The sequence below is a fragment of the Sebastes fasciatus genome, chromosome 13 (assembly GCF_043250625.1).
Source record: "Sebastes fasciatus isolate fSebFas1 chromosome 13, fSebFas1.pri, whole genome shotgun sequence".
Lineage (NCBI taxonomy): Eukaryota > Metazoa > Chordata > Actinopteri > Perciformes > Sebastidae > Sebastes > Sebastes fasciatus.
The window spans coordinates 5854493-5979165 of NC_133807.1; the positions used below are offsets into that span (position 1 = coordinate 5854493).

General features: G+C 42.0%; 2 protein-coding genes across 6 annotated transcripts; one reads left to right on the plus strand and one right to left on the minus strand.

Moving 5' to 3' along the window:
* The first annotated feature begins 14257 nt into the window (after positions 1-14257).
* On the plus strand, positions 14258-97324 carry LOC141780044 (voltage-gated potassium channel KCNC1-like). 5 transcript variants are annotated; one of them, XM_074655105.1, is made up of 5 exons: positions 14258-14987; positions 53025-53156; positions 55169-56030; positions 59534-59746; positions 83947-85738. In XM_074655105.1, the coding sequence occupies exons 1-5, from the start codon at positions 14445-14447 to the stop codon at positions 84096-84098; spliced, it is 1902 nt and encodes a 633-aa protein (XP_074511206.1). In that variant the 5' UTR covers positions 14258-14444; the 3' UTR covers positions 84099-85738. The 5 variants fall into 5 exon arrangements, with proteins under 5 accessions (XP_074511206.1, XP_074511208.1, XP_074511209.1 ...); XM_074655107.1 differs by lacking the exon at positions 83947-85738 and adding an exon at positions 87747-90767 and having other exon boundaries at positions 14260-14987; XM_074655108.1 differs by lacking the exon at positions 83947-85738 and adding an exon at positions 87750-90767 and having other exon boundaries at positions 14260-14987.
* A 13950-nt stretch (positions 97325-111274) lies between these two features.
* On the minus strand, positions 111275-121180 carry LOC141780049 (pyruvate dehydrogenase (acetyl-transferring) kinase isozyme 2, mitochondrial-like). The gene is made up of 11 exons (XM_074655115.1): positions 120928-121180; positions 118823-118964; positions 116590-116661; positions 116266-116453; positions 116033-116122; positions 115488-115565; positions 115302-115378; positions 114873-114971; positions 112865-112975; positions 112603-112716; positions 111275-111699 (listed from the first exon to the last, which is right to left on the minus strand). The coding sequence occupies exons 1-11, from the start codon at positions 121055-121057 to the stop codon at positions 111556-111558; spliced, it is 1245 nt and encodes a 414-aa protein (XP_074511216.1). The 5' UTR covers positions 121058-121180; the 3' UTR covers positions 111275-111555.
* Between the last annotated feature and the right edge of the window lie 3493 nt (positions 121181-124673).

Here is a 124673-nt window from a genome sequence, read left to right on the forward strand (position 1 = left end):
GCTGAGCTGTCTGAGTGAAGGCGAGCAGGCAGAGGAGGAGGGTACAGCGGCTACACGCGAACGCGCATATGCGAGCGCGCATGTGTGACGACCCGCTACATTTATGCGCGTACAAAGTTACAAATAGTCCCTTTAACTATGACAAACATATTGATAAATAATGAAAACTGGATAGTTGTCCGATGCAACCCACGGGAGGCTAGGACCGTGAGGACCGAGCGAAAGCCTACAAAGGCTGCATTACACACAGACTTTCAGCCGGAGAGGCGGTGCGTAATGCGCGGAGACTTCAGCCTCAAAATGCCGCCGATTAGGAGGAGAGGGCCCGAAAACTTTGAAGTAGCCTACATCTACACCATGGATGTACTAAGAGAACTGGATACAGCGTTGGAGGCGGGGCCCCGTTCATTCCTATGAAAGTTGCTCAGTGGCGCATGAAGACAAAATGGCTCCACTTCCGTCTGGAAAAGTACCCAGATCTTGGGGCACATGGAACATGCTCAGTAGCGTCCGCTCGCTCACATGACCCGGTCACGGGGTACTAATGTCACGCCGTCGTCGCGGGTTTGCGCTCCAGCCTCGGTCTAGGTCTCATTCACATGAACGGAGGAAGGGAAATAACTCTGGATTCGGTTATTAGTGTGTTTTACTACTGCTATTAGAGTCGTCAAACTGGGGAGTTGATTCACCTCAAAAAAAATTGTCCGCTGAGTTACAGACGTCTCTTTCCCACACGGAAGTTGCATTACTGCCGTTTGGCCATTATGAAAGTTGGGATCGCTGACCAGCGCTCTACCTGGGGGCTTGGTCTACCCTCGCACACACAGAGGGATGTCGCTGACAGTAATCTCTCTGGTCATGGCGGTCAAGAGCACTGAGAGTGCGTTGCAGGTTGAGCCTTACTCCATTATATTCTGAATTGTCACCTGCTGCCTGAATTTAGTGTTTTCCTGAACATAAATAACGTTATTCTAGCGCCGACACTGTGTTTAACTGTGTAACAAGCCTGGGTAGACTCATCTTACTATCTGAATAATGAGCTCTTTAAATAACAGGAAAATACTGCGCCAGACTTTAGACCAGGTTTTTGTTGGTCAATGGCGCAATCGCTTTCTGCTGCCTCAAGATAGCAATGTGCAAACAAAGCACCTGACCACACCTCATTTTAAGACCAACACGCCCACGGGCGCACAGATGGGCGCAAGTACATCTGCTACTTACACAACATGGGCATGAAAATGACAACTGCATCGACCTGAAACTAGCAATGACAGTTGTGCGGCGCTGTGCGCCGGGTGTAAGATAGGGTCTTTTGACTTAAAATGATGAACTAAATGAATTTACGGCTGTGTGTTCACTCAAAAACATGTCCATTCCTTCCACACACCGGCACTCTCGATAGACTGATCCTAAGAGGGAGGGAGTCTTGCCTATAGCCTCTGTAGGACCTGACTTGGAAGAACCCGTCCTACGAACGAAGCATATGACATTGAGAAACACCCATAGTGTACATAGTGTACTACATGGAATTGAGACACAGCTATAGAAATAGAAACTGAGACACTGAAGTGCACCCAGCAGCTCTTCAGCAGTCCTGTCCTCACAGTGAAGCTGTGGGGTTTACGCACCCACCCTGAACCAAACTGATTGCTGAATGTAGTCTTATCGATGGCTATTTCAAATAGTCATTGTGATTACTTACTCTGATTTAATTACTCTGTAATCACTGCAAGGTCATTGGAAGCAGCCTCACGTTTTGTCTTTCTCCCAGCTTTTGGTACAAAGTGTCTCCAGCAGCAGCAGCCAGAGCTGTGAGGTCCAGGTTAAGTTCACTTAGCTTCCTTTTTAAGGCAGTAGGGGAGAGATTTTATGTTTAACCGCTTGAAATGTTTTACAGTGTGATAACATCTTTTTATTGTTATTACTAGCCTACATACTGAGAAATATGTATTTTTATTTCAACATAGAAACAAGAAATGTGCAGTCTTACAAGAAATGTGCAGTCTTACAAGAAATACAAAAATTGTCAATGACCTCTCCTTTTGTTGTTTCCTCTCCTCTCCTCTCCTCCCCTCCCCTCTCCTCTCCTGCTCTCCTCTCCTCTCCTCTCCTGCTCTCCTCCCCTCCCCTCTCCTCTCCTGCTCTCCTCTCCTCTCCTCTCCTGCTCTCCTCTCCTCTCCTGCTCTCCTCTCCTCTCCTCTCCTCTCCTGCTCTCCTCTCCTCTCCTCTCCTGCTCTCCTCTCCTCTCCTGCTCTCCTCCCCTCCCCTCTCCTCTCCTGCTCTCCTCTCCTCTCCTCTCCTCTCCTGCTCTCCTCTCCTCTCCTCTCCTCTCCTCTCCTCTCCTCTCCTCTCCTCTCCTCTCCTCTCCTCTCCTCTCCTCTCCTCTCCTCTCCTCTCCTCTCCTCTCCTCTCCTCTCCTCTCTTCCCCTCCCCTCTCCTCACCTCTCCTCTCCTCTCCTCCTCTCCTCTCCTCTCCTCTCCTCTCCTCTCCTCCCCTCCGCACATCCTAAACTGTCATCTTTCATTGCAATTTTTGGAAACAAGGATAGGAGCAGAGAATTCAAAGTGGTGGGGGGAGCAGGAAGGAAACGAGGAGGTCAGAGGGGGCACACGGACAGCTCGAGGTAGAGAGAGAGGAGGAGAAAGAGCGAGGAGGAGGGAGGGAGGGAGACTGCAGTGTTTTGGTCTCCTGCAGTTCTCTCTTTTGGCCCTTAGATGTCCCCGTGCACCACAACAGAACCAAGAACAGATGCAGAAACTGCACCGCACAGCATGTGTGTGTGAGAGCATGAGAGACATCCAGGTACCGACTCTCTCTCTCTCTTTCTGTAGCAACAATGCAGTTTTATGCCCTTGATCTCCCCTCCGTCACTGACGTAATAGGTCACACTGACCCCCTTCACACCTGGCATTGAAATGTATTTTGTGTGATCGGAGAGCAGTGGGAGAGCAGTGGGAGAGCAGTCGGAGAGCAGTCGGAGAGCAGTCGGATAGCGCTCGACCACATGAAAGTACAGCTGGAAATGCACCCAAAACGCATTGAGTACGGATTGTGATCCGATCAGCAAAAACTACCTCCGGAGGTGGTCAGGGACGCATTGTGACCACATTGAACACGAGTGTAAATGCGATTGCCTTTTCAATCCGCGCCATGCTCAACCTGCAGCACGCTCTCAGCGCTCCTCCTGTCACTGGACCACTGTTGTTAAAGGGACGGTTCAGCATTTTGGGAAATACACTTATTTGCTTTCTTTCTGAGAGAATGAGATGAGATGGATATCGATCTCATGTCTATGTGTAAAATATAGAGCTGGAGTCAGGACCATGGATGTATTAAGAGAATTGGATACAGCGTTGGAGGCTCCTGTTCATTCCTATGAGAGTTGCTCAGTGGTGAATGAAGCCAAAATGGCCTGACTGCCGAGTGATAAAGTACCCGGATCATCCGGCGGTCTTCCTCATTCATTGGGTCCGCGCGGTAGCGTTTTCCTTTAACTCCGCCTCCCAGCCCTCGCTCCAGCCTCAGTCTGGGTCTCATTCACATGAACAGAGGAAGAGAAATAATTCTGGATTCAGTTATTAGTGCATTTTACAACTTTCAGGACCTAATGATTTAAATAAGGGCTATTAGAGTTTTCGTACTAAGTTGATTCACCTCAAATTATCCGCTGAGTTACAGACGTCTCTTTCCCAATTTAAGTCTATGGGAAAAAAGTATTTTTGCCCAATGGCCGTTTTGGCCGTTTGGCCACTACAAAAAATGTACTTCAAAGCCTGGCGCTCTTCCTGGGGGCTTGGTCAGGACGTGGTTGGCCTATTTTAGCAGAAAGACCCCCTTAGTTACTGTTGATATGCCTGTTAAGCTTTAAAGGGGAACCAAAGAGTGTAGAAGCAAAGAGACAAAAATCCGGTGTGTTTTTTTGACAGCAGCTGCTGCCGCCATTTTAGACTGATAATGCTTATTATATTTATAATATTTTATTGTTCAACACAGGCCATTTTGGTATAATATGACAATAAAATAGAAATAATTTTGTTCTGTACTTTTTAGGCGAATGTGTTACTGGCATCCGGTAGTCGCTTTCAGTCCAAAATGGCAGAAGCATAGCTCTGCTGCTGGGCGCTGATGTTGCAGTGGAACAAACAATTGACTTTCACTTCTTGGCAATATATGTTCTCTGTGGGACCTAAACCCATTTTTTAAATTCATACGTTATTCCTGTGGTCTGAGGGTATTTTCATATTAGATATGATTGATTTGTAACGTGCCCAAGTACGATTGCCCCCCCCCTCTAAAACCCTTCATTCAGACTTGAGAGCAACAAAATAGAACTCACCAAAACCATCGTTGCCCGCTGAGCAGAGAGAGTACTTGAGCTTCCTGCTTTATCACCCACGGCCGTGCAATTCAGAGGATGAGATCGGCGCATGCTGCGTGCATGTGCAGATTTTGGAGGAGACCTGCGGCGTTGAAAAAAGCCTGTCCTTTCAAAACTACTCACTGACTGCTAATGTTACTCGCGTTTACACACTTTCAGTCCACTTCCGTGTTTTGGTACTTTTACATCTGATGCGAACCGTACCTTAGTACACATGATCCGTACTCCAGAGCACCTTTTCAAGTGGACTAGAGTACGGATCGACGAACCGTGCCCAAGTACGGTACGGAGCATTCACACTAATCAAACGAACTGGACTTTGGGGTCAAGTGTACTCGGATCCGGGCCCGGGTCCCTGATGTGAAAGCTTCCTAAGACAGTCCAAAAAAATATTTGTAAACATGAACAACTCTCTCCCAAACCCCAAAACTAGAGTACTGAAACCTCAAACTTGTGATGTCATAGGATATATATATATTTATATATATATAAACACACACACTCTCTCTCCCTGTATTGGTGCAATGTCAAAACAAACACACGTCTCTCCAGGTTGACTTTGCCTCATTCTGTCCATGTGTGTGATTTGTAAGCGTGTACTTTGTGTGCATGTGTCCCCTCCTCTATCACTCTCATACTGCAAAAAGCTCTGTGGCTCCTTAGTCAGCATGTTAACTTAATTAACTTAGTGTGTTTATGGGTGTGTGTGTGTGTGTGTGTGTGTGTGTTTACATGTGCTAATGCATTGTCCATCTCTGTGAAGGTTTTTGCATCGGTTTGTGTTTATGGAAGGGTGTGTGTGTGTGTGTGTGTGTGTGTGCTCATGAGTGGCGTGGGAAGTGTGTGTGTGCACATGTGTTCATGTATGTCAGCGTGTGACTGCTTACGAGAACAAACAGCCACGACTGACCCATCAGTCATTTCCAGGAGAAAGCACGAGAGGACACGTGTCACATTGAGGAATAGAGATGGATGGAACTGATTACATAATACATCAAATGACATTGGATTACAATTATAAACAGTGAAAGATGTGAATAGTTAAATTAATATAATTTTATAAAACGAGAAAAAAAACATCAGACTAATGTGTTATCATGGTTGCTTAGCGACAAGGTCACGGAGGGGGATCAGGTTACAGGTTACAAATTCAAAGTAACAAAGTTAGCTGCTAAAACCTGCTACAAAATGGAAACATATAAAGTTAACTTCTATTGAGGAGTTGATTGAGAAGTGCCCATCTCAAGAAAGAAATCCACCTGCCAAACAACGTGCAGCGCTACATAAAGACAATGTTGCCCAGAATATGCAAGCATGCAGGAACGCAGCAGAAACACATTGTGCCTCCGCAGCACCACGATTCAGAAACTCTCTGATGCAAGTCTTGACACGAGAGATATGGCCACAAAGTGTGAAACCTCTCTCAAGAGCTATTGGCAACCGAAACTCTGGGATTGGATCTGGGCAGTTTTTCATACTTGATGATCGTTTTATAAAAGCAATAGCTCACTTCATTCTCGCGAAGAGAAGACAGTCCTCTTAGCTGTGATATAGTCCAAGTACCATGGCCTGTCGCGAGCTATCGCTTAATTAATTGTTTCAAAAGAGAAGAGATACATTTGACAAAAACATTTTCTATGACTTCTAATGTTCTAATGTCATGCTGCAAGTTAAAAAGATATTGTTGCACATAGTGCATAGTGTGTGGCCAGCACACATGAACTTATAACATAATATAATAACTTATTCCATATCGTGACCTGGGAATTCTGAGGTTCTATCTGTGTTCTGATTGGTTTTCAGATATAAAGCTCCAAGGTTTTCAAAGATTGGGTCGTCAAATTAAAAGGCTTTTGAGAAACACTTCTTAAGCTACAGTTTGTAGGATGGGTTTAATGATCTTTTGGGAAACATGGCCCAGTGCTGTTCCAGGGAGATTGACATGAACTACAGAAGCCGGTAGCACCAGCTGTTCCTAAGTTCAAGGTACATCGTCTCCCTGCTCACAAGGAAAGCCAAGGACTGGGGATCCGGCGAGTGGAAGAGGCAGTCTCATATCTAGTCTTTGGTCTAGTTATTCACGGCAGAGCTCCGCAATGTCGTCAACCATGCAACTCCCGGAGCTCGAGGGTTGCTGAAACTAACCTAGGGTGGAAGGACCATAGCGGAGTACTCCATCGAGTTTCGCACCATTGCGGTGGAGAGCAACTAGAATGCCCCTTCTCTCTTCAACGCATTCTGACATGGCCTCACCAACCGCATCAAGGATGAGCTGGCAGCTCGGGATCTCCCTGCGGACCTCGATACTCTCATCGCCCTTGCTATCCGCGTCGATGGTCGTCTCCGAGAACGCAGGAGGGAAAGAGTTTGGTCTATGGTGTCCAAAGCGGCGCATCACTTTCCACCCCGAGCTCGACAACTGCCCTCTCAAGAGGACCGGAATGCCTCTAGCACCGCCTGCAGGAAAGCCACTGCCTGTACTGTGGCCAGGACGGCAACTTTGTCTCTTCATGCCCAGTAAAATAACTTTGATATGCCCTCTTGATCTGTGCTTCAGGCTCAACTCCGTTGTTCAGGACAGGACCTTCTCACAGGCACGTCACCTTGGGGGAGGGGGTTGATGACCCTCGTGATGGGGAATGGTCAGAAAAAAACGTGACAGCCAGACAGCGTGGCCCAGGGTTGGCGGTCTGTTGGTAGTGGTCTGAGGAACATAAGAAAGTGGAGCCTACAGATAAACCCCTGGACCTAGGGAACTCTAGCTTTGCATTCTTCTGTTGGTTGGTAACCCTGGGAGCACTGGAAGGGGGAGAAGTCTATGGTTGAACTGGGAGGGGCGGGGGGGTTGTGGGCGTAATCAATCCATAGCAATTGTTTTGACCAGGAGGATGGATTGCGGGAGGTGAGACAGCGTAGGGCCGTCACCATCTAGTTCATATGTTCAGCTTGGCCGTTGGTCTGAGGATGGAATCTGAATGACAGACTGACCAAGGCCCCCAGGAGACTGCAAAACTGTCACCAAAAACGAGAGGTGAATTGTGGGGCCCGGTCAGGATAATATAACTTACTTGCTTTTTTGTTGTTTCTTACAAAGATGAAGATAGGTGTAACACACAGAGCTATGGTTAAGACAAACAACTACATCAACATCCCTTCATCTTGACATAAAAATCAAAGTCAGCACCTTCAAGGGTAGACAATTCTTTTACAGGAGGGCAAGCAGCAATTCCTATTTGAAGTGCACTCATACATTACAAATAACAGACAATACTTCACTTTTAACAGTGGGTTTTCTTTGACTAACCACAAATACAACAAAGTGGTATGTAGCCTATTGATAAACAAAAAAAGTACAAGTTAAATGTATGTTGTTTATGGGGTTGTTGCCCATTCAAGGCTACATAACGGAGCAATAGTAACATGATGTGGTGATAAACGTTAACTTTGCCGTTAATGTCTTTTCAATGCAAATTATTTATCATATCCGTCTTCAGCAATCTAATCAATGGTTCTTCACAAGTCTTCGCAACTTCCTGTAACTCGTAAGTGTTTCATAGTAATCTTTAGTATCTCTGCTTGCCGGAATATAAACCGAGCGAGCTGTGTCATCATACATATCAAAGGGATGTAGTCCAGTAATACTCAACTTACGGCAGATAGGGAGCCGGGTGGCCTGCCGACCATTTTCTAATTCACATTGAAAATAAACTGATTCACAATGGGGATTTTTTAGTGTATAAAATGCTTCACCTAACATATTATATTGCTAAGAGGGTAGAGCAGGTCGTCCAGCAATCGGAAGGTCGGTGGTTCGATCCCCGGCTGCTCCGGGTCACATGTCGATGTGTCCATGAGCAAGACACTTAACCCTAAATTGCTCCCGAAGGCATAGCCATCAGTGTGTGAATGAGTATTTAGATTAGATCCTGATGTGCAAAGTAGGCACCTTAGCAGCCTCTGCCATCAGTGTATGAATGTGTGCGTGAATGGGTGAATGCTGACATGTAGTGTAAAGCGCTTTGAGTGGTCGGAAGACTAGAAAAGCGCTATATAAATGCAAGTCCATTTACCATTATAACCAATAATATTTTGTACAGTCACTCCAACGTGTGGCAGCAGGTGTGTCCTCTGTTTCTGTACTGCAGCCATACTCTGAACCAACTCTTATTTAGGAGAGTATTTTTAAGTCATGGGAAATTTGATAAATAGTCTTTATGTTTAGGATTGTGATATATATATATATATATATATACTGTATATATACTGTCAAAGTTGACGCGATAACGCATTAACGCAATATTCTTTTAGTTTTGACGCCACTAACTTCTTTAATGCATTAACGCAATCCATCTTTCGGAGGTTGTAGCGGGCTCAATTTTAAAGTTAGAGTATCTAGTGAAGATAATGGTATCATATGAAACTAGAAAACCTAATGAATCCATTGGTACCAACCATGTCATGCCAGCTTGTCGGGAAGAAATAGCGTTACAAAGTTACGCTCAATTTTGGCGAGGAAAAACTGTCACGACCATTTTCAAAGGGATCCCTTGACCTCTGACCTCCAGAAATGTGAATGTAAATGGGTTCTATGGGTACCCACGAGTCTCCCCTTTACAGACATGCTTACTTTATGATAATCACATGCAGTTTGGGGCAAGTCATAGTCAAGTCAGCACACTGACACACTGACAGCTGTTGTTGCCTGTTGGGCTGCAGTTTGCCATGTTATGATTTGAGCATTTTTTTTTATGCTAAATGCAGTACCTGTGAGGGTTTCTGGACAATATCTGTCATTGTTTTGTGTTGTTAACTGATTTCTAATAATAAATATATGCATACATTTTTTTATACAGCAATCCTATTTGCCCACTCCCATGTTGATAAGAGTATTACATACTTGACAAATCTCCCTTTAAGGTACATTTTGAGGAGAAAAAAATGTGTGATTAATTTATGTTTAATTGCTATTAAATATTTTAATCGATTGATAGCCCTAAAAAACATATATATATATATAAAACTTTTTAAATGGGATCCCTCTGTGGAGGTCCTATAAATGTTTGTATGTGAATCAAGTCAATGTTGAATTTCCTGTTAACATTAAGGCTACTATTCTATTAAGGACCATTTAAATTTGTCAGCAGAATTATTGGAATGATATACATATATTACACATTTTGAGTGTATACATATGTACATGTGGTTGTTGTAAACATGAGGAACTTATTTTTAGTTTTAGGAGTAACAGCAAAAATACTTTTTTCCTGGCGGAGAGCAGCGGTGTTGGCGCTGTCCGTGGTGCTGAAAGGCTCTCAGAGCAGGACTGATGAGTTGAGCTCCCTGCATTCTCTGCTGCGCATTTATTTTTGTCTAGTCCGCTTTCAGCACCACGGATAGCGCCAACACAGCATGCTGCACTGTGCTCCAAAATAAGAGAAATGTCCCCTGCAAAAAGGTATTGGTTCACAATTCATGGGATTGCAATAAGTGGGGGAAAAAAAAACAAGCAGACAAAAAAATGTAGCCTATCAATATAGAATATTAGATACAGAAATCTATATTAGCCTATAGCCGAAAAAAACAAGTATCCAGTGGCGTATTCAGCCCTGAGTAGTGTCTGCAGGTATTCCTGTTAGGTTTCTTCCAGCCCCGACAACCTTCACCGATATATGGCAGTTTTGTATAGCTACAGCCTGACAGACGAAACCCTGGGTGAAAAAAGTCCAGGTCGCTCACAGCAAAACCTCGCAGCTCCTCGTTAAGATGACTCTCTGAGTGCGGTAACAACTGAAGGTGACTCAGATGAAAATATCCACAATTTGATCAGCTCGGATCTTCTTACATCTGGATTTTTGACAGCTGGGCAGTCAGAGAGAACAACGTTAACGCTTCAGTGGGTAGATTGGAGCAAATATGATTTAAAAAAAGGTAACGGTCACTATATGCTGACAGTAGTGCATGAGACAGGTAATCTGAAAAAAAAAGTGGCATCTAATGGCATCTGCAAGATTTCACAGACCAGAGGAAAACAAGCAGTCAGAGCTGATCTGGAACCTTGCTGTCTATGAGAGCCGGCCGTCAATCACTCGCCAACTCCGATTAAACGGTCAAACTAGGCAGCGCTGATCAAATATGAATCAATATTCTGTTACTGTAATGCCTATTTCTCTCCTCAAATGTTCTCAGAAACATCTTGTAGTGTACTGTTTAGCTGTAAAATGAGAAAGTTTGTGACCCGGCAGCCATGTTGAGATCAAGTTGAGGAAATACCAAGCACCGCCCACCAGCCGGAGCAAACTTTATCATTTTACAGCTACACAGTGCACTACAAGATGTTTTCTGAAAACATTTGAGGAGAGAAATAAGCATTACAGTAACAGAATTCATATTTTCAAATTTTTTTCATATTTCAGATCAGATTCATATTTGATCAGCGCTGCCTAGTTTGACCGTTTGGTCGGAGTTTGCGAGTGATCGACAGCTGCCTCCCGTTGAATGAACAGCCAATAGGAATGCTCTCTCTCTCTCTGAAATGACCTCTGATTGGCCAAAGTCTCCCATCATGGGCTAGATTTTTTAAAGCCTGAAAACAGAGCCATGAGGAGGTGCAGAAGTCTAGTTTTCTCTGAGAACACTTGAATTACAATATGCTGAAAGGTTATTATGGATTTTTTTGCCCAATGATGCCAAAAATATTCTGCCTACTGCAGGTTTAAGAGAAACCACTAAGAAAATCATCATGAAATCAGGGAGGAAAAAAAGGATTTTGAGAAGTGTCCCTCGTGGAAATGATGCCGTTGCCACAAACAACATCCTCCATAATGATCACGCAGTTGAATCGACACCTCTCTAAAATAGTTTCAACAAAAACCTGAACATTATAACCTTCGTTGAGGGAGGATTTATCGCAGGCCAGTTCTCTTCTCTTCTGTGCTGCATTAGATTTAGCTAGGTGTACCTAATAAACTGGACCCTGTAGTGTACCCTATACAGCAGAGCACCGTGCTGCAGACTGTTCTCAACAGACCAACACAGCACATTAGCTCTGCACTTGTGAGAGAAAGAGAGAGAGAGAGAGAGAGGACAAGAGATGATAAGGGGAGGTGGAGAGAGAAATGGAGAGAATTCACTGTGTGAGAGAAAAAGAGTGAAAGAGAGAGAGAGAGAGAAAATGGGAGAGCACTAATGATCTGACGGTCTGCAGTCTTTTCCCCCCATTTTGTGGAGCTCAGCAAATACTCGTTCTGCTCCTGGTCTCTCTCTCTCTCTCTCTTGCTGGTGGTGGAGGGACTATCTTGGAAAGGAAGAGAGAGAGAGAGAGAGAGGGGGAATGGGCGGTGGGCGTGAAACACTCTATCATACTGCTCCTGCTCCGCTCTAATTGAGCCAAGTGTTTTAGTAGATTGAAAGACGGTGTGGAGGAAGGGAGTGATGCAGCATAGAGAGGGTAGAGGGGTGGGGGTGGGGGGGTAGATGAGAGCTTTGGTAAAGGAGACTCATTTTCATGCAGGACACTAAAACCAGACCTTGAATAGAGGGTTGAGGTACCAGCACTCAGTATTTTCTCTTTGAGATCTTTTACTTACCTTCATACTTGACTACATACATATGATGGATTTTTTTTTTTATCACTTACAACATAAAAATAAAAAATGCTGACACATAATCACATCAATGATTTAACACCCGGAAAGGAAGCGTTTTACAGAACGGGCAGCTTTCAGTACATTTTAATGTTCATATGTCTTGACTCAGGCAAAATGTATCCTTCCATTTTCTGTACCAACTTATAATGTGTTGGGTTGCACCAGCTAGTCATAAAATCATGAAATGTCTCAGGTAGTAAAAGCTTTAGTCAAAGACTAAAAGAGAAGAAACTCCGCTGTTTTTTGACAATAGCCACTGCCGCCATTTTGGACTGAAAACGCGAAATAGATTTAGAATATTTTATTGTTCGACACAGGCTATGTAGTAAGATTAGACAATAGAATAGAAATCATTTTTTATTTACTTTTGTACAGCACTTTTTAGGCGGACGTTTTTACTGGCGTCCGGTAGTCGCTTTCAGTCCAAAATGGCGGAAGCGTAGCTCTGCTGCCGGGCGCTGATTTTGCAATGGAACGAACAATCGACTTCTAGCGGCATCTAGCGGCCGTTGTCAAAAAAGCACCAGAGTTTCATTTCTTTGCTTCTATACTCTTTGCTAGCATAACTTCCAAAAATAAATGTAGATGTAGGTATTTGTGGAGAAACCTGTGTTTCACAGTTAGTTATTCGTACAGTTTAGAATGAGTGGGAAATATCTGATTATGCTAATCTAAATGACGCAATTCACTCATTCAGTGAAACGCAGACTGTATATATAGATGGACGACATGGCAGCTCCTCAAAAGTGAAGCTAAAATATCTTGATAGCCCCCTGGTGGCTGGCTGCAGTATACGTCATAAATCCCGCCTCCTGCATGTTAGTGGATGGGAGATGTGCCAAACCAAAAAGTCAAAGTATTCACGTCAAATACATTTTTATTCAACACAGTCTCACGGCAGTTTATGAAATAATCACAAAATGTAATCTATTTTGATTTGTGTACATAGACACACATTTTTTCCCGTTACGTTCAACACGACTTTCAACGACGTATATTTTGTGCTTTTTCCTTCAAATGTCCAGCAACACGTGACACACGTGTCAATTTCCGCTCCAGTGTTTTCAAAATAAAACTGTAACTTAACCGTAACTTAAGTACGGAAGTTACATGACAAATAAATCAACTTTGACTTCTGGTTTCACACGAGACACGAACAGCGGTCTCCTCGGCCTAAGTCCTGTGTTTTTGACCCACCCGTCCATGCCGACCTCCTCCCTATATGCGGCATTCACCGCTCTTTATACTTCCCGGTTCACAACTACGTGAATTACACAAAATTGATTAATTTCGTGCTGACCATACATGTGTATGTACACAAATCAATACACTGAATTGTGTGACTATTTCACAAACTACTGTGCGATTTTCTCCATATCGCCCAGAATACAACCCCCCTTCGAAACACCCAAACTATCCCTTTGAAGCTTTAGCATATGATATTTTATATATATTTTACAGCAATGTTCTTCCAACTTAGTGTCAACGGTTTGGCCCCTTCTTGTTCCAACATGACAACGTCCCCGTGCTCAAAGCTCTATAAAGAAATGGTTTGCCCAGTGTTGGTGTGGAAGAGCTTGACCGGTCTGCACCTCAACCTCATCCAACACCATCCAGACCTGATCAGCCAACATCAGTGTTGGACTTCACTGATCTCAGCTCTTGTAGGCTGAATGGGAGCAAATCCCCATAGAAGGTTCAACATTATACATCTGGTGGAAAGACTGAAGCCAGAAGAGTCATGGAGGCATAGAGGAGGTGTAGTTTTGTTCCATAATGGATGGAATGTGTGATGTTCAAGTTTGTCCACATACTTTCAGCCATTTTACTGGTATCTCTGTATTTGAGCATGAAAAAGAAGCATCTAGTTTCTCTTTCTCTGCTCTCTCTCAGTCCAATCATTTTTTTTTCTAGGATGCAGCAGATTCAACAGTAGGCTATACCAGTAGAGAGCCAAAAAGAGCAGAATGTGAATAGATTTGTTCAGCAGCAGCAATGGTAGTTTTTGACCTTAATAACATCAAATGATCCAGTAATATGAATTCAATCAGGCAGTCAGTCAGTCAGTCAGTCATTCAGTGGGCAAAATCTATTGATTCATAAAATCCGCATCCCCCTCTCTCTCTCTCTCTCTCTCTCTCTCTCTCTCTCTCTCTCTCTCTCTCTCTCTCTCTCTCTCTCTCTCTCTCTCTCTCTCTCTCACACACACACACACACAGACACACGCACACGCGCGCAGACTCCTCCTATCCTCTCCTCTCTCCTCCTCCTCTCAGTTGGCTGTGTGACTCCTTGCCGGGACGGTATAACAGTAGCCTACAGAGCAGCGGTACCGGAGGTGGATGGGGACGGACAGTAGCCGCAGCAGCAGCAGCAGCAGCAGTCGGGCGCACCGACCGAAGCATGCTCCAGCGCAGCCATGACTTGCTCGGCGTCAGATAGCGAAAAGATCGTGATCAACTGCGGCGGGATCCGACACGAAACCTACCGGAGCACCCTGAAGACGCTGCCAGGAACGCGCTTGTCCTGGCTGACCGAGCCCGACGCCTTCAGCAACTTCGATTACGACCCCAAGTCCGACGAGTTCTTCTTCGACCGCCACCCGGCCACCTTTGCCTTCATCCTCAACTACTACCGCACCGGCAAGCTCCACTGCCCCAATGATGTGTGCGGGCCGCTGTTCGAGGAGGAGCTCGCCTTCTGGGGCATCGACGAGACGGACGTGGAGGCGTGCTGTTGGATGAACTACCGGCAGCACCGCGACGCGGAGGAAGCTCTGGACAGCTTCGAGCAGCCGGAGCCGGACGCGCCTGAGGATGACCCGGCGCTCACCGGCGGAGCGGATGGAGACCTGAAGCGGCTGTGCATGCAGGAGGACTGCCGCAGGCAGTCGCGGTGGGACCAGTGGCGGCCCTTTATGTGGGCGCTGTTCGAGGACCCCTACTCCTCCAAATACGCACGGGTGAGTGGCTGGACGAGCGTCGGTTCTATTCTACTCAACAATCTTTCTCCTTTTCTTTTCCTTTTCTCTGCGCCTTTTACTATGAATGGGGTCTTTCTTTTTTTCTTTATGTCTTTCTTTTCCTCTTTGGCGCTGCGTTCACATTTCCATGTTTGGCACAGTTTTGGCCACTGCGCATTATTGCGCGTAAAGTTACCCCATCAAAACTGTTTTGGAGGAGTGGGAGGATGTCAAATTCACTGCAGTGTTCTCCTCTCTCCTCTCCTCTCATCTCCTTTCCTTTCCTTTCCTTTCCTTTTCTCTCCTTTCCTCTCCTCTCGTCTCATTTCCTCTCGTCTCCTCTCCTCTCCTCTCCTCTCCTCTCCTCTCCTCTCCTCTCCTCTCCTCTCCTCCTGCTTAGTTACCCCGCCGCTGTTCTTTCTTTTTAATCTCTCCCCTTGGTATCATTGTGTGAAGATTTGGCCACTGCTGATGCCCATTTGTCAGTGCGCATCAGTCCACCCTTCTGTCTTTCTGCCTCTCTCGGTCTCTATGTGTGTGCCAAATTGTTTCTCCAGCAAAATACTGAACAGTTTTTTAACATGATTTAATTTAATTAGACATGACCCTAATTTGAGAGCCAATTCTCTCCACTATCAGTCCACATGTGGTCCAATAATCAACTTAATCACCAAGTAACTGAAAGGGAAAATCCAAAGGTTGGTGGGTCGTCCTGCTCTCTCTCTCTCTCTCTCTCTCGCTCTCTCTCTCTCTCTCTCTCTTTCTCATATGCTGTTGATGAAACAAAATCCTGTAAGCAGCACCCACCTCACACTTCATCAAATAGGTGGCTGGGTCTGTGCATGTGTGTGTGTAGGATAGCACACGCACGTGAATGCATTATTGTTTGCTCGTGAGTGTGTGTGTACCTGCAGCTTACCTGTACCTGAGTGTCGGTGTGTGTGTGTGTGTGTGTTTGGGTAGATGATGGAGCAAACGCTGTTGCGCTATAAAACGCTGCTCTCCCTCTGGCATCAGTTTGTCTGTTTTACTCTGCTGGTTGAACACAGACTGCAGGATGACACACATTAATCAAATGTCATTGTCAGCCTCTAGAGCTGATATCATTGCTGGTTTGAATTTGGCAATGAACGGCACTGCTTTACAGCACGGAGGTGAATTCTTTATGGCTCACAAAAGTGATGTCCAGTACAAATGCAGGTGTACATGGTGTACCCTTCGTGTAGAGGGTCAGGGCATAGACATGGAGTTTGTGTCCCGTGGTGTTAATCCAACATTTCAAAGTGTATGTGCACACTTGGCTTCTCCCAGAACATTTAAAACATGCGAGTGGAGAGTGGGCATTGGTGCGGAGCTGTGGAGTCGCAGTATGTGACGATGCAGGGGGGGGGTCAAGGGTGGGACAGAGGGGGGGACAAGGGACAGGGACCACTAGCGATGACTCTCAGGAGCCTTACTGGTTTGAACTTCTGGCCAAATCCATACTTCCGTTGATTGTGTGTTCATGGTGTTAATTGCTGTTGCTCAAAGAATGAATACAATCAGTCCACAGCAATCCAAAGAGAGGGAAGGACGATTTCTAGTTAGTGATTCACTCTCTTGCTTTCCCACCTGTTAAATATCTCCATTTCTTTAATCTCTTTATCCAGATTTTCTCTCTTTTTCCCCTCCTCATTTTCATCCCTTTCCTCTACCTGTGTGCCGCAGTCAGCCCCTCCAACTCTCACCCGTGCCCCCCCTTTGCCGTCCTCTGCTTAATTGTCTCTAAAAAAAAATCTATGGCCCCACTTGCAGAGCCAGAGGCCAGTGCTGCTGACCAGGATCACTAGGAGTTGAGGTGTTTTCTGTGGACTCTGCCATATGCACAGAGACAGCATATTGACTCAGTCGCTCTCTGTGACTTAGAGTGGAGACACACGTACTATACTATACACACAGCAGCACACACAGGCTGACATGTGCACATGCTGAATACACACCAGCTAATGTATGCACATAAAAATGGAGACACACAAAACAACATACACAGGTACACACACAAGTGTAAGAACACGCATGTTCCAGCCCATCATCCCCAGAAATTACGTCCAAATTGGAAGATTCTGCACCTCGGCCATTTACTGTATGCCCAATGTCAGTGTCAGTCAGAAAGTAGTGTGCACTTCATGTAGCAAGGTGGAAAGTAAGCATGTGGATGGGTGTGTAACGCAGTTTGCATGCCGCAACAATTTACCTTGGCATTTTTTATAAACCATGATCTTTCCCAAACCTTAACCGTAGCACAGTTGTCATGCAGAAAGCAAGAATGTTAACCGAAATACATCTCTCTCTCTCTAGAGTGCCTTTACATTTATAAGCACTAATTGACTAAAAACAGCTGATCAGCGAACACAGTTTTGCACGGAATTGAGTGCATGTTCCTCCCGAGTGCTTCCCTCTTCTCGCACAGCAGAAGTTAAGAGCCACAACTGACTGATTTGGATGTTCTTAGCTTGGCTAAATTACTTGTCTCTGTACACTTTTTCATGTACAGGTAGAGTCCTAAATGTGCAGCTGGGGGGTGTCGGTAGTTGCCCGTATAGGTCTGTGAGGCATGTCAGCTCATCGCAAGGGATGCAGTACTCAATAAAGGGTTGAGAATCACTGCTTTATACCACATAATTGAACGATTTTGAAAAAGAAAAATCGAATTGTGCTCATTTTGACTGGTATTGCAATTGTAATATGATTTGCGATATTAGAGAGAATGATCATTTTTACATCATTATTCTCATTTTCATTGGAAAACATGTAAAAAAATGAGTATGGTGTGATTTTTGCAAGGACCTGTACCAGACAAAGATGTCTGTAGAATATGATGTGTAAGCCAGGACATCCCTGCAGCACGGCAATATTTAATTTAAAATGGTATTTTAGACACACATTTAACAAATATTGTGCCTCTCGTGATTTTAAATTTACAGTTAGGGTTAGGGTTAGGGTTAAGGGATGCACCGATCGGACTTTTTCAGTCCCGATACTGACCGGATACCAGTGTTTAATTAATCAGCTGTATGCCTCACTGTGTGGAAGTCACTGGGATTATTCTGTTATGTGCCTGGCAACATCAGGCTTAAACATTGCTCTCCTAACTTTGTAAAACAAAATGTAACAAACAAATACATAGATATACATTTAGTGAATTGTTATTCATTATTATAATAACAAATCGTACACCAGCAACCTTGGCAAAAAATCTTCAAACTCAGGTGTAAACCTTTTTAATGCAACAACAAATTGGTTAAAACTTAAACAGGAATTCAAATTACAGTATAAAATGTATAAAGTATATCAACATAGAATTGAATTGAATAGATCGGCCCCGTTGTCACCCATATACGATCCAGCGATTTGGGTCAGTATCGGCCCAAAATCCGATCCGGTATCGGTATCGGTGTGATTATTATTATTATTGCGATTTCATTAAATTTTGGATTAATTGTGCAGCTCTACCGCATAATACTAAAGGAATAAGAGAAAGGGAAGATCTAACAGTGCGTGTGAATCTACAGCATATAGGAGGAGGGCACTCAATCTCGCCTCGTGCAGCTTTTTCATGCATAAAACTCGACAAGTCAGAAAATTAAATGGCAGCCAAACGAGCGATCGAAGAACCAAAGCGGGGTGACGGTAAAAAAAAAAGAAAAAAAAGACAAATTGAACGCCGGGGTGGCGTCATGGTTGTGTGTGTGGAGGGGGGGTGGGGGGGTGAGCATCAGTATGACAGCTGAGGTGACTTTGAAAGTGTTGCAGTCAATAGTTTCGGTGCCAGCACGGTGACATAAAGATAGGTTGGAACGGGTGGACGGGGGGCAGCCAGCGCAGCAGCAGCAGCTCAGCTCAGCTCAGGTAGGCTGAGGTCAGGCGGCCGGCTCGGTTTTAGTCGACTAGAGCTCGTTGGAGAACGGCGAGGGGCGAAGCTGCTCGTCCTGCCAAATGTCTCTCGGCTGAAGAGGAATGTTGGATGTTAGAGGGGAAAGCGATGGCAAATGAATCACAGGTTCAATTCATGCAAAGGTTGCACGGTTTTCCATCTCTTTCATCCTCCCCCCCCTCGGTCCTCTTCTCTTCTAAAGTCTTCGCACAGCAGCCCCCCCTCTTCATCCCCTCATTCCTTGTCTCCCCGTCATCACCACTGACAGCCCCGCGCTGCTTTATTACCACGATTTCAGAGCTGAGTGCTGGATTGCTTATTATCGCTATTCAGTCCCCCCCCCCCCCCCCCCCTCAACCCCCTCCTCCACGTCCTCTCCCTCCCTCCCTCCTCTCCTCCTCTCTCACCCCCCCCCCCCCCCCCACCCATCTCATTCTCTCCAGCTCTCTGCTTGTGCTATAGCGTAACACTGCAGTCCCCGTAGTAGCTGACTGCGCTCTAGTCTGCTGCAGAGAAGGAGGGAGAGAGACAGAGAGAGAGAGGAGAGAGGAGAGGAGAGGGGAGGGGGTGACAGGATGAGAGGTGTTTTTGGTTGGTTGGGATGGAGGGAGGGAGGGAGGGGAGGGGTTGAAATGAATTCAGAGTAAGAAGCATAGAGGGAGAAGAAGAAGAAGGAAGAACAGGATGGGGGTCACTTTCTGCACCCCCTTCGTTTTCGTTCCCACTGCCCCCCCCCTTTTTTTGTTTTTTTTCCCTTTTCTGCTGAGCTCGGCAGGCTGGGACGCTCGTATCCGTTTATCGATCGAGCCATACGTCTCAGCTCTCCTCATTCAGGTGGATGTCTCAGCTGAATGGTGCTCCTTTGTAAGCAAAACCTTCCCACACACATTCCTCCTCTCTCTCTCTCCATCTCTCTCTCCCTCTCTTCCCCTCTCTGTCTCTCTCCATCCCTTCACGCGGAGGGGTGTGATGGCAATTCCCAGCCCCTCAAGCAGGGAAACAAATACCAAAACACAGTGGCAACACACACACACACACACACACACACACACACACACACACACACACGCCAACACTTACTGTACCGCCACACACACACACAGCCAGTTGTGGCATTGTTAATGTCATTTTGACCTCATTCTCAGAGGCTGTGTTGCACACGTGAGTTATTTTCGTTCAGCACCGTTGTGCTTGTCTGTGATGTCACGAGTGTAATAATTAAGGTCCTGCGGTTAGGCGGACAGAAAATAAGCAAAGCTCGGTCTTGTTAGCGTATAATACTGACCGCTGATGTGGCCACTTTCAGGTAACCTAATATGACACTGACACATGTAACTGTAAAAGATGTCAGCACCAAACCCACGGTTCACTCTCATCACATTCCTTTCACTGAACGTCAAAGAGATTTAGAGATGTCAGCGGTGGTGGATGCACTACGCTAGAAGGAACAATTGACTCTAGTTAATTAAAGCAGCAATAATCAATACGTCTATGTTAACAATGGGTTGAATTAATATGTGTAATGCTGAAGGTGTGGGGCTCATAGTGACGAACACACAGAGAATTCTTATCTGCAGTCAGCGTTACAGAGCGTTTCAGCCTATTTTAGCTTGTTGTTTTTGGATTCCCCGTCCACAAACTCTGTTCTCATTGACCTCATTTCCAGCAGGCACCAGTTTCCTGAGAAAAAGCACTAAAAAAACCCCCCACTGTACTCTACCCGCTCAGCAGCAAACAGCAGCCGGACACAATTAGAGACTAGCTGGTGAACACAGTGGAGCAATTAGAAGTAAAAAGATATATTTTTTGTCTCAGGAGTTGGTGGAGACCAAACCAGAGCTGGGGAGTACGTGGCAAAGATTTTGTACCTCAGCTAATTTGAAGAAAAACAAGACTCGGTCATATCCGACTTTGAATTTTTTGGCTAAATTGTTATACAAATATAGTCAGTGGTCATGTCTATAATGTTAAATCCAGCGGTACATGTCCACCAGGTCCGGCGAGGACACTAGAGGACGCGCTGCTCCACTCAACTGGCCGTTCAAGCGGCGATGTACCCGATAGTTGGAATGCACCTGATTGGTTCCTGGTTTTCTGATTGCCGTTTCAAACAGGAAACAACATGGTCGCCTGCTCGTAAAGATTCTGTTAATCCGTCTAAACAATCCACCTAAATTTACTCGTGAAAACATTTTAAGCGAGAAATAGGCTATGACGCCACTGCTGAATCTGGTTTCATTTTAGAACTAGATGATCTAGTTTGACAGCTTGGTCCAAATTTCGTGAGCCGGACGCGTCGCGCTGGACGGGCTCATTTGCATAAAGGACTGTTCCCGCCTTTTTATTTTGAAAGAGCAACGGCCAATGAGGAAACTCCAACACTCGGCCGACCAATCGTATAACTTCATCACTCAGTGACAGACTTGTTGGGCTGGCCCTCTGCGGTATAGCCCAAAAAATAAACAGTTGCAATAGTTAGGTATAGTATGAAAAACAGTTGACATAATTAGCTAAAATAAACTAATAAATGGTTGAACAGTTTGAATACTTAAATACTTCTCCATTACTCAAAAGTAATGGATAAAATAGCTAGTAATAGATAAGTGGTTGAAATGCAAACTTGACCAAAACGACTTAATCAATAAAATACTGATACAATATCCACTTACATAATTAATCAGCCCGTTCGCACAAAAAGGCATATAAATGCCACGATAATGTGCAGGGCGTTTAGCGTTGCAATAAGTACACCTTTCTTGATTTCCGCGTGTCTTTTGTACGCCACGTACCCTGTACTGACTGCAGTGTAAACACATCCTTGTGTAAACTCCAAATGTAAGAGTTAGTGACGTGGTATAAAAAGCAAGACGGACCACACATGATGGGCGGGTGGGGCGTTGGGTGGGGCGTTGGGTGGGGCCCAACGAACAAACACTGGACTTTTAACCAGGAGATCCGTGTTCGAGACCGCTGTTGACCGTTGGTTATGTTTTGTAAGTTACGTTAGTGACGTGTGTCATGTTTGTCACATTTGTCACGTGTTTCCATTGTGTTTTACTTACTTTACTTACTTATTTTAAGCCCAACCATTACATTTTCCCTTATCCTAACTAAGTGGTTTTCTTGCCTGAACCCAACTGTGTTGTTTGCATGTCGTACAAATGGCACGCTAAAATGCGTACTCATGACACGCGGAATGTAATGTTGAGTTAGACCGTGAGACCGGCTTGAATTAATAGTGTTAAATAACATCCTCTTAATATCTATTGAAATGAACATGTTGGAACATGAGGGATGATGATGGGTACATCAGCCAAACAAGGTTGGGAACACCCTGCAGTATAGGTGTATTCCTGCTTCCAGTCTTTATGCTAAGCTAGGCTAACCTTTCCGTCACTCCAGCTCTGTGCTTAACACACACACACACACACACATTAGATTTACACATTTGCATGTGAAAATAAAGCAAAGCAAAGTCTACCCAAAATGTCGAACTATTCCTTTAAGAGCTAAGGTGAGACAGGTGGTCAGTGGGCGGAAGCTGGCCCCATTTATTAACCGATTCACCCGAAAACAACGACTTAGCCAGCGTTATTTATGGAGCAGGTACATTGCTTCCGACCTTCAGCACGGAGCACAGCTAGATGGTAACGTCACTGCAAGATCTCAATGGCTCTGCAGCAAAACAGGGACAACAAGATGATGATATTTAATGACACACACTCAAGTGCTTTCCAAAAATCTTTACGTCTTTTTTCTTTCCTCATGTTTTTCGGGGTCTTTCCTCCTGTTTTTAAAACCTTAAGCTCTGCTCTCACCCCCCCCCCCCCTCTCTAGTGGTTTCGTTGCGTTACAGGCAATACATCCACCAGGGTCCCCCTTCCCCCTCTGTGCTTTTCAGGATAATGCTGCGACAGAGCTTTCTTTCTCTATGTGTCGCCCATCGCAGGAGAGAGAGACTGCATGAATGTAAGAGGAGAGGGTGCAGAGAGAGAGAGAGAGAGAGAGAGAGAAGAGAGAGAGAGAGAAGAGAGAGAGAGAGAGAGAGAGAGAAGAGAGAGAGAGAGAGAGAGAGAGAGAGAGAGAGAGAGAGAGAGAGAGAGAAGCACACCATACTATATTTGATGACATGTCAAGAAATAAAGCGTTTAACCTCTGAGTGATCTCCACTGTCCTCTCTCCTCACGGGGGGTCAATAACACACACACACACACACACACACACACACACACACACTGGATGAATGCAGAGAAACACTCTTGCGCAAAAGCAGCTAATTTAGCATAGAAAAAATAGCATGTGCAGTAAGCCCCTAGCCTCGACATATACTGTACACTCTCTCGCACATGCAGCAGATTACTGCAGAATGATCTGCTGTGACGTGCTGTGCGGTGTGTGTGTGTGTGCGTGTGTGTGTGTGTGAGTGTGTGAGGGAGGTGAGAAATGCAGTTTCCTTCTACCTTACTGGCTTGATTTAAACACCCTTACCTCCTCCTTGTTTTGGTGCCTGTGTTTACAGTAGGGGCGGTATATGTATCATATATATTTATTTATATATATATATATATATATATAAATATATATATATATATTTGCTTAATTTCAGTCTATGCAGAGGTAGAAGGAAGTTACCGCTTTTATTGTTGTAGTCTGAGTAACGTGACGTCTAATGCACTCCTTATCTGTATCTGTAACCGTACGTATCTGTATCCGTATCCGTCACCCAAAACAAACCGCAGTGAGCCAAAAACGCCAAAGAAGAAAACGTTGGAGAGTTTTTGTGGATACGACCTGCACCCTCACGTGTTAAATCCAACATGGTAAACATTACACATTCAGTAAAGTATGGAAACACTTTGGGTTTCACACATTGTAGGAAAAGCAGAGCTAGACATCACGGCTAAGGCTGCATGTTAACTCTGTCACAGACAGGAAACGTTATCGTATCGCTGTAACGTGCGGTCGAGCCGGCCGTCGCTCTCATCTCCGTGGTCAAACGGGCTGACGCTACAACTGTAGAGCACCCATACATTGACATTTATGTTAAATGCATTCAAACGGCCCCGACGGAGCTGACTTTGGATGTATAAAGAGAACGGAGCTGACGGGAGAGCTAGAGACCACCTTGGAGAAGTTAGAGGAAGTAGACACGTGGGACTTCGTAGCTTCTTCTTCTGCTTCTGCTGCCTCGACCCGGCACCTGGTCGCTTAGCTTTTCTAGAGGTTGACACAAAAAAGAAACACCCAGCCAAAATGCAGGCAGAGGACAGAGTCTCGGCAGATACAGACAACACCACATACCTCTAGTGTGTCATAAATGATGATTGGGAGGGATTATTTTTGTATCAGTCTATTAGTGATGGAACGGTGAGGAAATTTTCCCACTGGTTAATAAACTCGTGACAACAACACAGAAATTAGTCACATGCACGTTTCCATCAACTGATTTGGAGTGAATAAACTCTGCTCCAGCATAGTTTGGTCAGAAGTTGGCACTATAGGCTACGCATGGCTGTAATCCGCAAGTGAACAGAATTTAGAAGAAGCAGAGGTTGAAAATCAGAAAGTCGGCTTGACCATCTAACCATTTTTGAGAGAAAAATGGAGAGAAGTCTTCAGGAATTTGTTCGTTGTTGTTGAATTTATTTGCCGTTTCCATATCCTGCTTAGCACATCAACTCTTTTTCAACAAAGGCAGAAACCACCTCAAGCGAGCGTAAAAACTTTTTTCCGCAATTGAGGAAGTTTTATAGAATTTGTTCCGTTTCAACGCAGCTTTTCTAATGAGATACTTTAAAAACGTGCATAAAAATATGTGAATGTTGAATGTGAACATTATTGAAACTCTTCAAAATACCTATTAGGTATGGTTGGTTCCGTGCATGTCGTGTTTGATCCCCTTCGAGTGTCAGAGGGATCCTGGATGAGTGCTCGCAGTGCATGAATCCCGTCAGTGTGCTGAGCCACTGAGCTGTCCACTGCTGAGAGAGCTGATATAGGGTGTAGATTTCAGCTAACAGAGCTGTCCTATGAAAAATGAAAAAGCTTTATTTGTGTCGTTTGTTCCCCCTGTGGTGCTGTCCAGCGCTGAAGTGGCTAATGTGGGTCGCTGGCACCGAGTAGTGACATGAAAATAGAAGCATCGCTGGAGGTTAAGAAGTGCTGAATCAACTTCAGAACCTCAATTTTAATTTGGGAGTGCTTGTTTCGTAGGTAATTGTTTGTTGGCACTTTCAGACGGCGGAGCAGCTGCTGAAGCAGACGTTGTCCGGCGCTGAAGTGCTGAAATAGTATACGGACTGCAATTTAATTTGAAGTTCGAGATCCTTTTGGAAAATTAAATGCAGCTTGTTGAAAGGATTTTTTTTTCAGCACCGTCATCATCCTATACCTGACTGACTCAAGTCACATCACTGTGATGAGGTGCAGCTGGTCTTGATGGTTAAAGTGGCTCTACATTAATCTCGTAGCCTTGTGTCAACACAGCATAAAGGCCTTTACACACTGGGGGGGTGGGCGTTTTTTAGTGGATTAATATGCATTATGTTTTCGAGCTGTTGTTTTTGTACTTTCACACAGAAGGCAAATATTACGTGGTCAAAAAATCGGCATGATTTCTTTTTTTCGAAGCTTTCGCACGGCAGATAAAGACGTTGACCAATCGCGCTGTGCGAAACGGACATATTCAAAACATACAGCAACATGGAGCTTCCGTAGTCCGAACCAAGACGGCAAACTTCATTACTCCTTTCAACCTTGACAGCGCATTCCAGATCCACCCCTTCCGTTCTTACCTTTCACAATAAAAGCCCCAGACATATATACACTGCGTAACTGTTTACCAGAGGCAAAATCACTCAGACCATTTTGCTTGAAGTAAACTCAATAAAACATCTTACAGTAGCTTATAGGCTATACAACAATTTACCTCAGACACACTGCCAGATGCTGCCAGAATCTATTCAAACCTTTTATCGAAAAAATATGGCACCGTCGCAAATTTGCATCACTGGCAGTATGAATAGTTTGGATTGCAAAATATTCATAGACGAGTATTTCACTGGACTCTGCATCCACACACACCTCCATACAGATGTAGCAGCCATTGCTCCACAAAAAGCCATAACTAAAAATGTGGCTCTCTTTCTCCTCGTCCTCATCTGCTCACGAATTTGCACATCAACTTATAAGGCGGCTGAGGCTCAGAGGGGTAGAACAGGTCGTCCACCAATCGGAAGGTCGGTGGTTCGATCCCCAGCTCCTCCGGTCCTTGAGCAAGACACTTAACCCCAAATTGCTCCTGAAGGCTGAGCCATCGGTGTGTGAATGAGTATTTAGATCAGATCCCGATGGGCAAAGTTGGCTCCTTGCATGGCAGCCTCTGCCATCAGTGTATGAATGTGTGTGTGAATGCTGACATGTAGTGTAAAGCGCTTTGAGTGGCCAGAAGAATAGAAAGGAGCTATACAAATGCAAGTCCATTTACCATAAATTAAACCATAAACGCTGACTTCACCGTCCTCCAGGTCTACCTCCATATGACAGTGCGCTGCGTGTGACCTCTTTGTTGTTGTTCTTTCGCTCATGCAGGTCAGTTCATAACCGTGATTAGTTCACACTGGAATCTGATATTGGCCACATTCAAAAAGTTGTGTGAACAGCCTAACAAAATAATCGGATCTGAGCAATAACTCTGAATTGAGCACTAAGACTTGCAGTGTGAACGTAGCCTATGAGTTGAGGACTTTAACTTTAAGTGCATAACTTGGGATGAGCTGTGAGCAACTTGGAATAAGAAAACAGTGTGGTGGTAATCTCTGCTTTAAAGCCACTTGAACTAGCTGTGTCACTGTATCAGCCAAAAAGTTGTAATCCAAAATGTCACATAAATACGCATGTACACAGGCAAAGTTGTCCTTATGTGTCAATTCACACACACAAACACACACACACAGACAGACACTGCGGTCAGCGTGACGTTATTTATTCATGACAAACATGACATTTGAAGAGCTTTCTCAGGGGAGTTATTGACCCAAGGAAACCTTTCATAGTCATTTGACCAAACCAACACTATCGCTGTAACACTCACTACAAAGCCTCTTGCCGTACACACCACACCACACAAGTACAAGCCATAGAGAGGACAGTTACCACTCCAATCCACAGTCATCTTGGGTGCCATTAAAAGCAAGATAAATGCATCGATCTATAAAGTGAGGAATCTGTCTGACTGTCTGTCTGTCTGTCTGTATGTCCTTCGCATATCTCGAGAACCTTTCATCCGATCGACTTCACACCTGGCGGGTGTATTGCTGGGGACCCACAAGGAGTGCTGTGTCAAATGTGGTGCAGTTTGACCAGATGGTGGCGCTATAACAATGAACTTTACATTTTGGCCTGAAACTTAAGAACCTTAAGTCTTAGAAACAAAATTCTTGTATTTTCCTGGATTCTGTGGGTCCAGACAAATCTATCCATATAAGCCACGCTCATCTGCTAGACCATTTTTTTCCTACTCCTACAAATTATGAGCAATTCTCACCAAATTTGGTACAGAACATCTCTGGACCAAGCTGTAAAAAGTTACTTTTTTAGAATTTTTTTCTGTTCCATATAGTTTTGCCATAGCTGGCAAATGTGATATGGTTACTATCTTTGTTGTGGCCGGGCTCAGGTTAAACCCTGTGTTGTTTGCTATCGTCACGTGACAAACTACCTGCAATCAGTTCTTCTTTGCTGCTCTAAAACAGTAGTTGACAGTGGCCGCCATGATAGATCCAGGGCGACAGCACAGTGAAGACTACTGTTTTGGAGCGGCGAAGAAGAATTGATTTCCTATTCAAAAAAGTTGATTTTTTTCTGGGTTAATAAATTCTGGTATCGTATCGGTGCATAGACTGGTGTACTCGCCGATTGGGCAGTATCGGACGCATTTCTGATACTGGTATCGGTATCAGAGCAACTCTACTCTTGAACGCTTTGTGCTATTGCGACCACATTTGGTGGACATGTGTAGATATGAAGTCTGAGTGACCATCAAACATTTGGTGCCATTTGGCCAGTAGCTGGCGCTGTAGCAGGCAGCATCATCCAACTATAAAGAAAGGATTCTCCATATTTATAGAATAAAAAATAAATAAATCTGAATCCCACATAAACCCCCGCTATATGACATAAATATGAGGAACATGTATCAAGCAGCACTGAGCTCATACGTAAAATGGAGGTGCAAGTGCAAAATACGAGAAATAACTTAATAAAATGACATGACACCATGGGTTGGTTTTCCTCCTGTCCTCCCCAATGTTTTGAGTCACCAGCCGCCACTGATGTACAGTATGTGCAGTATGTATATATGACTGTCCTTTGCATATCTGGAGAAGCGTTCATCCAGTCAACTTCACACTTGGCAGGGGTGCAAACAGCCATTCCACGGTTCTCGACAACACTTCTGACCGAGTAATCGGCCCGTTCCGGGGTGGGAATGAACGGGCACTGCACTGGTTAATGTTAAATGATGGATTGAAACAGAGCCAGTTGGCATTGAATTCTGCAAAGACACTGGAAACTAATTTTTGTGACGACTGCATTAATTTTTTTTTTTTTTTTTTACATTCAGACAGACAGAGATCAGATATTTGTATTGTGTTCCATGAGCAGCTGTTTAAGCTGAATTTAATTGGTGTAATCTTAGGATTTTCCAAACAATTCCTCCTTAGGGGGACTGGGGACAGCAGTGGTGCCACAGTTTGGGAACCGACATAAAAATAAAGCTTTTACACACTGGCTGCACGAATGCACCAAACGAAGATGTATACCCACAGCGTCTCTCTGGATCTTCCTCCTCAAGTAGCCAAAAACCCATTAGAGGATCCCATTCTCCCTCCCATCCCGCCTCCTCTACTTCTTTCTTTCCCTCTAAATATAGCCTTCTTTCACTCCATCATTTCGATACACACACACACACACACACACACACACACACACACGCACACGCGCACACACACACACACACACACACACACACACACACACACACCTCATCCCCTTGGTGCGGGTAGAGGTGTTACAGCGCCTCTGGTGCACGTTCATTGAGACAAGCCCCTGGTGCAGTCTCACACACACACACACAAACACACACACACACACACACACAGCTCGCCTCTTTCCATGAGGAGGAACACCCTGCGGCAGTGTTCACGGTGGCGCTCTGCGGAGGGGGGGCGCTGTAGCAAACAGCAGGCATACAGGAGCTTGCAGGGCCTCAGGGTTTTCAGAGCCACTACAAAGAAAACTATATTGCTTTTTAGGGAATATAGGCTATATAATGAATTTAATTTAAAAAACAAAGTATTCATCATTTCAAAAATAATCCTTTTTAGTGCAGTCTAAGACACTATCGGACTTAAAACTCCGATGATCAATATTTTTAGATTAACATAGGACTTGTTGGTTAATGAACTTTAGGAAAAGAAATGTTGTTATATTTGTTGAAATTCTCTTTACATCCCAAAAAGCAATCAGGCACAGAAAATTGTGTCAGACCCAACTCACATCTTACATCAGGAGTACCAACTTTTACCTTCCAGCAGGAGATAGTAAAGAGTCCCACGGAGCAGATTGAACCGTGGGCATTCATTCTTGCCGATGTCCATTAAACTTCTCAAAAACTCGTAATATAAAGCGATCATAAGGACAGTGCAAAATACACAGGGAGAGTGCAATATGCTAGGACAGCAAATAGGTGACATAAGTGCAATATAAAAGTGCAATAGGTGACAAAAGTCATAGTGCAATGTGTTATACAGGGACAATGCAATAAGTTAGGACAGTGCAATATGTTAAATGGGGATAGTGCAATATGTTGCATCGGTGTAATATTGGGCTATTGTCTGTGCCGTATGGGCAAGACGGTAGACGGTGCAGTGCACTACCTGGGTGCAATACCTGCCATGGTGTGTGTGATGGTATGTGCCATTATGTACATGGACTGTGTATGTGTTGAAACATCTATGTCTGTGAAACTATTTCCCTGTCTTATGTGGAATCGTTTATCATTCTTGTTGTTGTTGTTGTTGTTTTAATTTAGTGTTTGTAACTGCAGTTGGACGGAATTTCCCCATGGGGGACAATAAAAATATATCTTATCTTATCTTATCTTAAATCAGATGCTCGGACAAAAAATATAAAAAAATCTGGTATCTGTGGCTGTCGCAGGACTGTAATAAGATGTTCCAATGAAATGATTGAACAGCCTGCCTTCCTGTTTCCTGCCTGTCTACCTGCGTGCACTCTGCCCGTGCACTCATTGCGTGTCTTCCACAAGCTGCTAGCTTGACAGCTGTGAGCACTAACAACAGCCATGTTGGTTGTTTACGTTCGTAATGATAATTTTGGGGGAGTGTCTTTGGAGGGAGGCCTGAAGCGATGGACTTTCAGTGTTACCGACTTGGTGACTTTCTCTCTAGATTTAGGGACTTCTGGAGCTGGTGCTGCTAGCTACATTCATTGGAAAAGAGATGGCAACACCGGGCTGGGTTTTTCAGTTGGATTATTTTTTTAAATCTTGCTTAATCTTGCTGGTTTCTCCGATATTACCTATTCCAGCTTGTGTCTGTCGTGGACACAGGAAGCCACTTTAGTCTCTGTCGTATCATTCAGTTTAGCGGTGAGGTTGTCAGCTGTGTGTCTGTCAGCCCGGCGTAACGTTAGTGAGTGTCTGACAGAATGCGTGTGTGATGCCGAGTATGAACTTATCAGTAACATTATAGCTGTGAACGTAGCAGTGCAGTGTGTGAGTGGCGAATAAATGCTACAACTCCTCAAGAACCGAGCCGTGTTCACGTGTCTTGCCAGTTACGTGTTGATTAAAGTGAAGGGGATTAGCCCAGCAGCTAGGAACACATCCGGCTCAGACTCAGAGCCATCTATTCTTCTTTAATTGACAAGCCGCTCCTCTGAGTTTTACTCAGCTTTTTATTTAATTTTTAATATTTCTTTTAACCATTTAACTGATAGCGTTAATCGGTCAAAATATCTTATTGTCGGTTAACGGTTAAACGGTTAATTATTAACATCCCTAGTTCCCATACAACTAAACTACATTCTCAATTACGTCGCCCACGTGATTAACTTTGTAAATTGAAACAAAACAAAAGAAAAAGGCAATACAAAATACTTGGTTAGGTTTACCAAAACATTATTTAGTTTGGCTTAAAATAAGTGCAATTGTCATGAAATTGACGTAAATTAAAATAAGTGGATGTTGGACTTTTGGTTTCACACTTTTGGACTCCTGGGTGAAAGTCCTGTGTTGATCCACTCGTCCAACCTCTTCGTCGTACGCGGACTTCCACAGACTATGATTAGGAACGTATTTGTGATACGTCAAAAACAATCATAATCTGGGAAAAAAATATGTTTCCCTTGAAACATAATTGACGATGCAGTTTTGTTGTATATGGGAAAGTCATTTTTAGGAGACGAGGCTGGGAAAGGAGGGCAATAAAGAAAGAAGGTCCATTTTACCTCCTGTCTTTTAACATGAATGCAGTCTGCTGTATATCCTTTTTACTCCTGCACAACCACACACACACACACACACACACACACACACACACAGTCATGCCATAAACCTCTCCGTCGGTCCTCATGCTCTGGATCGATAATATGATGATTTCTGTAAAGCCTCCCTGTATGTTTGCCATGTTCGGGTCTCTTGTGCCACACACTTGATTGATTTGTTGTGTGTGTTTGTGGGTACATATTCTGAGACACGATGTGAGTGAGGAAAAAAAAATGTCAGAATGACAGCAGTGCAATGCCGCAGCACACCGTGGCACAAAGACACCGAGCAGAGGAAGGTGGACGATAAGTATGAATATGAATAGGAGTAGGCGATGAGAGAGGGAGGTGAAGGAGGGATTATTTCATGAGAAATGAAGAAGCTGGGAATTCTGTTAAAGGAAAGGACACAAATTCACAGTTTACATTCCCCCGATTCATTCCTCTCTTCCCCCTTTTCTTTCTCTCCTGATATCCTGTGATGTTCCATTTGCCCCCTCTCTAAATTCATCTGCTTTAATGTTTCCATTTCAGTATTGTGCTGAGAAATCTCTGCAGGTGTGTGTGTGTGCATGTGTGTTATTTGATGATGGAGATGAAATAGGTTGCTGACCGCTGCTTTATAAACACGCATAATCAGATTGCGCATCGGCTGCTCTGTGAATGTGCAGTGTGTGTGTGTGTGTTTTACATTTCAGTGTGGACAGGAGCAGGTCTTTTACTCAAAGAACAGTTTGAAATAGATGCATTTAAAATGTATTAAAACAAGACAAAGGGCCCTATCTTACACAAGCGGCAGCGCAACTATCATTGCTATTTTCAGGTCGACGCAGTTGTCTTTTTCACGCCCAGCGCCCACGTTAGTTGTAAGTAGCAAATGTACTTGCGCCCATCTGTGTGCCCATGGGTGTCCTGGTCTTAACATGAGGTGTGGTCAGGTGCTTTGTTGGTGCATTGCCATCTTGAGGCAGCAGAAAGCCATTGTGCCATTGGCCAATAAAAACCTGGTCTAAAGTGTGGCGCAGTATTTTCCTGTTATTTAAAGAGCTCATTATTCAGATAGTAAGATGCGTCTACAAAGGCAGGTTCACAACACACTCTGCTTGTTACACACACACACAGGGATGAAGCAGCAGCTCCTCCTCCTCAGTTAAACACAGTGTCGGTGCTAGAACAATATCTTTATTCATGTTCAGGAAAACACTAAATGACAATTCAGAATACAATGAATATAATGAAATGAGGCTCTCCTGGTACGTGTCCACAGGGGTGTTTTTTATCGCGAAGGGACGCACCGCTTCCCAGCATTGGACGCTTGGTGGGCTGCCACTAGACACAAGGCTCTCCCCACCTGATTGGACGAACGCTTTCCCTCCGTGGGCTGCTGCTCCCGGCTTTCAAACCGGAAACAGAATGGAGGCCTGTTTGGAAACGTTCTTCTCTTATTTTACGAAAATAGTTCACCGAAATGTGTTTCTGAGAACATTTGAGGCGATAAAATAAGCCATGCGTTTGCTAAATCTGTCTTTATTTTGGATCAACAACGTTCATTTTAAAAGATTCTCTGGAGTTTCGAGAGGCGGCGAGTCGCGTCGGAGGCCCGTGATTTGCATAAAGTAGACTAGACCTCAACTTTATGCAAATAAGGAGCGGGCGTCGTGACGTTCCGTTTCTCGAATCGCTCCACCACGCTACCAGAATGCATTGCACGGCTGCTTACATAGACAATGAATGGGAAGCGGGGAAAGGACGGAGCATGTGGACACGTACCATCAGGCGTTCTGTATTGATCAACCTGCAGCGCTCTCAGCGCTCCTCCGGTCGCTGGTGTGACCACCGTGACCAGAGAGATCACGGTGGTCAGACGCCTCTGTGGCATCTCCTCTCATCATCCCTCTGTGTGTAGAAGTAGGCTACTTCAAAGTTTGCGGGCCCTCTCGTAAACGGTGGCGTTTTGAGACTGATGGATCAACGCGTTACGCAACACCTCTCTGGCAGCGCCCGGCTGTAAGCCTGTGCCTATAATGCAGCTCCGGAGGATTCTGCTCGGCTGGTCCGAACCTCCCGTGCTTTGCAGCCGAGAGTAATGCAGTTTTCATTATTTATCAATACATCTTCATGCCTCCTGCAAGAACATGTTCGTGCCTCCTGCACTGGTTAAATAGGTTATCGGTGCATTTGCTCATATGCAGTCAGATGGAGTTGTTGATGGGTTGTTGATATACACTGTATATATATTTATAAATTTAAATCTAAGAATAAGAACATAACTCCAATAAGGCAGTTTAGGAACATTAATTTCTACCTTTATCTTCCCCCTTAGTCTGAGTCTATAATTATACTAAGCCTGATCTATTTATACCAGAGACTTTCTTAAAATGGAGTTAATACATTTTAGAGAAAGATGTAACTTCTGGACCATCGGTTAGTCAAAGTCCCTTCACTATCCTGATTGGCATTTGTATAGCTCACAGCATATTCATTTACATGTGAAAGCCTATCCTGGACTAGGGGTTGGGGGGGTCAACTGCCAAGCTTCCCAGACCTGTAAAACTGCCAGAAATTGAAACTCCACATCAATTCCCAGCAGTTCCCGGGAGTTTTCGGTGCTGCCTGCAAATTCCCATGAACAGCCATTAGAGCGGGGATAGGCAGAATATTTTTTACATCATTGGACAACAATTCCACAATAACATTTCAGTATATTGTACTTCTCGTGTTCTGAGAGAAAACTAGACTTCTGCACCTCCGCATGGCTGTTTTCAGGCTTTAAAAAATCTAGCTCATGACGGGAGTCTTTGGCCAATCACAGGTCATTTCAAAGAGAGAGCGTTCCTATTGCCTGTTCTAGAAATGCAGATGCGCGTGTACGTCCTTTCAGATGATGGCTTAGGACAGAGAAGTGAGGGAGGAGAGCTGCAGGAGGAGGGCTGTATTTCCAAATTCAGGCGTTTTTTTGTGCCTTTTCCATAAAACTGCCTACCCCGGGGTACAGCTTAAAATTAATAACAGTTATTATGGATTTTTTGCCCAATAATGTCAAAAATAAACTGCCTTCCCACCAGCTTAAACCTGAACTTCCACGGCAATTTACAGTGCCGCTTACTGACGAAAATCACACTTTTCTTGCAGTGTTGTTCACAAGAGGGCTCACCGACCGATGATTCGACTCATCGACTTCAGGGGGGCCGCCCCAGATGTGTGTTCATTGCTTTGAAACATTTTACCATTGAACCTTAAACAATTATTTAAATGAAACCACATAAGAAGTTTAGAGTGGAAATCTTTGATGGAACTGCTGACAACTCATACTGTAGACATCTGAACAATGTGACAATGATACACCAACACAGAGTCGAGACATTTTTGGAGGATAAAGAGTAAGAGTGCCATCCACTGGCTGTTTACTGTAAAAGATAATACAAAACGCTGCACAGTGAATAAGATTCAAAAACCGAATTATATAGTATACAGTCAGACACAAAGGTAGGCTAATGTTATGGGTTTCATTTTGCAAGATACCGGTCGATTAAATATATGCAGTATTAGCCGATGTTTTCTTAATATTCAGTTAACACAACATTAGCTAGCTTATCTTTGTCCAGATGATTGTGTAGTTGGCATTTGGCTTGTACTGTACCTACCCGTTTGTAAATTGGACATCGGCCTCCAAAGATTAACATATTTTGAACTGCTGATGCCAAAACACATCAGTGACTGTAATGGGTGGCAAACTGTCAAGGTCCTCCTAATTCATAAGGATCAATATCATAAACTAACTTCAATTTTGTAATATATTGTCTCTGTAAGCTTATGGGTTTGTCTTTTGCACGTACTTTTATACATCTATAATGATGAACGATTGACAGGTGACAGTTGAATAGACCGGTTTTATGTAGCCTAAAGACAGTCTACCGTAGCTCCGTACGCTACCCCTCCAAAAATGTCGGCGGGCCCCAAAATGCTCCGCGGTTCCCATTCCCTATATAACATCATGAACATGGTAAATATTATCTTTGAACCATCAGCGTGTTAGCATTGTCATTGTGAACATGTTAGCGCCGCTGTGCTTATAAGTACACCCTCACGGAGCCGCTAACATGGCTGTAGGGTCAGTGTATCTTTTGGTCTTTCGATTTTCCTTTCACAAACGGATATTAAAAAACTAAAAATGATTGGTTGTTTGATTTTCGTTTTAAAATACAAAAATTAATATTGAAATACAAGACGTTTTTCTTTATCAGGGTCAAAAAGGGATGAACTATACTTAAAAAACGGGTTGATTTTCATGTTCTATTTCTAAAAACAAAAAATAAAATCACAAGAAGACAGAAACGAAAAAAAAGACAGTTTTTTCATATTCTGCGACCGGAAGTTGCCATTTACAAAGTAAGAGCGCGAATGAGGCCGGTGCTGTGTATGAGAGAAAAAGAAGCACGGTCCTGTCGTGTAAGTGAAGGTGATGGACATGGATCGGTACGTAGTGTTTTGAAACAATAAAAGAGTGTGTCTCAGCGGCGTTTTTTTCGTTTCTGTCTTCTAGTGATTTTATTTTTTGTTTTTAGAAATAGAAAATGAAAAACCAACCGTTTTTTTTAAATTTAGCTCATCCCTTTGTGACCCTGATAAAGAAAAAATGTCTTGTATTATTAATGTCCAAAAGATACACTGACTCTGTAGACTCTTGTCCCGGTGAGGACAGTCTCAAAATGAAACATTGACTCTGAGGTTAAAGCGCTGACTTTCAGCTTTAAGGGTGTTTGAGGGTGTTCATATCTATATTGGGTGAACAGTGCAGGACTCGTTGCTCTTTTTTAGAACATTGCAGCAGGACAACCATCCAAAACACACGGACAGGGATATTTTTAAGTCTGAACATCGGTTCACGTCAGTCACCTTACCTCTCAGTCCAGCTAAGCCTTTCACTGCGGTAAACCAGACTGATGGTGACTCTCTTCTTCGCTCTGATTCGGTAGAAGATCCTTAGGAAAATGTCTTTAGCTCGCTAGATGTTCAAATTATATTTCACAAACCATGAACTCTGTTTGGTCAGGAGCCTTTTTCTTTCGTTGTTGCTGGAAACGACTTCCTGCAGGGGTTGAGAGTTGAAAGAAAGGTATTTTTATTTCAGGAGAGGAGAGGAGAGGAGAGGGGAGGGGAGGGGAGGGGAGCAGAGGACGCAGCAATAGAGAGGAACATTTCTGCAAGGACAAATGTGAATGGCACTGTGGAGCACTGCAGCGATCAGGGAGAACAGGAGAACTAAGCATAAAAAAGTACACCGCCTTCTGTTTGCCTGCCTCACCTCAGTGAGCCGTGTGGGTGAAGGTGTGCCAGGGAGACGGTGTTGGAAAGCCAGCTTGAGTGACAGAAATGTAAAGGAGAGGGGTATGGAGTCATAAGAGTGCCATACATAACGCAACCGAAGATAACGTACTGATGTTTTGTGTGATTATATTGTAAAAAAAAAATTATATCTGGGTTCATAATCTCTCAGACTAAGTGTGTAAATGCTTTTCTTTTCTGTCTTTGGTTTGTCCCTCTGTGATTCCATTATCCTGCTCTCATTCTCGACGTCCCTCAGGTCTTGTGCTCTTCTTACATCACTCAAGGGACTCCTAGCTGCGCACACACACATACACACATACATACACACAGACGTGAGCGTATACGTCTCTTTATAACACTATTCCCTGTTTTTGATTCTATGTTTTTTCTATGTTTACAATTTCATCACGTAGCCTAAGTGTTGATTTGACAAAAAGAAAAAAAGAAAGAAAAGGAATGAAGAAAGAAAATTGAAAGAAAGAAAGTAGTCAGATGGAAAGCAAATGAAAGGAAGGAAGAAAGAAAGGGACCAAGTGGAAGGAAGCCAGCTAGTTAATGTACCCCCAGGCATTTCTTTACATCAGTGTACGATGCGGTTGCAATGTGCTGCGTTGGAAAGGCCAAGTGTTCCAGAAAAATTGTGGGAAAAAAAGCCATGCAATCCATTTCCTGTTCTCTCACTAATCCTTCCGGAAACCTTGGAGCACTTCGCTTTATAATGGAGGCACTACATGGCCTTGCACCAGACTACCTTGCAGAAATGCTTTCGGTTTATGAACCAGGAAGTTCCCTTCAGATCGTCCAGTTCTTCTCTTTTAGGTCTTCCACGAAGCAGAACAAAAACATCTGGTGATGCTGCTTTCAACCTTTATCCTCCGAGCCGCTAAAACAACCTTCCAGAGGACCTGAGAGGAGTTGAAAATATTGATATATTTAAGCGTAAACTAAAAGCCCATCTATTTAGTCCGGCTTTTATGCAGTGTTTTATAATCTTATGTTTTTTATTGTTTATACTTATTTTATTTATCGTCATCATTATAGTGTTTATTTTACTCTATTTTATTTAATCAGCATTTTATTGCTGATCATTATTATCTATTTTATTTTATTAAAATTGTATTATTTTAATACAATCTGTTTATTTTGTGTAGTGTCATATTTTTTATTTTATTATTTTTATTATTTTTATTTCCTTGTATTTTATTCATCTTTTATGATCTTAAATACCCATCTCTTATTGCTTTCTCATTCAATTAACTTTCATATTGGTTGTTTTGGTGTGTTAAGGCCGGAAAGTTCAGCTATTTCACGAACTGCTGTGCGACTGTGTTCGAATATCTGTATCAAATTTCATGGCAATCCATCAAATAGTCGTTGAGATATTTCCGTCCGGACCAAAAGTGGCTGACTGACCAACTCACATTGCCGTTGTGGCTAAAAAAAAAAAAGTGTAGATGTCAGACACAGTGAACCCCACCATGAGACCACACTGAGGACAAAGGATGGCTCACACTAACAAGAGCAAGAGCAAGAGAAAGACAGACAGACAGAGGTAAAAACGTGGGGAGATTTAGAAACTAGACAGGGTGATATAGAGATGTGAAACGTGAACACACAGACAAACACCTGAGCGTATTCCCTGATGTGTCTTGGGTCTTGGTTTAGCTGATGAAATACAGAAGTAATCGTCATATTGCAGGTGCTCTGCGCAGGGTCGGACTATAGGAAGAAATTTCGACCAATACGAGCATTTTTCTGATACGGCGTCCTTATCACCAGGACATCGTTGTTTGTTGGTGCTTTCCAAAATCATTACAAATGACCAAGACAAAAAAAAATTGCATTTCCCAGAGTGTAGTCCTTTGTTCCTCCAAGTTTAGGCAACTAAAAATAGTCATTACTGTGGTACTTTTATCTTAAATGAAAAGGTAAACAGGAGAAATACAATGTTCATGTTACCAGAAATGTCTGCTTGCCAAGACTGGCAATCGATTAAAATATTTAATCGTGATTAATCACATGATTGTTCATAGTTAATCGCGATTAATCGAAAATGAATCGCTCATTTTTATTTATCCGTTCAAAATGTACTTTAAAGGGAGATTTGTCTGATCTCCAACCCCAGCTTGTCTAGTCAGCCCTGGAACACAACCAACTGCTTGGTCTCTGGGGCTCTGCAGTATATTCTGTAGATGTGTGTATGTGTGGGTCACTGGGTTGATAGTTGAACTACATCCCCAGTCTGGTACCTGCGGCAGTTCTCTCTTTGCTGTTGGGGAGTACACACACACACACACACACACACACACACACACACGCACACACACAACACACACATACACAGGGTTGGGTACCGTTCACATTTCAACCAATTCCGATACCACCTGGATGTCGATACCAGTACCCAACGGTACCTTTTTTTCTGTACTATACTCTCTCTGTAATAACAAAAATGTAATTCCAGTTGTCAGAAATATGTCCCTGGCCAGCTTTGCATTTCACATTACAAATATTGCAGCAAGCGTTGTCTGCGGCGAGTTTGGAACAGTGTAACTGCGCTTTTCCACTCGCCATTGCCCTGACTCACTTGAACGCTGACACTGCGGCTCATACTCTCTCACCAAGATGTGCTCTCAGGTACCAAAACTTAGTACCGATTGATTTAACACGAATCTGTACTCAGTAGTACCATAGAACGTATATCGTTAAGAAGTGAAAGTCAGTTGTTCGTTCCATTGCAACGTCAGCGCCCAGCAGCAGAGCTACGCCTCCGCCATTTTGGACTGAAAGCTTCCCAGAGGAGCATAAAGTGAGCGATGGATATAAATGGAAGTTGGAAAAATCCAGCATACAGATTTTGAGAGCAATGTCAAACTTTTTCATGTCAAGGATCCAAAATGGAGTCCAATAGACCACAGACCATGGATGTAGAAGAGGGTCCAATAGACCACAGACCATGGATGTAGAAGAGGTTGTGTCCTGGTCTTTTGCCCTGCGTGTTAGTAAATAGCCTACGACTCCATTAAATTCTGTTGCTGTCATGCTACTAGCGCAACTGGCCGATAGCCGGTTGTTTGGGAACAGAGACGTTAATACATCCACCACGGTACAGGTTTACAGCAGCATGGGTGTATTATTAGATAATTAAAGTGATGAATTACAGACAATATATCCGTTATTACAGCCGCATACAGCTAGCAGGAAGCTGGCAGAACCCGATATGTCATATGAGCGTGCAGGGCGGTGCAGTCCCGTGGGTCTGATGCACGTTCAATATGCCAAGGAAAATAACTCTGAATTCAGCTGTTAGTTCATTTTACAACTTTTAGGACATCATGATTTAAATGAGGGCTGTTTAAGTGTTCCTACTGGGAAGTTGAAAAATGATCCTGTGATTTGCAGACGTCTCTTTATACATCCATGGCGTTGGACTCATTGGCATTTTCAGTCCAAAATGGCCATCTAGCGGTTGTTGTCAAAAAAGGAGTTTTGTCTCTTTGCTTCTATACTCTTTGGTAGTACCAATGTAATTTGGTCGGTACCCTTTGTTTGGTACCTGACCCTACATACACAGACACACAATTACTGTATATCCATGCTCAAATCTACAGGGGTCTCACCTTAGTCGCAGCCCTAGCACTAATTTGACTGCTTCTGTTTTTCACAATCTCAGAACGCCCACACTGATATACCAACACACTCATGGAACAATAGGAGATCAATATACGACCTTAGCAGAGTGCTCTCCTCAACTGATGACCTCACCTAACCGGCCAGTTAAAACATCGATACGGGGCAGGCAGGGCGGGGCTAAGCTGTCAATCATTATAGTGGACAGTGGGAGGCTTCATCCAGTCTTCCAGTCCCCTTTCTTGCATCTATCCTCAATCTGTTCAGTACGATTCTCTTTCAAAAGGTAATTCAACTGAATATGAAAATTGTAACATAAAGAGTTATCAAATAAATACTAATGTATGTATATATTTATTATTGGAAATCTGTATTTTTGAAGGCCAACCAGGAAGTTAGCATCGCCCTGGTTCCCTCCACTAACAGGAAGTGATCATCTCCCTGGTTCCCTCCACTAACAGCCAATGGGATTGTTCCATTGGGTTTTGGATTATTGCAGAAAATCAGCTCTATGGCAAACAAATGTTTATGATACTTACACGTTTTGTTCCGCAAGATAATCTTCACAAACGAACACCACTTGTATAATATTTTTGAAGTGTGAATGCAATCGCCAGAAGTAAAAAGCTAACGGTAGCTAACTACACCATGGTCGTACGAGCGTGAGTACACACAACGAGACTGTGAAGATGGATGAGTTGGCGTGATCTTCAGCTTGTGTTAACCACAGACCTTATTTCAGGCATCTAACTGAAAACCAATTAAAAAAAAAAACATTGACTTCCATGGACGAGGGAACCGGAAGTGCTAAAGTGCATTTCTGGGTGTTAGGACTAATTCCTGTTGCACTCTATGTATTAATGTCTTATTCTACTGCTTTAAACTTCTTAGAAAAGTGTGATGACGACTGAGGACAACAGGGAGTTGTTTTTTTCACTCATGAGAATGACACTATAGTACTTGTCAAGTTCCTGACATCATGACGGAAAGTCTTGTGAACTTTTGCCTGAACTGTCCTACAGTAAATTCTCATATGCTGGAGTTTGAATTCCGGATGATGCAGCATACAAAGTCTCCATTTCATTTTTGCCCTTGAGCTGAAATTCCAAATCTAATGCAGCTCATTATGAATGAGCAGGAAGTTGTTCCCTTCTCTGGGATGCTCTAATGATGAGATTTGAGCTTGTTATGAGCCGCTCTCGCTCTCTTCTACCAAAATCTAGTGAAAGATGAAAAGATGTGATCATCAGACTGGTTGTTGTTGGTGGTGAAGCGGTAATTAAGAACTGTAAACTGCGGCGGTGGTCTGTATATCAATGGCAGCCACGGTAGCAGACGGCGCCCCTAGTGGCCCGTACTATCCCCCAGGTACGTCGGGTATTCACTTTCTGGCAGCAGCTACTTTTGGCCCTCACTCTGAGCTTTGGCAGCCTGGGGCACTATTTGGCAGAGCTGCGTCCTTCCTACTTAGTGTATTGGAGCTACCTCTGCACCGAGCGAAGCACTGCAGCAATCTGCGGCCTGCAGCAGTGCTACAGCAAAGCAGGGGGAGGAAGGAGGGAGAAGACGATTCTCATTCTGCTCTCATTTCTTTCTTTTTTTTAAGGTTTCTCTCTGGGGTTTCCTGCTTTCTCATCATTCTTTTAGCTTTTGCTTTGTTTCTTGATCAGGAGTATTTCATCTTCTTTTGATTCCTGTTCTCAAAATGTCCTTTTTGTCCATCATACAACACACACTTAAAAATCTACTCTAACAAAGCCCTTTTTGGCTTATTAACCAACCAAGTGGACTCAATATAGATGCACTCACACACACACACTTAGACGCAGCAGGTTTGCAGTGTGTCTCGGGGCTGTTTTAGTACTGTAGCCAGTGTACGGATGGGTGGCTCTCTCAGTGCCAGAGCCCTGTCGCTTTGTGACAGCACCTCTCCTCCTCCTCCTGCCTTCCTTCCATTGTTCTACCTTAGGTATCCGTTGGTCCGTGTCATTATAGCGCAGTAGGGAGCTCCAGGCATTACATTAGCCTGTAACTTGTCTGCTCTCCCTCCACCCGTCCTGCATGCTCACTCTCCCACTGCCCAATCTTTTCAAGCACAAACTTGCTGTTTAGCAGATTAAATTAGCCACGAAAATATGTCTTTTTATTTTTTTTCTCCCTCTAAATGAGCTCCGGTGTTAGCTAGTTATTCTCCTAGCGTACACCACCTGGGCGTACTGCAGCGCAGGGGGACAGAAGATCCAAACTCCGACTGACTGGCTGTATTTATGATTTATGGAGATATGTTGTGATTGATGGGATTTAATCTATCGATTTATAATGAAAAGACATCGAGGCTGAGCTCTTTTGTTTTTCATCCAAAAGAGTCCCATCGATCCTCTTTTCTCCACTACCAACAACACCACCCCCACCCACCCCCACCTCCTTGCTGATTCAGTGCAGTCCAGCTTTGCTTACGCATACGTCTGGTGAAGGCCGGACAGCAATTACTATCAGAGTGCTGTTGGGACGTTTATGCAAGGCTGAGGCTATAGTAGGCCACTCTATCTATCCAACACAGTCTCACGGCAGTTTGTGAAATAATCGCGGAATCTCAGAGCGACTTTCAACAACGGACTTTTAGTGTGTTTTCCTATGAATGTCCAGCAACACGTGACGTACATGTCAATTTCCGCACCAGTCTTTTCAAAATAAAACTTCTCAATTAGGTTTAGAAATAGATCGACTTGGTTAGGCTTAGGTAACAAAACTACTTAGTTAGATTTAGGAAAAGATCTACTTGGTTAGGGTTAAAATATCTCTGGAAGTGCTTTAACTTAAGTGCGGAAGTTACAGTACGTGACAAATAAATGAACCTTGACTTGTGGTTTCACGTGGGACACTAACACCGGTCTCCTGGGCCAAAGTCCTGTGTTTTTTTTAACCGCCCCTCCCGACCTCATCCCTACGTGGCGTTCGCTGCTCTTTATACTTTCCGGTTCACAATTATGTGGATTACATACAAATTGGTTTTGTGCTGACCATCACGAAAACAATGTGAAATTCGTGTCTATGTACACAAATCAATACATTCAGACTGTTTCACGAACTGCTGTGCAACTGGGCTGGTTTGTCTCTCTGAGTTGTTTTTTTTAACCTTTATTTAACCAGATAAGTCGATCGAGAACCAATTCTCATTTACAATGACGACCTGGCCAAGAGGCAGCGACAGACGGCAAGTCGATAAGACATTGGAACTTAGATACAACTGGTGCAATAAAACAACATCTGACTAAATTAAAACGTCACAATATATACAGTAGAGACAACAATAGATATATTCCAGAGATATTCCATTTGTTCCAGAGAAGCAGATTCAAAAGCAAGTGCAGGGATCAGAAATATCGCTTGTAATGAGTTGTTAAAGGACAGTAACTGAATGAGGATGTGGAGTTTTAGCATCTTTTGCAATGCATTCCAGTCACTAGGAGCGGCAAACTGCAATGAGTGACGACCAACGGAGGTGCAGACTTTAGGAATGACCTTACCAATGATTTTGCTAGAACGGAATTGCTAGATCTCATGGGAAGGTGTATGAATAGCACAACATTTGAAGGACATTCTGTGTGTCATGATAACGCATTTTAAGTTTTTGGGTGTCATTTCATGCTATGTCATTACCGTCAAGCAGTCATAAATGAAAAAGTCCCCGAATGTTCTACACTTCGACTCCGGTAAGGTATTCGTTAACAGTCTATAGCAGCCACGGCTGGATGAATCAAGTTGGGTGCTCTGGGACAAAAATAAACTGTTGTTGGTTAAATACAAATTTAGTGAGGAATATACACAATGTATATTTTAACACAGCATCTACAATGAATGCGGCGGCGAAGCTGATTGGCTGTTCAGCTGATTGGCTGTTCAGCTTAAAGGAATCAGTGCACGAGCAGAGAAACAGAAATGAGGAAAGCAAGCCAACGAGTAAAGTCGAGAGGACACACACAGAAGGCTCTTCTTATTTTTCATCTTCATCTCATCTGATCATTCCAACACACGGCTATTTTCACCATGACATGGACATCTGGAATGAAGCTAAGGGGTGAGTGAGAGTGGTGTGAAAATGGTCGGCAAATGCCGCTTGACTTCATGTACGTATCGTGACAACGGCTTGTATATCCGCCATCCTCGTTTCCCTTTTGAATGACAAATACAGACCAACGCCGCCTGCTGGTGTGGAGAGTTATTTCATCTCAATGAGGCGCAGGACGTACGTGCTAACTGGCCGTCGGCTGTAGTCTCTGTGGTGTGTTCGAGTGCAACTTTTTGGCCAAGACAAATGTGACGTGAGGCGACTCAACGGTTGGCCTTCGTCGCCGCTAATTCTTTGATGTCCGGTTGGTGTGTGTGGGCCTTAAAGGCGTTTACAGCTTCAGTCGATATGTGCTTTATTTGTAAATATTCCCAAACATATTTGCAATAAATCAAATTACCACAAAAGAACATCCCTCTGACGGGACGAAAAGCCAGCAGTCATATTGCCTCCTCCTAGCTGTATCCTCCTATCTCCCTGGTCTCTCTCCAAGAACTTTGTGGTCTTGACACTTGCGGACAGTGTCTTCCCGAAAGCATTCATGGTGTTGCTCTCAGTTGTACGCAAGAAAAATGACAAAAGTAGTTGTGTGAAGAATGAAAAAAAAAAGTTCATTCAAGTTCATTCCCTGCCCAAACTGTCAGATAAATGTAAGACCTAAAAAGGCTTCCACTGCTGGTTTCAAAGCTCCTAATAATATTATCCATCGCAATATTGTCAGATCTTCAGGCTTGTTTTGTGTTGAAGTTGTTCTTTGACACCTCCTGCATGTCGCCATCTGTCAGCAACAGGGAGAGAGGATGAGACGGCAAACTTGGGCGGATGCAGAATACCATGTGAGGATGAAGGCAGCCTGACAAACAACTAGATAAAGAGCAAGAGATAAATGAGTATAAACAGGGGAAATGAAATGGGACAAGAGGGGAAATCCACAGAGGGAGGTATGCTGGGGACATCCCAGCAACTGTAGAACACCGAGAACTAATGCAGTGCACCGCTTGCTACCGTCTGAAACAACACACAGCTACAAGACCACATACAGGCTTGTCTGTCACCTCAACCTCTACTGCTATGTCTTTCATCTTTCACTGCCTCACAGACACACATGATCACACAGCCTGTCCAGCCAGATTCTTGCTGACTTGGCAGAACTCGCACTTCAAATGTGTTTGTGTGTGTGTGTGCGTGTGTGTGTGTGTGTGTGTGCGTGTGCGTGTGCGTGTGCGTGTGCGTGTGCGTGTGTGTGTGTGTGTGTGTGTGTGTGTGTGTGTGTGTGTGTGTGTGTGTGTGTGTGTGTGTGTGTGTGTGTGTGTGTGCATGCATGAGGATCCCAGCCAACATACTGCTGTATCCTCTTCCTGGGGAGTAAACAGTATGTAAATCTTCAGCTGGGCTATTTGTAGTGAAGTCACCTTTACAAGGGACACTGTGTATGTGTGTTTGTGTGTGTGTGTGTGTGTGTGTGTGTGTGTGTATGTGTGTGTGCGTATGTGTGTCTTTTCTGCAGTGGAAGAGAGAGGACATCCCGACTGCTGTGTCACTGCTCCAGGAGAGAAAATGCATGATGTAATTTATTAAGCATCGCTTTGAATAATCTTTCGGCTGCAGTCGCATATTTTACCAGAAGCTGTGGTCTAAGTGGGTACATATATACAGTATGTGAACAGAGTTAGGATTGGAATGATGCGTTATACATTTACTTGTATGACTGTCCTTTCTTGCGTTAGGTGATGTTCACACAGGACGTTAGTGCCCAGCAGATTTTTTTTTTTCAACCAGTTCTCCAAATTAAACTTCACAGTGCATCATTAGTGTTTTCTGATCTGACGCCCCAACCCGTTCTCACTCCCAGCTCACACTACCGCCGCTTGGTCAAGTGCCCCTCAGCGTCTGACGCACCGAGGCACCCTTTAGTGCCTGAGGAAACAAATCACCGGCACTCACAGATAAAGAGTCTTTTTTAGTTTTTTTCGGGCAAACAAACAAACAAACAAACGTGTTTCAGCTATAAGCCGTCATCACTCAAGACGTAATGCCAGTTTGAAATATTTTCAGGTGAGACACCGACACCAATCAGAAAAAGGGATTACATGATTACATGATAGGAATCATCTGTGGATGCACCGCCAGGACACATCCTCTGGCAACAACAGAGGCGTGGCCAAAACAGTCAGAAACAACCAGCAATACAATGAAAGAAATATATATAATATATCTTTAAAGCCCACATGGCAAAAGATATTCCATAAAAATAGAATGGTGACACAGTGTGTCACCATTCTATTTTATACAGTAATACAGTTTTGCTTGTTGAATCTGACAATGATTGAATTTTTGGCAAAAAAAGTTACTGTATCGATTTCAAATCCTTGAATCATATCGTATCGTATCATATCGAATCGTATCGTATCGTATCGCTCTAGATTAGCCAAATATCGTACTTGAATCGTATCGGAACCATGGAAATCATATTGTATTGTATCGTTGTAAAAATTTATCATTACACCCCTAATGTAAACCCTTCCACGTCAGTGTCAAACGCTCAGAGAAATTGTTCAGTGGTGACATAGTTTAAAGCTGAAGTCGGTAACTTTGAGCAAATATGATTAAAAAAAGTTGGCACCGTCCGGTGGGCTTGGTTTTGAATCGACTGTTTTCAATGTGGCGGTTGGGTCACAAACTTTAATTTTACAGCTAAACAGTACACAAAAATATATTTCTGTAATCAATATATGTATATATCAATATTTTGATTCATATACCTGTAGAAAACTGATTACAGTCAGGTTGTCAGAATTTTGGCATTGACTTGGTACCGAAGTATCGGTTATCGTGACATCTGTACTAGGGAGGATAGTCTCCTTATTTCAATGACCTTTGTTGAAAGAGTGTAAACGTTTCATTTAGTTTCCTGATTTGGGGATTACTTTCATGTCTCTTGCAACCATGTCTCCTCGAAGATATAGGATATTAACCTCAGTCTCTGGAGTCAAAGTCCTGCGTTTTGAACGCCCACTGTCCACCCCAACTACCTTCCAATGAATTCCATGTGATAGATCAAGGGTGCACTTCCTTCACTGGAAAAAAAAAAACATTGCCACGGAACATAATACAAGCAGCAGTTTAGTTTTATTACAAATCATAGCCTATTTGGCAATACAAATGAGTAGTATATAAACCTAATTCATAGGAGACAACATTAAATGAGCTTCACAGTATATCCATCAGCTCAAGGTCAAAGGTTATTTGTTTTCTTTCATCTTCTACTACAGCTTCCTTTTTTCTGTGATTTTGTTAGTAGCCTTTTCCTCCTCCGTTCTTTCTCTCCCTTTCCACTGACATGTAGGTCAGCGTCGGATCAGTGTGATGAGTTTTGGGCGCAGATTGCGAGCCTGGCCAGGCTAAATGACTCTAATTAGAAGCTGTTGATCCTACGTCCCAAGCTGAGAGCAAATTTTTTTTCCTGCCTCATCTTGGCAATTGTCTTACCTTCTTATTAGTTTTCTTTTGCCTACAAAGAAAAATATTTTTTCCTGTCCTTGGGAGCTTTCCTTACATCTCTCTCTTCTTTTGCTGACTGGCACACTTTCCTTTTGCTGTTTGTCTCCATCCCTTCTCTCTCTCAGTATTGACATTATTAGCTAAGTACTTAAGTAATGAGTGTTTTCTGAGTCACCGGATAATGTTTTAGTGTTATTCCTTCTTATAATATGCTAACACAAGCAAACCTGAGTAAGACCACTTAAAGTGCTTTTAACAAGCTTGTTTTTTTTGTTGACCGGCGTTTGCTCTTATTTGTAGAGTTTAGCTGATAGCTGGATAGTTAGCCTACATGTCAGCATATAGCTGCATTCATTGACTTTTGGCCACTAGGGAGCAGAAAAGCTGACACACACACATACACATATTATCACCAACTTCAATTGTTAGCTATCACGTTAGCAAGTTCTGTCCACTTCGAATGTAAGTCCAATTCATTTAGCTTCGGTTTGGTCTCCACCAACCCCTGAACAATTTTCAGTTTCCATTCTCCATATGAATGTTAAGTCCAATATTCACACTTCTTTTGGCTTTGGTGTTCAACCTTATTCATCACCTAGCCGCTAACTTGTCTGTAGTTATCTGTCTACTGTTTTTGTGATATTTTATTGAACGTTAACTTAAGATATATCGCTCCAATACTTGATTTTGTTGGGCCACTTTAGGGGCAGAAGAACTCCACAACAAGCACATAGGCTATACAGAATACCAGCAATGGAATATAATTAATAAGGATGTTTTCTTTAGAGTATAATCAATCACCTGATAATAAGAATCGTTGTGTTTTCGTTACTTTAGAATGAGCCGTTCATATCTACATAGGGAACAGACAAACCAAACTCGGTTAACTTTACCTGCTTGGGCCGAAGTCGATGATGTTACTCACTCCCGTCGCTGCCGCTCTCTCTCTCTCTTGCTTCACCACTCACTTCCTTCGTACACACACACTCTACCACTGGCTCTGCTCCAGATGGATCTAGAGACAGCCATTTGCGTCGGTCACCGTAGCTCTCCAACACGCTTGGCAGACGGGAGAGTCTTCAGTTGGTTGCAATCTCCTCACCTCACCGCTAGATACCGCCATATCCTACACACTGGGCCTTTAAACTTAAACTTTAAAACGTATTAGAACCGTCATATACCGACAGGTACATCAATACAATTTGACCTCTGCATTTAACCCTTCCTAAGCATCTAGGAGCAGTGGGCTGCTATGAAGCGTCTGGGGAGAAACTTGGGGCATAGTGTCTCGCTCAAGGACACTTCGAAATGCAGACAGCAGGAGCCGGGGGAATCGAACCACCAACCTTCTGGTTAAGACGACCCGCTCAACCTGCTGAGCTATACAGCCCAAATGTTCCACTGTGTTCACCAGCTAATTGCTAACTTTGTCTTTCCAGTGTTTGGCACTAGAGAACTGCAGAGTTGGTAAATAATTGTCTGGGTTGTCATATTATACACAAAGAAAGAAAAGACAGAAAGAATTAAGAAGGGGAACAAAAACAAGAGTTGGAGGAAGGAAAGATCTAATGATTCCAAGAGACGTCAGAAAGGGAAGAACACATATGAAGGAGAAAGGTATAAAAAGAGTGACAGAAATAGAGGAGAAAATAGCCGAGACAGGAGGGACAGGAGTAGTCGGTGATGAAGAAGATAAAGAGAGAAAGCTAAAGAAAGAGGAGATTGTCCAGGGGAGGAGGTAAGGAAAGAGATTTAGGTCATTCTGTATGAGCGACAGGAGCGAGGGAATGTGATGGAGAGGACGGATCAGGGAGGTATGAAGGAAAGTAGGGAGAGGGAAGAACAGAAAGAGTAGGATGAAGTGTTGCTTGTGTCTTGTAGGTTAAAGAAGACATAGAATATAGTCGTTGGTCACCGTAGTTCTCCTACATGCTCGGCACGTGGGAGAAGTTTCAGTTGGTGGCACTCTGCAACCTCACCGCTTTTATATTTATATAATATTCGCAAAGACCTCAAAACTTTCATTTATGATTGCCAACACAGCCTCCATAATTATTGACCGGGAAAGAGGCAGAAAAAAGGAGCGGAGAAAACAAAAAATGAGCCCAAATCACCGAGATGTCGATTCACAATTTGATATTATCTAAGGCAGTCAATTAATTGCGATTAATTGCAAATTAATCACACATTTTTTATCTGTTCAAAAATTTACCTCAAAGGGAGATTTGTCAAGTATTTAATACTCTTATCAACATGGTAGTGGACAAATATGCTGCTTAATATAAATGTATGTATATATTTATTACTGGAGATCAATTAACAACACATAACAATGACAGATATTGTCCAGAAACCCTCACAGGTACTGCATTTAGCATAAAACAATATACTCAAATCATAACATGGCAAACTGCAGCCCAACAGGCAACAACAGCTGTCAGTGTGTCAGTGTGCTGACTTGACTATGACTTGCCCCCAAACTGCATGTGATTATCATAAAGTGGGCATGTCTGTAAAGGGGAGACTCGTGGGTACCCATAGAAGCCATTTTCATTCACATATCTGGAGGTCAGACGTCAAGGGACCCCTTTGAAAATGACGGTGCCAGTTTTTTCCTCGTCAAATTTAGCGTAAATTTGCAGCATTTCTTTTTTGATACTGGCCAAAAATGGATTGATATTTTTTTTTTTTTAAAGGTGCACCATTCAGTTAAAAAAGGAGCTCGCCAAGGCAAGTTGTAAAATTAAACGAGGGGATGTTTATGTTCTGTATCCTTCCGTATCTGCTTTTGAAAACTCTCCAACACCCTGAAAATGCTCAAGAACGTGTGTGTGTGTGCGCGTGTGTGTGTGTGTGTGTGTGTGTGTGTATCCAGGGCAGCTCTAGATAGCAGTGTTAAATTAGACCATGATAATAAGCTGTGGGACTTGATGTGTTCCCTGAGGATTAGAGGAAGACTTCATCATCTGTCTGTCTTCATCACTGACCTGACACACACACACACATACACACACACACTCACACACATACTTGGAAGCATACTTAAACATGTATATACTTGACTGGTTTTAAATCTTCCTAAGTGGGTTGCTGGGTTTGGGCGTAACTATACGGTGTGATTAATAATATCAACGATGGACCGGAGCAATCATTAATGTTATTAGTTACACCCGTGCTCTTCCTGCTATGACAAAATGTCCAATTTATCGGGTCAATTCTCACTGTACATGCTCCCGCTTGGCCAAATTGGCCAAACAAACACAGGACTTTCAACCAGGAGACCGGTCGGACGGACACAATTAGAGACTAGCTGGGGAACACAGTGGAGCAATTAGCAGCTAAAAGACAGTTTTTTTGTCTCAGGAGTTGGTGGAGACCAAACCAGAGAGAGGGAGTATGTGGCAAAGATGGTACCTCAGCTAATTTGAAGAAAAACAAGACTCGGTCAAAACCGGTGTAGACCTTGTACGGTCAGTCTGTGAATTTGCGGCTAAATTGTTATACAAATAGTCAGCGGTCATGTCTATGATGTTAAATCCATCAGTACATGCTCACCAGGTCCGACGAGGACAATAAAGGATGCGCCGCTCCACTCAACTGGCCGTTCAAGCGGTGATGTACCCGATCGTGGAACACACCAGATTGGTTCCTGGTTTCATTTTAGAACTAGATCGCCCAGTTTTACAGCTTGGTCCAAGTTTTCCGTCGCGCTGGACTTATTCGCCTATAAAGGACTGTTCCCGACTTTTTTATTTTGAAAGAGCAACGGCCAATGAGGAAACTCCAACACTCGGCCGACCAATCGTGTAACTTCATCACTCAGTCACTCACTCAGTGACAGACTTTTGCGTTTGTAGGACTGGCAGGGCTCTGCAGTCCAGCCAAACATTGATATGTTGTCAGTATCTAGGCAGCTCAGTATCTGCATGATCGTGTAGCAGGACATTTGGGGAGAACAAACATCAGTGTTAAAAGGAAGGAAAGGGGTTCAGAAAACAAGCCTGAATGATGTTAGGAGTCCTTGAGATTTACGTACGCGTGACTGTGAACGAACATTGACATCTATCCCGGCGTTTAGGAAGACGACTGCCACTCCGCACACACTGGGAGGACCCCGACACATCCAGGCAGCTCACTGCATAGAGCACAGGGAGAAAGAGAGAGAGAGTCGTACTGTAGGAAGGTGGGGAGGGGGGGGAGATGGGAGGGCAAGGAATGGTAGGGGGCTGGGGGATGCTGCAGAGAAAAGAAAATCTCATTACACACGCGTGAGCACTGTACAGAAAATGACTGATAATACGCTACATAAAATATATGAATGATTTTCTAGACGCAAGGTTGATGGTGCGTGTGTGTGTGCGTGCATGTGTGTCAGTGGTCTACGACAAATAGATGATTATTGATCCCATGCTGATAGAAAAAAAGACTGCTCAATACGCGTGGCAGATCTACATACATTCTACGATACATGACATGTGTGATTTCATAACGGTGCTCACAGTAATGCACACATCTCCTTATTCCTCCATTGTTCACGTATACCCGCTTATTTTCTCTTTACACACACCGTGTATCTATCTTTTTTCACTTTCTCTCTTTCAAACACACACACACGCACAGAGGAACCCTGTGTACCTCATTACTTTTACACACTCCATCCATCATCCCTCCCTCTATGTCTCTGACTGCACTGTTATCAATGGGATTGCAGCAGTCAGGACATTTGCACTGAATTAACAGCATTCCTCCACTCTCCTCAGTGTGTTGCTGGTGCCCCCTATCTGCAGCCTGTTGGCATAACCACTGCTTTTCCACATACTGCAATGGCCCAAACTCCTCCTCCCCCCACCAGCAATCACATGAACACCAAAATACTAATGGCAAAGGCTTAACCTGAACAAAGACAAAATGTTGGCGTGCAGATGTGACAGTTTCCTGTAGTATTACTTGAATAAAAGATGATGATGTATGCTTGATGTGCAAACTGTATTTGTAACACTCCCCCCCCTCTGTTTTTCTCTCTCCGCAGTATGTGGCGTTCGGCTCGCTTTTCTTCATCCTGCTCTCCATCTCCACCTTCTGCCTGGAGACCCACGAAGCCTTCAACACCATCTACAACAAAACAGAGAATGTCACCGTTGGCAACGTGACGCATCAGGAGGTACAGTGAAGTTTTAGTCAAATGTTTATTTTTTTCAGTATTAGAGATGTTAATGTGACTGGACACTGCAGCAATCTAGAATTGCTGTTCTATAAAGTTGGGAGATTCGTGAGACGAAGCCAAGGATGAGATATCCAGATTTTTCATCCCAAAAATGCTCAGTCCTACATTTCCCATGATGGAACATATATCATTCTTATGAACAATTATATAACAAACATAACAAATGTCTTCATTTAAAAGAAATAAAGAAGATCTGTTTAATTTTTCGTGGCAAAAGAGCGCCGCCACGTTGCAGTACTCTAGCCTGTGACATCACGAGGTTGGTTGGCTCGGCTACAGATACAACGGTAGAGACCGTGAAAGACACAAACTGAGGAGAGACGGGACAGACGAAAACAAAAGAGGGGACACTCTTGTGTTATTCCTGGATGTAAAGATGAGCTTTATAATGTTAAAACCAAGTACAAAACAGTCCATTTCATAAACTGACGCTGAAACAGAGATCAGTAAGTTACTGCAGCGCTGGCTAGTGGCACTGAAAGAGTCCTCCAACAGGCACTGAGTCCAGCTGCAGCCGACTGTCTCTCTATCTCCCGTCCTCTCCCCTCTCTGATCACCTGTCTCTCCTCCTCTGCTGTCTCCTTCAGACCGTTCAAAGACAGGGTCGCTAAGAAAATTTACGTTGAAAGCACTACTTTATTCTGAAAGCCCACGTTATAGCGTTTGTTTATGTAACTTGCTGGTAGCTTCTGCTAGCTAGCTAGCTCAACATTAGCACGCCAAAACTACCGTCACAAAGTAAAACTTGTCACCAAAGCAAACACTACAGACGTTATCGGCCTAATGTTACATATGTTCTCCTTCAACTAGCAAACTAAATGACTAACTATCTAACTCGGTTGTACTCCCAAGCCGACGCGCACACGGACCGACTCGGTGGGCTGCTGTCAGTGGCAGCTCCGAGCGGTGTGGACGGGGTAGGCCCAGTCATCGCACCGTGGTGTCCGAGTGTCCATCGGCTTGGGAGTATAACCGAGTTACAATAGTGCCCCCTCTTTTGTTTTCTTCTGTCCTGTGTCTCCTCAGTGTCCATCTCTCACGGTCTCTACCGTTGTATCTATGTCACTCAGCCGAGCCAACCAACCTCGTGACGTCACAGGCTAGAGTACTACAACATGGCGGCGCTCTTGCCAAGAAAGATGAAAAATATCTTCTTCTTTTTTTTTAAATGCTGACATTTGTTATGTTTGTTATATAATTGTTCATTGGAGTGGAAATCCCTTTAGTAAACCAGCTTAACTTGGTTTAACATTTCATTTCCACTTTAAAGGTAAAAGCCCACACCCTTAAATTTGTTGTCTTTAAACCCAAGCCAAGATATCCCTTATGGCAATACAATTGTTTTTTTTTTCTTCTCAGACTTGTTTTCACAAACCAAGTAGTGCTGCTCATAACTAGTTAACTGTAACTATGTGTAAAATCGGTGGATTGCCCCTTTAATGAGACATAACTTTGGTTGTTAGAAGGTCACTCAGGTGATGGAGAAAGTCAGTTGGTGAGAGAAGTGTTGTAGTAGTTACTAAGTTTCTATCAAGCTAACTAGTCCGTACAGCAGTACAGGATACATAACATGAGAAGTATCTTTTATGAACCCAATATTAAAGGCCTCATGAACTGAGTTTAATTGTCTTTTATTCATGGTTTGACATTGTTTCCTCAGGATTTTGTGAGCTGAATTGTTGCTGCTACTAGTGCTATTTAGCTTGATTCAGAGGTAGTGTTGAATGTTATCTGTGCCGGAAGGGGTTAGCTAGAGGTTAGTTAGGATTGCACTAATATGAGTTATGTATTTTTATTTTCTATTGTTTTATACACCCATGTGTATAGGTAAGAGGAATTGGTAGGAACATGGTATTTTGCCTCTGGGCTTATACCTTGTAATGAATGAATAAGTGAATGAGTATTGTAAAATCAACTAACCCATGTTTTTTGTTTCTTCTGCCCTGCAGATAGTGTATGAGGTAGTCACAGATGGCTGGCTGACATATGTGGAAGGCGTCTGCGTCATTTGGTTCACCGTTGAGGTGTTCGCCCGTGTCGTCTTCTGCCCCGACAAGGCAGAGTTCTTCCGCAGCGCCCTTAACATCATAGACTTTGTGGCCATCGTGCCATTTTACCTGGAGGTGGCGCTGAGCGGCCTCTCCTCCAAAACAGCCAAAGACGTGCTGAGCTTCCTGCGTGTGGTGCGCTTTGTACGTATCCTGCGTATATTCAAGCTGACTCGTCACTTTGTCGGTTTGCGGGTCCTGGGCCACACTCTGCGGGCGAGCACCAATGAGTTCCTGTTGCTCATCATCTTCCTGGCGCTGGGCGTCCTCATCTTTGCTACCATGATCTACTATGCTGAACGCATCGGTGCCGACCCTGACGATCCAACAGCCGCGGTCCACACCAGCTTCAAGAACATCCCCATTGGGTTCTGGTGGGCTGTGGTGACCATGACCACGCTGGGCTACGGGGATATGTACCCTGAGACATGGTCAGGAATGCTGGTGGGTGCCCTCTGCGCCTTGGCCGGTGTGCTGACCATCGCCATGCCTGTGCCCGTCATCGTCAACAACTTCGGCATGTACTACTCCCTGGCGATGGCCAAGCAGAAGCTCCCCAAGAAGAGGAACAAGCACATCCCCCGAGCGCCACAGCCCGGCAGCCCCAACTACTGCAAGCCAGACGCCCTGGCCATGGCAACCGCCTCGCCGCACAGGCTGATGGGCAATGTGCTCGGGCCGGGCGTGGTGGGATCCGGCAGCATGATGGGTACTGGAGACTGCCCACTGGCACAGGAGGAGATCATCGAGATCAACAGGGCAGGTGAGTGATTGACCAGAAATGGGATCATACCTACATTTTAGGGGTTCCAATGGGCCTTGAAAGTCCATAAAGTGTGTGGCTGTGAGGGGAAAAAAGATGGTAAAGTTTTTCAAAATAAAAAGCGGACTTGAAAGTACCTTATATAACTGAAGTTCAGCATCCAAATGTAAAGGCCCAGCCAAACAAGCATTTTAAAAAGCAACATCCATCCAACCATCTATTATCCGGGGTCGCCCCAGCAATGTTTTCCAGCTCTTCCTGGGGGACCCCGAGGCGTTCCCAGGCCAGACGAGATATAAACAGCAACATTTAGTGAGTAAATTAAGTGAAATAAATTCATGTCAACTGAATCGCCACAAACAAGGAATCTGCTTGCGGAGGACGATTGGTTAATTGTTTAAACACTAATTGGAGCGGTTTCAGTAAAACACCTCTGAATCGTGTATCTAATTTGAGCCAATATCACATCTTACCCCAAAACAAAGGCATTTAGAGTGAATTTCACTGTGAAAGTCATTAAGAAGGGCTTCAATTTGATTTGAGATTGTTGAAACATGGCTCTGGTTGAGCAGTAGAGGTCATTGGACATGTTTTTGTATTTGTGGCTTGGATGTTGTTTTGCACATGGTTAACTTTGGTTGAGAAAGGGTTTGTTTTTGTTCCCGACATGTCATCTTTTTCTTCTTTACTACTTATAGAGTTCCAAATTCTAAAGTTAATCACTGGAGTGGCCTTAACAAAAAATAATCATTTAAAACTGTCCAAGTTTCTCACTTTCTCGTCAAACCGATGACCAGAGGTCAAATTTCAAGCACCAAATTGATGGAAGGAGTGTGTATCTAACAGGTTTTGAAGCTGTAAATAACTTTGCTGATGTCCTCGTTCTTCCTAGAGAGGAGTACACTAAAATAGATTTTAATTTACGATGGGACGAGAAAGCTGGAAAAAAAAAGCTTATTACTTTCTCGCGACAAAATCCATCTCTTCCCTCTCACAGCCAGATGCTGAACCACCAAGGCTGACATCGTTCAGATAATCCTGGATTGGGTCTATATAGATATACAGTATTTTCTGCCTGTCGAAACATTGATCCAGGTCATCTCATCTCTGCTCTGCTGTTTTAATTGACATGTCCATCATCTGCACTGATACACGAATGTGTGTGAGTGTGTGTGTGTGTGTGGGGCGGCTTGCTGCTTGTGGTGGAGTTGCAGTTTGTGCTTTTACAGGATTTAAGGTTTATAACTATGAATAGCCTTGAGATTGGCTTGCCACCAGAGTGTCTGACAGCAAACTGGCATGTAATCAGTGTGTGTGAGTGTGATTTTAAGCACTTAAACACTTGCTTTTAACAAAGCATTTGCACACGCACTGTTGCATATCATAAGTTCCCTCCTTTTGGTTCTGCACATCTTTGGAAATTAGCACTAAAGATGCGCAAAATGCAACTGAGCCCATTGAAGAAGCCAGTCTGTATGATTTGGCGGCATTTAGCGGTGAAGTTGCAGATTGCAACCAACCAAAACTTCTTCCTGTGTGCCAAGTGTGTAGGAGAACCATGGTGGCCAACGCAAAACCATGAATGGCCCTCTTTAGATTACCTTGAGAGAGTCCAAAAATGTTCATGTGAACATGTGTGTGCAACACTGAACATGTGCTCTGTAACCCGATTTGACTGTTATCAGGCCATTAAATAGGCGTGATCAGTCCCTATAAGCACCATAGATGTGGGTCATTAGGAGCCTACTACGCCTACTATGTTGTAAAAGTGAAAGTGAAACACGTTCTAACATGTAAAACTGAATGAAATGTCACGTTTTGAACAGAAACAAAAAGGCTTCTTTAGGTTTAAGCAACAAAACTACAACTTCTTTAGGTTTAGGCAAAAAAAAAAAAAAAATAGTTAAGTTTAGGGAAAAAAATCACGTTAAATAACTATGAACACAAAGACAACTACACATTGAACTCCGGGTGAAAACCCTGTGTTTTGTGTCCCATCCATCATCACCAACCTCCACCCTATGTGGAGTTTCACACTGTCTTTACTACAGCGCCTGACTTCTGCTTCTGCTCCTGTCATAATTACTACGACCACTAGAAGTCGCTGTTGTGGTCTTTTATACCTTCTTTTGGTGATCTACCATGTGAATAGATGTGAAAACCTACTCGCCCCTACCCGCATCTATGGGGCTTATAGCGACTGCTAACGCCTATTTAACAGCCTGACAACAGTCTAATCGGCTGGTTCTGTTATCTCTATATTTAATCATGTATCTCATTGTAAAAAGAAAAACTGTTAAAAAAAGGTAAACGGACGACTTTTCACTCCGCCTTCCTTATGGCCGTTTAGAAAAAACTAACAAAGCGCTTTTCTGACGCGATCGTACGACGCGATGCACGGGCTCGTTCTCTTCCAGAATAACCCCGACCAGAGTTTCTTAGTTTATTGTGTGCAGACATTTGTGTCCTCTGTGTATGTGTGTGTCCACCCCCCTCTGGCCTGTGTCTGTTAGTCTTGAGCAGTAAATCATATCAGATTAGACAGATTTGACAGCTGTGTTGAAAGCTACAAACACTGCTTCCCCTGTAGCCATTTCCTCTTTAGTGTGTGTGTGTGTGTGTGTGTGTGTGTGTGCGTGTGTGCGTGTGTGTGTGTGTGTGTGTGCGTGTGGTACAGTATTATTTTGTCCCACACCTTTGTTTAGTCTCTCTCGTTCAGTACTGTTAAATGCTGTGTGTGAGTATGTGAAGTGTGTGTGTGTGTGTGTGTGTGTGTGTGTGTGTGTGTGTGTCTACAGCCTGCTCTGCTGCAGTGTGTTGGTCATGTGATCAGGATAGCTATCACAAGGCACTAACGTCCCTTTACCCCCCCCCTCTCCCTCTCCCCCCCCCCTCTTCTATTGCTTCTCCATCCTCTCTTTACCCTCTTTCATTTTTCTTTTTACCACCTAATCATTTTTTTCCCCCACCACTTCTCTTTCACCTCCCGCATTCCCGCTTCGGTTTCTCCTTGTCGTCCTCTGAGTCCTTCTTATCTCCCTTTTCCATTTTTATTGCTTTTATGCTCTCATCCTTTTACCTTCCCTGTTTCTCTCAATGGGTGCCCCTGCATACTCCTCCTCCTCTCTCCCGACCATTAATCTTCTCTTCTTTTATGTCCCCCTCCTCCTCCTCCTCACTCTCACTCTCAACTCCCCCACTCCTCCTTCTTTCACATTCTATCTTTTTTTTCCACTTTGTTTTCTGTATTCTTCTGCATTTTCTCTCAATTTGTTATTTTGACCTTTTCTGTATCCTCCCCATGTTTCCTCCCATCTCCTTTCCATGTCTCCTTTCCTCTCCTCTTTATCCTCTCACCATGACTTTTCCTTTCTCTCCTCCTGCACCATTTCTCAACATCCCTGCTTCTCTTCTGTCACCTCCTCACTGCTCCCTCTTCTACCATTCCTTTTTTCTTTACCTCCCCTCCCCCCTTTCCACATCTCTCCTTCTCCTTCTCCCAGATTCCAAGCAGAATGGCGATGCGGCGGCTAATGCGGCGGCCCTGGCCAATGAGGACTGCCCCACCATCGACCAGGTCCTTGGGGACGAACGTAGCCCGGCCACCGGGGGCCTCGGCTCCACCACCAGCCGCGAGCGCTACCCGCACGACCGGGCCTGCTTCCTGCTGAGCGCCGGGGAGTTCCAGCGCACGACGGACGGGAACGTTCGAAAAGGTAGGAAGGCGGAGGGGGGGAGGCGGAGGATTGAGGGGGAAAAAGGAGGAGGAGGAGGAGGAGGAGGAGAAGGAGGAGGAGGAGCGGGGGTAGGGTGGTACTTGAGTGACAGCAGTGGGCTGTCGGTCGATGCATGGTCCTGATTGATACGTGCTGACAGTGTGTGTAGTGTGCAAAAAACATCAACACGCACATGTAGACACGTATGTTACAAGCACACATTATTGTACTCACATACATACAGGTGGTGGACAAAATAATAGAAACACCTAACAGTATAAAGGTGTTCATGGTATTATGCCCACCCTCCCGGACCTTTAGAATAAGATGCACATATACAACAAAAGGTAGATGCAAAAGCACACACGCCATACAGACAACAAATATATTTGTAATTCAAAATATTCAACAGGCATTGAGAGCTAAAACTGAGACTCAGCAACACACACACCATATTACATTTCCCTCCCACTTCCCTCCATCATTCTGTGTGTCACACCTTCAAACTACAGCTGTAGTAGAGGAAGTCCCCTTCATGCATTTATCCTGCATCTGTACTGCAGAGGTCCTGCAGAGGCTGCTGCAGCACTATGTGCGCTGATGTTGAAGTGACTGGATTTACTGTGCTGTAACACACACACGAGTATTCATGACAGCTTTTTTTCTGTGAATTGGTGGTCAATTAATGCAATTATTCAGATTCTGCAGATGATTCCTCACTTGAGGTGGGTCAACAGTCACTCAGCAACACTACTGTACATGCAGGATAACACCGGTCTTCTGTGTATATGCTGTATTTCTATGTTCTATCATAGCTGATACAGTTCTTTGTGTTAAACTGTGTACATGCAGCTAAACATGTTTCATTTCAAAACACTGTCCTTTATTGAGATTATGTCGTGTTTGATACAGAGAGGTTTTAAAATACAGATAAGTGTTTTTTTACTATCAACAAATCCCATGAAAAGGCACAAGAATATTAGCATCGGTTGTTTGTTCAAATGGCTTAACTCACACTTACAATCCTCAAATGGTCTTCCAGGTCAAAACATGTAGAATAAAAGAAAATTAGGGAATGACAGGGAGTGTAGGTTCATGTATACATAATAATATATTCTTTTTTTAAATTATTTTATTATACATATATGTCCCCCGCTTTTCTTCTGGCACCATCATCAGGTCAAAATTGAAATTTGTCCAAAACTTTGTTTTTTGACCAAATACAAGCACAACTAATGGCCTTCCCATCAGCCTCAGCTGTACGTTGTGTTAGTACTAAATAGCAAAAGTGAGCTTTTATTTAGAGCTTTAGAGCTTTGAATCTGCTAACACGTAGGCCTGTCATGATAATTATGTTACTGACGATGTATGGACACGACCTTGGTCATTTTTGCTGACCTCGATATTGCCCCGTTGTGTTTACATGCGTGTTTGCTGACACAAGAATGTCACCAACATTTTCGCCAACAAGATGCCAGAATAAACAGCAGGGTATTCATATTAGAAGACATGGACATTGCTTAGACATTGGACATTTTTGTTAACAGAGCCTGATTGTCCATTTTATTTATTGTTTTGGTTGTGTGGTTTTATTTGATTTATTTTCATTTATTTAGGATATTTTAATTTAATATATATATATATTTTTTGCACTTTCCAATTCCAATGTATGAATATTCTTAAGAATTAAAAGTCCATTGCGCTTTTAAACAGTGTACTGGCATTATTATGCTATTATATCATCTTTATATCAGTGGCATGAAATGGTCTTAAAGCCTCTGCAGCCACAGAGTTAATCTGGCCAGATTAGATCTCTTCTCAGACCAGGGCTGTGGAAGTTAACGTGATAATAATAACGCGTTAACGCAAATCTGTTTTAACGCCACTAATTTCTTTAACACAACTTGTGATTTTTAGGTTGGAGCAGGCTCAGTTTTAAAGCTCAGTTTTAAAACCTGATGAATCCATCGGTACCAACCATGTCATACTAGCTTGTCGAGAAGGAGGCTAAATAACGCTCCAAATTTAAGTTTACCTACTAACACGCTCAACCAAGATGGTGAACATAGTCAACCTGCGTCGGCATGTTAGCATTGCCACTGTGAGCATGTTAGAATGCTGATATTAGCATTCAGCTCAAAGCACTGCTGTGCTTTAGTAAGTGTGTCTCACAGAGATGCTAGCATGGCTGTAGATCCTCTGGATACAGCTGGATACTTTAGTTTTTAGCAAGCGTTACTCTGGAAAAGGAGGAAATTGGGGACTATTTTCAGTTGCGGATTTGTATGTATATGTGGTGCTCTGGTGAGTATTAGTGGCAGCGGGATGGTGTATGTGAGATTGAGTAAAAGAAAAACCATAGTGTTTATGAACAATGGAGCTCAATAGCACAGAGGAAGAAGATATATCAGGCTTTGATACACACTTGTTAGTAGATACATTCATTGTTAATTATGGTCTTTTCATGGGATTTGATTGACAAAAAAGAGAAATACAAAACATCTCCAGCCTTATCCTTTTAAGTGCTAACATCATGCTCTTATTGGAACTAACATTTGAATGTTGTAAAAATCTGTTTCTGGATGTTCTTGTTTTGAAATGAAACTCTTCATGTGTAAACGTGCAGTATTTTGAATCTGATCTGGCAGAACATGCGAGATCAGATGAGTGTCATTCCTGTTCATCACATCATGCTTCTTCATTGTTCTCCTCTTGTCTGTCTCTTTCTCAGCTTGTCACTCTATCTATCACACTTTTCTTTTTCTCACTTTTCCATGCTGTAATTCATCAATTAACTCTTCCTCTCTCTCTCTCTCTCTCTCTCTCTCTCCTCCCCACACTCCATTCTTTCTTCATTTCATCCTCATTTCCTTGTTTGCTTTCATGGTTTTCCCTCATCTTCCATTCATTTTCCTGCTATCATATTGCCTACTGCCACCTTGACCTGCTAATAATTTTGTTTTCAAATACAACCCCCCGACCTTTCACCTTTTAACACCCAATACACTCTTCTACACACTCCCCACATGCTATTTCCCCTGACTCACACAAACACACTGCACGATATAAACACACACACACACACACACACAGATGGCTCAGAGTCCAGCAGTGTGACTTCCTCCCTGGGAGAGGTGTGGTTCAAGCCGGAGGGGCCTCTGCTACAGCAGGAGCTCAGTGTTAACTCCACCTCTTCCTGGATCAAACCATAGAAACACAGAGGTAACTCCTCCACACAGCCAATAATACAACCTCAACTTTACTGTCTGCGCAAACCAAAGATTAGATTAGATTCAACTTGATTAGACGAGGCAGTATATTCAAATTGATTAGAAAAGATTTGATGACATTAGATTAGAATAGATTCGACTAAAATGTGTTAAACCAAATTAGACCAGATTACATTCCACCAGACTAGAATTGATTAAAAAAATAAATTGATTAGACTAGACTGGACTAGATTCTATTGGACTAGACTATACTAGACTGGACTATACTAGATTAGATTAATTTAGATTAGATTGAACCAGATTAGATTAGATTAAGACTAGACTAAAATAGGTCTAATTATACTAGACTAGACTAGATTACATTCGACTAGACTACATTAAATCAGACCAGACTAAACTAGATTATATTAGATTAATTTAGATTAGAATTAACCAGATTAGACTAGATGGGACTTGATTAGATTATATGAATTGGAAGAATATTAGAATAGACCTCACTAGACTAGATTAAACTTTCTTAGACTAGACTGCACTAAAATAGGCCAAATTAAACTAAACTACATTAGATTAGAATAGATCCCACTAGATCAGATTAGATTAAATTAGACTAGACTAGACCAGAATGTAAACTTGGCTCGACTAGACTAGACTTGATTAGAGTATATTGAAATGTATTAGATTAGATTAGATACAATTAGATTAGATTAGACTAAATGGGTTAAACAAAACTAGATTAGACACGATTGCGTTAGACTAGACTAGACTAGATTAAAAAAATAGATTCAACTAGACTGGACTAGATTCAATTGGACTAGACTGGACTAAACTATATTAAATAAAATCAGTAGGTCAATAGGTCTAATTAAACTACATTTGACTAGATTAGATTCAGTTAGACCACGTTAAACTAGATTATATTAGATTAATTTAGATTAGATTGAACCAGATTAGGTTAGACTAGACTAGACTAAACTAGACTACATCACATTAGATTAGACTAGGACTTGATTAGATTACAATGAATTGTAAAAATATTAAAATAGACCTCACTAGACAGATTACATTTTCTTAGACTGGACTACACACGAATAGGTCAATTTAAACTAAACTACATTAGATTAAATTAGCTCAGACCAGAGACTAAAACATGACAGTACACTGTGAGATACCAACACACACACACACACACACACACACACACACACACACACACACACACACACACACACACACACACACACACACACACACACACACTCACACACACACACACACACACACACACACACACACACACACACACACACACACACACACACACACACACAACACACACAGGTTGAATGTATAAAGGTGCATGCAGGTTGCTTGTTACTGTAAAGCTTTTAAGTGTGGTTCAGCATCATACAGTGAATAATAGCGGTGTGTAGGGTGTGTGTGGGGAGGGGGGGCATATGCATGGTGTGTGAGTATGTGTGTGTGTGTTTTGTCGATACACTGTAAAAGGCTTGATCCAAACACTGACTTGTCTATTTTATTTCATTTCGATCAACAGTAGTATTTTGTTAATAATAATAATAATAATAGGAATTTATTCTTTATTTAGTTAAGGAATTATTATAATAATTGACATAATGTGAACGGTGAAAGTGTGTATCTGTCTCCTGTATGAAGGATATATTTTCACCATCAATGGTGTTTTGCTACTGCTACAGTTCATCAATGCCAGTCTTAAATGAATGTAGCATAAAGCTAATTATAGGCCCAACATACAGTATACTACAATACATCCCTTGGCACAGATAATACAAATACATTCCTATCCATAAAGTTATATATATGGAGTTATATTTATGCTTCAATTTTGTACATTTTGTACACACAAAGGGACATATTGAGAACGTCAGAAACATATTTTTTGCAAGCACATTTTTGTAGAGAAATTATCATCGCCTTTTTGTCAGTACTATAAAATAACTATAATGGCACTCGGAGAGCACAGACCACCAGCGGAGCATCGTAAAACACTTGATTCAAACTGGAGAGAAACAAAATAAAACTCACCTAAACCGTCGTCGTTACTCTTTCCAACAATCACCAAGTGTGCTTTGGTCGAACTCAACTGTAATTTCACAGAGTTTAATGTGAAAGAAAATGCCGAATCAACAGTTTTCCTCCGCACCCAACGCCCGCTCTCTCTCTGTCTCTCTCTCTCTGAAGGAAAGAGGCGGGGTCATGCGTCATCAACACGTCATCAGTTACACTGCAATGTTCTGGCTGTTCGAGATCCTTAAAAAAATTCCAGAATCCGGATCATGATCCGGATCGCCACTAAAATCGAATGGATTGTCCATTGTGCCATATCCCACCCCTCCAAAAAATTTCATTCAAATCCATCGCAAACTTTTGGAGTAATCCTGCCAACGGACAAACAAACCAACAAACCAACACTGTTGAAAACATAACCTCCGCCATGGCCAATTATTATTTGTAAAGGTTCAGAAAACTATGTATCTAAGCAAAACTGTATAAACTAGTTCCATGTGTACCGCCTGCATTCAGGTACCATTCTCAGTGCTCCCCCATGGGTCCGCTCATATTAGCATTCAAAACAGCAAAGCGTTGTTGTGACTGACTAGCTCTAGCTCCTCCTAGCTGGCTACTGAGGTAGCGGTTAGCACGGCAGCTACAGTTCACTGGGTATTGTTTAGAAAAATTAAGATACCAGTACCAATGCCCTTAGAGTGATACCGATACAGACACCACAAATCACTGTGAGAAGAATCAGCACTCACAGTTGTGTACACACACACACACACACACACACACACACACACACACACACACACGCACACACAGATCCTAACACCACTTAACCAACTGAACACACTGTGTGAGTCTGCGAGCATGTGACCGTGTGACTAAACGCATGCCTCTATGTACTGTTCATTTGTGTGTGTGTGTGTGTGTGTGTGAAAGAGATATGCCTTCCCTCTTTACACCTGCAGTATGTTGTAACCACCAGGGAGAGGACAGCTCACGGGGGTCAGAGCGGGGTGTAAAAAAAAAAGGTCAAAGTTCACAGTGCGGGTCCATGTGTGATGCGTGCTGTTGCTGTTGTTGTTATTTTGTTGTTGTTGTTGTTGTGTTACTGTCTCCTTCCCCAGGTTGTGTCAGGTCATGCGTTTGTACGTTGGCTCTTGTTGGTCTGTGTTACACTATCCATCTGTCTGTTTGTCTGTCCGTTTCTCTGTTTTTTTTTCTTTCTTTGTTTCTGTCCGTATGTCCGTCCTTTTCTGTGTGTGTGTGTGTCTGTACTTCGTGTGTAGCTGTCTTCCCCTCCTCCTGCTCCTCCTCTTCCTCCTCCTTCTCCTCCTCTCACCCGGTCTCTTCTCACTCTGGTACTTACAGATAGGGGGGGTGCAGTCACGTCCCCGCCAACCCTCCCCACATGAAAGCACTTTGGCTCTAAAGTCAGCCTGGTTCCCAAATGGGCCGGGAGGGTTGTTATTGCCAGACTGCTTCTGGGGGGAGAAGGTGGCTGGCTTCATGTGTTACAACTATTTGGTCTGCAGACTCTACAATGCAGTTAGGACTTATTGTCCTCTTGAGAGCAATCAAATATTATATTATTGGAAATTAAAAAAAAGTGTTTTTCACCACAATACTGAGTGAGTTTTTCACCAAAAAAATATAACCAAAAATACAGGAATAAAAGGGGAACGTGTTTTGCAATGGGTGCCAGAGTGAAAGCGGCTGCTGCGCGCCGGTTGGCTCGTTGCCCGGCCAGGCCAGTGAGAGCTGGTTGCTGATTGGTTGGTCGGTCGGTTTCCTCTGTCCTCTTCTCTGGAACTGAGCTCAGGTCAGTTTTTACAGCTCAGCCGGCAGAGAGCGCTGTTTGGTTTTTACAGCAGACTTTGGTGCTCATAGGACTCGGGCTGATTGGATCTTTTCAAAGGAACAATTTTCTATAACAAAAAGGCTTTAAAAAAAAAGTTCCCATTGCACTTTAAGATTGTAGCTGAGCCGTGTCTGACTCTCTGCCTGGCCGGGCTGGAACACTGACTGCTGTAATGCTTCGAAGGTCTACGTTAGCTAAGACGGCTAATGTTTCAAGTACAAAAACACACAAGATCTAGCAGGTTCTTTGACAGACCAGCAGATAGATGAGCAGGCAGAAAGAAAGACAGACAAAACTCTATTACCCAAAAAGACACACCCACACACACACTCACCCACACACATTCAGGTAAGTATAAGAACATCTTTGAAGGGCTGTGGTAACAAGCATAGTGGTGGCGCTGTTTGCTGTGCTGTGATGGCCTCTTAGCTTTCTCTCTCTGCGCTCTAAAAGCTTCAAATGCACTGGAACAAAAATGATTAGCTGACTACCTCTGGAAAAAAAAAAATTGCTTTATTTATCTTAAGTAATCTTCTCATTGCGACTGGTCAAGATAAATCAAGCACACCTCAAGAAATCGCAATTCTCACGCGCAGTTCAAAAATGTCCGCCGGGCTTTTGCTTAAAAAAAAGTGCCACCAGACTATAGGGCTCTCTTCCAGTCCCTCTACGACACTCCTCTTTCCTTCCTCCCTTCCTCTCGCTGACATTATCGCAGATCATTCTGTACTTGGATGGGATATTAATTACGGATCTTAATGTCACTGCTGTCACTGTAACCCAACTCTTGTCACATCTATGGTTGCGGTGGGCGGGAAGAATGAAAGACTTGAGCATTTTGGAGGTATTCTGAAAGGACAGCATCACATTGTAACGCTCCTTTACCCCCTTCTGTGCAACTTTTTTGCTCCTCTTCTTCTGCTTTTTTTTTGTCCGGCCTCTTGTTCTTTTGTATGAGCAAGCAATAGTTGGAGGTGGGGGTGGTGGCAGGGGCGCAAGCTACTACTTCTGGTTCAAAAAGGCTGAAATAAGACTTGACAGCACTATAACAAAAATCCCTATTAATGCAAAACTCTTCAACATGCACCTTTGCTTCGCCCCCCGCCAGAGGGATTTCCGGTGGTTTGTTTGTAGCTTGGTCATGGTTTTATTTTATGAAATGCAACGCTTTGACCTTTTGGTGATCCTGGCTCTCAAGGGCACAAGTCACCGGAGGTCAAACAATTAGGAGTATCTTTCTTGCTCTCTTTGTCAGCTTGTCTGATTATCTGTCCCTCTGAGGCTGAGGTCTATCTATCTATCTATCTATCTATCTATCTATCTATCTATCTATCTATCTATCTATCTATCTATCTATCTATCTATCTATCTATCTATGTTAGTGTTGGAAATGTGCAGATGTGTTTTGAATATTTTTTTTACCTCATTGATATAGTTAATATATATATATTTTTTTGGGGGGGGGTTTAATGTGTTATTTTTTAAAATCTTTTTTATGTTTGTACGTCATGTTTATTACGTTCCCATCCTTTGATTATTACCCCACCATCGCTCCACCCTCTCTTTTTTTTTCTTCTCGCTCTCTCACTTTCTCCTTATCTCCCCGCTGTTGCTACGGAAACAGTGGACAGGGGAATTCTGGGACTTGGTGCAGCAAAGCATTTTGGGTCAAGGCTTGGCGTTTGATTGCATTATTGATTCATATTGATACAGTGGGCTGCATTTTCACTAACCATGCAGTGGAGCCAAAGGGGAAACCAATGGCAAGACAAATTAAACCTTTTGTGAGGTAAATGGTGCCGATGCACAACGTCAAGGACGTCCTGTGAACCAAGAAATGAAAGGAAAGTGCAAAATAATACTTGGGAAGCCAAGCCGAAGCATATGAACTGTAGGTAATACCTGAGAACTTGTTTGATAAACTACCCACATAAACAGTAAGGCGAAGGCAAATGTATTTATATAGCACATTTTAGCAACAAGGCAATTCAAAGTGCGTTACATAAAACATCAAAAGCATCGAGACAAAATGTAAAAAACGCACACCACAAAAGGACATTCGAAAACAATTAAAAGCAGTCACTGAAGAGCCGAGAGAAAATTAAAACAAGCTAAAATAGAACAAGACAGGTGTAAAATACAAGAATAAAAGTTAGAGTGCAAGAAATGATTTAATGAAAGGCAGCGGCAAGAAAAGTCTTCAGCCTCGATTTAAAAGAAGTCAGAGTTTGCTCCTGTATAATCATAGTTTATAATCACTCAGAAATACTTTATAACAATAATCATAAAGCATTTTATAATGACTTATATGGTCAAGTATCATAATACTTCATAATTGCTGGTCACTCAATGTTTATTTTATTTTTGACAAGGATCATAGTGTTTTACAATTTCCATAATTGTAATACATTCCAATCTCTTTATAATGCATTATGATCACTGTTATGACGCATCATAATGAGATTATAAATTACTCTCAGTGCTCATTGTTTGCTTAAAGTTAAGTAAAAAATAATTTTGTGTGTTTTTGCATATATATAGTTATTTTTTTCGCTTTACTAATCACATTATAATGCATTATAATGTATTATAAAAATACTATAATGTAGTATAACTATGGGAAATATAATACACTATGATCCTTGCAAAACAAAATGTCACTGAGTGACCAGCAGTTATGAAGTATTATGATACTTGACCTCATAAGTCATTATAACATGCTTTAAAGTGTGTTTTTCTTATTGTTACAAAGCATTATGAATATTTATGAGTCCTTATATCTATGATTATGCAGTGCTATAAGCAGATTATAAGGCATTATAAGTATGTTTATAATGCATTATAGACATGGGCGTCATAGAAAGGTGTTTAGAAATGGTCGGACTGACGCCTGTAGTCTCCAAAGAAAGAATCCCACCACAGCTCTGTATTCCTGTGACTCTGCAACTTGTTAAGGTTTTCTCGCTGTCTCAGTACAAAACAGGATAAATGGTCAGAGAGTGTTCTGCCTGCTGGAATGCAAAGAGGACAACACTGCCTGCTCTCTTTTAGGGAAGAGAAAAGAACCTGAGGAGAGGTAGTAGCTGGAGAGAGAATGTTGGTGCAGTGGCGCTAGCGCCTCTAAAGGCCAAGACCGCACATTACACCCTCCTCCTGACTGCATTACTTTTCAAAGGCAGCAGACACACTCTGCATTATGATACTGTACACGTCTATCTCCCCTCTCATTGGGAAACCTAATCAGCGAGTGGGAGGAGGTCGAATAGAAGAATCAAATGTTGCATTAATCACTCCGTTGCTTTGTATTTCATGCTCTCTCTCTCTCTCTCCCTCTCTCTCTCTCTCTCTCTCTCTCTCTCTCTCTCACTCTCTCTCTCTCTCTCTCTCTGACTGCTGTCCTGTCTCCCCTTGGTCTTTTTTTCCCCATAATTGTCTTTCTCTCTCGTTGTTCTCAGTAGAAAAAAAAATATTGATTCTGTTCATTGACAGACAGATACCATTGGCCTGAACTGACTCTTGAGTCTTACTTAGGGGCTCCCCTGATGTAAGGAGATACGCTGCGCCATAACAGAATGGAGAGCCCCCATCACTCTCTTTTTCATTCTCTCTCTCTTGAGCTCGTACCACCTGACTCTCTTTACACCAGATTTCACTCTGTTTATCTCTCATTCACACACAGCCTGTTTTTCTTTCACTTTAATTTTCTCCAACCGATGATCGATGGCCTTTAGGCTAGTATTTAATCATTATTGGTGGTGAGAATCCCCCGAGGCCTATTGGATTGCACTCACATTATTTTATTTCCTGAGTGCTATACTACAACAGTTGAGCCACAACGGTGTCAGGAGGAGGATCATGTTTACCAAGGAAAGTGCAAACTTATCGATTATGTAGATTATGCTTGTAGAGAAATTGTGAGTTTAAAACCATGTAAGTAAGAATCAGTGGTAAACCAGAGAATTGCCGTGACTGTAATTGTTCGGTAAAGGTTATACCTAATGGCTCAGGGTTTACTCAGACAAATCCTCACATGGAAAAGAATGAGACTTTACATTGTGGCTGCAGATAACTCAGCACTCTGCAGCTACACAGTGAGAAAATGCATACAAATAGACGAATAAGAAGAGCAAAACACCAACGAATTAAGAAGCACATTCATCACTTTGACAGCACATTCACAGCATACGAATAGGAAAACACAAGCAGATACAGAAACACTGCAAGTCGTACAAAACACAGCAGAGGTTTCCGGCGAGCATTTAAAACTAACGGACGTTCTCTGGCACGGCACACGGGCAATTTCCAACGGTAAGGGTGGCAGATTTATGGTGAAATTTCATAGCGATTTTTTGAAACAATGGGTCATTGATTTCAGACAGAGATAGACTAAAGCAGTTTCTCATTTCTCAACCCGTTCTCACTCCCAACTCGTCACATACCTCCGTTTTGGTAAGTGCACCTCGGCATTGGAGACCGACGCACGGAGTCACCATTTAGCAACAGTATGTGACGAACCGGGCTTTCAGCTAACTCCAATATAATCCCACCCGTGGCGTTGATAGACGGTCAGAGCAAGTGACGGAGTATAAAGAGCGTGAGAGTCCGCTAAGGGAGGGTGGGAGGTTTGTTGGATGGGTCAAACAAACCCAAGACTTTCAACCAGGAGACCGCTGTTCGTGTCCTGTGTGAAACTAAAAGTAGCTTTATTACATTGTCACGTCAGTCTTAAGTCACGTGACTCATACTTATCTTCAGTCCTGTGAGTCGCTATAGTCACGTGAGCCGCTTAGTATCGTCAGCCCCGTTAGTCAGTGGACGTCAACCACGACCGCTTCCTAATCCTACCTAAGTGGTTGTGTTGCCTAAACCTAACTTCCTGTGAATACGGAAGTTTATTTTGAAAGGACGCTATGCATGTAACAAGTGTACATTGACACACCGTCCCTGGTCCATCCAAAAGTAACACAAGACGGCTACCAAATGCGTTGGTCTCCGATGCCGAGGGGCGCTGACCAAGCGGCGGTATTTGACGATTTGGGAGTGAGAATGTATTGCATTTCTAGACGGCGACCGTCAATTTTGTCGATTGAAATGACAGCTGTTGCTGGCAGATTTTATCAGCTAGGTAAGCTAACGTTAGCTTCATGAGTTGGAGCTAAAGTTTAGCTTCAGCTGTTTTTTTTGCTTCCAGCTGATTCATTTTAAAAAAACAGTCTTTGAATAATTGAGAATGCAGTTTAAGTTGTAGGCTATGGGAACGTAATTTTGCAGGAGACAGGGTTGCTGTGGTCAATTGTTGGGATACTAGGTTGTTTTTCTGTCTAGATAAAACGTGATGGAGATGTTTCCTTCATGTGATTGTGTTTCGTGTGTTTGCTTGTGCTTTCTCAAGTTGCGTGTTGAGCCACCGTAGACCTCTGCACTCATTAATCGTTTCAGTCAAGTATAGAAATTGTCAGACTCTATGTAGTGTTTTTTGGTAGTTTTATACTCAGACGTTTTCTGTACTTCCCCCAACATTTCTTTGTTTTTCATTCTGTGAAATATTGCTCACTAATTTGGTTTGTTTGGGTAAATAGAACCTTCATTAGTGGATCATTCATATAACCCCAGTATTATCTGTTCAGGTTCTACTGCCTGCTTCATCCTTATAAATGTTCTGCATGTGCATCTCTCTCTCTCTGCATAGTATTTTTCATGGTTTGTGTTTTCATACTGTTATCTTCAATGTGTGTCTCTGTGTTAACATATAGCAATAAGACTCTCTCTATATATACTTCTTTCCTATGTTCTACTTGTGTGCGTGTGTCTTTCCTCTTTGTCTTTCTGTCCTCTTCCTATCTCAGTTGTGAATGAGCTGCGTCACATGTCACATACATACATGTTATATGTATGTATGTACTTTTTAACCCTACGGTTGAAATGCGTTGGTAATGTCATATTGTATTTTTATATGTCTGTATTTGTTGCAAATATTATTTCTTGACAATCTAAAAATCCACATGTGGTTTCCAATGATAACACTAAATTGCAGGTTGTGTGTGGCCATATGGTGTTTGAAAAGTAAAAATACGTTTTTGTAATTATTTCCAAATAGCTAAAATAATGAGCATTTTGCTGTAAACTGAAACACATGTTGATCAATATTTTGCATGCAGATTGTTGTTGCGATAATATTTGCCCTGGTTGTTCACTTCTGTGTACCCTTCCTCTTCCCCTTCCCCTTTCTTCCTCCCTCTCTCCCCTTTACCACCTTCTTCCTCGGCCTCTCTGCACTCCTCTTTCCACCCACCACCTTTTCATCACTCTCCATTCTCACGTTTGTCTATTCTCCCTTTCCCTGGAGGAATCCCATTTATCCATTACAATGATCACAGATCATAGATACAACTCTACATGTATATCAAAACGTGTGATTGAAAACACAATCACAGCAATATTTGACATTGTTGGAAGTATAATGATTGTTTAGACTGCTGGTAACCATGTGGCTGTCAATTTGAAAAGATGATGACAGTTACGGACAAAAACCAGCCCAGTCGCACAGCAGTTCGTGAAATAGTCACAAAACGTGATTAAGTGATTCGTGTACATAGACACAAATGTCACATTTTTGTCATTATGGTCGGCACGAAATCAATTCGTATGAAATCCACATAATTGTGAAGTTGATTTATTCGTAATTTATGTTTCAGCACTTCATCACAACCATCATCTTTTCCTAAGCCTAACTAAGTAGTGTTGTTGTCTAATCCTAAGCAAATGGATCTTTTCCTTAGCCTAATAAAGTAGTTTGTTGTCTAATCCTAACCAAATCGATCTTTTCCTAAGACTAACTAAATAGTTTTGTTGTCTAAGCCAAACCAAATCGATCTTTTCCTAAGCCTTACTAAGTAGTTTGTTGTCTAAGCCTAACCAAATTAATCTTTTCCTAAGCCTAACTAAGTAGTTTGCTGTCTAAGCCTAACCAAATCGATCTATTCCTAAACCTAACTAAGTAGTTTGCTGTCTAAGCCTAACCAAATCGATCTATTCCTAAACCTAACTAAGTAGTTTGCTGTCTAAGCCTAACCAAATCGATCTATTCCTAAACCTAACTAAGTAGTTTGTTGTCTAAGCCTAACTAAATAGTTTGTTGTTTAAGCCTAACCAAGTCGATCTTTTCCTAAACCTAAATAAGTAGTTTTTGTCACAGAACTTCTGTATTTAAGTTATTGCACTTCCGACGTTATGTAAACCAAAACCACCCTCTTTTCCTAAACCTAACTAAGTAGTTTTGCCTAAGCCTGTGCCTAAGCCTAACCATGTCAATCTTTCCATAAGCCTAACTGAGTAGTTTTATTTTGAAAAGAGTGGAGCGGAAATTTTTCACGTGTGTCAGGTGTTGCTGGACATTCGTAGGAAAAAGCACGAAAAATACATTGTTGAAAGTTGTGACAAAAAAGGGAAATTCATGTTTATGTACACGAATCAAATAGATTAAATGTTGTGACTATTTCACAAACTGCCATGAGACTGTTGCAAAAACAGACTTTATGTGGTTTCTATCAGCGGGAAGTATTACACTTAACATGTCTGGTGATATTCTATATCTTTCTTGTCAACAAATCCCAAACCAACAATGAACTGTTCATATTAACACGTATTGTGTGTGTGTGTGTGTGTGTGTGTGAAGCCTGATATATCTTCTTCCTCTGTGCCATAGAGCTCCATTTATTAAAAACACATCAATAAGCCACGCTGCTGCACTGGGCATTACCATGAACACACACACTGTAGTTTATTTTGACTCAATCCCACATACACCGTCCTGCTGCCACAAATACTCACTGGAGCACCAAATGTGGATTAATCCGCCACTGAAAATAGTCCCCAGCAAATGCAGCTATGTCCTCATGTTTGAGTAACGTTTGCTAAAGACTACATTTACCAGCTGTTTTAGGAAATGAGTCTGTGGGGCTGTTACTGTATAGGCACAACAGGGTTCTCAGCAAAAGGCTATCAGCATACTAATGTACTTACAATGAAAATGTTACCATGCTGATGTTTAGGAGGTAATGTTTACCATGGTCGATATCTTAGATTACACGTTTAGCGTTGAGAGCCACAGACAGAAAGTATTGAGAGAGTCATTGTTGGTTTGTGTCTTTTAATGTTATTTGTTGACAGAAAAAATATAGATTAACACCAGCCTTAATCTTTAACAAATTAAAGTTCAATGTGTCCAACGTTACATCTGTAGTTATTGGTGCAAATATAAATGAGATAGTGATGCTGACAGGTACTTTACGTCTGATTACGTTCAGTCTAGGCAGCGTTGGAATGTAAGACAAACGTAATCCAGTGAGTACATGTTTTCACATACCTGTTTTATTTGTATATATTGTATTACTCCGTTTGCAAGTTCTGTTATTGTAAGTTAACTCTATAGTATAAAGTACAATATTAATACAATATACCAAACAACTGATTGCTTTTAGACATTTCACATCAAATCTCCATCCATAACTAACTGGTTAGAATTAGTTGATGTTGATATAGCAATTATTTTTGAGTATTGTACATCAACGTACTTCCTTCCTCTGCAGAGACATAGAAACGAAATAACATAAGTTTCCCAAGTCAAGTCAATGTTATTTATAAAACCAACACCGGCGCTCGGTCAGTGCCCCTCGGCATCAGAGACCAACGTACAGGGTACGCCTCTTGCGTTACTTTTGGACGGACCAGGGACGGCGTGACTCTCACGCTATTAATACTACGTCACTTGCTCCGACTGTCGAATAACGCCGCAGGTGGGTTTATATTGGAAGCCCGGTTCGTCACATACTGTTGCTAAAGGGTGCCTCCATGCAGTGGTTTCCGATGCCGAAGGGAACTTACGGGTTGATAAAACCCAATATCATAAATCACAGATTTGCCTCATGGGGACTTTACAATCTGTACAACATACGACACCCTCTGTCCTTCGACCCTAAAAGTCTCTTCTGGCGTAAAAATACAATTAGCTAATTCCATCCCATTCACTCTCCCCTCTACTTCTACCTCCTCTCTCCCTCCTCCCTCCCTCCATTTCCCATCAACCCCTTGTTCCTTTCCTTTCCCCTCCTCCCTAATGTCTCCCCATCCCATTCTAACACTGGTGTATCCATCCCATCCTCAGGCTACCCTCCTCAGTCTCTCCCCCTGCGTTGTGTTACTAAAGTCTGACTGAGTGGAGGTATGTACAACAAGTCACCACCCATCACGGCACAGCTAACAGCTAAAGCTGCTACACTGTGAGCACTCGCTTAGCTTCTTGCTTAGAAATCAAAGTTTGACTTTTTGAAAACATTGAACTGTTCCGGGGCCAGAAGTAATCTCATTGGTTGACTTAATCAAGCTGTCTTAATTTAATAGCTGCAGGCTTGCAGGCTTATCTTTTTGCAATGTCAATGTAGACGTGCGACGGGCGTGCTCAAACATGAGAGCGACGCCGTCCTTCAAAGGCCAAAAAGAGGCTTGTCGTAGCGAACCTTTATGTCTGTGCTGGACTACGGCGATGTTATATACATCTTCTAAGAGCCTATGCATGCTGGATACTGTCTACCATGGAGCACTGAGATTTATTACAAATTTTAAAGCGCTTATGCACCACTGCTCTTTGTATGCTCGGGTAGGATGGTCTGCCTCGTCCACCCGTAGACTGAACCACTGGCGTGTTCTTATTTATCAGGCTATTATTGGTCTGCTTCCGTCTTACCTATGGACCTACATCCTTCAAAAAAGTACGGGAAGTTAATGTCTTCGCTCACAGGACTTAATCCTACTAACTGTCCTCAAAGTCCGTACTGAACTGGGAAAAAGAGCGTTCAAGTATGCCGCTCCCTCTTCTTGGAATCAGCTGCAAAATGACCTGAAACTTGGAGAGCTAGTCTCACTGAATGTCTTTAAAGTGATTCTAAAAGATTTGGAAACAAGCGCATCTGGTTGTAGATGTTTTGAATGCCGATGAATGTTTTTTGATACCTTATGATTCTGTAATTTTCAACCGTGTAACTGTGCTGCTACCTATCTTGGCCAGGACACTCTTGGAAAAGAGATTTTTAATCTCAATGAGTTTTTACTCCTGGTTAAATAAAGGTTAAATAAATAAATAAAATAAAACAGTAGCTTTACACTCGATTTCTGTGTGTCAGTCTGGCTGACCGTTCAACCGGATGTAGTGCCGTCCTCGGACAGAAAGGGCGAAGCGGTAAAATAGTCCGTCGGACGGATCATAAAGCTCCGGGTAGTCCTGCACTAAAATGATTAACTTCTCCTCCATATGTACCATATGTATATGATTGTGATATTTACAGAAGAAAGAAAAGATATCTGCTGGCTGCGATTGGTTGTTCCTCGTCACATGACATACAGTATGGTGCACCCTGCAGTGTTCCAAAAGTTGAACAATTTTTATCTCGCGCCCGAAAAATAGGCGTTTGGGAACGCTTACGCACCATGACAGCATCGCTCTCGCGTTTCACTGTGCCTGCTGCACGTCTACATAGTCAACAATGGATTCCAGACACATAAAGGCTTCATAATTTGAGTATTTATTGATGTATTTTAGAACAAAACGTTAAAATCTCTTCAGCTTGTATTAACGACAGACCGTATTTCAGGCATCTAACTAAAAACCCATTAACTTCCAGACGAGGGAACAGGAAGTGATAAAACTCATTTACAGGTTTTAGGACTCATTCCTGTAACACTCTATTGTAAAATAAATTCCAAAGATAGTTTTAGGGGGTCAAGCAATATGTTAAACTTACCTTCCAATCCTTTGTAAATGTAGTTATTGCATTTGGTAATCTGAGGTATAGCAGGTTCTTTTTGTGAATCCCAGACTATTGTTATCAAACAGCAATTCAATAAAGTGTCTCACTAAACCTATACACCCTTTTACATTATAACAAGGCCAACGGACAAATTGTAATGTATTCCTTACTGAAAAAGTAGTCCCATTACTGTAATACGGTTCTCAATAATGCGCCGCTATAGTGCAGTAAATTGATTAAAGCCATTCAGTTAATAAATAGAGACATTCAATCAATTGAGGCAGCAAGATAATACAAGATGAAGTAGCTTCGCAGGCCGATCGTAGCTGAAGCTGCCTCATGCTGCATCTGCTGCAGAGCTCAAACCGCAGAGAGGCTCATTACAGATGCTAAGCACCTTTCAGCTGCACCTTGTATACAGTGAGAGCCACGCTCCGAGCAGGCCCTGCACCGCAATCTTTAAAGCACTGAGACACGTACAGTGAGTGCTGATCGGTAATGTGTTTCGCCTTTTGTTTATCTGTTAGTAGTAAATGTTGATCGAGCACATCTGTGCTCATAATCAGAATCATATTCACAAGATATTCTGTGATGTGATGATAGCACACTCCCGATCGGGGATTACAGGTCACTGTGAACTGCTGCTTTATGTTAGAAACTGCAGATTATTGATCCCATTCAATCTAGCACTGCTGCTGCTGCTCCGTAAATGTGTGCGTATGTATGTGTGTGTGTGTGCTTGTGTGTGTGTGTGTGTCCCAATCAGCTAAGAGCCGCAGTGCTGCTGATTTATTCCTGTGGTTACAGGACTTGACGTTGCAAACACAGCTATTTAAACAGAGCAGAATGTGTGCTGTTACACAGTAAACATGCACAAATACACACAAAAGCACACACACACACAGAAGCACACACACATGAAGCTATAATGTACACAAAGGAGCCCTATCTTAAAGCTGACGCACAGCCTAGCGCAACTATCATTGCTAGTTTCAGGCTGACGCAGTTGTCATTTTCACGCCCTGTGCCCACGTTGTGTAAGTAATATAGTAATATAAAATGTCCTTGCGCCCATCTGTGCACCCATGGGCGTGTTGGTCTTAAAATGAGGTGTGGTCAGGTGATTTGTTGGTGCATTGCTGCTATCTTGAGGCAGAAGAAAGCGATTGCGCCATTGACCAACAAAATCCTGGTCTAAAGTCTGGCGCAGTATTTTCCTGTTATTTAAAGGGCTCGTTATTCAGATAGTAAGATGAGTGTAGACATAGGCTACCTCAAAGTTTGCGAGCCCTCTCCCCCTAAACAGCGGCGTTTTGAGGCTAATGAATCAGCATGTTAGGCACCGCCTCTCCGCCGTGCCCGGCTGCCCGTGCGTAATGCAGTTTTCATGTTTTTCTAAAGCAAGGTATTGAAGTCAAATGGGAGAGAATGGGAGAGAGTTTTTAATGCAAGCCTGTAAACATGTTTACTTTACAATTTGATACTTCTTTACACCATATTAATCCTCTCCCTACAAAAATCTAACTTGCAGTCCCAGTCAGGGGTGCCTTAAGGCCCCGGGGCTATGTGGACATGTTGTAGGCCCTCCTCTCCCTTCACAATATGTCACGGCAACTTTTAATTCAGAACCTTCCGTCAATGGACAGTGACAAATATTAAACGGAGTGCCCTCCTGATCAGTAAACACAATGTGAAAGTCATCATTATAAGACAAAACGTCAACTGTAAGTCCAGACAACGCTATAGCTTATCGAGCAAAGTAGGCTACACGAGAAGATCAGTCATTTCAGTTAAAAACCCACAAACATCACACACAAAGAACCGGTATAAATTTGGAGTGGGGGTTTGGGGGTCGTCCTCCAAGAAAATTTGAAAGGTTTTGACCTAAAGCTATGCAATTTTACATCATTTTGGACCATTATTATTACTATAGATAACGCCCAAAAAGCTTGACAACAAAACTTGCTATAATAATTGTTGAATTATTAACACACATCACAGCCTTCGTCTGAACATTTAATTCTTCTGGCAACATTTGTAAATTTTGTAAATCAATACAGCAAATGCAGAAAACTTTTAAATACTGTTTCATCAATCTTATTTATTCTAGCCTATAGTCTACACCCTGGGTTCCCAGCTCCAGACCTCCAGACCCCCCTACATGCTCCAGTTCTCTCTGCTCTAACACACCTGAACCAGCTGATGCTCAGCCCTGATCCAACACTAAGAGCTGCTGAGTTGCATCAGGTGTGTTCAAAACATAACGCGACATGACGATTATGTTATTGTTGTTGTTATTGATTTATGTTCTACTGCTCGGGGCCGATAAACTGATGCCGATGACAGTGGTGTCTATACGGTAGATGGGCTACCGCGAAAACACTTACATGTTCACAGTGTATAGAAAATTAACATTTATAACACAGGCAGAGACAGTCTTCTTGTACTTATTCACTAACAACCTAATGTTTGTTTGGCACTCACTTACTATGATGAACCTGGTTTTATAAGTGCTTATCATCTCACATTACTAAACAACCAGTTCTGCCCGGTATTCAAACAGAATGACGGGTCAATGATTCGCTCCCATTGCTGATATTATGTACTGATTTTGCAGGATGTGGACACTTCCTGCCTTCAAATGAAACTCGTGGGCTCGTGTTTACAACATGGGAAGTCGTGTACACGATATGCTTGGCGTTCAAGTGGTTAAGTCGTGAGAACACACACTGCTGCTAAGCCAAGGCAATATTAACGGCGTCTAGAAGCCACAGAGGCTAACAATTTAGCAACTAGCGAGTGGATAACATAATGCAGTAAATGCAAAGGCATAATGACAGAGGAGAAAGATGAGGTCGTTGGGAATATCAACATTTTCCTCAGAACCGTTATAAAATTACCAAGAAAAACAATATACGACCAAAATAATATATTCACTTATTATGCACCGAAAAATGAACCTCTATGGCTTCCGCCATTTCTAACAACGTCACAACTCGTGAACTCTGAGCTTTCAGAAACTTTTCACTTACAAGGTCGTGAATACGACATGAGGGGTCGTTCATATGGATTCGTAAACACCACCACATTGGTGCCATTGGTTGATATTAAATTTCTCAACTAACACTCGTGATCCTGGAGACTGAGTGACAGTACATATTGAGAGTAACTAGTATTTTCTTCAGCCATTGTTGAAAAAAACCCGGCCAACAATACTTGCTAGCCAGCGTTAACTAACGTGTTCAGAGAATTATTCTGCCTCCACTTAACGCTCCGCCCACAAAATACCTCATCATGGTTACTAATAGGAAAGGGAGCTACACTGCAGCAGGGAGCAGCTTCCCTGTAATTATAGAGAAGCTTGGACGCATTTAAAATGTTAGCTACAGGGAAGATTGTTGCATATTCTCTAAATGATCCCTGAGCAAAAAAAACAAACAAACAATTAAACAGAACAGATTCTTCCAAATGAATTGATTTGCTTCTTCACTCTCTGAGCCCATCACAGTACAGCGCCCCCTGTGGGAGTCCCTACTCTCTGCATTTCCATTGGGATTCCTCTGATTTTTATACAAGGCCTGCTAATTTACAACAGCTCAGTCTTTGAATTTTGGCTGAACAGAAAATCATGCAGGAATAAGAACATTGTTTTTTATTGTCTCATGTATTTCTTTGGCTGTTTCAGAGTTTATGTCTTTTTTTAAATTAAATATAAATAATTTTTAATATAAAAAAATCTGAGCTCCACCAATTAATCAGCCAGACCAATATATTTCTCAATATTAGCTTTTTACAGATATATTATATTAGTGAGTAGGCGTACCATGAAGATGTGTTTATGGTAATTTAGAAGCAGTGTTGCCATTACAGTTTGTCCACCAGAGAGCTATGACAAGTTTATTTTCCAACTGTAAAATGTCCCGCTTAGTACTTATCCTGGTGGCAATTAAACAAATTTAAAGGGGCACTCCACCAATTTTACATGAGTTTCAGTTTATCCGTCGTGAGGAGATAACCAAAGAGGACGAGATAACCTCAGGTGAGGCTTGAGACTGTATATTTTATGAGAAAGCCTGCATTATAAACTGGAGGTTTGGGATTTGAGAGAAGAGAGCATTCAAGCATGCATTATGGGAAATGTAGTGTTTCTGGAGTGTGACCCAAAATAGAGTCTAAAAGTCTGAATATCTTGGTCTCTGCTGCTTCAGTTTTTACCATTCTTTGTTTAACCCACCTCTCATGAGTCTCTCAGTGTAATGGAAGCTCAATACTAACTCGCTGGAGTGCTCCTTTAAAGTGCTTGTTTATGATATGTAAAAAATATCAGCCGATATATCACCATGGGATTTTTTTTTAAACTCTCAATTCTCTATATCATATTGTCCAAAAAAATCCAGTATCTATCAGGCTTTAATAAAAAAATTAGCAGTCATACAGTATATCAAAGTATTCTAGTTTTTACATATAGGGCTTAAATTAGGGATGCAATGATCCGACTTTTTCAGTGCCGATAGCGATACCTGGGCTTTGGGTATCAGCCGATATATTGTTATTAATCAGCTGTATGCCTCACTGTGTAGAAGAGACTGGGATTATTCTTTTATGTGTTGGGCAACATCAGGCTGGACTTAAACATTACTTTCCTAACAAATAAATACATTGATATACATTTGGTGAATTGTTATTTATTATTGAAATAATAAATCGTACACCAGCAACTTGGTAAAAAATCTTCAAAATTAATAGGAATTACAATTCAAGTGTAAACCATTTTAATATAGCAACATATTGGTCAAAACTATATAACTATATAAACATAGAATTTAATTGAATAGATACTGTATAGGCTCCATTGTCACCAATACCCAATCCTGCTATTTGAGTCAGTATCAGGCCAATATGGGATCCGGTATCGGTGCATCCCTATAGCTTAAATATTGTGATCAGATCTAAGAAAGGTGTAAATTATATTACTGTACGTAAAGTTTCACTACATTCTTCAAAATCCACCCAACCTGTTGGAATGTCACCTAACTCTGCCACCTCCTGCTACTTCAACCCCAAAAATAATAAAGTCATCAGCCTCAGCTTGTAGTGCTAACACGCTAAACGAAGAGAGGGAATACATGGTAAACATTGTACCTGCTAAGCATGCTGATGTTGGCGTTTAGCCCAAAGCACCGCAGTGGCCAAATACAGCCTCACAGAGCTGCTATAGCATGGCTGTAGACTTTTTCTAAAACATGCTAAATTTGACCACCTATATGAAGAGAAACACATACAGTACGTGACCCACTGACACTGGAGAGGGTTTTTTGTCTTCAGTCAGTCTGTCTGTCTTTCTTTCTGTCTTAACTGACTGTTTCCCTGTTAACAGCAGCCTGTTGTTCTTCTTATAGTAGACTGGCTAAAACACCTGGACTCTGAGGTCAAAATGTATTCAGTGTTGTTAAGATTGGAGTGTTAACTTGGAGGATTGTGTGTATTTCTATACTGCGCTCAGCTCCAGATGATTTACCCACCTGAGTTGCTCTGAGTTTCCCAAAAATCATTAAACCACCAAGTCTGGCTGTGTTTCATGTTCCCGAACAAAGTGTACCACCAGTGATGTGCTTTTGGGAATCCCAGAGCAGGTATAGTCCAGTGGATGTACCAGTATTAAAAATCTTATGGGATGTATTGAGATCAGAGGGGGTTTGTGTACGTCCACTGGACTAGTGCATCCTCCCTCCCCTACACAGCTCATGTCGGTGCTGCAGAGCGCCACCTTTAGGTGTCTAAGGGATATTGTGGCAACTGATAGCTGATTTTCGTAACCAATATTCCTGTTTTGTCCTGTCTCTGTCTGTCTGTCCATCTGTTTGTCCCTCCGTCCATCTGTCTGTCTGTCTATCTGTCTTTTTTCTAACTTCCTCCTTTTTGGTCTGAAATATTTTACTTGGTTTGGGCTGGTTTTGTTTTGAGTTAATTCTCTCTTTTTTTTTTTTTTACAACTTTGTTTCATTTACAAATGCTTGTAACTGTAACAAATGGTTTATATTTGCAATTTCTGATGTGCTATCATAACATGACATAAATGGACATATCATAACTCATTACTTTCTGTCATAAAAAAATGCATTTCCATGCACATTTCTTACATTACAACTTTTTTTTTTTACCATCTCATGACTCATGCCGACTGTTTCATTTGCTAATAATGAATGACCCTTCATAACTCCTCCCTTAACCTTTGCCCTTTTACCTGTGCTTGTCATCTTCATGTAGCCACGGGTTATGAGAAGTCGCGCAGCCTCAATAATATCTCCGGGATGACGGGCGCCCCGCTGCGCCTCACCCCCATCACCAACTCCACCTTCGAGCCCTTCGAGCCGCCTGGCCTCAGGCGATGCCACTCCCCCATACCCTCCATCTTGTAGCATAGCTGACAGGGAGAAACAAACAACAAAACGTCAACAACAACAACAGCAACAACACAATATCAAATGTTTTATTCGTCTTTTCTTTTCTTTTTCTGGGGAACATGCAAAGAAACAAACGCATCAACATGGACGGAGTGTCTCATGGACATTTGATTCATCAAAGCTGCTCTGTCATCACCATTACTCCCAACAAGGAACTAGAGGGTCCTATTTTAAAAACCACAGAATAGCTAAACATTACCGATTAAGCTGAGATAGACGCTTAAGCAAATGTATTTTAAAATACACAAACACAAACTAACACACCTGCCTTACTAACAGGGATAGAGTCTAGGTTAGTGTAGACTGATATGATAGTTGCTTTCCCTGTGCTACTTCTCGCCTGTATCTCAACACTGCACTCGCACTTCAACGCTTTAAGACCGATACTTAAGAGTAGCTAAGAATAAGAGACTTTTCTAATATTAAGCCTCAGAATGCGCACATTCACACGCACACATGGACACCGACATGTTACTGCAGCATGCATGTTTTACTCATGAGAATCTTCAGAATAAGAAAACACGCTATACCTTCGGGTAGAAAAAACAAAGACATTTTTGTATACTTAAAGGGTAACTTTGGTATTTCTCAACCTGGACCCTGTTTTCCCATGTTTTTGTGTCTAAGTGTCAACAGTTGTTATTATAAGTGTCTCACAACATTATGGAAATTACCCTACAGAGATTATAATTAGTATTTTTTACTTTTTCGCTTGATCCAAGTCCCGCTCAAGGAGAAGTCTCGTTGTGAAATCTAAATATCCATAAACTCTGGCTACAATAAATACGGTCGGCCATCGAATTCAAACAGCTCAACCACATTGTCAAAATCATCTAAATATTCAGACATTGAAAATATTTTAGATAACACTAAGCTACGCTTTCTGTACTCCAACACAACAAACTCTGCCTGGCTGCCACATGTGTTTCCACCATGGATGTATTCCACTATTCTACCGTTGTCTTCCGGCAACACGTCACCCCGAGAGATTTCAGAAGGAGACTTCTCCTTGAGCAAGACTCTTTCCATAATGTCAGACACTTATAACAACAATCAGAGCCTGCCGTGGCAAAAAAACAAGCACTTTTAGTGGACGTAAATGACGGTGCAAGCTTGCCCCAATAGCATCATATTGCAGCCTGTGAGCAGCTGCCGTCTACAGCGCTCCCTCAGTACTGGACCGATTTCAGAAATTGTTCTCCCTATTTGTCAGTCAGACACAAAAACATGGGAAAATAGGGTCCAGGTTGAAAAATACCAGTTACCCTTTAAAGTCAAAATCATATCCCTGAAAAGGAAATACCCCAAACTGTAGCACCTCTGCACCTTTGAAAAAAAGCCATGTAGGCTGTTGGATGTTCAGTTCTTTGTGTTACATTGAGATAAAACAACCCCTGTTACACATATATGCAAAGTCAGTGTTTCCCTTTAGTACAGGAGAGAGGGTGAAATTATTGTTTTATACCGCGGACAGCTGGGGGAACAGGTGTCTCTGTCAGGGTGGGAAGCAGGTCATAGGACAGTGGTTCCCAACCTGGAACCCCTGAGGAGTTGCAAGATAAACCAGCAGTTGAGAGACGATTAAAGGGATATCAAATTAGGTCACATATATATGTATGAAACATGATTATTTTTATTTTTGTAATATCTTTGCCTCATGAATTACTGGATAATTTCTCCTCTCCAGGCTTTGAAAAGTATTCAGATAAAGCAATCTGAGAAGTAACAATCTCTCTTCTAAGAGAATTCTAAGATAGTGACCTTTATATATATCAGCTGCCCGTTTGTGGATCAGGCTAATATTAAAGCTCCGTAGGATAATGTACAGTTTATGTGTATTCCCATAGTGCAATTGTACATTATGCTGAATCAACCATGTGAGCCACCACTGTACAGACAATTACACCCCCAAAGAAAATGTGAATTAATGTCCGTTTCTATTTACTGTTATACGAATATTAAGAGTTGGTTCATCTAGATAAAGAATTTCTAATGTATTCATTCACAGGTGGAAGGAAAAACACACTTTCAGTGACTTATACCCAGCCTAAATTAGGCCAGGCTTTCATTTTGTTGTGCCACATCTTCTGGCCATGTACCCCTATTGCCAAAAATCCCAAAAGAGGTTGGGAATCACTGTCAAAGGGGATTATGGGATGCTAGGGAGCAGAGGCTGGTATTGGCTGAGCTGTCACTTGACTCAACACTGCAGAGCTGGGACATGACACATGTTGCGTAAAATACATAAATAGACAAAAGGAGCTATACAGAAAATAGAGACTGTAGGTGAACATACAGCAACTTTGACCTTTAGCCTCACAAAGACCTCCAGTGTAGTCGTCATGGGAAACTTGAGCAGTAGAGTCTGATCTTCACCACACTATATCACTCCTCACCTGCTCTCCATGCTCTCTCACCTGGCGTCTCAGCGAAAAGGCTGAGCTGCAAAGTCGGAAGGGTTGATCACGAGGAACAGTTTACCAAGAAAGTTGATTTGCTTTCTTTCAGAGAGTGAGATGAGAAGATGAGAGATCACTCTCACAGTCTGTGCGTAAATTACTTAGGTGGAGTCAGGATGCAGTTAGCCTAGCTTAGCATAAAGACTGGAAGCAGGGGGGAACACCTAGCCAGGCTCTGTCCAAAATAAATAAAAACGGACTAATTATCAAAGGACGATTTGTGGTTTTAGGGCTGTGTGCACTCTCTATGGTCTTGTTGCCAGGTTTGCTACCATTTACAGAGCAAACAGCAACCTTTTTAATTGGCAACCTGGATGAATAAACAAATTATGACACGAACACGAACGTTAATGAACAAAACAAACATATTGTTCGTTCAGATCCCCCGACCGTTCCAATGGACATAACTTTTCTAGGATGTCTAGATCTACGATTCCTGTCATCTGACTCCGCCCAAATGCACAAACGTATTTGATTGGATGTCTTTAGGCCAATCGTAGTGTCCCACGTCATCTAAAGTGGACTCCAGTAGAGCCACACCCTCTTTATCAGCAAGCAGCGTGAGGCACATTTTAATCTATTAATCATATTGCTAAAGTACACTGTCTGTGTTTAAACTGTGTTTAAAGTAAACACGAGATGTTATATGACTTATTCATGTCAAAATGACTTGAGGCTAGCTGTTTCCCCCTGCTTCCAGTCTTTATGCTAAGCTAGACTAACCCCGTCCTGACTCCAGGTCCGTTCTTAGCGCGCAGACAGAGAGATTGACTTTCATCTTCTCACAACATTGTTGGAAAGAAAGCAAATTAGCATATTTCCCCAAAAATTGTTGAACTATTCCTTTAAGGTGATTGACTTTCTCTTTATCCTGAAAAGTTTCGGACATTGCAGCTCAGCCTGAGTGTGAGAACCGTGGTTTTCCTCAAGTCTGAGTTCATCCCGCCACCACCATCATCACCACCACCACCACCAACAGCGTTACTACTTGCACTGACTCCAGTGTGACTCAGCAGCCAGTGGCAAAATTTTTAGTTTTTGGCTTCTCTTTCTTTCCCTGTTTTTGCCCCTCCTGAACCCCCCCAACCCTTCCCCCTCTTCTGTCCGTCCACCTCCTTCTTTGTTTTCGGCTGCGGCTGCTCAGTAGGAGGCACCGTGAACGGCTACTGGAGCGACAGCCCGTGGTAGAAGAAGAAGAGCGGATGACAAAACGCCACAATGGAAGAAGAAGAGAGAGAGAGAGAACATGGCAACAGAGACAGCATACAAACATAGAAATATGCAATGTAGATATAAATGAGACTGCGGGCGGTTGGGTCAATGTGTTTCTGTTCAGTTAAACGTTGTATCTGGGGCACACACGAGTGTGCACGTAGATGTCTGTGCGTGCATGTGTGTGTGCCCTGACCTGCATCTACCTCTCGACTGAGATGCACAACTTGGAAAAATACTTTTTTTTTTTTTTTTGCTTCTGGAATACAGAAAGGAAGAAATCATTCTTTCAGTTGATATTCATTATTAACAATGTGTGTGATCACATGATGATGTCATCTTCGAGTGTACTTTTGTTTTTCTTAATCTACGTTTTTTTGTTTTTTTTAAATATAAATGTTTCTTTTTTGTTTGATTTTCTGATGTTGCAGAGATGTAGTTGATTTCAGAACAACAATGTCAGACGTGTTCGTTGTTTCAGACAGTAATTACGTATCTGTTGGTTCTGTTTAAAACCCTCGTCCTCATCTCTCGCTCTCACCTTCCTTCCAGAAAGTTAACAAAGAGAGCTTTCAGCCGGCAGGAAATCATTCCTTTTGATTTGCATTAGATTCCCACAAGAGAAGAACTATCACTAGTGAACTTAGACTCTTGTTTAGGCGAGAATATCCTTAAACAAGAACCACTTAGATGTGCAGAGGAAGTTCGTAAAGCACTGTTTGTCTCTTAAGGATTTCCTTTATTCAGAGGAATGATTCTGTGCTCTGAGGTTTCTTCCTTCCTCTTACTTTTTTTTTTTTGTTGCATTCAAGCTGGGAGCGTTGGAAGGTGAGAGCCCCAAATGAGGACACTTTGTCATTGTTTATTTACAACAATTAGTTCGACATTTTGTGTAAAGAAAACACTTTCTGTGCACTGCGTTTGGAGCTATAGCCAGGAAGCAATTAGCATAGTTTAGATTCAAGACCGGAAGCAGAGGGGGGGAAATAGCTTTAGCTTGGCTCCGTCCAAATGCAAAAACATACACATTATATGTCATTTGTTTAACACGTAAAGAACAGAAATGAAAAAATGACTTCAGGAAGTCACTGAGCCTGGCTGCTGGTCACCAAGAACAGCAAAGCATTTTTACAATTTCCAACTTTTGTGAGCTTTAGAAGTGTTGATATGCAAGATTTTGGACATTTTAGGCCCAGGCTAGCTGTTTCCCTCTGCCTCCAGTCTTTATGCTAAGCTAACGTACTGTAATTGCCTCCCGGCTCTGGTTCTGTACAGCAAAAGGGATGAGATTTATATCGATTCCTCATCTGCACTATCAAGAAAGTGAAGTTTCCCAAAATGCCAAGCTATTCCTTTAACCTTCGGCTATATGTGACCTTGATTCGGGGTCATGCAGGGTTTTTCTGTTTCCTGTTTAGCCTCATGCTCAAGCCAGGGCATCGGTTTCCAGTTTTCCTCAGGAGTCTATAGCTGAATCCTGATTCATGTACGAATGAATGATTTAAGAAGTTTGAACTTCCACTGGAAGTTCAGGATTAAATTCCCAGTCGTAAAAATCGTTTTAACCCCCCCCCCGATCCTACTAGACATGCACACCAGGCACACATACACACAGACACACATACATAGATGTAAACACTCTCCAGTCTCTCTACTGAACCGGTCTATCGTTTCTCAACATGTCATCCTTTGCTCATCCTCCTCTCCCCCTCCCCAGCGTTCACTTGTTGTAAGTGCGTCTGTCACTTCCCCCCTCCCTTACCCCCGAGGCCACAGCTGATTAGTCGCTTTTGTCACAATGATGTACATATGTAAAGTTTGCGTTGTATATGAATCTGCATGGGTTTCCATTGCAAGCAATAAGGATACTGATATGACTAATAATGTGAGGAGGTTTGATAAGATTTTAGCTTAATGAATGTGTATATATATATCATTTAGACTACTAAGAGTGTGTATGGATGTGTGTGTTTAGATGCATACATGTGCACTAACAAAGCATGCAGGACAAAAAAAAAAAAGTTCACCTCTTTGAATGCAAGAAGAGGAGGGACGGGCTGACATTATGCATGCCAAAATGCTATGATGCTATTGGTCGGAAGAGACCAATTTAGGTACTGTAACGGGGCCGGGTGGGGGTGGGAAAGTTTATTTTTGCAGGGAAGGGGAGGGGTTACATTTCTAGTAGGTCTTGTATAGCTGCTTTCTTATCGAACTTGAGAGACTTATGATAAAAAACATACTAACAATCGTAGCTTATGATTTTTTTTCTTCTTTTTTTGCTTCTCTTTTCACAGAGAACTGTTCTGACAGCCCTGCGCTAATCAGATATATGCAAAAAGAAGCAGTAACTGTGAACTAATGCTAAGACATGAAAAAAAAAAAAATCCAGCTTCTTCCATCATTGTCTCGACTCCTCTTCTGCAAGAGAGAGGAGAGACCATGCTCCTCCCCCAAGATACCTCCTCGCCAAAATCCCCCTAGCCATCGTCTCATTGGTCCGCTTCTTCATTATCTGTCCGTGACTCCATCCTGCCCATATCATGTTTCATTTCCTTCTGTCTTGTTCTATTCTCTATACACTCGATGCAGTAAGTTCAACAGAAGGATACCTCTGCAGTGTGAAAATGCAATGATTCAATGCAAGTTCCCACAAAGGATGAGGATCAGGGCCAGATTAACCTGCCAGGGGGGCCTCGGGCAAAACTGAGCCGCAGGCCCCTTATGAGCAAACCCACTCTACCCCCCCTACTCTCTGTTTATTTGATTCAAACTTGATTGAATGCATATTTATTTAAGAATACTCACCATGGAAGCATAATGCAGTATTGGCCTGAATATAACACAACGTTGATTATAAGACAACCTTTTTTTTAAGACAACAAACAATTATTTTCATATTTTTTTCAAGTTATGACAACCAGTGACACCGTCTTGGCGACTTAACAGATGCTTCGGTCTCCGGACCGTTATTTTTTTTTCTTCTCTGTAATGACGTCAGGAAACACTTTTTGCTTCACAGGAATTTATTTCCTCCATGGCAGCTTCTATTAACTGGGCTTCCTAAACATTTTTAGTCCTGACTAACTCTAAAAGACATAAATGGACATAAAGAATTTTGCTAGTCTAGCAACATTAAGGCTGCAAACAACCATTAATGCAACACTCTCTGTAGATTTCGCCCGTCTGCACAGATCCAAATTTTTCTATCTACGCGGACACGGATGGGCGGACAAAATAGAGAACTCTGAGGAGCTTTGAGAATGTTTGTTTGCCGCGCAGAGAAACCCACGCTGAATATAAAAGATCCAAACTTTTCCTCATCACGATTCCACGTCAGCTCATGTCCGTGCGGCCGTCATAATCAAAGCTTAAGAGTGTGGAGGTCGGGGTGGTGGACGGTCGTGTAGCGTGTCAAGACTTTTATGCAGGAGACCGAGGCCCGTCACAGACTAATGTTAATGTTCAAGTTTCTTTATTTTTAATCTTTACCTAGCCTTTACCTAGGCCATTTTTGCCACACCGATGATTATATCCTAACCTTAACCATAACGTTGTCGTCATGTATACATATTATAGAAAGCGACAATTTTAAAAACATTGGCATTGGATGTAAAGAAAGATCTTTGAAGAAGTTGCATTGCAGTGAGAAACCACACTGCAGAGGCACCCTTCGAAATTCAGAATTTTTTTTTTAATTATAAATTAATTCTTAAGCTTCTGCCCCTTGTTGCTAATGTTTCTCTCCTTTCCATCCATTCACAACTCAGGTATCTCTTTACTCAATGTCCCCCTCTGTGCCCCCCCGTGTTTCTGTTCGCCCACGTTTCCTCAAAGATGTACTGTATGTATAACGAAGGGAGAGATAAGAAAAAAGTTTCCTCTCTGTTCTGTCCCTGTGAACGCCATGTGCTCTGTTTTGTGGCTCTTGCCCCCCGCCCCCCTCCTTCAAAAAATGCAATTTTGCTTTCCTTGTCCAAATGTGCTTCCTGTCTTCTCCTTGTGTCGTTCCCTCGTCTCTCCACCCTCTTTCAATAACTGTGTCCCTCCTCCTGAGAGACACACCATCCACCCCGCCCCCACCACCCCCCTACCACCCTGAAGTCTCTCACAGCAAAAACCAAAAAAGGAATTGAGTATAATTGGAGCAACTTCGCACCAAGAAAAAAAAATCAAAGTTTGGCCTAACACGGGATTTCACCAAGGAGGAAGACAGGAATGGACTTTTTAAATGAATGAAAAACACTGCTGTGATGTATCGTGGATAGGGGAGGAGGGGGAAAATGTGCTGTGAAATGATGTGTTCTGAGTGGATTGTCAGCCGAGCAGCATCAGAGGGAGGAGATGGAGGAGGAAAAAGTTTGGGGAAGACAGAAAAATGTGGTGATGATGAGGAGGAGGAGGAAAGAAAGAAAGAAGCAAAATCGCTTCTCCATGTAAGAATGTGTACCTCACTGTTGTTCCTGTGCACCGTTTTTGCTCCTTGTGTTGTGTTCCCTCACCTGTGTGTGGTTCTGTGTTGGTGTGACATTTTGTTTTATGTTCTGTGTGTTTTTCGTGTTGTGTGCCGCACTCTATTTCCTTACCTTTATTTCTTTCTTGTAGCCTTTGTGTGTACCACACCTAGGTCAAACAGCCTTCACAAACGCCAGCTATACGGCTTGTTTTATCCCACAAAGGTGCAGAAGAATTGTCAACTGCATTGGAGTGAAATGAATTAGAAACTGACCTGCAGAAAACCCTGCAGGTCTGACGGTTAAAGTGGGATGAAACAAAAAGCTGAAAAATCGTTATTTGGCCAAGGTCTGGTCTGTACATGTGCAGGACACACCAACTGAGATGCTCCACTCTCAGCTCTTGGTCTTGATTTTCGGCACCCAGTCCTGGTTGGCTGCAGTCCTCTGGTTTGAACTTTGACATCTCTAAGTTTGTGACCTTGATGTGTCTCGGTCTCATCGGCCTCTTAAATTAGCGTCCAAAGATTTGTTATATCAGAGGACTGAGCAGCCCCCCGAGGACTTCTGCAGACTGTATCTGTGTGTGTGAGTTACAGAGACAGACGGAAACGTTAGTGTGTGTCACATTCAAGCTCTGTGTTCTTGGTGTTCCTTGCATGTCGGCTGGGCTGGGCGAGCTTCGTAGTGGTGTCTTTTCTTTGCTTCAGTGGTGTGTTTGGCCTATCATTTCCTCGCCTTGGTGTACAGTATTATATCGCTGTTGCTATTGTTTCGTATACTGAGCACCACTGGAAACTAGAGTTTAGGTTATAGGAACACTCAGTCTGCCATTGTAGAAGTCTTTCAATTTCTACATTCTTGCTCCGACCCGAGAGCTTGGAAAGTTGTGCAAAGAAAGGAGGTTTTCTACAATGGCGAACACCATAGATCTTATTTACAACATGAAAGAAACTCCCACGGCCTCTTTCCCAACAGCATCTTTGGGATTAAATCTGTTGATGTTTCACTTCCAGTGTAGACATAGTAAGTTATAATAATGCACACAGTGGCTGCAGTTACAACACTATGCATTTTGTCAAAAATTAGACATAGAGATAAATGCGGCAGCTAAGTAGAAAAAAAATATCAACTCAACGTCCAGTTATCGGCTTTCTGGAGCATTCGACCACATCTCACTGTCTTCATCACTGTAAATTGTTATTACCGATACATTAAAGTGTAAGTAGATGTAGCTGCGGTGGAGTTAGATAGGTAGTTTAATCCAGTGGTTCCCAACCTAGGGGTCAGTCCCCCTCCAAAGGTTATAAATTTAAGGGGTCATGAGATGACTTATGCTGATGATTAACTCCCCTACACACACATATATATTATATTTCTTTGACCTTTCTATAATCTTTGAGGCTTGAGCCTTTTATTCAAATAAACAGTTTAATGGGGAGATCTCTTTTTGGTGGGACTTCTAAAAACTCAGACATCTGAAACATGTGACAAGGTACCCCAACTAGATACAGATTTTTCTGTAATGGGCCACAAACCAAAAGGTTGAAAGCTCCAGAAAAAGATACTGAACAGACGTTGAGTTTAAATTTTTTTTAAAACTTTTGCATAAAAGGTCAAAATGTGAGATGTATACCAAGAAACAGGTGATCTTACCCCGACTTGATGCTTTTGGGAAACAGGCCTATATCTAAAGTGGTTCCGCACTGAACCTCAGAAAGATATCAAGTTATGTTCAGCAGAGGAAATGGAAATCAAAACAAGCTGAAATTTTATTTTGCTGTGATGATGGTGGGTAAAATAATTGTCTATTGTTTTGCTAATTGTGGACACTTAAATCTCCTGATTTGTTGCTTTTCATAGTCATAGGAAAATTGGTCCCCTCTGTTGTGAAATATGAATCTCTGATAGCAACATCTCATGGGCCAACACTGATAGATCTGTGTTGGGTTGCACCAGCTATTCATAAATCCATCACTAAGTTTGAACGCTTCCTACGTTCTTAGTAACTGACTAGTTCAAACTAGTGATTTACTCAATCAGGTTGCATCATTAAAGCTTAAGACATGTCTCAGCTAGTAAGGATATTAGTAACGGTAAATTGGAAACATGTATAGCGCTGTCCAATCAAGAACAATCTCAGAAAGTCATTGTAGCATCACAAGCTGGCATAACTTCCAAAAAAGGACAGTTTTAGAGGTGCAAAAGATACGTAGTTTGTTATATTTATGTCTGTTTACGTGGAGAAATCTGTGTTTCACAGTTAGTAGTGTTCATACGGTTTAGAAGGAGTGGAAAATTTCAATTATGCTAACTTAACTGAGCGCCATTCCCTCATTCAGTCAAACGTTATCGGCATAACGTTTCGTAATTTGAAAGATATATTATGCTATTTTTTGTGAAATGTAATTTAAATTCTTCAAGATTTACATCATTATCATCAGTACATCCGTCAACCGTAGCTTAGCTTTGTCAAATACCGCTGTTTGGTAAGCGTCGGTCTCCAATGCCGAGGAGCACTGACCAAGCGGCGGTATTCGAGTTGGGAGTGAGAATGTGTTGGTTAGTGGGTGTAAATGTTTAGTAACAACTAATCTCTATGTAAGAACTAGTTTATGAGGAGCAACCAGTTTTAATTTAGTGATGCGTAAAACTCCAGTTTACATTAGAACTAGGTTTATGAATTCATGAACAGCTGGTGCTCCATGCAGGACTGTGTATCTGAGCAGATGCTATTCTTATGAAGTCATAGAAAGCATTACTTTACCCACCAGCATCCACTGATGTACAGAATGTGCTTCGACCTTGACCTCCACCAGACCTGGATATTACTAAATACACTTAAATACAATGATGAAATGCTTTGTCTGAAATATCTAAAGCCTTCATCGCCTATTACATAGTGCTTTTCAATTAAATTACGATATTTTGTTTTATGGATTGTACACGAAAAATCTTGACTTGTTTAACTTTCTAGTCTACGCCATGGTCTGGTGTCTGAGGGTCAAGAGTCATTACTTCTTCACTGCAAATGTTCACTAAATTCTCTTTTCTTTCTCCCTTTCAGTGCTGAGTTTCTAAACCCCCTACCCCTTTCTCTACAAGAAGAGGAAAACAATAAACTTTGAAACCGCTGCTCCTCCATCTCCCCCGACGGGATTCACTGTAGAAAACGGGAGGGAGGTAGAGAGAGAGAGAGAGAGAGAGAGAGAGAGAGAGAGAGAGAGAAAGGGAGAGAAAAAAAGAAGACGAGTGGTAGAAACCATCACTGACACTCTGCCCTGAACATCTTCCATCATCTGTGTGACACATTCATATGCAACATCGCTTGACGATCCCAACGAAGAAAATGGTCACGATCACATAAAAGCTATTTCAAGACGGGAGAGAAAACGTTCTCGCCAGGTTTGAACTGATCTTTCAGAGTAAACCACAGCACGGATGCTCCCAGCGTAGCAGCCAGAGGGCCTTCTGGCACATTTGGATTTGGAAACCATGCAACAAGGATGCCCTTCCATTTTAGTTTTGTCGTCGCTTTACTCTTTTTTTTTTTTATTTCAAGAAGCTTCGTTCTCAACTGTTGATTTCCAGTGGATGTTCCATTATTTTGGCAACTCAAAGCACTATGCAAGGTGAGGGGTGGTCCATCGTGATGTCTATAACGGCTCTGGCAGAGTCGGATCCAGTGTTGGCGCTGGGCTGCCCGGGAGCCGGGACGCCCTGCTAATCTCTGCTGAGCTACAGGACCTCTTAACAGCAGGCTGAAATCTACTCATACATATCAGAAAACATCAGCCATATCACATGCATATTTGACATGATCCCAATACTGTATTGATATCGTCTGAATCTATCCGGGAGACAGTTGACATCTCGGGACTTCATGTTCAACTGATCGGGTTGAAATACCGAGATCTCAGCAAATGTCAAAGAGCCAGTTTTCATCCACCTCGTGATGGAATTAACCCAAAGACAGACAGACAGAGAGACACATGGATGGACGTACCGCTGAGGGTGAACAGAAGCCCTCAGAGACAAGAAACTGTCCGTAACGTCTGGTAAAGAAAAGGAGGTGTCACTGAAAACGAAGATGCGATTGACCCCTCTTTCTCACTCTCTCTTTCCCTCTCGAGTGTTTACGGTATCTTGACCGCCCCCCCGCCCCTCCCCCTCCCTGCATCTCAGCATCGCTGCTGCTCCTCCTCTTTAGCAAAACTGCATGGCATGAATGAAACCAATTAAAACCTGAAGAAAGACAGTCAAAGACATAATGGATGGTATAAAAAAAGGGGGAGGGTGGGGGAAGAGAGAGAACGGAAGGAATCCATGAGAGAGACCATAGATTTTTTCCACGCTGCAATGTCAATGCAAAGTCATCATCATCATCCAAGCTACTTTTTAACCCCTAAACTGGCTGCTAATATGTGCAAAACAGCATCTCCTGCAGCAAAGTGCTCTCTCAGAAGGCATGATGGATGAGGAGGAGCTCCCTTCCCCCCCTCTCAGAGGGAAAGAGGGAGGGGGCAAGGAGATTCTGCAGACCATACACTCTATACCTCTGGGGATGTGGGGCAAGAAGATAGAGGCTTTTAAAGAAAGCAGGTATTCAGCAGGAGCGGGAGAACATCTTTGAGAAACTATTCTAGGGACAAAAAAAAAAAAAAAAAAAATGGCAACGATTGCAAATTAGAAATGCATTTTTATGACATTGTTTACCAGCATGAATATTCTGCATGACTTCTGCAAGCCATTCTGATCTCCCCCATGAATAACAGGGCTAGAAATTGAGAATTAAAACATGGAAATTTAACAGAAATTATGTTATATGCAACAAATTTAAAAAAAAAAAAAAGAAACTGTAGGATTGTTTTTTTTTTCTAAAACATTTGTTTTTCAATTTTGTTTTTAATGATAAAACACAAATAATTAAGAAAAAAGGGTTGCAACATCTACCCCCTACCCACACACACACACACACACACACACACACCCCTCTAAAATCCAAGAAGACTCCCAACTACTGCAAGTATTTATTCTGCTACTACAAGTTTGTCTACTACTACTTCTCACCTGACTGCTACTCTGCTTCTCCTTCTTCCTCTTCTTCTTCTTCTTCTTCTTCTCTTTCTTCTTCCTCTTGTAGCCTTTTACCAGAACCCTTATACGTAACTCTCTCCAATGGCAGCTGTGTATGTCTGTGTCACGATGTGGACCCAGAACTATCAAACTGATGTTGAACTGAACTGTGCTGTCCACTCAAGAGATGTCGTTTATTCCGTGCATTTGAATTGAAAATGTCTGTTGTCCCATTCTTTGGAACTTTTTTCTTGACCTTGATATCCAACACTACACTTTCAAGTTATAAGAAAGGGTCATAGGGTCAAGGATAAGTCAGGAAAGGTATACAGGTGAAGGTTTTTAGCCACACAATGATCCAGGCAGGTCTGAGAAGGTACAAGATGGCTGCCTCATCATCCAGAGATGTTGTTCCACGAGCTGATGTATTGTTTCTTAAGGTTAAAATCAATTTCTGTTGTACGGGGTCAGGGTTGGGGGTTAGAATTAATTCATTATATATTCTTAAGAACATTTGGAGGCTACCAAAATTCTGTGAGATTGAAAAATCCGAAAAATATCTCAATCAGCCTTAAAAACAAACATGTTTAATTGTAGATTGTAAACTCTTTTCCTCATTTTATGTCAAATATATGGTTGCCACAGACCTGACCAAACACATGGAAAGACAATTTGTGGTTCAAGAGATTCAAGGGCTTCATGGAAACACCTAAAGACTAAAAAAGAAAACAATGACAAACTGAAGGATGTCGTCTGCAAATGTTTGCTCCAGTAGCTTTTTCATGATGTAGCTTTACTAAAATTTGCCCTTTGACTGTCAGAGAATCACACTAGAAATAATGAATTAACTTATGTATTCAAGGGGATTGATAATTTATTCACCCTTGAGTTAGCTGGAATGTAGCCACAATATTGACTCAGTTAAAGCTCCCATATTGTTCATGTTTTCATGCTCTTGTTTTCCAAAGAAAAATAATCACTTTCTTCTGGAGTTGCATGAAAGTGTAGCTTAATTTAAAGTGTATTTATTTACTGAATGAGGATGGAAAATAAGTCATCGCAATGTTAAAAATCTATCTGGCTGATAAAACCAACCAACATGCTGCTGAAATCAATGCAACTTACTCCTTCCGGTTATAGTGGTATATATGATGTCCTTTGTGGAAAAACCTTCCATAAAAGTGCATAAAAATCCTAAAGGTCTGGCCTAGTAATCATCACGCCAAACTATTTCAAATTCATAAAAAGTTTTTTTTTATTTAACAAACTGTCCCAGAACATGTATAGTCCTGCTAACTTTCCAATTGGTGACATTTAGTATCTTAACTTGTTCTTAAAAAAACAGTGTATGGTATGTCCAGCTAAAACATGTAGTAACTATTCCATAAGCCTGTAAATGGAGGGAGAACTGAGCAAAGACAGCCCAAGGTTAAACCAGTAGAGCAGAGGCTTTCCAGTTTATTATCCGTGAATGTGACCCAATTTGAAAGACTTCAGTAACTGGTTGGTGAGGTAATAACTCCAAACAAAGTCTCATTTAAACACTGCTAATACAACCTGGTGAGAAAACGCAGAGGCCGAAGACGCACGGAACACAGTACAGTGACCAGCATTAATGTATGAACAGCAGCAGTGGTGAGAGGCAGCCATCTTGGCTCTATTTATTCAAACAGGGTTGGCCATGTTACCCCCTATCATCAGAAACAGTACAAGCAAGGACGTTCTGCTGGGCTATGGGGGAAACTATTTTCTCACAATCTTCAGACAGATTTAGATAAACAGGGAAATACGCAGAAAGATAAAAAAAAAAAGCCTTTACAGGTGGCAGAAGCACTGAAAGCTAGCAGGTACTCGACAGATGTGTTATCACAAAAAAAAGCTATTTGTGCTGGTACTTCACATTTGTTTTTTCTCGTGTCTTTATTGTGCATCTCATGTTCATTTTTTATGCTGTTATATTTATTTCAAATGCTCTGTATTAATTGGTATTTGGTATATGAGACTATGTGGGCACCACTTGGGCAAAGTTGTTTGAAACTTTGTAGGTATGGATGGATTACTGAACGGGCCAACTGGCCAACTGGAACACGTCTGTGCCCGGAGGCCCGTTGTCTCATAATCCATCCATGGGTGTAGGTTTTCATTTTGTGGCTGACATACAGTAGGGCTATAACAAACATCAAACCAAAAATATTCCTTTTCATGGCTTGTTCCCTATTAAAACAATTCTCTAACGCTAACAAATGACAGTACACAAACATTTGAGAAAAAATGTCCAGCTATTTGCAGACAAATCTGCATTCTCCTGTCTGTCACTGCTTTTGCCAAACTCACCAGCCAGAGAAGTTCATCAGCTGTAACTTCACGCTCTTCAATAAGGGCTATCGTGCTAAAAGAGTTTACCCTTGGGTTTTGTGGACTGGACTGTCACTAAATGTGTGTCACATGTACCATGACGTGTTCAACCGTCGTCACATTGCTGGGCTGCTAGGGGACAAACGTTTCTATAAGAAGGAACTTAAGACCAACATTGTTTGTGTTGATATGAATTATTAACCCCTGTAACCCATCTCAATTTGTTGGAATTGGCAATTTATACAACATGTGATGGCATTGCTACTTTACTTATTTAACTAATGTAGATTTTGTTTCATATGCCCTGTTAAAACCTTTCTTTAACTTTGATTAGACTAGACCAGGGGTCTGCAATTGCGGCTCTTAAGCCGCTCTCCAATGGCTCCCTCTGGATTTTTAAAAATGGAAATGAATAACTGTTTTGCGTTTACATTTTCAATTTTATTTATCATTGTTGTAGGTCTGTGGTACGACGGTATAATGGAGAATTAGGGCCACATTGAGGTAAAAAAATTAATCTGAGATTTCGAGAATAAATTCATAATATTACGAGAATAAAGTCATAGGTTTAAGAGAAACAATTTTGTAGTATTATGAGAATAAAGTCATAATATTATAAAGTAGTAATTTTACGTGTTATTTTCTTTTTTTCTCGTAAAGTTATGACTTTATTCTCGTAATATTACGACTTTTTTTCTCGTAATATCATGACTTTATTCTGGAAATCTCAGATATTTTTTCCCTCAATCTGGCCCTAATACTCCGTAGTACATTTGTACTTTGGCCCTCACTGCATTAGACCTATACTATATACTTAGACTATAAACTGTGTTACCTCTTTTGATAGTAAAGGTTGCTGACCCCTGGACTAGACTCTGGTTGGTCACTGGAAAGACCGCTCACCTCATTTTCTTTTCTTCGTATTTCAAAGTCAAGCTGCAGTCCATCCAGTATTTATTTAGTCTGAGGTCATGCAGTGTATGACATAACCATGCATTATAAATTGTAGCATTCACAGCGTGTGCAGCCACACTTACTGAACCCGATAACTTGAAGGGGCCACAGCTATGAAAAATACATCCCCGGCTGGTTACATATGAAGTTTGGTGTGCACTATGTTGTGCATTGTGAGCAAAAAGGTTACTATTTGGTGCCCATACTATACTCTACATAACTAAATTACTGTATGTCATCACACTCTAACAGCAGAAAAAAAATCATTGTGTGTTTTTCAGACACTATTCTCTGTATCATTCTGGGGGAGTCTGGTCAAATAACAAGGAGCCAAAAAAGTAGGAGACAGGGCTTATCTCAGGAATACACTGTATCACGAATCTGAGAGGTGGGATGTTGAGAGATGTTATGATGCTGCAGTGTGTATTTTCAGGAAAGTTTCAAACAATAGTTTCGAATGAACATTATGATCATTTCAATGGATCCCGACAATGCTACTTGAAGCTTGGATTTTTCCGTCCTTTTCGGTCTTAAGTGTGTTCAACTGTCCTTCCACGCTGCACTAGGTCTCATTGCTTCCAGCGGGTTCGTCTTTTTTTTATGTGGTATACTGTATGTGATGGGAACCGATTCTGATATTTTATGTCTTCCTAAATGTATAAAGTACAGCTTCAGAAATGTCAAAAATAATAATAATAATAATAGCCTACAATGTGCTACACCAAGGTGAACGCAACTTCTTTCAGTGTCATTCATTTTGTTGGTTTACATTGCTTTTTTTTTTGTTGTAGTTTTTGGTTTACATGTCATATATTTTGTAACATGCAATTGTGATGAAGATTATAACAATGGATCGATAAATACTTTTGTATTCAAGCATGCGGTGAAGATAAAGATAGCCTATATACACGTGCCAGTTGGGCTAAATGCTTCATGTCATTGGAGATCAACTGGTTATGTGTCTCAGATGGGGTTTGGGGGTCTAGTCAGGGAGGGCAAATATGGCCATTATAGATATCCAAGAAAGAAAGAAGGCTTTTTAACCTGGTTAAACACCTGTCACTGCAGAATGAATGCATACAAGGGGACTTCTGCCATGGCCCACTGTAGATGTAAAACGTTTCCATAGCAATAAAACAGTATGCGATTGAGCCAACGATGTTATTAGACAATATTTCCAATCAGAATTACCCATAAATTAGTGTATTGCTACCTAATGGCTGTGCAAATGAGGGGGTTTGACAAAAAAAAATGGAATACTCCGCTTATCTATCAATTGGCCATAAAGGTGGGAGTCTTGTGAGAGACAGATTAAGAAAAAAAAGGGGGTGAAAATTGAAGCAGCTGATGCCAAGTTAGTCCGACTTTTTAGTCCCTCCAAAAAAGGCTACCATTCCCATAATGCAACTGAATAGTGTTTGTCATTAGACGCTTGCTTCAAACTCCACACCAGCAACGTATAAACTCAATTTAACAACAGTCATTTTCAAACAATTCGGTGTAATGAAGATTTATTCTGGTAAGACTAAGTTGACTGGTTATAACCTCACAGAAAACCCTGATGGTCCAATCAGAAACTCTCCTTGGTCTTTGTCTCGCAGTATGTCTATAGAGGCTGCAAATGATCATTAATTTCACGAAAACAAGCAAACAAATAGAAAAAAATTGAAAGGTTGAAAGATCTTCAATCCTCTGGTGCCCTGCAGAAATGACCTTTGTTGCTCAGTTTGAGAACACTTGGTAGTCGATGTCTGCAATGACTTGTTTGATGCGCTAAAGTATGGATAAGAAACGCTTCAATGGTTCATGGGATATGGGTACAGCCCTGCATCACAATGGGATCCCCCCTCCCCCTTTCTCCCTCCATACATTTCCTAAGGCATGTTGCTTCAGAAACCCACCTAAATAGGTCATACAGTATAGGCTAATATAGAGACCTGTATGGCAGGATAGGAAGAAGAGGAAGTGATGATTATTCCACTGCAGTGTAGTGGGGACAGAGCAATAATGGCATAAGGTCTTTTGTAGGGTTTCGGTTATGTGTGTCTAAGAATGTGTGTGTTTGTCTAATATATATAAATGAGTTGTGTGTGTCAGAAAGGAAGCATGCTGTGCAAACTGAGCTAAGCCACACCCCTGTGAGAAGACTGACAGCTGAGCTAACCAATAGTGCAACTTTACTTGAAACACAAACGACGAAACAAACATATCAGGACAAGATGCAGAGGAGCGGCTCTGCCCACTGTCACACCCCACCCACCCCCCACCTTCCTTTAATGCTGATTGGAGTTTTAACGGCCAGTATACTAACCCTAACCCTAACCCAAGTATGTCACGAAGCCAGGAGCGATCTGATTGGTGGGTGGTGAATCAAACAGGGCAGAAATGGTTGCTGCACACAGAAAAACATCTAGTGTAACATCAGTGATTTGGGTTTCGTCAGAAATGAAATGTGAAAAAAAGCATGCATACTTGCCAACCCTCCCGATTTTCCCGGTTTCCTCCCGGGTCACAATTCTCCCGTATTTCTCCCGATTTATGACAAATTTTCACACTTTTTTTTTTTCCTTTTCATTTCCCAAACTATTTCTGGCAGTGTACAGCGTCTATAAGCCCTACTGTTTCCACACCGACGAGAATAGAGCTACACCAACTGTCGTTTGACGGGCGGAAGAGAGCAGTCTATGCTGACGACACAGCGCAGTTTGAGCTCCATGTTTGAGCTGCTCTCGCCGCATCACAGCGTGCAGCGCCTGAAGTAGGGCTTTGCTTGACGTAGCGGCGTGGCGCAAGCCATTGGAAATAATGTGTTTCAGAGCGCAGTGGTGATGTTGTCGCGTTGTGTCTGAAAGGACCTTCAGTGAGTGAGACACAGAGAGAGAAATGGAGAAAAGAAATGAACAAAAACTGACGAATAGTAATAGAGATTCACACAAGTTTACGCCAGAGGGGCGAATTATTCAGTTTTCTTTCCTGGGAATTAAAGGTAAAAATTAAAAGTTTAATATAAAAATGCTGTTGCAGTGTACTTCACCAGGATGCAGGAAACTCATATTTTTCTGGGGGAGGACCCCATGGTTGGCAAGTATGAAAGCATGCAGAGCAGCAGTTTACTGCCCTGTGGATTCACCATTTAAACTTGAAAAGACACAGCTAAACTTAAGTTAAGATCTAAAACTTAGCTAGCCTGAAATCATGAATAACATCTCAAGGTCAGGAAAAGGAAAAGCTAATAAGTTGACCCTGAAGTTAAAGTCGGGCTCTAAAACTCCAGTCTGCGTTTCTTGCAGCGACCTCTCCTCTCCATCCCATGCTCCGCACCTCTCCTCTCTCTCTCTGTCCTTTCCTCCTCTTCCTCCTCCCCTCCTCCTCCTCCTCCTCCTCCTTCACTTATTTTGAGGAAGAAGCTTCTTTTTGCATCCCTTGTTCTTGTGTTTTTCTATCCTATGTTTTTTTGGAGATGAATTCTAAATGCATGCATGGGAAACTTTAAAATGACGACTTTAACTTAATCGCGAATGGCCACGTGGAGGGAAGCCTCTCCTACGTCGAAAAAAAAAAAAAAGCAAAGGTTCTCCTCCCCTCTTCCTTTCTCTGTCAGGTTACAGTGACACAAACAAAACAACAAATCCTAATCAGTCATTCTCTGTTTAATTGAAGTGCTTCTTTTCATGCGGGCATGGGCATTCTTCACAGAGCAGCAGACTGTGATGTGATCACTCTCTGGAGGCAAAACAGGCTCAGTTTCATGAGTCCAATCATGGTTTTCCAGAAGCTTCCCAGCACCGGTGTCGAGGTTTTGGTGCTTGTTTGGGAAAACAGTTCTTAATTTTTCTGTGTCACCATTTCAGAACATATCATAAGCATATTGTCATCTTTCTCTTTACTTTATACACTGCTTTTACAACGTTTCACTGAATCATGGATGCTGAGGTCATGGAAATCATTGTCAGACTACCATCACCTGCATCTCTATCTGTCTGTTCAGGTCAAATAACATATTATTTTCACTCATTTTTCATTCTTAACTTGTGCTCGTTTTGCTGTGCCTTCTCTTCATCATTTTCCATTTGTTTCTCTGTTTTTCATAAACAGAAAAAATACATCAGTTGATTGGCTGATGGTCCCACAAGAGGGATAAATAGTGTTATGTGTCCACTGAAAAGAGAGACAGAGGAAAAAAGAAGGATGACAGAGAGACAAGAGGCTTCCCTCCATTCATGAATGGGGTTTATGCCATAAAGACTGATGCTGGATATCATTTTATTGTCACAACACTGGAGAGAGAAAAATAAAAATAAAAAAGAATAAAGAACTGTATAAAATATATTTCAATGGAATGTTTATTATTTACCTTTTCTATTTTTGAAACATGTAAAGAAACAAAAAAGGTGAAACTGTAATAATTCAACAGCATTTGTGAAAAAGAGACTTATTAAAAAAAACAGTTCTGTTGTTAAAATGTATGAAGGTTTGACTGTGAATGCTGATTTACCTGAGCAACTCTTCTCCTTTACTGATAGGATAAATAAAAACCAGATGAATAATAATTAAAAAAAAAAAAATCACAAAACTACTGGGTAAAAGCAAACAAATTCAGTTTAAAGAGAAAACATAGAAAACTTAATAAAAACATTAAAAGCTTATGCCAAAACTTTCCATTTGTGTCCTGTGCCTTTTTTTTTGTTTCTGCTTGTTGTAATTCACAGCTTTGATCGATTTCAGAATTCATAAACCAGTGCAACCAAAATGATGGGTCCCTTTATTGCTGCATAGAACGGGAAAGTCAAATGTCTAAGGAACTGTGTCTGTATGACATTTCATATCTCATGTCTCAGTGAGACTTACCCAGTAAAAAAGTCAAATATCCTCAATGAATAATGTCAAAACCAGTTTATTCAGCCGATTAGACTGTTGTCAGGCCATTAAATAGGCGTTATCAGTCGTTTTAAGCCCCATAGATGTGGGTCAATAGGGGCCTACTACACCCACAAGTAAGTTTTAGTATCTATTCACATGGTAGATCATTGAAAGAAGGTATAAAAGAACACAACAGCGACCTCTAGTGACCGTAGTAATTATGATAGGAGTAGAAGCAGAAGTCAGGTGCTGTAGAATAGACTGAGTGAAACTCCATAAAGTGGTGGAGGTCAGGGTCTCGGCTATCGATCCTACACTGGTGTCAGACTCATTGGCAAGGGTTTGCTCATGGGAAGTAGCTAAAGGTACAACTATAGGAAGTGATCATTATCCTCATTATCCTATAGTAACTGACGTAGGTTTGAATGTAGAAGAATATGATATAGGAGGATTACAGATATGGTCTTTCAGTAGTGCTGAGTGGGAGAAATTTAAGTATATTAGTGACCAAGAAATGGGAAAAGTTGACATTAATGAAGATGTTAGGGATAATTTAAATGTTTCTGTTTGTAAAGCTGTTTTAGAGGCCGTGAAGCAGACTATACAGAAGAAGGGAGGTAAGCACAGAAAGAAGATTGTACCATGGTGGACGAAGGAATGTGTAAAAAAAAAAAGGCAATTAAGTCTTAGAAATAAAATGTTAGAAAGGAATCACAGTTTTCAGAGTCTTACTGAATATAAAAGGATGCAAGCACATGTAAGAAAAATTCAGTATCCAGTGTTAACTGATGGTGAAACAAAAGCAGTGAGAGATTTAGATTCAGACAACTTTATTGATCCCAAGAAGGGCAATTCATTCACAGCTTACCCCGTCACAAACACACATCAACATCCAAAATGTTATTTCAAGGCCAGATCAGTAAATCTGACAAGCAGAGGGCGGTAAAGGACAGTAGATAAGTTAATAGAATATAATAAATAGCAATAAAATAGAGAAAAAAGAGAAAAAGGAATAGATAATAAATAGACATTGTTACATGATTGTCATGTAAAGGAATGGCCATTAAAAATCTCAAAGATGAGGAGAAAGCAGACGGGATGCTGGCAAAAATATTCACTAAAATCCATAGTTCAGATGATATTAGTGAAGAAGGGAAAATACAATAGCAGAGAATAAAGAGCTATTAGAGCAAGAGGAAGACACCAATCACCTACTAAATAAAAAAATGGGCGCACTCTGGAGCTGTGTGGTGTACTGTATGTCACAGTTCATCATAGAGCAGGTGACAGGGGTTATCTGGATGGCACTGATCCTGATCCTCATCCTCTCATAGTCCCATCACAGGGACTGAATAAAGGTATATTACACCACCAGAGGTTCACAGAAAAAAAAATGCCTACAAATAATGGACAGAAAATAGGAGATAAATGAAGCAGATAACAAGAAACAAATATCAAACTGTACTGTGTTACAGTATAAGTGCATTCACGTACAGTATGTTAAAATGGAACGGTTGTCCGTGGTAACAAAGGTCACTATGAATGTATTTAATTGTAATATTATCTAATTGTTCTCTGATATGATGATGATGGTGATGAATAAACTAAAAATAGACTGGTAATAATGGTAATTTGTAAACCTCACCACACGATGTCGCTGTTCAGTCAATAATCACATCCCTGAAAACAGACCTGTTTATCAGGCCTTCATATCAGTAGACTCTATGATACATTTAGACATTATTTTTTTTTTTTAACAAACATTTTATACACTCTGAAAATCATTTAGGCAATAATGGACACTTCAACTCTCAACTGAAACTAAAACTTCCCTCAGGTGGGTGAGCAGGGTTTAGTGCAGCTTGCACCGTTGAGCTTAAACATAATTCTAATATTCAATGTCCAATTTTACTGATATTGACTATAAATCAACACATGTCCCTGGTCTACATTAGCCTTTTACAGTAAGTATTGGTTTCAGTTTGTCACTTATTCTCTATTATTTTGCACACATTGTATGGATTGTAACTTTCCCTAAAGTATTAAGTATAAGTATTAAGCTATTAACTAATAGAAAAGTGATTTGCTATTATTGTTGTTTATTTTTTCAGACTGGAAAAACAAGTAATCTGCTCTGGAAATGTGACATAAAGTGTAAACACAACTGGTTTCTTTTTGTTTGTTTTGAAAGATGACTTGTTTGCAGTCGATCTCAAGGTGAGCAACTGAATCATCTCCAGGAGCCCAAACAGAGCGTAAGGATTGAGCAAAAGTCTTTACTAATGATCAATATAAAAGGGCTTTCTTGTGTGATTTGTTTGTGTAAGATATCATTGGCGCGTCAGATATCGTGTACAGACAGTACAAACACAGAGGAGGTTAACCTGGTCCATGTTGGGCTGTGAGAGGGACCGCGTTTTGGCTCGTTCACTCCTTACATAACTGGTTCAAGCTCCTCTGCCATGAACCAGCCTTGGGTACAGTGTGTGGGTGCGTATCTGGCCGTGTATCTGGGCGTGTATGACAAAATGCACGTCCCCATAACGTAAATCATTACATTTTAGGTTGTAGACTTGGGTCATCGGGTTCGTTGGGCGGCACAGTGGTGCAGTCTTTAGCACGGTCTCCTCACAGGAAGAGGGTCGCAGGTTCAAACCCAGCTTCAGTGTGGAGTTTGCATGTTCTCCAAGTGTTAACGTGGGTTTTCTCCGTGTTCTCAGGTTTCTTCCCACAGTCCAAAGACATGCAGGTTAGGTTCATTGTTGACTCTAAATGTCCCGTAGGTGTGAATGTGAGTGTGAATGGTTGTCTGTCTCTACGTGTCAGCCCTGTGATAGTCTGGAGACCTGTCCAGGGTGTATCCCGCCTTCACCCAATGTCAGCTGGGATCTGCTCCAGCACCCCCCGACACTGCCATCCCTAGAGCCGTGGAAAATGAAATGACATGATGTTGTGACCTGTTTTCAAAGCTTTAGGTCTTTAGAAGGAATCAATACACATTAAGGCTAACTAACACATTGTTGGTTTTGGTCTTTTCTTGGGGATTTGTCGACAGTGACAAAACTGTAGAGTAACACCAGACTTTATCCTTCCACTAACACTGCCAGGGATGGGTGGAGGCTTATTTATGAACTCACACTTTATCTTTGACTTCAGCAAGAGCAGTTTGATCTCTTATGTTCAGACACACACACCCACACACACACACACGCTGCATGATAACTGACGTCCCAACAAACACACGCTGCGTGGTGACCAAAGTCCCTACATTGATCCCTGTACTTTTGTAAGCTATTCCAGCTTTGTGTGCACAAAGACACACACACACACACACACACACACACACATTATTGTACATCTTGTGTTATATAACTCAGGGCGTGATCGGTCCAGGTTCAGGTCTATTACTTTCCACTGCACAGTTTACTTTACTTTACTTTAATTTGACTTTATTGTCCACCTTAGATAAAGAGACAAGATAAATTCAAACATGACACAGAATATAACCAGGACAACAAAACATTAAAACATACAGTCAGCAAAACACTCCGCAATGTTACAAAACATAGATGTACAATTGTGCAAATGGGCAGGAAACAGCAGCAGCAGGTGGGGATAAGTTACACATTTCAAAATACTTTAGGTCTTCCCCAGTGCGGTCATTTTGCATTCAGTACCTGTATGGCATGGGGAATAAAACACCTCTTATATATGTTCCAGACGGGAGCAGCTCAAACTCCGAGTTTAGTGGGTGTGAAGCGTCTACAGATATCCGTCTGGCCTTCCTGAGTATATACCGCTCTATCAAATATATCACAGAGCGGCCTTCGTGGCTTGCCAACCACCTTCCCCCTGCAATCTTAACAATTTTGGAAAGCTTGTTTTTGTTCTTCCCACTCAAGTTGCCATACCAAGTAGTTAATATTAAACTGTAAAATGCTTCCAACCAGGCCCCTGTATGTCATCTCTCAAGTATGTGCTGACTTACACCCAAAGCTCCTCAGCTTCCTGGTTAAAAACAGTCGCTGGTTGGCTCTCTTCAAAATACTCTCTGCGTTTTTAATACTTCCACAGGCTGGTTGTTAAAAACAACAGGGGCGATGCTACTGGTCCCCCTTGGTTTTGTTTGTATTACAAGTTAAATTCATTTCCAAATCACTAGTCTGACACCAATTCTGTAGCAAGGTGACCAGACCAGTTCATGGCCTGCGAGACACACACACACACACACTGTCAGTAAGACTACCAGGGATTTAAACCCTGAATCAGCAGAACTGAATTCACCCAATAATAATGAGAACAGTTCAATTCATTTCAAGACAATTTATTTTTCAAACATTTCTTTATAAAAAAAATAGAAGTCATCCAATATGAACAGTTCACTTCAAATATACAATAAAGACACTTCAAAATGATGCGATAACACAATATCTGGGACACACGTATCTGCAAAATACACACACATATCACCAATCAGTGAATCACAATACACAGTACAACAGACAATTTTTTTCAAATACACTCATTGCAGTTTGGACCCGTTAACAGGTCTATGAAAACAAACTGATTAAAGCGCATTCCACACGTTTATCAAGGCTGATTAATGGATAACCATTACTGTGAGCGGAAGACACGCTTACATAACCCTTAGACAATGTTACAGTACCTGCTAATCTCTAACCAAATCATCCTTGGTTACTATCAGTAACTGAGCAACATTCAAGAGAGGATTGACTTTGTTCTATTTGTACAAGACAAGCAAAAGAAAAAACAAACACAAGTTGCAGGCAGTAATAGTGCATAGTAATCATTCACTCTATTAGCCAACCCAATCTCACTCCCAACTCGTCAAATATGTCAGCTTGGTCAGCGGCCCTACACTTCAAACTATGATGCTCTAGGTACTCCTCCAGCGTCAGTTTTGGATGCGTCAATTTCCGCTCGTTACATGCATACAGTGTCTTTTCAAAATAAACTTCCTGTGTAGGTTTACTTACGCAACAAAAGTACTTAGTTAAAGGACCAATCCGTAATATATTTATTGTAATAAATCCTAAAAATTACCATGATATGTCATCAGAGATTAAGGAAACATTCTAAATTGAAATACTGGCTTCTCCGACAACAACGCTACAGCGAGTATTGTGATTTTGATCGGTCCGGAACGTCTGTTTTTGAGATAACGTTAACGTTAGATTCTAGAATGAGCATTAGTTTACATCCTGATGACACACACAGGACACAAACAGCGGTCTCCTGGGTGTCTTATGTTTGTTTGACCCATCCATCCTAAACACGGACTTTCTCGCTCTTTATACTACGTCAGTTGCTCTGACCGTTTAATAATGACGCGGATGGTTTTACATTGGAGTTAGTTAGTTAAAAGCCCTGCACGTCTCATACAGATGTTTACAGGTGCCCCTATGCGTCTGCATCAGACACCACTGACTGAGTGGTGGCAGTGAGAACGGGTTGTAACAGCAGGCACACGAAGAGGAAATGTTGTGTTCCTTGTAGCAAAAAGAAAAAAAGGCACTTCTTTGTCAACGTTCACAGGCACTTATTGTCTCTGAGTAAAACTTTCTGCTGGCACATTCAAAGATCTGATTGGCTGAGAAGCACCCTAAATAAACTTTATTATAGAGAACAGGTGACTAACGTTTGGGTGAAATTTGCTCGTAGATCCAAATATTGGTCTGATAATGTGTACAATTAGATATCTTCAAATCGGTCAGCCCTGCCATCAGTTCAGTTCACCTCTCCATCTCATCTCTCTTTCTCCTTCTCTTCTATCGCTCCGTCAGCCATCTTGGCTCAGCATGTCAATGTTGTTCTTCTCTCTCTCTCTATTAATAGCACACGTGTAAAGAGGAAGATACAGGAGGAAGACACTCGCTCCAATCAAGGAAGCTCCCAGACGATCGGGACGCCGACGCTCTGCCTTCTCTTTGACCGCCTTGGACACTTTTGGTCACACCGGCTCCCGACCACCGCTGGGCTAATAGTTCTGGTCCCACAATGTCATGTTAAGTCATGATTTAATCACTTGGCAACGCGGTACGCGGCCAGGTCCAGCGGCTCCTTGGAGGGAACGCACCAATCGTCTGCCTCCAAAGTCAGCTTGTAGTGACGCAAAGCGGTCTTGTTAAAAACTGGCAACCTTTCCACCGAGTCTGTAGACAATGCCTAGAGACAGACACAGAGAATAGACTTTTAAAGGGGACATATCACACTCATTTCCAGGTTCATACTTGGGTGCCGATTCGATATGTATTGCTATTTTTAAGTATAGCATTCGATATTACAATTTATTGAGATTTTTGTTAACTTTTTTAACACTAGGCCATAAGAAAAAGTTGAATCATACCTTTCTAGGGACTTTTACATTGGAAAATCTCTAAATTAATATAGTAAAAATGTTTGATTTTCAGCATGTATGTAGTCAGCAATGTCCTGAAGCCAAATATATCAGTCATTGTCAAGAATTATTTATTACATTTTTTTCCACGCAACCCAAAAATCAAAGAATAAAGACATTTCCCTCACAAATTCATTGTATTTTTTTTTTTATTTATAAGGGACATGTAATGTTTTATACTTCTGGTGAATACAAAAAATATAAAAACGTTATAATTAACTTTCATGAACAGAAAACACACTGTGAAAGGGTTAAAGCTCTGGGACGAAAACGTGGACAACTCCCAAACCGGGACAACGCCGCGGTAGCGACCTGTCAATCACAAGATAGCCCCGCCCTAAAGCATCCCCTGCTTTATAGTCTTTATGAGACCATAAACTCATGTTTACAATGTTTACTGAGGTAATAAATCAAGTGAGAAGTAGGCTCATTTTTTCATAGACTGCTATACAACCAGAGGAGTCGCCCTCTGCTGGCTGGTAGATAGAATACAACTTTGAGGCACTTCCGCATTGGCTTCACTTCTGAGACCCGGAGGTAGCTAACGGCTTATTTCAGCCTGGATTAATTGAGCCCCATTTAAAGAATGGGGCCTTGATCAGGCCATCCTTCAATGACTACGTATATCAAGCAATAAGTTGATGCATGCATGTGCGTGTGTGGTATATTACCTTCAGGTGTATGACTGCGTCAGTGCCGTGACCCTCCATAGAGTAGAGCTGCAAATCTCCCTGGAAGTAGCGAGTGTAGAGACGAGTGATGGGCAGACCATAACCAAACCCTGCCTGCACACACACACACACACACACACACACACACACACACACACACACACACACACACACACATTAATTATTTTTTATAAAAGTTACCAACTACAGCTTTAATATTGTGTTTGAATGTGTGCATGTTTGTTGTGTGTGAGCTGCTCACCAGTGGGGCTCTGTGTCTGTCTTCTGTGGAGGGTCTGGGAGCTGTGGAGTACATGTAGCTGAACAGACGCTCTGTCTTCCTGAAGGGAACGCCACCTCCTCTGTCACTCATCTGGAGAGAGATAGAGATGATGGAGAGGTTAATTACACAGCAGTGAGGCGGCGGCAGCTCAGTCCGTAGGGAACCCCTGAGGGTCGCCGGTTCAAGTCCCCGCACGGACCAAGTACAGAGTGTGGAACTGGTAGCTGGAAAGGTGCCAGTTTGCCTCCTGGACACTGCTGAGGTGCCCACTATATAGTAGCTGCCCACTGCTCCTAAGATACTAGGATGGGTTAAATGCGGAAGTTAAATTTCATCGTGCTGTGAACAGTGTGTGAAAATAAAATTGGAATTTACATTTGCTGCAAAACAAACTGTCTTTAATCATTACAAAAGGGTGGAGAGGTCAGTTTCGTTTTATGTTCTTACCTTGTTAACATAAAACATAGATAGGATGACCTGTTAACCACATTCAGTGTTTCCATGGCATCCAATTAGGGCAAGTAGGTATCAAACAATAGTCCGCTGAGTCTAAATATGGTCGCATGATGTGCCAGGAGCCAATGATGTCGGTGAATGGGCTTGGTATCTGGCCAGATTATGATTCTTTGATGGTAATGAGGGTTTATGGGGTTTATGTAAGATAATTAAGCAGCTAAACAGAGGTCAGTAAGGGTAAGAACGACGACGGGGCAAAGGGTGAAAATGCGTCATTTCAGAATGCGGAGGAGAAGAAAGCGTTCCTTCTACTGTTTCTTTCCGTAGCTCTTTGAACAATCATCACATAATCTCCTTAGAATATACATAATGTTACATAATGTTACATACTTCAGTATGGGTTTAGAACAGGGAGGATTACTACGCTATTTTTGGAGTAAAGAAGTTTTAGTTGCAGCAACTCTGTTTCTATTCTTGGTTTGAGAATTTGGGGCATTCAACTAATACTTTCAACTCGTGTACATTATATAAAGCTTAAGTTAATGTTGAGTTGATGTTTGCTAATGCTTTCTGGGGGTTTATAGCCACTCCTGCCATCGTGAATGGTATTTGCTCACCTTTTCAACATAAACACAACAGAAGAGTCTGAATTCCCTGATGTGACTTCCACCTTGACTTTCCATAGGACAGAGCACTTCCATGACAACATACTGTCCTTCCCTTTTATCTATTTTGGTATGTTAAAGTGAATTCTACTGCAGTAGGGCCAAAGTCCATGCAATGCACCAGAAGTAGAGTAAAAAAAAACATGCGATTTAATGAAGTGCAGATTGTAAAACTCTCTAACATCAACAACATATTTAGTCAAAGTTAACACGATAACGCGTTAACGCAAATTCATTTTAACGCCACTAATTTCTTTAACGCAACTAGCGATTTTTAGGTTGTAACGTGCTCAGGCTTTAAAGTTAGAGTTAAGATACTGGTATTATGAAACTACAAAACCTAAAGAATCCATCGGTACCAACCATGTCATACTAGCTTGTCGAGAAGGAGGTTAAATAATGCTCTGGTATGGTTATTTTCAAAGGAGTCCCTTGACCTCTGACCTCAAGATATGTGAATGAAGTCAGCACACTGACACACTGACACACGGACAGCTGTTGTTGCCTGTTGGGCTGCAGTTTGCCATGTTATGATTTGAGCATGTTGTTTTATGCTAAATGCAGTACCTGTGAGGATTTCTGGACAATATTTGTCATTGTTTTGTGTTGTTAATTGATTTCAAATAATAAATATATACATACATTTGCATAAAGCAGCATATTTGCCCACTCAATACGTGACAAATCTCTCTTTTAAGTATATTTTGAACAGCTAAAAAATGCTACGCCAATATTTTAATTGATTGACAGTCCTAATATTTGGTTAATGTGGAAGCTGCAATTGGTTCGCCAACTTCACGTTTTCCGTGTCAATTTTAAAGACATAATGAAGAGTTGTTATTTCTGTACGTAGTAGAGTCACTCACCTTGATTGACAGGTCCTCTCCACCGAGAGCGACCATGACATTAATGGGTGGGAGGGTCCTGCTGGCCTCGTGGTTCTCAATGGTTGCTCTCATGGCGTTCTACAGAGAGGAAACAGGGACAGAGAGGTTTATCAGCTGTTGGGACCAAGACAACAGGTCGATATTTACATTTTATTAAAAGTCAGGTATGAAATGATATCAAGAGAAGTTCAGTGTTTTCTAAAACCCATACTGAACCCATTGCTTTTGACCGTACTTTTGGACACTTTTGGATAATGAATTAATATGGGATCAATTTATGGTGCAGTATTTAGATCCTAAACACAAACACAGACCCCATATACTATTGAATATAGTATGAGATATATAGTATGATATATGACATGTTATGTGACATATGTTTGTTTGTTTATTTGCAGATGCACATACCTTGAAGAGTTCAAAGAGCATGTGGTACAGGTGAGATGGGATGTATGAGATGTGGATGGGCTCTTTGTTGTTGTTGGCTAAAGGAGGGAAAAAATACAAAATAGTCAGCGCTCTATGCACACACACACACATTAGCCACATTGCTAAAAAAAACTGCGAGTGTGTGTTTTGTGTGTGACGTCTCACCATTCATCTGCCTCAGCTCCAGCTCTGGAGCCCCCAGGTAATACTGCTCACACAGCAACTTAGCACTCTCATAGGCATCTAGAGAGAGACGGGAAGAAACCACAACTCTGTAAGAGTCATGTTGTATTATTTACAGTGTTTTGCATTTGATTATCATTTAAAAAGTACATTGGCCAAAGTCTCCCGTCACAGGCTAGATTTTTTAAAGCCTGAAAACAGAGCCATGAGGAGGAGCAGAAGTCTAGTTATCTCTCAGAACACTTGAATTACAATATGCTGAAAGGTTATTATAGAATTTATCGCCCAATGATGCCAAGAATATTCGGCCTACTGCAGCTTTAAGTGCACACTTCAGACTACACATGGCAACCTATTTCGCAGAGAGACGCCCAGTAAGACCTGTCCCAGATTTGCTGTGTGTCAGTTCCTTTTTGGTTATTTGATTACACACAATTCAAGTTGGAAAATACCCCGTCGTTTCTCTTTCTTACCACTGGTCAAAACCCCCAGCCTCTCTTTCTCTCTATCCTTCTGCTTCTTCTTACCTCGAGCAACCTCTGTCACGTCACACATGGAGTCGATACAGCCAATGGTGTTGGGGTGGGCCGGGTTTGAGTTGCCATTGAAGATAAGAGCTGCAAGAAAGTAGAGAAAGAGGAAATAGTTATGACGCATACAGTAGGAGGAGTAGTTACTATAGATTCTACATATTCACTAGGGCTGTCAATCAATGGAAATATTGAATTGCTATTAATCGCACGATTGTGCGGCAGCTCACTGTGCTGGTTGATGAGCATGCGGATGGAGATGCGGCTGGTGTAGAAGCGGTCCAGGAAGTACTGGATGTTGTGGTCAGTGACGGCGTCCGGCTGGACGAAAGCGTCTTTGTACTCGATGATTCCCTGAGCCATGGTGGGGACCACATCGTTGTGCCGGTTCCTGATGGACTCCAAGACCTCCACAAACCTGGGATCGAGAGAGGAAGAAGACAGAGTTTAGGTTAGAAGGAAAAAGAAGAGCGTGAAGACAAAGTTGTCCTGTCCAGATCTGTGCTGTTCTGCTTTTGTTTGTTTGTTTTTTCAGATAGGTGTGCTACACTCACATCTCCAGGACTCTGTGGTCGTCGGGGTTCTTGTCCAGAAACTCCAGGATCTCCACCAGGCTCTGGATGTACCTGAGAGAACACAAACACCGGGGGAGTCACTGGCTGTCCATCACGCCTGCTGTCACAGGAGATAGTGACAGCTAGAGCATGGTATAGATCAGGGGTCAGCAACCTTTACTATCAAAAGAGCCATTTTAGGCAAAGAAAAAGAAAAGAAATCTGTCTGGAGCCGCAAAACATTTGAGCATTGTGATGAAGGTAACACAGTTTATAGTCTACGTATATAGTATACAGTATAAGTCTAATGCAGTGAGGGCCAAAGTGCAAATGTACTACGGAGTATTAGGGTCACATTGAGGGAAAAAAAATCTGAGATTTCCAGAATAAGTCATAATATTACGAGAATTTTTTTTTTTATATTACGAGAATAAAGTCATAACTTTACAACAAAAAAGTTTGTAATATTACAAGAATAAAGTCATAACTTAACAAAAAAAAGGTTGTAATATTACTAGAATAAAGTCATAACTTTACGAGAAAAACCCCCACATAGAATTACTATTTTATAATACTAAGACTTTATTCTCATCATATTACAACTTTTTTTCTCATAAACTTATGACTTTATTCTCATAATATTATGACTTTATTCTCAAAATCTCAGATTTATTTTTTTTTCCTCATGTCGCCCTAATACTCCGTCGTACCGTCGTACCATAGACCTACAATAATGATAAATAAAAATGAAAATGTAAACAAAAGACAGTAAGTCATTTCCACCAATTTTTTAAAAAATCTACAGGGAGCCACTGGAGAGGGGCTAGAGTGGTGGCTGAGCAGCAGGTTGCAGACCCCTTGTATAGACACACACATTAACCCCGCTACAGCCTGGCAGAGTTAGCGGTACATTCCACTGGGTGAGCGAGACGGAAAAACAGGGAGAGAGAGAGGGAGGAGACAGAGAGGAGAATGTAAACACCGTCATCCATCACCAGCCCTGACGCACGCGTGTGTGTGTTGATGTGATTCAAAGAAAATAACTTCAACGTGACTATGGTTCCCTGAACACACTCAGTTATCAGTTAGCTGAAGGGTCTTAGATGTTTCCTGTCAGCGGTTAGAGTTGTTGTTGAGCCAACTTCTGGGTCTTTCAAATATCACATCACAATATCGCATTTCCACCGGTGGACACTTTAGCTGCTTATCATGTCACAAAAGTCACGGAGCACCGTCTCTTATTTCACTCAGAAAAAAACAGTGTGAGTGAATCCACTAGTTATCTAAACATCAAATTCTATAAATAAAGAACTTCAATGAGCCTTCTCTTCATTGTTGTTTGTGTCAAACTTCCCAAGATCAGCAATATTACAAGCCACCAATAATGAGGTCAAAGGTCAGAGGTCACATTTCCACGACAAAAGATGGAACAAATGTTGAATTGGCCTCAAAAAACATTGAGAATAAATAGAACCACAGCGTTTTCTTTTCACATCATCATCTCAAAACACTACTTTCAAATACTTTTTAATCTCAAAGATCCACTCTGTAAAAAGTGTCTCGTTTAATTAACGGAATACAATCTTTTGATATCTTCCATAGTTACTATTTTCTTATGAATGACGCTGAAAGTGTGACTTTGTTTATGACTCAACAGTGAGGCTGCTGTGCTGGACATGCTGTTCCTCTCAGCTGCAACAACAAGCCGTCAGGATGAGGAAAAAGAAAAGAAGAAGAAAGGCGGAGGGGGTTCGAGGAGGAACTGGGACAAAGTTCAGCCACCCTCCCTCTCTCCTTCTCCTCCTCTCCCTGCTCTGTAATGTAATATCTGGGCCTACAGTGCAGTGTCAGCCTGCTATTCATAGCAATCGGATTAACAACCTTGCAACTCTTGAAAATGAGGAGCTACTCTGTAGAAAAAAAATAAAGTTTTTGTGTTTCAACAAATCTGAATGGTCCGAGGACTGTCTGTACCTCAGGCCAAAACATGAAAATCTCAAAGGGTGGAATGTTACAGGTACTCTTGTGGAGTTCTTATACTAACCTCCTTCTGGAAAAACAAAAACAAAAACGTCAAGTAACGGTATGTTTTACTTGAGTAGGATGTTCTATGACTTTAAGTCTTTGAGTTCTTCGCAGGGCAGCATTGACATAAAAGGTCAGTCAGTAAACAAGTCACCAGTAAATCAGATACTCAGTGAAATCAATCAGTGTGTATATCCAGTAGTCTCACCAGCTCTGGAGCAGCTGGACGGAGGGCGTGGCCAGCAGGCGGTCCGGCAGCAGGTTGATCTCCTTCATGATGTTGGACAAACGGACAGGAAGCTCCTGGCGAAGGAAGACAAACGATGTGCGTTCACAGGCATTGGTCGAACCTGGAGAACAGAACAGAGAGTCAAAAGGGCATGAAATTAGTTATTGCTGGTTTGACTCAAGATCCACTTACTAGCTTTTAATAACACTTTCAACCACATCTAACGGTGTTGATGAGCAAATTGAGATGGCTCAGTTTCATCAAGTGACCTACAGTAAGTATGGGATTTCAGTCATGAGGAAGCAAGTGGTTGTACATTGGGGGAGGGGGGGGGGGGCTGTAAGCGCTCCAGTGAACTCCATAACTACTCCATAGCTAGCGGTGCTATTAGTGTAAACAACGGCAATAGTGCTGACAGAGCTAACAGTGAAACGGCGTTATCAGTTGTAACCGTCGTATGAGAGCAGTGCCAGAGGGGTGGCTGTGTACACAACACAACATGTACTAATACACACACAGAGGGAGAGTGACTTCATTCTCTGCTCAGGTAGACATTACTCCTTTATATCTTTACAAAGAACATGTTGCTTGCTGCTATATTAATGCTCTGGATATCGTATAGAGCACCTTTAAGCCACTGAAGTAAACATTAATAAAACCCTCATACAGAGATATGTTGCCCGATGTCTGATCTAGGGGTGTAAGAAAATATCGAGTATCGCGATGTGATACTGTATCGATTTTTAATGAATAGTTACCTGTGATACATGCAAATACAGCGTAATACTGCGTAAAAAAACAGTTTTCCTAAAATTTGATTTTTAAAAAATCTAAATATATTGCTTAGAGTATCACAATTCATCGCAATAAATTGACCCCTGTATCCTGATACCTATCGTATCACCAGATTCTTGCGAATACACAGCCCTAACATAAACCAAGTGAAAGTTGTCTTTTTGGTGTTGCTGTTTACTAAACTATTAATTATAGTGCAAAGCATGGCTGAAATAAAATGTTAATTTACAATGAGAAAAAAAAAAAGACCCTCCCCTCCTACCTTCCGTCCAAAGGAAAATCAGAGTACCCCACTCTCAACCTTAGTAATTTGTGTACAGTCCCTAACAGAAGTCATCATTTGATGTCATTGTTATCCTCATCATCCTCACCATTAACTGCATTAACATGAGCAGCAGCAGCAGCAGCAATGTTACCACCATCAACATCATTAACACACTGGGAATCATCAAGGTCTCACTCAGGTCACAGCAGGCTGACAGCTTGTAACTAACAGCTTGTTTTCCTTCAGTGATGACGTGAGATGATTGAATCGAGCCAATGAGACAGGTTAGGAAACAATTCATTACAGGACTGTTCTATCTTTGTCTCGGCACCCATTGCTGATCCCTGAGCGTAGCAATGATCACGGCTTAAGGCCTAGGCCACCTAATGGGGGGGCGCTGGTCGCCCTCTAAAAAAAATAAAATATATATATTTTTTTTAAATACCGCCTTTTCTTATTTTCTTCATTGACTTAAAAAAAGAACAAATAAAGAAAGAATTACACTTTTCACCCCTGTAGCTCTCTTTCTTCACACTTATTTGTTAATGAAAGTGTAAATTGTAGTGAAACTCAAAGTGTAAAAAAATTAAGCCAACAATATCAGGGAGCAATTGTTTATTTATTATAATAAATGCAGGTATTTATGAAAATAAAAATCTTATTTTTTGTCTTTGTGATGTCTGATGTGTGCGGTTTATGTGGGCTAGGGTTCCTAGGGGTGGGGAGGCTCCTAATCCAAATTTCACTTATGGGGCACCCAAAGGGCTAGAGCCGGCCCTGGCAATTCAACCTCTGGAATTTTAATAGATGCATGCTTATTACTATATTATTATTCCTGTTCGTATGGAATATGTAGCCTATAGGCAAAAGTAAAATATACATTTCAACTTTAATTCGAACCAGAGAGGCTACAATAAATAAAATAATAGTTAAAGGCATACAAACATACACAAATAGGCTAGATGAAATAAAATAAATAAAAATACGAATTAAAATATAGTGATATAGAGACGCGTGCACTCACCGAAATCCAAGAACTGCTTCATGGAGAGCGGAGAGGGGGAGAACTTGGAGAAGTGATCGATGTGTTTGGGCAGGTTGGCCATCACTGCAGTCTTCATCAGAGACCGAACGAACTTCATTTTACTAGTCATCTTCAAATTAACACATTAAACGTCGGACAGGAAAATAAAATATAAAATATCCTCCGGCGGTTGGTGGTAAAGTGGAGTATTAGTTGTAGTTGTAGCAGAGGAGATGCTGGTGTGTTACAGTCTGCAGCAACAACACATGAAGCTCTGTCTAAATAGACGAGCTCAGCCAATGGGAGAGCGCGCTGGGCGGCAGACAGCCAATTGGATCCCATCCAGGATCCCACCTACTTCTACTGTAAGATAGTAAAGAAGGAGGCATGTGTTTTGTGTGACCCGGTCACGTCATGTTCCACGTAACGTTTCCTCCGTCTGATAAACAGCATGGCTTCACATTAACACAAACACTATCAGCTCTGCTTAATCACATACTGGATACACAGCGTCACTCACTAGTTACATACAAGTTATTTAACCGATTAATAATAAAAACAACTTTGATTACCCCTTACAATCATTTTTTTTTTTTTAATCACTAATAGTTTTTGTATGACCAAGTGTCAGTTTGTTGTGTGGGATAGATGGAAAATCATATTAATGATTTTGTAAACAAAAAATAATAATAATAATAATATGGTATAAAGTATTATGTATATGAAAAAAATCCATTATGAAATAGGGTCAAATTCTAATTGAATTAGCTCATTTGACCTATCTCAACATTGAGACCACAGTTAAGAAAAGTGGTGTTTGGACCCATAAAATGCTTTGGTTAAATCACATTATTTAGTAATTATTTCATCTATTTTAATCAGGTGAAATAAAAGTGTTCCAAACTATATTTATTATGTTTATAAATATTAACCGTCAAAACCAAATATTGAAACCAACTGTGCTCTCTGTCTTCATCTCTCTCAGGAGCAGCTGTTTTCCATGTTCCTGGCTGGTGTTTTCCTATGGTAGAAACATTGAATACATACTGTACATACATTCATTAATAACAGTCTATGTGTATTACTATTCAGTCAATACCTGCTTTCTTTCTAAAATAGGTTCCCTATTTTTTATTATTGATAAAAACACAATAAGTTAAAGTCAATAATGACAACAACGTTCTATTACATTCTAAGTATACGAGGATGACAATATCATGAGTTCAGTGTTTTTGTGGTTTTGGAAGCTTGGGAACATCCTATTACCACCTCTTGTTCTTGTTGTTGTTATCACTCCATCTATTCTGGACCCTCTGTGCTTGTTCCTGCGTTAGACAACCAGCTACCACCCCTATCAGCATTCCCCAGCTTGTTTACTGTCTGGTAGCTCCCTTAAAGGAGCTCAATACGGGATTGAAAGCATTTCCATTGCCTCTCAACGGCTCTTGTCATGGCGGACGGCTAGCTAACGGTGCTAACAGCGTTAACAGTGCAAACAATGACGAAAGTGCTGACAGAGATAACAGTGTTTAGCCAACCCGTTCTCACTCCCAGCTTGTCAAACACCGCAAATTGGGCGGTGCCCCTCAGCATCGGAAACCAATGCACAGAGGTACCTCTTAGCGAGAGTTTGTGACGAAAGCGGGCTTTCAACTAACTCCAATGTAAACCCACTCCGGGTGTTATTCGACGGTCGAAGCACGTGACGTAGTATTAATAGCGTGAGAGTCTGCTAAGGGCAGCTGGGAGAGGAGGTGGACGGGTCAAACAAACACAAGACTGCTGTTCGTGTCCCGTGTGAAACTGAAAGTAACGTTGACTTATTTTGTCACATATGTCATTTGTCACACGACTCGTTATCGTCAATCCCGTTAGTCACGTGAGTCGTTAGTAAGTGAAGTTATGGATAACCATGACCGTTTCATAACCCTACCTAAGTGGTTGTGTTGTGTAAACCTAACTTCCTGTGAAAACAGAAGTTTATTTTGAAAGGACATTGTGCATGTAACGAGCGAATATTGACACACCGTCCACGGTCCGTCCAAAAGTAATGCAAGAGGGGTACCCCGTGTGTCGCTCTCCGATGCTGAAGGGCACTCACCGAGCGGCGGTATTTGACGAGTTGGGAGTGAGAATGTATTGGTTTGTCTGGGAGGGTTGGAACTGGAGGCTAGGGGCTACGCTTCCGCAACGACGCCGCCGTAACGACGCCGCCGTAACGACGCCGCCGTAACCATGCCGCCGTAACCACCATATGAGAGCAGTGAGCATGTGAGCTAGCCAATTCGGGTATGTTCACATGCACGAACATGCACTAAAAGCATGCGCGACTGGCCCGGCTATGTCAACAAAGTGCTGAGAAACTTGGATTACAACACACATAGAGGGAGGGAGTTTACTCCGAACGTGTTTACTCCGACCACAAAGTGACGCCAAGGGGTCTGACGGAGGGCGTAAGACAAAAGCCTCCCCAGGCGGGGGCGAAAGAGATCTGAAGGGGAGGTAAAGATACAGCATGAGGTGTATTTTGTCATATATATTAATCTATCGCCTCTTACTTTATACCTCTTGTCAAGAATACTACATTACATGTGATGTTACGTTGTTTCCGTACGTAATTTACTTATGTTACGTAATTAGCCAGCAATGACATTTTTCCTAAACCTAACTAAGTGATTTTGTTGTCTAAACCTCAGCGATTGGTTTTGTTTTCCCCTGATAGTACTGTAAGTTCATACACAAGTGTAATATTCACGCCTCGGCGAGGCAAAACGTGAAACTGACACGCTGTCCTATGGTGGAAAGGCGAGTCTATGTCAAAAATGTACATGAAAAAAAGTCATGGTATAGTATGTCGAAATATTTCATGGAAAAAGGTCATAGTGTACTATGTTGAAAATTTTCACGGAAAAAAAGTCATAATATAGTATGTCAACAATTTTCATGAAAGATAAGTCATAGTATAGTATTTAAAACAAATTTATGATATTATATGTTTAAAAATTTCATGAAAAAAGCCATATTATAGTATGTCGATAAAAGTCATCTTGTAGTATATTGAAAATTTCATTGTGTAGTATGTTGAAAAATAGTAGTCATAGTATAATATATTGAAGAATGTGATAAAAGAATGTGTCGAAGAATTTCATCAAAAACAGTAATAATATATTATGTGGAAAAATTTCATGAAAAAAGGGCATATTATAGGATGTTGAAAAAAGTAATTTTATAGTATGTCGAAAAAAGTCATGAAAAAAAGGTCATCGGGTAGTATCTCAAAGATTTTCATGATAAAAAGTCATAGTATAGTAGGTCCAAAATCTTTAGTAAAAAAGTCATAGTACAGTATGCCTAATTTTTTCATGAAAAAAACATAGTATAACATATTGAAAAAAATTCATAGAAAAACGTCTTGGTATGGTATGGCGAATTCAGCATCTCAAATTAATCTTCAGTTTCCCAGCTTTCAAATGTTGTACACCACTTCTATGTGGCATCTACTGTTGACCTGCTATCTCCCCCTAAAGACCCCCTGTACCCCCCTGAAAAAGACAAAAAGGGGTCTACTGCGGGTCTTAGAGGGTTTAGTATGAATGTAGTAAAAGTTGCTCTTTAAGCGACAACACATCCTACAGCTCTGTACAGTAAACAGAGGTCAGCTCAGACCTGATGTTGGCCTGGCACATGCTGCTTAGGTATAGCAACAGAGACATCTAGTGTTAGGCTGAAGTAACACAGTTTGTCAG

Coding starts and splice junctions, on each gene's coding strand:
- LOC141780044 (XM_074655105.1), top strand. CDS start 14,445: ATGACTTGCTCGGCGTCAGATAGCGAAAAGATCGTGATCAACTGCGGC. Junction 14,988..53,024: donor ACTCCTCCAAATACGCACGG/GTGAGTGGCTGG, acceptor CTCTCTCCGCAG/TATGTGGCGTTCGGCTCGCT. Junction 59,747..83,946: donor GGACGGGAACGTTCGAAAAG/GTAGGAAGGCGG, acceptor ATCTTCATGTAG/CCACGGGTTATGAGAAGTCG.
- LOC141780049 (XM_074655115.1), bottom strand. CDS start 121,057: ATGACTAGTAAAATGAAGTTCGTTCGGTCTCTGATGAAGACTGCAGTG. Junction 118,965..120,927: donor GAAGCAGTTCTTGGATTTCG/GTGAGTGCACGC, acceptor TCTGTTCTCCAG/GTTCGACCAATGCCTGTGAA. Junction 115,566..116,032: donor CGTGACAGAGGTTGCTCGAG/GTAAGAAGAAGC, acceptor GTCTCTCTCTAG/ATGCCTATGAGAGTGCTAAG.